The following is a 144179-nucleotide window of genomic DNA, read 5'->3' on the forward strand; positions in this document are numbered from 1 at the left end:
AGACAAATGATTATCTGGATGAAAAGTCTCTGACCTATTTCTAGAGTAGAACTCAATCGTTCAACTTATTTTCAAATTATTCCATTTTACTTACTTCATTTATACCATGCCTTTCCCCCTCAATGAGCATTTAAAGTGGCTTACATTCTTCCCTCTGCACATGGGTGAAACCCCACGTCCCACCCCATTTGCCATGCCACCATGTGAGGGAGGGCAGGGGAGATGTAGGCAGCATGCAGGAGTGGTCTCCATGCGATCGATGGACTCCTGCTCTGGTCAAGGGCCAAGCCGCCCAATGAGGCAGAGGCATATGGTTGATCCTTGGGGCCGTTGCTTCTCTGGCTGCTCAGGGCTGTGGACCATCCCTTGGGATGTGCCATGGGGCTGCCCTAGGGTGGAGTACGGGGGAAGGGGGGAAGTTACAGTCAGCCACGGGCAAGCAAACAGGCAGGGAGGAGGAGTTGTTCAACACAGACTTTATTGAACTGCCAAAAGTGAATAGGATATCTGGTTGTGTGTTGCCAGCTTCCCTCGGCCAGGACAGGACTGTGCCTATTTGTGCAGCAGTCAGAGCCATGACAGCCATTCCTCATGCTGCCTTCTCAGGAGCGGGGCTGAGTCATGGACTGCTCGGGGAACAGCTCCGTGGGCTGGGCTCAGATGGCAGCCGAGAAGGATCACCAGGAGCTGGAACAGCCATCCTCCTTGGCTTCCCTGATGGGTTGCGTTGTGCCTGAAAGGGCAATATACACATGTGTGGTGAGGGGCTGGGCTACGTGCAAGCCACAGCAAGGTCTGCCACATCCCGGCAGGGTGTCCATGGCCAGGGGCAGCAGCAGTGGCTCAGTCATCACAGATGCTGCCAGCAACCAGATGATGGATGCTCCTTTGGCAGGAAAGTGCTCCTCATCTGCATCTGGCTGTTCTGGTCCCAGGGCTGCTTGGAGCTCTGATCCTGTGAGAGGTCATGCACCTGCCATTGCAGGAGAGTTGCCAGAGTGAGTACCCAATAACCGTGGAAGACCAATTATATACGCAGTATGAACTGCACGTGAAAGATGCAAATATAACATAATAAATTTAATATCAAATTAAACACTGATATAATAAATGAAACTGTTAATCATTCAAAAGTTTCTGCAAAGTGTACAATTAAATCAATTCATTAAGTACTAACCAAAGAATAAAGACATTAGTGCTCATACAACAAATACAATAAAGCAAACGTATCTCAAATCAAAGCCGCTGTTGTAAAGCAGTAAATTCTTAGTCCTCATGGTTATGTAATTCAACAGGTGCAGAATCCAACAAGCATCCCAGGTAAGTAAATATTCAGTCAGTAAGTAAAGTAAACATGAATCCAGTCACTGAACAAAAAATTAATATTTCCTTTTTCTTTTGCAGGTGGTGTTGGAAAAGTCTGGATGCCCAAAAAGGACATTACCTGCCCACCCGACAATCAGAGCCGGCTGAGGTACCTGATGTTTCATGAACAACCTCTTCAGGGGTGGATACAAGTTCCACCTATACAAACGTTTCCAAGTGCTATTTACAGAGCCGTAAGGCAACAGTCAAACAATCAACAGCAAACAGTCGAGAATCAAAGGCAGAGGCTAAGCCAGAGTGAGTACCCAGTCACCCTAGCCCGTGGCTGCACTCTATACTCTGCTGGGGAGGGGCTGGCTGAGGGAGTCTGAACAGAGCCCTGGCATGGACTTCTAGGAGCCCTTCCCCCTGAAACAGCTGCATTGAGCATGGCTCCCTGAGCGACTGCCTCTTTGGCAGGCATGGACCATGCCTCCCACCCACCCACCCCTGCTGGCGCGCCTCAACCACAGAGGTCACCGTTGGGGGGGGCGCTGGTGAGGGGAGAGGGTAGGCTGGTGTGAAAGAGCAAACTGGTTCCTCAGCTCCTCCTTACCTGTTGGTGCACCCTTGCCCCTCCCTGAACCAGGACTCGTGAGTCTGGCAAGCTGTAAGGCAACTTGGGGAATGGTTGTCCGTCAGACATTCTGGACTTAGCTCTCCTCTTATGTGTGAGTGCAAGGCACACCCCATTTTTCAGAAAATCCCCCCAGTGCACTCTTATCCTGCCACCATATGCACTGTCTCCCACCTCATGTTCTAAGTCTTCATGGCAGAAGGCTCTTGGGCATGGGTGCCCTGGCCAGAGGTTATGTAGGATGGGCAGGGGACTGATTGGCCACTGGGGAGGGCACAAACAGATTGGTTGACATGGAAGCCAGCATCCTGTTTTCCATCAAGCTGCTTGGACAGGACTGGGCATAGGGGGTGGTGAGTTTCCCCCTACAAGGGGCTCTGCTGTTATTTTTCGTGGTGTAACTTCCCACTGCTGTAGGAGGCATTCTCAAAACGGCTTACAGAGTGGACTAACTCACAGCCAGCCCCTGCCCCCCCCCCCGCTTATGCCCTATTTATGCCTGTGCCTAGTCACTGTGGCCAGGCACTGGTGGAGGATCCAGGTGGACTAGCACCAGGCTGCTGTACCGTCGCAGGGTGGGGGGGTTAACAGCATAAGTCTGGGATATGGCAATGTAACTCCTGGTGAGTTTCAAGGATGCTTTCACTTCACCCTCCTCAGGATTGTGTTGAAAGTCAGCCAGCAGGTTTTCGTACCAGATGTTAATCTCACTCTCTAACCATTGCATTATTGTGCTTCCAAGTCTATAAATATGCATAAATTATTTTTATTAAACTAGTATTAACATAAGCATCTTTGATTAATTTTCCCTTGATGATTCCCAGATTTGGATTTATGACTTAAATAGCTAAACGTATGGGCAAACCAGTGGTTACTGAACTAGGCAAAATGCAATTTGTTAACCTACTCTACCCATATTTTTTTTCTTGAGAATGTTATTTCTTGTATGGAACCAGAGGATACGTTGTAGTCATTTCCCCCCATGCAAACTAAATATGATATACATACTATATAGGTGCCATGTCCGTTTGTGAGTTTACTGATCAGGCCTTGCATGCCTAGAATTGTATAGGTCACAAGTGCTGGAATTTAATGCAAGGGCTTAATCCTTCTGTATAATTCATGTGGTTCAGACCATAAGTGGAGATTTGCTAACTAGCTATTACAGGACAGGCAGGTTCTTGTAGATCAAAGATGGAAAGAAGGTACACTACAGGTCATCTGTGGAACACTGGCTAGTTTTTAGTAGACGATTGAATATTTGCTGAGTATAGAGATACTTGTAAAGAATGCTGATCCAGCAAGGCATTTCTTAGGCTCCTATGAAGGAATGTATATTCGGGATAATTTCATATACATTAGCTATGCCTTAGTATAATGTGTGTGCACTCCAGGATTTTAACATTTTTATAAAGTAGATCATGCAAATTAAATTTACCACAGAACACACTAAATTTTTGAATTTCCATGTTCAAAAATTGCGCTCCTCCTGAGACAGGTATTGACAGATGCAGTGAGAAGAGCCTCTTATTGCATTCTCGTGTAGGGGAAAGCAGCTGCGCATGGGAAGCAGTGCATGAAGCCGCCATGACTGCAGTTACCAAGATAATCACGAATCTGTTACCCACCCACTGCCACAATAATGGAAGAACCACACACATTCCCCCCACCCCCATAGTCTTTCTTGTTCCAGGGAACTGAATGCATCAAACTCGTATCCTTATCGTGCATGCGTGAGCTATACTTTTCAAGTATGTGAACTAAAGTAATAATGATGTTGTGGACTTTTCCATTAAAAAAAATTTCATCCATCTACTTCAAATTGTGGCATTTCCATATACAACATTATGATAACTGGTCCAGAAGTCCAAAATCTTGCCTAGTTGGTTGGTTGGTTGCTCTACCTGAAGAAGTAGAGTACTAGTCTTTAAACTAGAGGAAAGTTTCATCTCTCTCCAAATTTGCAGCCACTGTATTTACGGTATTGGCCTACGATGTTATGGTTGCCATTGGCATTTTGCATATAGCTGCTGAAGGGCTGTGCCAAAGGGATTGCATGATTCCGAGTCTTACGAGAAATATATTGTTACATGCACCCTGCTTCTCTGGGGTGAGTTCTAGGAGCTTATTGGGTTTGTTCCCCCGGGAGGAGAGAGAGCACTGGCGACTTATAGCAGCCTTATCGTATATTCTTATTTATAATGTAGAACACAAGTGAAGGCACAGAGGCAGAGCAACAGAACTGCTATCCCACATCAGATCCCCAGAGAGATGCTCCACCCCCTAGGTGCTTCAGCCCAACCATTGTTTGTGTCTCATAGGTGGGGAAGAGACGGTCCCCACGACTGATTAGACTAATAAAGTGGCCTGGGAGCAAGAAGAGCCAGGAGCAACAGGCATGACTTACTCAGGCTTGTTCATGGCCTCCTCTGGGCCCAAACTCTGCTGCAAGGGATGCTTCTTTCAGCCCCGGGCAACAGCAACACAGAAAGAGGCAGTGAGTGAGTCTCCACCTGTTGCCATCACTGCCAGCCAGGCCAGATCCCTGCAGTCTATGGAGCGGTACTGTTTGTTCTCGGGCAGGGCCCCAACCTACTGAGAACGTCCCCCATAAGTTAAAGGGGAAATTCACCCTAGTATGTTTTAATGGGATAATGAAATAAGGGACGCTGAGAAATATTCAAAAGCTAGTAGAGGAGTGTGGGACTCTCCCTTCCTCAAGGCTGCATGAATCAAGGGAAATGTGTTCAAGAGAAAAAAGGAGCAATGTCCCTATTCTGCCCACCCCCCAAAAGACAAGAGTTATGATGGGATGCACATACCCTTGGATTCAAACCATTATATAGTAAACCATTCGTATTTATCAGGCTAATAGTGCAATGTTGATCAGAGTTACACCCTTCTAAGCCCATTGATTTCAATGGACCTAGAAGGGTATAACTCTGTTTAAGACTGCAGTGTAAATAATATGCTTTTTTTTGCTCATGCTATTGGCTGCTTGCTAGCTGCTCCATACTGGCATTCATCATTGCAAATGCTGCTGTTTTGAGGTGTAAAATGGCAATTTGTGCATGAAATGTCTTGAGGGTCTTTTTTGTGCAACGGGATAAGCAAATTAAATAAATCAAGAATTATTCTCTTTGAGAACACAGAGATATGCTCGCTTTGGGCTTGAAGGATAGTGTGGGCTGTAACTACTGCATATCGAATGTTGCAAATATCTGTTTCCTTTGGCATGCATCTATATCATGGATATAGTAGATATCTATGGAACTAGTTGCAAGGACAAGGATAATCCCCATTTTCATATAGTTAATTTAAACATTACTGATGCTTGGATAAAGCATAGCACATAATGTACAAGGCGTAGAAATCTACATGAATTGTGCAGAGGCAGCAAAGACCATAAAGTACTTTGTGGCTATATAACACTTTGATCTTAAATATTTTTTTAAAATTCTTATATTACTGAAATCAGTTCAAATAATGGATTCAGGAGATGGGGTGAAGTTAGGGAAAGCTCAACCAATGCACTTTACAGCGATCAAGGGGGGCAGCGGTGGGGAGAATAGCTGCCTCGAAATAGCTGTGTTTATCTTGTGCCTATGAAGGGGATGATGTTACTTGCAATAAATATTAAAGAGTTAAATGCTTTGTGGGGAAATGGAATAATCTTCATTTTTTTCCAACTCTGTTCTGTGTTGAAGCTTGATTGTATTGACACCTGCACTGGGAAGAGGACGGGGCGGGCTTCCTTTTGTCGCTTATAATAGCTCATCATTATTGTTCAAACAAGTTTTTAAAAGAAAGCAAAAACCCACCAAACCCTAACCTTCCCCTGGTGCCAGCGAGAGATACAATGGCAAGATGGTTTGTTTTCCCCCGACTTCTTCTCTTACTCTTTCCCTTAACCTCCCATTGTACCCATCGCTGTGCGGCACGACTGGTTCAGGGGGCAGTTTCTTGTACTGTACCGCCCTTCTCTTGATTGTCTAAATCTTTTTTATTCAACTGATCTGAAGATTTACATTTTTAATGGCTCATTTATGTAATCCCATAAATAAAGTGGCAGAAAAAGCATCCCACACACAAATGAGCGAATCGGGGGGCCTGCCAGGAAAAAAAAAGGCAGCCCAGCGTAGGTCACTGGGGGTCTCAGCTGCAGAGGCCTTGATTGGTATCAACCCTCATAGCTACTGTGGCAATGGACTTAAGACCACCCAGTCAGCCCCCAAACGGTGCATTACCAAGGATGAGGATGGCTCTATAGTTCAGTATCTTCTATTTAGAGTTCCACTGCGAAGACCATTTCACTCCGAGACTCATTTAACTTATTGCTTTGACAGCTGCACTTCCCCGGCAAAAAAGTCACTGTGATTAGTTTGCCTTTCTGCTAGCAGCTGATGTTGTCAGGTTTTCACCGACAGCCCCCCTTCCTTAACTAGTGTATTCTTAGAACCAACATATCCTCTTCTAAAAAGTCTGTGAATTCAACCACCTGCCTGAAGATTCTATTTGACAACTAAACAGACACATACAAATGGAACGATATTCTATTTACTTCGAGACACAATTTTCTCAACTCTCTGTTTCCTTTGCCCACTCACTTCCTGCCCGCTCCCTGAATAGAAGCCCCCAGAGAAGATGAAATATATTTATTGAAGAAAACATACGAATAGCAACTTGATGACGATACTTTACCTTTAATGGCCTCTTCTGTTTTCAATGCAGCCATGTCTCTTCACACAATAGAGCTTTAGTTCTGTATATTTACCTTTGTGAACTGTAATGCTACTTACCCCATTCCTCAAAACACATAAAAGTTACATAATACATAATAATTTAATTTTACAACTGAAACCAATTTCTGTTACTGGATTGGAATCTCACTGAACTGATTCCAGAGTAAATGGACTGCGGTTTATGAATAATATATATTCCAGATTTAATGAACAAATAATCTCATCAACAAACCTCAAAGGTACAAGACACCGATTCACATATCACGTGAATCACTTTTAGGGACTGAGTAAATGCTGCAGGCTAAAGTAGCTTCTGGTTTCTGCACTGCAGCAGAGCCTTGCTCACTTTGAACATGATACACAAAAACACACTTCTGACTGAAACGATTTTCCCATAGCTAAAAATGTTCCTCAGTGGACATAAATGGCTAGAAGATAATTGCTTAAATGGTTGTTGAGGGCATGTGATGGCTGGTAACTATCAGCTGCTTCATGCTGCACACACATACCAGCTTGGAAAGAACATGGTTGGAATTAAGCCATTTAGAGAGACAAAACTATGAGGTTTTAAAGCTGAGTGCACGAAGGAGACTGAAGTGATTATAAAGAAATGCTGTTTACTTTTTGGGAAACTGCTTCAGTTTTTCAGATTAGCACTGTCAACTTGTATATGCATATATACTCAATTTGCATATTGTCAATAAAACAAATAACACCAAACACCATTATCCTCTTGTATTCATTTTGCATTAATGAAGTTATCCTGCAAAGGGCTGCCCAAGAAACTAACCCTTGCAGTAACCACCAACACCATCCCAACAGGCATCATGGACCCTGAGGGTTGCCAACACATGGGGCCTGGAGTTCTCCCAGAATTACAACTGATCACCAGACCACTGAGATCAGTGACCCTGGAGAAAATGGCAGTGCTGGCAGGTAGATTCTATGGCATCACATCTCTGCTGAGCTCCCTTCCCTCCCCAAGCTCTGCCCTCCCCAGGCTCTGCCTCCAAATCTCCAAAAATTACCCAACTTAGAGTTGGCAACCATATTGCTAGCATTTCCTGGCGTTCATTTCCTTCTTCCCCCCAAAGTCTCTTACACAAAGCAAAGAACTAATCCTGGCTTTCCTCTATGTCACTCTATAAGGAGGTGTTATAGATGAGGCTAGGAAGCATTCACCTTTGTAACTTCAAGGAACACCTATTCTGAAAGAGCTGTCTCCATCACTGGAGGATACTTGGCTTGGAATTTCCCAATATTTTTGTGATTGGCTTTGTGGAGAAGCTTTTATTTGTAGATGTGGACTGTATCAGAACTTTCATCCCCAGTTTTAAAAATGTCTTTTAGGATAGAACAGGTAGGAGGGGGACAGGAAAGCCAGGTGCTTTCCAAGACACACCCAGCCCTGGGCTTTAGTCATGAAGATATGGCCAAAAGACTTCCTGCTAAAAGCTTACCCTTCCAGGTGTGTGCGGGTGGGGTGGGGGGACAACGACGACAAGGACTTGGAGAACTAAAACACCAGAAAAAATTCTTGCTGGAACGTCCAGGGAAAGCATCTCTGACTTGGCCCTTTGACCTTTCCAGGGGGTGGTTAAAGGGAAAGAATAAAATATCCTGACACAGAGAGGAGATTGGCTCCTCTCTTTGGCTGATTTGAGCTGGAAGCTGAAGCAACTGAGAGCTGGTCCCTGCAGATGGTGGCCATTGACCATGTGAAGGCTAGAAGCCTGAACCATGAAAGGTATGAGGACGTCGCAGACTAGGGTTGCCAGCCTCCAGATAGTAGCTGGAGATCTCCCGGAATTACAACTGGTCTCCAGGCCACAGAGATCAGTTTACCTGGAGAAAACGGCTACTTTGGGGGGTGTACTCTATGAAATTATGCCATGCCAAGGCCCTTCTCCCCCCCCCAAACCCCACTTTCTCCAGGTTTCACCCCTCAGATCTCCAGGAATTTCCCAACGTGGAGCTGGCAACCCTATAGCAAACCCAACTCAAGTTCCCTGCAGCTGCACAGCAGCTTTGGGGAATAGCTGTTCAAAAATAAAGGAGAGCCCAAACAGCCTCAGAATTTCTCCCTCAAGCTGTTTCCCCATGTCAAAATAGCAGGAGAAGGAGGTTTTTTCCCTGTTTTTTTCTGGTCCAAGCAGAATATTCTGTGTACGTGGAGCAGTAAAAACAGGGAGGAAAAACTCCCGTCATGCTATTTTGACATGGGGAAATGGCTTGAGGGAGGAGGGAGAAACCCCTCCTCCCCCTACAATGGCATTCTGAAGCTGTTTGGGCTCTCCTTTATTTTTAAACATCCATTTACTTTTTAACTGCTGTATGGCTGCAGAAACTTGAGTTGGGATTGGGGAACCCAGTCTCAACTCTTTAAAAACCTGCATGTCTAGAGAGACCCTTAGGTGTGTACAAAGGGATGGATAAAGGAATTGTGGTTTTTACTCATTTATCTTTCTTGCTTTGGTGCTGTGCTTAAAGGGTGAGTATGAACTTTTTCCCCCTTTTCCTTAATAAATGCTTTTTTAAAATTCTCAAATACTGGTAGCTGTTCTCTGTACCACATATTCCCACTGCTCAACCATGCCATCTAAAATAGGTGCCATGGGAAGGGAGTGGTCTGTTGGCCACTGGCTGATCCCCCAGGGGTGCACAAGCACGGTACTTGCAGTGACCAGGTACTGGGTAGCAGGAGACTGGGCACAATGCAGGGCTCAATGGCAAGCCCATACAAGGGAGTTGGGAGCCTTGGCTTTCCCTAAAGGCAATTCTCACTAAGGCCAGGTGATGGTCTAGACTGCTTTCCCTAGTCTCTCTGGGCTTTAACATAGAAACAGGAGGGCATTCCTGGAGCATCACTGTTTGGTGGTCATTTTTCCTGCCCTCAATTCATCAGGGGCAGGACATTGGAACTGGGGGTGGATGGGTAATTCCCTGCCTCAGGTGGAGAAATAGAGGAGGCCTGCATGAAGCTCATTGGCTAATCTTGAGCAAGTCACTCCTCTCGCTGCTTTTTAATCATCCAGAAAATGTTGAGAGGTCTGATCATGAACCTCCCACATAATGTATGGCCTTCGTATATATGCTTATTTGACAGAGGATGTAAAAGACTACCAAGAAAAAGTGTATTTCTTGGAAGCCAGGGTGCTTGAACCAAAGAGTATGCAAAAGAAGGATTCACCCCTTCATCAAGAGATACTTTAGAAAAAGCCCATTGCCATGTCAACAATTTCAGAACCATGAGTATAGAAGAGTATAGCAGAGAGGGAGTAGGAAATAATCCCATACAAGCAACCCAGTGGGACTGTTACCTCATCATGCAGATTTGAGTTAATATAGAGAAAGATCCAGACATCATACAACTGGGATTCTGATAGGCCCATTGTCTCAGGGTAAATTGTCAGCCTAGCACAGATGCTAAGTATATCACAGTGCACAGGTTATCAGGTCCCGAGTTTGTTGCCCCCTCGTTTGGTCGTCAGAAAATTCTGATTCTTTTATATGCTGATGACATGGTCCTGCTCTCCCTTACCCAAACTGGACTAAAAAGGTTACTGCACCAACTAGGTGAATACTGCAAAGAGGAGGCCCTCAAAATAAATTATGACAAGACCAAGGTCATGGTGTTTAGAAGGCGGCCCAGAAGGACCACCTGGAGTATTCATGGAATCCCCATTGAACAGTGTAGCTCCGATAAGTATTTGGGAGTGACCTTTAGCGAGACCCTAAGTTGGAATATACATCTGGATATTGTTAAATCCTCCACTTTAAAAATAATAGGGGCAATTCTGAGATTTTATTATACCAAGGGTGGATCTCTTGTAGACCCTGCAATAAAACTGTATTTATGTAAGGCAATCCCCCACCTCCTTTATGGTATAGAGGTCTGGGGTTGGAAAGAACATATCATAACCCGTCTGGAATCGATTCAAAATCTTTTCATTAGACGATTGCTTGCACTACCCAGGAGGACCCCTGCAGCCCAAATGAGGGCAGAACTTGGTCTGCCTTCAGTTAGAGCTAGGGTTCATTTGGCCATACTTAAATTCTGGAGCAAGGGCAATACTGTTATTACCAACACTTTCAGCAAGCAATGCTTTCAGCTGATGACACACAGTGACTCACCCTGGGCAGCTTGCTACAATAACATTCATGTTCATTATACCATTCCAGATGATTTGTTGGGGGTCTTAAATAATGGCTCCAACTTACGAAATTAGATCTACAGATGTGATGCTCTTTTGGACAGTCTGACAATTTCCCAGTCCAGATCTTCCCCTTGGTTTAAACTGATCAAAAGAGATCATGTTAGATCTCCTTATTTAGTGAATATCACATCCCAAAATCTCAGAAAATCATTTACCTCCCTGCGCTTTCAAACAATGCTGACAGCTTTACTTACAGTAAGATATCATCAGACCCCAATGGCTCTCCGTCTCTGCATATGTGGTGCCTCAGTTCCTGAGGATCTTCTACATTACACCTTATTTTGTCCCATGTATGCAGAGGTTAGAGCTAAATTTCTTGCTAACTTGTTAGTGGGGCGTAACTTCACCTCTGATATTGACAAATTAGTTTTTTTGTTATCTGATACTGATTCTTTTGTCACTAGCAGAGTATCCCAGTTTGCCTTAGCTGCAAAAAAGATTAGGGCCAAGATTGTTTCCTCAGAAACCTAACTTTTCTCATAACTATCTGGTATTTATTAAGGTCCCATTTTAATTGTATTTTACTTTTATTATTTTAATAACTGTATTTTATGCTCGTAAGATAGATTTCTATTTTTACTGTTTTTAACTTTGTATTGTGACGGCCTTTGGCCATATACAATTAAACCTTCTTCTTCATATATATGCTTATTTGACAGAGGATGTAAAAGACTACCAAGAAAAAGTGTATTTCCTGGAAGCCAGGGTGCTTGAACCAAAGCGTATGCAAAAGAAGGACTCACCCCTTCATCAGGAGATACTTTAGAAAAAGCCCATTGCCATGTCAACAACTTCAGAACCATGAGTATAGAAGAGTATAGAAGAAAGGGAGTAGGAAATAATCCCATACAAGCAACCCAGTGGGACTGTTACCTCATCATGCAGATTTGAGTTAATATAGAGAAAGATCCAGATACCATACATTCAGGTAACTGGGATTCTGATAGGCCCATTGTCTCAGGGTAAATTGTCAGCCTAGCACAGATGCTAAGTGTATCACATCCTTCCAGACAGTCTGTTAGAGAGTGCTGGGGAGGAGTCAATGGCCATAGTATGTTTAAGTACCAGTGCTCCCAGGAAATGAATTTGAGGGGCCCTGGATACCAAATTTAGATTGCAAGGTAGAAGGTTGAAATCTATTGGGATTTTTTGGAAATGCTATCTATAACCCTAACCTGGATAGCATAGGCAAGCTCTTTTATCAGATCTGGGAAGCTAAACAGGGTCAGCCTTGGTTAGTAATTGGATGGGAGATTTCTAAAGACCAGGGTTGCTATGCAGAGGCAAACCACTTCTGTTAATCTTTTGCCTTGAAAACCCCAGCAGGGGTCACCATAAGTCAGCTACAATTTGACAGCAATTTCTACCACCAGCAGCTCAATTGACAGAGCTGAGGACCTATCATTACATGTGAATGGGAGACTGTGGTTTGGGGAGAAAGTGTTTAAACTTCTAGGATAGTCCTTGACAAATGCCCTTAGGCTCTAGGAGCCAGCCCAAAATTTTAGGCCTCAGAGCCTTTTTTCAGCCTTCAGCGCTTCAGCATATAAATGAGGGCAAGGTTGGTTTTCATCACAACAAAAACCTGTCCTCTTATTCTAACTTACCTTCTCTCTGGTTTCTCATAATTTCATTATTGCTTTAAAAACATCCATTTAATTGAATGTTGGAGCCAGTATAGAAAACTAGTTAAGAAATGAATCTGTCAAGCCACCATTGAACTGTAGTTAAAATATAAACATATAAAACAAGAACATCACGTACATTCATTTTTATGTCATGAAACAAAATGTAATCTGATGTGAAATGATAAATAAGCTTTGTACCTCCACTTAGGATTGCCAAGGAACACTACGAGATAATTGTTGGTAAAAATACTAGGCACCACAAAGATATTTCTGAGTGCCAAGGTAACCTGGTGCCTGGAATTTATCGAGCTCTGTTCTAGGCACGAGGGAGCATTTTGAGGCAGGGGTGCAAAGCCAGCAGATTCAAGCCAAATCACAGTTCTAATAAACAATTGAAAATATGCCCGTATCATAGAAATTCTAAAGCTTGCCTTGGAGCAAAAGGTCTGCCATCCTCCCCTCATAAAAAGGTCTGCCATCCTTCCCTCATGGATACTGAAATTATTCTCGCCTGCTTCCTGCATTCCCTTTGAACATAATTTGAACTCCTCTACCAGAAGACAGTATCAGCTAATTTTTTTCCCTTTAATTTGCTGTGAATTTTTGATGTTGCTATTGGTTTTACAAATCCCATTCTTGAGTTGTCTGCTTTTATTTGCTGTTCAGTTTTCAGAGTTTCTGCAGCTTTTTAGCAGTTTGTTTTCACTGCTGTTTGCCAATATTTCAGCAGCTGCTGAATATGAGCTTTAATTAATTATTGTAAACCTCCTCAGGCATTTTATATGGAAAAGTAGAATATAAATATTTTTTAAAAATTGGTTGATGTATCATTCATTGCCCATCTCAACACTTAAGCTACATAGTGGGAAGTTTATTGGTAAAGTGTAACAGAGATCCTTTCCTCGTAAGATGTGATTTCTTATCTCAGTCAGCATCTTCCTTGGATAAAGGAGAAACTTTATCATTGGGATGACTCAGCTGCATGGATGCCAAACACGTCTGAACTCCAGAGCAGAGGAAGATGCTGTGGTTCAAAATTATGGGGGTTATCTATACGGTCAGCATAACTCCAAGTATTTTAGTCTCATATTTAACATAGATGCTTACAAAGATGCTTAAAACTATGGGATATTTGTCTGGGTTTGCTGTATCTTAAATATATAAAGTTTTTGCCACCCACAGAATCTATGTCAAAGCTTGAGCTATATTCAGAGAAATAGTATGACAGGTGTCTATAGTGGTAGGTCCATACTTTGGGCCCAACCCCACCCCAAAATCCTAATGCATGAAGAAATCAGAGAAGCAAAAGGAAAAAAGTTATAATGATGGGCATCTACTCATATAGAAGAAGTAAATGAAATGTTGAGGCACGAGAAAGGGACAAGAGTTCAATTCACTGTTTTATTTTGCTTCATCTATACCTTATTTTTCTCTCCAGTAGGTACCTAAAGCAGCTTACATCATTCTCCTCTCTTCCACGTTATCTTCCCAAAAATGCTGTGAGTAGTTGGGCTGAGCGGGTGTGACTGGGCAAAGCCACACAGAAAGCTGCCAGGGCAGAAAGGGAATCTGAGCTCCGATCTCCAAGATTCTGCTCCAGCACTCAACATGCTGGCTCCTGCAGTGCCTTTGAGCAATTTATTGTTTAACCAGCAAATGAGAGATACTTAGTGCAACCGTAATAACATTTTCCTGGGAGTAAGCCCCATTGAATGAACCTGGACAGGATTCTGAGCAGACCTGCTTAGGATAGCACTGATTTATCTTAATATGGAGGAGAAAAGCTCTGTCACAAAGCAGCCATGATCACAGTGTTTTCATATTCAATCCAGAGAATGTAAAATTCACCACATAGTAATTAATATTTGTACTCCTATACCACATAAACAGTAATTCATAATACAACATTGTGTATTTGTAGTAATTAAAAGGAATCAGTGCTAGACATCTCTCATGTTTATGTTTTTAAACCATGACTTCACTGGAGGTCCATTTGGCGCTCTGTTACATTTATGAGTTGTATAACAGCTATCTGCTGTGCATGCATTGGACATTTGATAAACTGAAAGCATGTTTACTTTTTGTTGCTTACACACTGTATAGCACGTCCCAAAGACTTAAATTTTGTCTAATTTAGGGAGAAAAAACTAGACACATTTTCATTAGCACAGTTCCAGTTTAATGTTAACTCACTGAAAACAACTACACACTCACCAAATAATCATGTCTACAGCCTGTAAATGTCAATGGCTGGTTCTACAGAGCAAAGTAATGACAAATGTCAATTATCAGAAGAGAAGAAAACATTGAGAACTCTATAATACAACTATATCATAACAGCAATCTGAACTCAAGTAGCAACTTCCGGTATTATTTCACAATTACACCCTTAAGCTTAATTTTCAGAATCATCTGATTCTTCACTATATAGCTTCTTAACAGAGAAAAAGCAATACACAGTTGTACTTACTAGATGGTCCACTTATTGTCAATTAACCAGTCAGATGCACAATAGTGAAAGCCAAATTCACACATTGGATCTAATCAGTGACTGGGATCCAAAGCTTTACTTCAATGAATGTACAGAACTCTGGGTCAAATAGGAGTTGCCTTCATTCATTTCAATGTTGGGGAATATTCTGTGCTCACAAAAGAATAGGTTAGATCCCACAGCGAATTTCTGCTGATGTAAGAAAGGGGCTGATTTTTGTTGATTCCTGTTCTAGACCTCTGATTCCCTCCTCTCTCCCCTTAGGGTGTCCACTTGATCATTCTGGGATGTAGTGGGAGGTAATAATGCTGCCTTCCGCTGACAGAAATCCTTCCATCAGTGGAAATATTATCAGGATATAAGCTAATGCACTTGAACAGGACAAATGCCTTGAGTTATAAACAAATGCAGTATAAATTAAATCTATAGTGAGATAAATTAATTTGTAAACCTCTAGCACTAATGCCATCCATTTTTAGGTAATAAACTCTCTCCCACTCAGTTATATGAAGATGAAGCTTTCCTTAACTGTGGAACAGAAACCTTTAAAAAAAAAAGGATGGTTCAAGAAGCTTTTTAAAAGACACTGCAAAGCAAAACAACTTAGCATGAATGCAATGCAAATTTATTTGTTAATCAAAAGACAATGTTTCTAACAGTGCTAAGCAGAGTCAGACCCTCCTAAGCCCCTTAATTTCAAAGGATTTAGAAAGGTGCCACTTTGTTTAGGACAGCATTGTCAAACATGTGCTAAGCACAAACACATTACAGCCACAAGAAGAAGGTTTAGTCCAGGAGGCAGAAAAACCAAAAAGAAATACACAAGGTCTTTTTTTTTACATGATAGCTTCAGATGAACATCCCCACCATGACATTCCTGCCTTAGAATGGAACACATTCATCTTCATTTGCTTGATTTCTTTTCATACTTCTCCTGTGCGTGCCGATTCCCGTTCCGACGCCTAGGAGGTGAATAGCTAACCCTTCTCCTAGCCCGGAAGCTAGGTTTGTAAGGGTGCGTTCTGTGTCTCTTTGGTTTTGTTTCTTCTCTGTTCAGGCTTGGCTCAGACTCCTTGTCATCTTCCTTATGTTCCTGTCCCTGGTCTGGCTCTTTTTCAGACTGTAATGTGTTCTTAATAGTATTGATAAGAAATCTTTTGTTTGTGCTGGCTAGCGGGCACTTCATCCTGTACAGACATTAGAAAGCAACCATGTAACTACCTACAACTCAGAAAGTCAAACACAGTGAACCCCAGGAATCGGTTTAAGATGCTTAACTTTGCCTGCTTTTGGCTTTCCTTGTATGCCACCTAGTGTAAACTTGGAGTAAAGAAAAAATCAAGATGTACAAAAATGAACAGGAGACTAATACTGTGTTCAAGACTAATAAATTTTACTCCAGCATAAGCTTCCATAGGAGCCTACTTCTTCAGACACATTTTTTTACAGGTGTTAATTAGCTGAGCATAACTAGTCACTATGTTTTTATTGATTAGATTTGAATTTTACATAACCACATTTCTCCCTGTTTTTTCATACTTCCTACATGAAATGACTGTGACAGCCCACACGTTGCAGAAGAGGGCTGAAGTTCATGAAATCTTATGCTGGAATAAACTTTTGCCATTATGGTGCCACAAGATGCCTGTTTATTTTTGCTTCAATGGACTAACTGTGCAATCCTAAGAACACTTTCCTAGGAGTAAGCTCCACTGAGTAGACCTCCATAGGTTTGCTCTCCAAGACACCTACAACTTTGGAATGATAGTCAAGAAGTAGGTATTTTATCATTGGCTTCAAAGATCAAATACCCATTTCTATACTAAAAGAAAATAGCTGTTAGTGATTTTTGTGAAGACTAAGGCCTGTGATCACACTAGAACATGCAGAGCTCAACAACTGATGTTTGATCCTTTAGCAAGTATACAGATGAACAGCACAATCCACAGTCCCACTGAGTTCAAACAGGATCACTTCTAAAAAAACAAATAAGATTGCAGCTCAAGACTGATTTAAAAAATGTTTGCAAGCCAAAGTTATTGCATTATAATGTTCAGTACAGCAGCATAGTGGTTAAGTGGTTGGAATACAAATCAACACTCTGCTGGTTCGAACCCCACAACTGGCATATGCTTAGCAGGTAGCCTGGAGTAAGCCGCTCCTCTCAGCCCCCAGCTCCACTGTGGGGATAACAACAACATAGACTTTGTTCACAGCTCTGAGTGGAGCACTAATCTATCTAGAAGAATGGTATATAAGCACAGTTATTATTATATTGAATTTATTCACCATAATTGTTAGGGTGTTGGACTAGGACCTGGGAGACCCAGGTTCAAATCCCCACTCTGCCATGGAAGCTCACTTGAGTGACCCTGGCCAGTCGCACACATTCAACCTAAACTATCTCACAAAGTTATTGAGAGGAGAAAGAAAACGAAAAACTATGTATGCATCTATCAATTCCTTTGTGGACGGGCTGGAAAAAATATACTAGGCAGACATCTAGATGAACCAAGTGATCCAACTAAGGATAAAAGTAGTTTCATAGGTAAACATGTTCAAGTAGTAAACAAAATTCAGTTTGGAAGACTTAAGAGATCTGTTAGGAAGAGGTGTTTCAACTCGTTTTAGACTTCATTAATGGCAACAAGATTCAGGCAAGATTAAGACATTCTGCATGTGTCTGAACACAGAATAAACATCTTTTATCTAAGGACTCGGAAGAAGTGCAAGTTATACAAAATTATTTGCTCTACTACTTCTTCTATTTACCTGAAGACATAATACAATGGTTCTCAAAGGTTCTGGATCCATTTCTAGACTTAAAATACAATCCTAAGCAGAGTTAGATCTCTCCAAGTCCACTGAAGTCAATGGGTTTAGAATGGTTCATCGGAACAATAATGAAAAGTTCCATTTATTTCCACTGAACTTCTATACAAGCACACTTAACTGGTAGCCATAACAGCAAAAGACTCTTGTTTAATTTGTTTAAAGTGTGCAAACTATTTATATTTTAAGGCAAGAAAACCAACGCTTTTTGTTTAAGAACTTACCAGCCCATAGGTCCCATAGTTTCTGCTCTGGTTTTTCCACGCTTGGCCTCTTTTAAAAGTTCTTCCACTGCCTTCCTAAATAAATAGAACAGAAAAAAATATTTTCGTTAAGGCTAGTGTTCCAGAACTGAAATAAAACTGTAAGCATTAGAAGCAAGTGTGGTTGCTGGAGTCCCATAAACAGAATGGGACATTCCTGCCTCCCCAGTCCTTCTGCAGCCCGCTTTAAGTACCCTCAAATGCTCTTTCTGGGGGGCCTCAGGAATAGTGTGGAAGATTAACTGGGGAGGTCTGCAATGGGGTGAAGAAATGAGATTTTGATCCCTCTCCAGAACGTTTATGTGCCCTCAAAGAACTGTTGCAACTGTTAACAGCCAACATATGAGCCACTGTACAGATGCACAAGACAGAGCTTAGTTACTTTTGGGGAAGAACTTTCTTTTGATAGACTATTTATGGCAAAAGGGGGGAAACCACACTAGGATGGATGGACTTCTAGCACGAGTGAAAAAGCAACGTTAGTCCTATTGGATTTTCAGTAATTTATGTCTATACTCAAGCACCCCTGGATTATATTCTCCCAAATCCCTATTCAGTCTAAAATCATTACCTTTACTTAAATTCTGAAATCCAATTCAAGCAATACATTTATTTGACAAAGACAGACAACAAATGATGATGCACTTCAAAATATTTCAACAATGTGATGTATCACAGGACTGTAAAGTAACATGAGAAATATTCGCTTCTAATCAGCTTCTTATACAATTCCTTTAAAAGAATTTTTTAGTAAATACTTGAGACGAAAGGGAACATTTTTATTTACCCATCATTTTGGTAATACCTTTCTTTCTTTCTCCCGCACGGGCACCAAAGCTGGCTTGCATAATTCGCCTATCCTCCACTGTAGACTCACAACAACCCTGTTAGGCTGTGGTCACCCAGCAAGCCTCCATGGCAGAGTGGGGCTACAAACCTGGTTCTCCCAGACCCCAGTCCGACACTCTAACCACCACACCATGCTGGCTCTCCACCATGCCTTGATTCCGTACTTCTCCGGTTACTGAATATACAGCCATTCAAGATGTGGCGGAACTAAGGACTTTTTATGAAAAAAAATTCTTTCATTCTAGTTACATAACTAATGCTAGCAATCTCTTATAGGCAAGATAAGTATCTTAAGCATAAGGATGATTTAAAGAGACAACCCTGGCACCCATCCGCATTAGCGTTTTTCTTTTCTCACTAGTGATGTGTGTTGTCTGCAATGTAGTTATGCAGCAATTTCCACAGATGTGGTATCACTACATTGAAATTACTAGCACAGACGGGAAAATCCTTCACTTTAGGTTATACATTTCAAAAACATTTTGTGGAGAAATGGGATATTGTAAATTCTGGCTGCATGTGTACCTGCCTACATAAGCAGAAGTCTCCATGATGCAGTACAGGATAGAGACAGAAACCTCCAGCTAAAGAGCTAGTTAACGAAAATCCATGTGCACATCAGCATCTTTCTCATCTCTTTGATATCCCTTGAAAATAACCTTCTAGCCTCTCAATAGATAACGAGGGGAACGGACCCATTCTGCCAACAGTCCACCCCTGAGATTTTCTCTCTTCGATATATTTTCTATAGGACCTTTGCTCCTTACTTCCTCAGTTTCTGCATTTCATCCTGTTGCATATTCTGTCCCATACTTTAGCTGCCTTGAGCCTTGAGACCCCACCATCCTATTCTTCACCTTTTCTGGCTTTCTTCTCACACTGCCTCTTCCCACCATCAGTTGCTCATGTTTATAAGCATCTAAGATTGTTACTTCAGGGGACTGGAGGAAGTCTTACTAGCTTAGTTTGGTGTAGTGGTTAAGAGAGGTAGGACTCTAATCTGGAGAACCAGGTTTGTTTCCCCACTCCTCCACTTGAAGCCAGCTGGGTGACCTTGGGTCAGTCACAGCTCTACGGAGCTCTCTCAGCCCCACCCACCTCACAGGGTGATTGTTGTGGGGATAATGACATACTTTGTAAACCGCTCTGAGTGGGTGTTAAGTTGTCCTGAAGAATGGTATATAAATTGAATGTTGTTGTTATTACCCCTGCCCGTCTCCTCGAGACAGTCTTAACAACCACCTGTAGCTCTCCTAAGCCTTCTGTTTCTCAGCCCACTTATTACTATTCCCCTTTTTTCAGCCCTCAAAACATGTCAGCCTCCATACCTCCTGGAAGCTCTTATCATTTAATAATAATATCTGTGGTTATATACCACTCTTCTAGGATTGCACTGTAAATATCATCTTTCTCCCCTCTTACTCAACTTGTATCCACTCAAAATAACTCAAAGCTCATTCCCCCCAAGCATCATTATTTCTTTCCTTCCCTTGCAAGAGATTCTGTAGAACATGGCTGAAATAATTTTAAAAACCCAGAAAATATTTATTTACATTATTTGCAGCTTTACCCCAGCACCATTTATTATCATGAAAGATAGTTCTGGAATGAACGTTGGCAGTCTTCACTCAGGCAAGGGTTGCCAGGTCCAGGTTGGGAAATTCCTGGAGATTGGGGAGGGGGGGGGGAATGAAGCCTGGAGAGGGCGGGGTTTGGGAAGGGGGAGAGGCTTCAGAATGGTATAATGCCATGGAGTCCACTCTTCACAGAAGCCATTTTCTCCAGGGGAGCTGATCTCTGTGGCCTGGAGATCAGTGGTAATTCTGGGAGATCTCTAGGCAACACCTGGAGACTGGCAACCCTAACTCAGGCTCTTCTGATACCCAAAAGTGATACCCCTTGTTCTGAAGGAGCTCGACTCTCGAAAGCTCTCACCCTCAGGCGCCACTGGATTCCAATCCAGCTTGATACGCGTCTCCTTTTCTCACAGACTCCCCTACCCGAGAGAGCGGGCTCCTAAGGGCGGGAAGGCAACCGCCCTCGGGGCCCCAGAGACCCCTCACAACTTTCCCTCCTGCCCTCCACCCGGTCACCTCCCGCGTTCAGCCGCCCCCGTCCGCAAGCGGCTGCTTCCTGCTTCCCGCCTCACCTTTCCAGCTCCAGGTCCTCCGCCATGACAGGCGGCGGTCGCTGGGTCAGGTCAGCAAAGCCGCTCTCCGCCTCCTCCTCCCCTCAAGCGCCCGCGTCGTCCGCCATCTCTCCGGCTGAGCAGCAGAAACAGGAAGGAGGAGAAAGAAGGCGGCGCGGCGGCATCAACAAGCGCGTCAGCCGTTCTCAAGGCCCCCGAACGGATAGTGCCGCCCAGTTTCATGGGACGCCTTCACGCGATACAGCACTCCCCTCAGCGGGAAGGCACGCATCTCAGCCAAGATGGGTAGGCCCGGTTTGCCGGTGCGTGCCTGCAGTTTCACACGGAAGTGCGTTCTTTGTGAGAATCAATCCCAATAGAAAGCGAGTACTTTCAAGGGTCGTGATCATCGCCACCAACAATAACAACAGCGTGCTTCGGGGCAGATTAGTGCCCCACTCAGAGTGGTAAACGAAGTCAGTGTTATTATTGTACCCGGAGTACAGCTGGGAGCTGGGGCGCAGTGGCTCACCCAAGGCCTCCTGCTGAGCTCGTGGCAATAGTGAGAGTCGAACCAGCAGGGTGCTGACTTGCACCCCGGCCATTTAATCGCTATGCTACAATCCTATTTTATCACAACGTTCAGTACGGTTGCCACGCTCCAGGTGTGTGTGTGGAGTTATGCCAGAATTACTACTGATCTCCAGACTACTGAACTCAGTTCCCTTGGAAGAAATGACAGCTTCAGAGAGTGGTCTCTATGATGTCTTCACCACCTTTCCCTCCCCAAGCACTGCCTCAAAATCTAAAGGAATTTCCCAAGCCAGAGTTGGCAATTCTAGTTCAAGGTGGCTAGCAAAACAACCAGATCCCCAAACATGGGGAGATGCATAGGAGGAAAAACTCCACCAGTTGACAGTTTCTCCCAGTTTACACATATAGCTGAAACAAACAGTAAAGCTGTTCCTGGATTGCAGTCCTTCAAGTCGCTTGAGTGTAGGCATATTTGACTGGGCCCCTCGTCTAAGTAACTAGGATTCAACTTGCATGTCTTCTAAGATTTGTTAATGCTCAGGCATGCAAGCCTGTATGATTTGGGATGGCGGGCTCAGTGTTTTAAAGCTTGGCTTGCTGGATCCATCCAGTCTAATATTCTGTTTCCAGAAGCAGCTGGTCGGATGCGCCTAGACAAAAAAGCAAGGGCCCATCCTCCCCCCCCCCCGTTTGTTTCCAGCACCTGGACTGGCTGTATTATGCAAACAGTGTAACCTTAAGCAGTTACACACCCTTCTGTAAACGTTGACCTCGATGGACTTAGAAGGGTGTAACTCGCCTTAGGACTGCACTGAAAGTCGTTCAGATTCTACTGAGTTAGTCATCGGTCCACGCGGTCCAGTACCGTCCAGTATAGTCGCATCTACCAACAGTTCCACAGCTCTTCGCTCAGTGAGGGAGCCTGGAGCTGAACGTGAGAGTTTGGGAGTGTGAAACACGTGCCGACGGGCCTTTCCCAACAAAAGTGTGGATGGGGATGCGCAAAATCGGCCTCCAGTTCTGCGCATCCCCTCCATGCGCTCCCTTTCACGTCCCCTTTCATTCTCACACATCCCTTTCCTCCAGGCAGGCAGCTTCCCGTTGCAATCAGGCGAGCGGCAGGGACAACCCCAGAGAAAGCCGCGACTCTAGTGGCCCGCTCGGCCGGATCCCGCCCCGGCCAGCCTCCCATAGGCGGCTGCGCTTCCTCCAGCAGCGCTGGGGCGGTCCTCGGATAGCTGGGCGGCGCCGTCGCTGGAGCCTCGGTGGCTGCCCCCGGGAGGAGGAGCCGCCCGAGCGCGAGCCAGGGAGACGCGCTTAAGTCCCGCCTGGAGTTTGGCTCTTTCCAGGAGCTGCACGGTGAGGCGCGGGAAGGAGGAGCCAGCGGGCCCTTGCTACGGCTGCGGCGCGGCGGAGGGAGAGAGAGCTGCCCCCTGCGCTCGCTCTCATCTCCGCGCCGTCCTCCGGAGCGCGATGCCTGGGACGGTGCAAGGAGAAGGGAAGGGAGCTGCTTCTGTCCACCAGGGTGAGTAACTTCAATGGACAGCCGCCTGCCGTGGAGACCTGGCCAACCGCAGCCTTGAGGCGCTCGCCTGCCTTTCTTTCCAGGGATTTCCCTCTTGCTCCGTTACCCTTCCAGAGGCGTTCGCTTGTTTCGGAACGGATCCGCTCTTCCCGCGCCTGCCCCCGTCGGCAAGGCACTGCGGTGCCAGCGGATTCCTTCTTGGTAGATTTTTTTCCCGATCTGGCAGCTCCTTCGCTCTCTGCAGTGGGTGCTGCCCTATGCCGGCCTCTCCCCTGTGTCCAGTGAGCTTGGGCGCTCCTACGTTTCCGGATGGCCATAGCGTTGCTTGTGGCTACAGCTGGCTCCAGTCTTTCTTCAGGCGTTTCCATTCCCAGTCGCCCTTTCGTATAACAACACACATTAAACAGTTTAGCAGGCCCACTCCCCCCCCCCCCCGCGCTAAGAAGCTGATGCTCATCGATTTCCATTGGTGGAGGTGAACTGATAAGTGTGTGTGTGTGTGTGTGTGTGTGTGTGGTTGGTAGGGGGGCTCAAACTACAAGAATGGAGTGGCCAAGGTGATGATTTCTTTCTGCAAGTCATTCTTCTAGATTCTTTTCATCAGATGGTTGGAAGTGGTATTAATGTTGACTTTTATATATATATATATATATATAAAGTATTAGGGAGGGTTCCTCTTTCCCTGCTTGTAATTTAGAATTCTTCAAACTGTGATTTTTTAAAATACTTATGATGACCTCCATAGGGCCAGATTTGATGCACTGATAGGCTTAACATGATGGTTCCCAAAAATGCAGGAGCTGGGCCTCTCCAAAAGAGACAGGTCTGGTTGCTGAGGTACAAATGCCCTTCCACTCCTTGATCAGTTTTTATGTTGATGTAGATGGAGTAGGAGGTGGAGGCTGCTACGGTCTCCCATGCTGGTAGCAGTATTGATTTGTGGTGCTAGTCTAATGGGACATCCTTTATTTTTCTACTTGTCATTACTTTTCTACTTATCATCATCAAGGGGAATCTTCTGTTGTGTTAACAGGCCCATGTAGACTTTATCTCTGCCAGCCCCCAGATGTGAATTGGAAGTGAGAGCCTCTACCTGAACTACCTGCCTTAATTTTGTCTTTTCTAATTGAGTGTCTGCAAGGGTCCTCCTACCCTCCTTGGATGCAAAGAAGCTCAGTGGAGAGAGTTTTAAGGAACTTCCATTTTCAGCTTTTCTATGGGATATGAGTAATAATAATAACAATCATAATATTCAATTTATATATCGCCCTTCAGGACAATGAACATCCACTCAGAGCTGTTTACAAAGTACGTTATTATTATCCCCACAACAAGCACCCTGTGTGGTGGGTGGGGCTGAGAGAGCTTCAACAAGCTGTGACTGTGATGTTATTATTATCCCCACAACAAGCACCCTGTGCAGTGGGTGGGGCTGAGAGAGCTTCAACAAGCTGTGACTGACCCAAGGTCACCCAGCTGGCTTCAAGTGGAGGAGTGGGAAATTAAACCCAGTTCTCCAGATTAGAGTCCCTGCACTCTTAACCACTACACCAAACTGGCTCTGGAGAGTACTGGGGATAGGATGGAACAGAGGGCAAAGTTCAACCATTTAAGAAATGTAGAGGAGTCTGTTGCTGATTTTTTGTTTTACCACAAATTTATTGGCTGTCGGCATGAGTCAGATCCTTGGCCCACTGGCCAGTTACACTCTTACTTGACTGACTGATTCCAGAAGGAGGGGCTGAATGACTGGTGTTCAGCCCCCTGGCATTTATCCTTTGTGGTTCCACAGGGTTCCATTTTGTCCCCCATGCTGTTCAACATCTACTTGAAATCACTGGGAGAGATCATCATGGGATTTGGAGTAAGGTGTCACCAATATGCAGATGACACCAGCTCTGTTTCTCCTTAACTCCTGGGACAAGTGGGTCAGTGGAAGTCCTTAGCAGGTGCCTGGAAATGGCATTGGGGTGGATGAAAGCCATTAAGATGAAGCTTATTCCAGACAAGAATGAGGAGCTGTTGGTCAATGGCAAAACGGCTCGAGCACTGAGGAGCCGGCCTGTTTTGGAAAGGGTTGCACTCCCCCTGAAGGAGTGTGGAGATGCTGGTGGATGTTGGAGGCCCAGGTCTCTTCTATGGCACACAGTCCCTTTTATCAGTTGTGGCTGATGTGCCAGCCATTCCTTATAAAGTGTGATCTGGCTGTGGTGATCCATGCTTTGATTACATCCAGATTAAATTACTGTAATTAACTCTGCATAGAGCTGCCTTTGAAAATGGTATTGAAACTTCCATTGGTTCAAAATGCAGCCAGGGTACTGCCAGGGGTGGGATACTGGGAAAATAACATTCCAATGCTGGAAGATCTGCACTGGCTGACCATCTGCTTTCAGGCACAATTCAGAGTGCTGGTTCTTACCTTTAAAGCCCATTTGACCTGGAAACGGGGTACTTGAAGGACTGCCTCCTCATGTATTGTTCAGCCTGCCAGTTGAGATCTGTCGCACAAGCCCTGCTCTCTGTGCCCCTGCCTTCCAAGGGCAGGGGGGTGGTAAGCAGAGACAGGGCTTTTTCTGTAGTGGCATCTCACCTGTGGAATGTCCTCCTTCTTGGGGCCCTCCTACTGCCTACAATTATTCTCTTTTAGGCTCCAAACAAAAACATTTTTATTTACTCAGGCTTTTAATTAAGGGCTTGGTGTTTTCCTACCATGTTAATAGTGTGTTTTAGTCTAAAAACTGTTATTCATTTTAAACTGCTTAATGTTTTTATGCTCTGGTTGGTTGTTTTATGCTGGGTTTTAATTAAGAATTTTCAGTGTCATATTTTGTAAGCCACAGGTTCCCTGGAGGGCCTCCATAAAAACTCTCTAAATAAATAAATAAGATAATGCTTATTTCAGGATAGAGCCTTGATTTACTGTAGACTCCAGTGTACTGTGTGCTAGGGGTGTGCACTTCGGGTATCCGATTCGGGTAAAATACCCGAATTGAGCCCAATTTGGAAATCCCGAATCAAAGCTTCGGGGCCCCGGGGGTTAAGTTTAAAGGGTCCTTTGCAAGCAGCAGGGCCCTTTAAAGTTCAGCTGGCAGGGGAATTCCCCCCTGTCTCCCAGCTGAAGTTTAAAGGTATTTGCGGCTTGCACGTAGCAGGAAAGGGCTCTTTATATGTTCCCATTCCCTATCCTTACCCCCCACCCCCTCTTACCTGGAACCATGCTGGAGGAGGTGGCCCTTCTGCCTCCCCACTGGCCTGTGGTGGCTGCCCTCTCTGCCGGCCAGCTGGCTGTGCTAGCTGCGGCTGCGCAGCAGCAGAGATGGCGGGGAAGGCCTTCTGCCCATGTAGCTGCACCTGCAGGCTGCAGTGGTGGGGAAGGCCTTCTCCGCTGGCCAGCTGGCCAGCGTGGTGGCAACTCCAGCCTTCTGCCTGGCCAGGTAAGTGGGGTGGGGGATGGAGTTTAAGGGTAGGGGTGGGAGTTTAAGGGTGGGAGTGGGCCTTCCCTGCCCCTGCCCCATCACTTCAGTATGCTCCGAATCTTTACAGAGCATGCTGAAGCAACTTAGAAATCTGAACCCAAAGCGGGAAACTTGAATATTTTTCAGGTGCACACCCCTACTGTGTGCCAAAGACAGAGCAGAATGAAGGTTAACCACAAAATGTGCCTTGAAGCAGCCAATCTTCCTCTTCTGTGAGGTAGGGTGTCCATTTGGATTACAATGTGTGTGTTCTGTGCCATCAAGTCGCCTCAACCTATGGTGACCCTATGAATGAAAGACCTCCAAAACATCCTATTGTTAACAGACTTGCTCAGATCTTGCAAACTGAAGGATGTGGCTTATTTTATAGAGTCAAGCCATCTTGTTTTAAGTCTTGCTCTTTTCTTCTGCCTTCCACTTTTCCTAGTATTAGTGACTTTTCCAGAGAATCTTATCATCTCATGATGTGACCAAAGTACAATATCCTCAGTTTTGTCATTTTAGCTTCTAGGGAGGATTCAGGCTTGATTTGATCTAGTATCCACTTAGTTGTCTTTTTGGCCATCCATGGTATCTGCAAAACTTTCCTTCAGCACCACATTTCAACTGAATCCATTTTCTTCCTATCAGCTTTCTTCACCATCCAATTTTCACATCCATACATAGTAATGAGGAAAGCCATAGTTTGCATTATCTTGATCTTGGTCCCCAGAGAGACATTTTTATCTTTAAGAATCTTTTCTAGTTCCTTCACAGCCAGTGGCCCATAGCTAAAATAACAGTCTCCATATCTAAACCCTACATTCTTTTTGCATGTCTGTTCTAGGGAGATTATTGTCTCTTACGTAATCAGATCTCCTGTTCTGCATCAGACGATTGATTGATGTTCCATCCCAACCCTGACTGGTTTTCAGAACTACCTGGAGGAGTCAGGCCTTCAGCTTACATCATTCTGTAATCCAAAACATGTGCTGTACCACTATGCAAATGGCTCATCCCCAGAGTTTGCGAAGTGAGCTACAGTTACATCCTTGCTCAGGTTCCTCCTCCTTAAATGAGAACAAACCACATTCTTTTAATCTTTACTTATACAATAGGTTCTTCATGCCAAATACTCTTTCCTTTCACTTTGTGTTTATTTGAAATCATCCTTCTTGAATATACAACAGCTGACCGGATGCAGCATTCCCAAAGGTGCCTTGTGCAATGGTATTAAATTCTTTACATCTGGCAGAAATATCCTGCCTGATGGATCCAGGAATTGTAATTGATATGCTGTGAAGGTGCATCATTGTCCCTATCTATGATTGATCAGGATCCCCAGGCGTCTTTCTCTTCATGTCCTTTCTGTTTAGAAGAGAAACTCTGTGGATTCCATTTTCTCTGTGGCCAAAGTCTCATTCATGTATATAGCTTGAAAGGGTGTAACTCGGTTTAGAATTGCACTGTTAAAATACCTTTCAGTCCTTATCTCACTGGTTGTGTTCACAAAAATATACTCATTTCCGAACAGATTGCTCCCCGTTCAGCAAGGTTGATTTGCAGTTGCATTCCAGCCTTTCTGTGCTTTAGAATGGATGTATCCTAGGTGAAGAATGGTCATGCACGTCAGAATAATGGCCCATTTTAACTCAGTGCTTTTTTGTAATGCTTCAGGGAATTCCACTGCCATCTTACCTGGTTTTTAATCCCTGACATCTGGCATGCAGAAGTATGCTGCCTTTGAAAAAGGAGTTTGCGATGTTTGCTGATGCCACTGAATCCATACACTAAGAAGAAATACTCCAGTCTTAAGCTCATTGAAATCAATGTGCTTAGACTGGAGTAACTCTGTTTAGGATTGCAATGTTAAGTCTTTTAGGCTAGTTGCAATGTAACAGTGAATTCCATAGGTTTTATACAAGGACGTAGCACATTTTATCATAAGTCCTGCAATTTCTCTGGATGATTGTTTTGAGACACAACAAGAAAGAGTGATGCCTCTAAGCTTCACTTGTCTCCTTTTTATCTCACTTCCTTGCCTTCTTTAATCTTTTTTCAAACATATCTTTGGCAGTCCATGGTATACTCAGGGCCAGGGCCCTTGCAGAGGAGATTTGCCATGTGTTTAGGTGCATGTAGATAATGCTTCCTGCCACCTCCCCAGACTGCTGCTGAGCATACTTCTGATCTTGGAGTTCTGCTGGAGGAGGACAGGGTGGGAGGGACACAGCTAGGATGGAGGGGCTGCAAAGAAGACTTTATAGATGGAGGGAGGGCGAAGCAGCCCCTCCTGTCTGCCAGTTCTCTCCTGCAGATGCTCCTGCAGTGCATACATGCGTTTGGGTCCTGTGTGTTTGTCATATAATCTGTAGCTGCTCCTTAAGAGAAGAAATGGATGGCATTTCTCCCCTCAACTCTAAAGGAGCAGAATTATTGTTTTCTTATTGCCTTTGAAAGAACATTGTTTACCTGTCATCGTTAGACACCAAAGATGGTTATTAAGCCTAAATTGCCTGTTTACAACCAGCAAAACGTTTCTGGCCAATGTTTTGTGTGCAGAAGACTTAGATACAGAGCATTTTTTCCCTTTCTGCAGCGTAGTTCCATTCCCCTTGATGTAGTGCTATAAAGGGGAACATGTGAAAAGGAATTGAATTACTAAGTGTGTGGGTGGAAGAAAGAACAGCTGCGTGTAAGCCCCTATTACAGGAGCAAGATTCAGGTTGTGTGTTTCACAGCCTTCCTACCGAAGGCAAGCATAGCTATGTGTAAACTTTCCCTTGGGCACCTCAAACAGGCAGTTTCCTGAGAACTTAATCGTGTATTGGAAGTGCCTGCTTGGCTTATAAATTGGTTAATAAACTGGCAGTCTCCTTTTGTTTGCTTTGGCACCTTCACCTTTTTGCAGCTGGACCATCAAATGAAGGATTCCTAATCTTTTTAAAGTTACCTTTCACAGAGAATGGTAGGAAAAATCTTAGATGACTGTTGAGCTAATGTCAGTCACCCTGGCAGCATCAAAGCTTGGCGATGCGGCATGTGCTTATGGCACTTAAGTCAACTCCATCTGACTTTTTTCTGTAGCTAATGCACCCTCAGTGCGATTGGATTGTTTACTTTTGTCCCAAAAAAGAAAATCCACTATTAAGTACTTCTTATCTAATTCCTTTTTAAAAATACATTATAGGTTTAGTTTTGTGTCTTTGGTACAGATTATAAATATCTGTTGTGGATTAGCTTGAAGTAACGTTTGACAATCTGTTTGCAGAAAGAAACTATGGAACACAGGCAGCCTTTTGGTTCGTAAGAGAAAAAATAATGGTTTATGGCTTGTCTTCCCATCTCATTAAGCATGGCCAATGCAAAATCTATTTCTCTTCCCAATTCTTTTTTGACTTGTGGATGTTTTATGCTTCCTAAGCATACAATCAGACAAGAGATCAAGGCGGCTTAGGAAGTCAGCATCAGTTGTTTTGCGCTCGCGTCCCAGTAAAGATGTTAGTGCCATATGCTGCTTTGATTTTGTTGTAACAAATTTCCTTCCAGTAGGCTGTGCAGCAGTCTTGGAACACAGGCATGACACAGTAGGTTACATCAGTAAGAACTCTTCATGGCAACTTATCCTCGTGCCTTCAGTAGGAGTGCTTGAAACTAAATGGTTTGGGGAATGTTGCCATTAGAAATTGATTTCTTTGTTCCTAGTAATGAAACCTTTACTCAGATGTATCAAGATCTCCCCCATTTCCATCATATCTAGCCCTCAAAGTTGCTTCCAAAACTGATCCAAAAAACCGGAACAAATTTGCTATGTGTGTACATGTATGACCTAAACGGAAGGGGAGAAGAGGAGAAAATATTTGTTCTAAAGCAATATAGAAATTAGAATAATTGTGGAAAGGTGGAATATAAAAGTAAATCACAAGCTTTTAATTGCCTTACATCAAAATAATGAATTCTTCCTGTTGCTCAGACTTCAAAGACTAGTACATTTGTGGTAGAGCGGGAGTTCATGTCCTCACCGTTGAAATTAATGGCTCAGTGTATTGTGATCTCAGAGACAGTAGAAGTGGGCAAGAGGAGATGGATGTGGAATTACCAGCAAACCGTCTTGGGAGTTCTGGGAAACCATGCCGTCTCTCTCATTACTGGAACCTGCAACAGTTTATGAGCTCCCTTGGCCTTCAGTTCCATTTGGACTAATCCCTAGCCTGATATGCGGAGTGGAGTTCTTTAGACTGGTGTGGAAAGTAGAGTCTTAAATCAGCATAGCAGCCATTTGCATAGATATTTAAAGCTCTCTCTAAATTCAGTTTGCCGCAGTTTAGTAAGATATAATTGATGTTCATGCCTCTTGAGTCCCTTATTTAAATGACTGGTATTCGTTGTATATAAATTATGGCCTCTTGTAAATTTGAAAATGAAATAATTTCAAATACCATTAATTATATGCTGTAAATGTTGGGTCACTGTATAAAACTGAATAGTAACATTTTAATGCGTGCTGGGTTTGGATGCAATCTTGCAAGAGCTTATATAATTAACACCAAATGGGAACATTTCCACAAGAGTTAAGCTGTTGCTTGCCGTTAAATCTCTATATAAACGTTTCAAAGATGTAACATATATAGTTGTTTGCTTTATTACTTAGCATTTGTCATTAAGATGTGAAGTAGTTTTGTCTGGTTTCATCCAATTCATACTGCTGGAACTATTCTACCTATTTTATCCAGTATCTTTAGTGAAATGCTTTAACGTACAGGTTTTCTAGATCCAGTTTGCCCTTTTAAAAGACAATCACACACACACCCCTTAGAAAAACTGCATTTCACCAACCCCTGGTCCAGTCCCTGAGATGCTAATCCAATAGGGTTTGTGCAAGGAAGTATGAGGGAAAGAGCGAGACCTTTCTCCTTCTCTGATGCCACCAGTGGAGTGAGTTCTTCTCTGTCTTGAATAACAGTTCCAGCTACAGGAGCATTTTCAGGTCATATGCCCGCCTTAGGCTGGAAGTAAGTACTAGAAAACTTCAAAAGTTCATAATCCTACCTAGTAATTAAAGTTCAGCAGCATTTCCAATTCAGAATAAGAATAATAGAATCAAGGAGTTGGAAGGGGCCTCCAGGGTTATCTAGTCCAACCCCCTGCACAATGCAGGCAATTCACAACTACCTCCCTCCCCACTCCCCCAGTGACCCCTGCTCCATGCCCAAAAGATGGAAAAAAACCTCCAGGATCCCTGGCCAAACTGGCCAGGAGAAAATTGCTTGCTGACCCCAAAGTGGCAATCGGCATTACCCTGGGTGTGTAAGAAGGGGCCATGAGAACTAAGCACTGATATAACCCTTCCTGTCCTCCCTCTCATGAACTGCTTAGGTTCATTGCTTTCAGATGGCCATCTAGCCTTTGCTTTAAAACCTCGTCAGTTCACCTCTTTTTAAAGTTTGAAGAACCACATTGAAGGTGCATCTTATTTAGTTTTGCCTTTGTGGATATAATAGTATCTATGATCTTAAAACTGTCAATATAGCTTTCTTTGCAGATATCGTGGCTTGTATCGTCTTCACTGTTTGGTGTTGTAAGCTGCGTGGAACAGAGAATAAGAGACAATGGAAATGTATGCACAGAGTTCATGAATACAAAGAAGTGGGCAATATGAGGCATGCAGCTTCAAGAACAATTTTTTGTGCCCTGTTTTCTGCATCTACTGAAGTAGTCAGTTTGCCTTTGATTTGTCACAACCACGCTTGATTTGAGCAGCATTCTGAATCCAGTTGTGTGCTGAAGCAGCAGCACAGCTGGGACTGCTTCACCCCACAACTGCAGCTTGCCTCTTGAGTTGCGGGAATTGAGTGTCAATCTGCTCAGGGATTTCAAAGGAATGTAGAAGCATCAGCTGCTTAGGAACCCCCCCCCCTCCCATGGTGTATTGCCATGTTTGGTGGATTGTGTCCTAAGAAGGCAATCCATCCTCATTCAAACAGTAATCCTCTCCAGAATGGAAGAAACGGACTGACGTAAATGGGAAGACATCTGGCATCCCAGTCCAAATATTTGTGTTGTGCATCACCTCGCAATACCAGTAGAGCATCGTGCTGGGGTTGCTATGCCATATCCAGTTGTTCTTTTTCCAGTGGAGGAAGCTGGTTGGATTCGGTAGGAGAAAGCAATTGTTTTTAAACAGGTTGATATTTTTTCATTTTGAGACAATCCTGTTAACTTGGGTTTTGTGGCTGAGGTTTGTGCTCTCTTAATGAATGATGAAGCTGAATTTTGCACGCAAAGTGCTGTCTGTGCTGCAGATTGCCTCTGAACTCAGGTTATATTACATTGTGTCAGATGAGCATATCCACAATTTTATATCGTTGTTAAGGTTTCATGACATGAAACTAAAGATGGAAATGGTAACTGGTAATTTGATGTCCTACATGTTACAGATTTTTGAATTTTACAATATTAAACATCACAGAGAAAATTTATTTCCAGAGAGGAAAGTAAACGTGTATTCAGTGCTAGTATGGTATACTAAATTTCAGTCCTGCCTTTATTAAGTATTTATCTATAGGCTTTTGCACGATGAAACATTAAATGAGAGGTCAGCAACTAGAAACTATTGGAGGTTTCCTTTAGTCATCATTTCTAATAGCCATTGATATGTCTGTCTTCCATGAATTTATCTAATCTGCTTTTAAATCCATCTCAGCTAACAGCCCTTACTGCATCTTGTTCTATAAATTTATTATATATTGTGCTTTCCTGACTAGCAATCAGTTTTATTGAGGGACCCCAACTTCTTGTATTATGGGAGAAAGAGAACATAATAGGCCCACCACACCTAAATTTATAAACTTCTGTCCTGCTTCCCATGTCATTTCCCCCCTAAATCTAAAGCATTGAGAGACTTTAAGTTTTCTTCATAGTGAATTGCTGTGGTTGATCTTTGCTTGTTGTGCCTAAAGTAGTTCTTTGGAGCCTGGCTTCTGTCTATAGACTGTCTAAATAGTTCATGAAGTATTATTGTGAATAATATACCAAACAAGGTAAAATATAATTATCATCCACCTGTAATCTGCATTTGTACACAAGCCCTGTTATTTCCCCATTCTGTTTTCCTTCTTGCAAATATTTGCTCTGTAAGAAAAAAGAGAAGCTGTTTTGTCTCTCATTCTTGGCTCCCAGCTAGATGTGTTCTGTTTGAGAGAAAAAATGTTTTTGTTAATAGGACTGGTCACTTTATCCTACAATCATTAGGACACCTTGGCTTGAACTCTGATTTGACGTCCTCAATTGTATTTAGTTACTCTTGGTTAGGTACACCCTGTATTTCTGTTCTACTCCTCTCGTTATGCTCGTGAGCACGGTGGAATGACCAGGCTTTATTCAGTACCGTTAACAGTGCATAGAGATTCCTCAGAACAGGCTGCTATGCATACTGACAGGAATAGTACCTAGGTGAAAAGCATCCTTTGCTCCATCTATGGACTGGCTGAGAAGAAAAATAACAGGAGGCCTGGATGTGCATGTTTAATTGATGGTGCCCCACTAAGTGCAGGGGGTCTTATTCATAGAGCAGCATTTTAAAGGAAGGGACAATATTGGCCATGAAGTCTGTTTTTCCTGTTCAGACTAACATAGTCAAGGTTTATATGGAAAATCGAAGTACGGAAAAATTTGGAAGGATGAGAGGTGGTATATTGCGCCAAATCTAGAGAATTCTTTAGAGTATATAGAAGTCTCTTTTTTAGTACTATACACTCTGATCTTAGGCATGTTTGCTCAGATGTAAGTCCCACTGATTGCAGTGTGACTTCAAGGTAACTACCCTTAAGATTGCAGGCTTACATACATGTTTTTATGGCAATCGTTGCTACTGATCTAAACTCTAATATTACCTTCCAAGAGTGGCAAAAAATCTATTTAAGTCAATGTCAGGATGCCTGTTTGATGCATTTCAGCATATCTCTGAGGGGAGAATAATGCTGAAAGAAGTAATATTATGCTCAGTAGCATTAACTCAAGAAAGAGACCGTAGTGTTCCATCTTCGAGCTATTGACATTGTTGTTTTAATATATGTAGATTGCATTTGTTTCAATAGGAAATGAGTCAGTTTCCAAAAGCTCTTGCAATACAGTATTTCCTAAACATTTCTGCTAGAATCAAATACTTACAGTGGTTTTGTAACAGTTTCCATATTTTGAGGCCACTTTGCATATTATTAAAAAGTATGTAAATGGTTAAAATATTTATTGACCACATTTCCCTAATTTACAGGTTCTGGACTTTCACATTATGAATGAAATGCCTGCTATAAAGGACCATAAACATCTCAGGGACACAATCCAGTGGGAAAATATTCTGTATAAACTAATTCAAGTCATTGTTGCCAGGAATGCTTTTGTTCTGTACATATCCTCTCTTTTAGAATATGCTGACCTATTCAAGCAAGACTCAGACAAGGTGGCATAGAAATTTCCTAAATAAATAGGTAAAAAAATCAATACTTTGATCTCTGCTTCTCTAACCTTTCAACTGGTGCTGGTTGCTGGGCTGATCTTGTAGATAACTCAGAAACTTCCAATAGAAAAAACCTGTAAAACTTAGCTGCCCATATAGCACCAAAAGAGCCCTGTGGCGCAGAGTGGTAAGCGGCAGTACTGCAGTCCAAACCCTGCTCACGACCTGTGTTCGATCCTGGCAGAAGCCGGATTCAGGTAGCCGACTCAAGGTTGACTCAGCCTTCCATCCTTCTGAGGTCGGTAAAATGAGTACCCAGTTTCCTGGGGGTAAAGTGTAGATGACTGGGGAAGGCAGTGGCAAACCACCCCTTAAAAAGTCTGCCAAGAAAATGTCATGATGCGACGCCCCCCCCCCGCCCATGGGTCAGTAATGACTTGGTGCTTGCACAAGGGACTACCTTTACCCTTTTATAGCACCAGTCTTGAAGCAGTTGTTCTGCCCTTTGTTTGCATTTAACCTCAACTCAGAATGCTAGTTCTTACCTTTAAAGCCTTTCCTGACCTAAAACATATGTATCGGAAAGGCTGTCTTTTCCTGTATCAATCTCTGTGCCATATGTACTCACAGCAGTCTCTTCTTTTGGACTGCCCTTCTCCCCTCCCCAGGATGCCAAGATCTGAGGTGTGCTGATTTTGTCACTTGAGAGAATCTAGGCTTTCCTGTTGATCAATGTATGGTGGATCGGGTATATGACCCCTGAAGTACTTGTATGAAACAAGGGTAAGATTAGCTGGCCCCTTGTTGGGTCTTTGGGGATTTTTCTTCTTTCTGCTTGCGGTTCCACCTGCAAAAGAAAAAAGACAAACAGATTAGACATTGTTTCTTGATACTTACTCAACAGCAGTGGTGTTTCCTCCTAGAGCCACCCATCTTCCGTGCACCTGCAAAGAAATATGTAGAAAGCCTCATTTCTTCACACATATATTTGGACTAAAATTAATTGTATTATACTGAATGTACAACCCTGGTTGATGTTCCATATTTTTGTATTTGCTATCATATTTATTGTGGTATGTGGATGTATTATGAGATGTTTTGTAAGAATTTTTAATGATCCTTATTTATATATTTAATATGTATATCAGCACTTTAAAATATTTATACAAGATTTATACTAGATTTATACTAATATTTATACATACATCTTATTCTGTCTAGACTGTTTTTTGATTCCCGTGGTTGTGGCTTTCCACCTTTTGTTTCACATCATATATTCTACTTCTGTCTGTTCCTGAACTTTTTTACTTGCTGCCCTGAGCCCTCTATATTGTGACTTACCAGAGGCAGTCTGGGAAACAGCTACGTTAAAGGGCTTCTATAAGACCTGTAACATCGTTTTCTCTCAGGCTTAACTACATAACACAAAAATACTTTAGGTGCATAGCCATGTTGGCCTGCAGCAGAACAGCAGGATTTGAGACCAGTGGCACCTTAGAGACCAGCAAGATTTTCAGAGTGTAAACTTTCAAGAGACAAAGCTCCCTTCTTCAGACACGTATCTGACTCTCGAAAGCTTCAAATCCTGCGGCATAACACGAAGTTCCTGGGTTAAAAGACATACTATGGGCACTCCATACCCAAAACGTGTGGGACTCAGCATGTCTGACAACTGGACCTGGGGGCGGACCCGGGAGCAGTGTGCCATGTGTATATATACCATGAGAGAGCCTTCTCATGAGTGGTGGGTTTTTAAACTGAAGGGTTGGATCCAGACAAAATTTTCCTTCAGCAGAACAGAATTTTCCTGCCTTCCCACTCTCACTACTGGCCACTGATCTTTCTGAAAAGATGCTCCTGGAAGGATAGAGAACCCTCCTGAGTGACACAAGGTGGGTGCGCTAGGAAGGGAGGAATCGGCGGAAACTGGCAATTTAGACTGGATCTAACACAGCATACATAAATCTTTGTACGTAAAAAGTGCAAAAGCATCACTGTACTCTTTAACTGCTCCTATTTATTTCACGGAGGCTTTTGCAGAGAATGGCTCTTTGGACTGTACTCTAGCATTCACAGGTCTCCAAAATTCATCTCTGGGTTCTTGGCATGTAACCAGATCCATATCCTATCTTTACATATTAACCCCTTTATTCCTGATTTGACAGGGAGCTGAAGCAAATGAAACATTTTGCTTAATGGAGAGGTCAGCTTAATACTAAAGTAAAACTTCAGCTGTTTAATCACTGAGGTCCAGTCCTAATCCGTCTGCAAGTTAAGAATGCTCTTGTTGATCTGTTTGCTTTTGGTGTGTCAGAGCAAAAGATGATATTAGAAGGGGGGGGGGAATGTGCATTAAACTGTAAATATCACTATAATGAGATTTTGGTGATTACATAAATTTGATTGATCAGATGCAAGCAGATAATCCTTGTTTACATCAGTAGTCATTTACCATTGCTCCAAATGAGGATGAATGTTCATGCATACGTTTCTGTTTTGCTTGTTTGCCTGGAGTGGTGCATTGATTTTTCAAAAACTAGCATGACATTGTTTTATTAAATATCTACCCTACTGTTTATTTTTTCCTCCTTCTTTTATATAAAAGATCCACATAGCATGAAGCTACTTAATGGCATTGGAAGAAGTTGGCTCTAATTCACAAAAACTTATGCTGAAATAAGCTTTTGTTAGTCTTTAAGGTGTCACATGTAGTTGTCTACCCATCTGTCAGTGAACACAGTTCTACTCACCGTGCATGGCCCAGTTTATTGTACTCTTCTTCCATACTGGCAGCATTAAACATTCAGGATTTCATTTTGTGTCTTTCCTTTTAGAATGAAAAATCAGGACAGATTATTTAGCTACTGTTCAAAATGTGTACAAGCACTCATGAAATGGGTTTTTAATATAATATACAGAGTGTTTTTCTCTCCTCTCTTCTCTCCACTCCCGCCCCTCCACTTACACAAATGTTAAGCATTTACTGAAGAGGAAAAGATGAAATCCTGACTGTGTTAAAATCAATATTAAAGTCTTGTCATTGATTTAAGTGGGATCCAGAATGTCATTATACATGTAATGGCCAGTGGATTTCAAAATGCATACAGCAAGTCTTCTTCTTTAGAAATAAAGGAGGAAGGTTGCTACTTGCATTTTAAAATTTTTAAAAGGATGAGTAAAGGTAGCAATCCACAAATCAGTTGAAACTGGTGCAGTTATTCCAGCATAAATATTTATTTTACAAAATTTATACTCTGCTTTTCTGCCTACATAAGGACCACCAAAGCAGCTAACAAATTAAAAATATACATAATAAAATTTCATGTTAAAAACCATTAAAACTCCAAAACACATTGTTAAAACGATTAAAACCAGAGCTAAAATACACATACAAAAACATGCCCTCTCCTAGAGTGCCACCCACCTAATCTCAGAAGGCAGGGATGTCTGAAGGTGGGCTCCAAAGATGGCCCGTGGTAATTGAGTAGCTTTGTAAACGAGTAAGTGGTTCATTGAGTAAATTGGTCCCAAACTATAGTTTGAATATGCTCTGGGTAGCATTGATAAAGATAATGTTAGTTACAGTTGGCAAGGCTACAGTTTGTACCCAACTCTAGTTTCCGTGTACATGAGTTTACCCCTGATCTCTTTGAGTATAAGAATGTAAGGCTAAGACCAAAAATCCATCCTGTTTTCAGCAATGGCCAGTCAGCCATATGCAGGGCATGCAGGCAACAGTACTCCCTTCTGCACATACACATACAGCATCACACACACTGCAACTCATATTCAGAGTGATGATAGCTTAGAACACAGAGGGTCCATTTAGCTGACATGATAGGTGTACCCATGCCTATTAACTATCCTTCAAGGAATGTGTCCTCTCTCCTTTGAAAACCATCAGAAGCACTGGCCACCACCCCATCCTCCAGTGGCAGGTTCCATAAGTTAATTATTAATTGTGTGGAGAAGTACTTCCTTTTGTCTGTCCTGATCCCAGTCCATTTAATTGGGTGTCCATGAGCAGGAGGCAGAGAACATTTGGTGTATCAAAGAAAAGAGTCCCAGGCAGGTGTGAAGCATTTCCAAAAGCCTCTCTATATGCAAGACTTTGTATGATGCTCAGTGTTAGGTACATCTGGAATCTCCTTGCTTAGTTAGGCACTCTTAAAAATAATTTGCAATTGTTGAAAAAGCCTCTCTTAAGGAATATGAATTCTTTCATTAATTCTGCTACTCACTTTGGCATGCTGCCAGATGTCTTTGCATGTTGCATATAATATCCTATACTGTACACTAGCACTGCACATTACCATGGTAATTATCACTTGAACAATTGGCCTGTAATGATGAATGTTCCTCGTTTCCTTTTAAAGCCTCATTGGGTATACCTTGACTAAAAACTGTCTGTGATCCCATATTCTAGAAGATGTAGCAATGGACTGGTAAATTGAATAAACCAATTATTCCTTTTAGAGATTACTAAAAGAAGGTGCTTATTTTAGCAGGAGTGTAGCTGGTATCTACAGAACAACCACCGCTGTTTGTGGAACAAGAGATCATCAAGGATTCTCTCATATGTAGAGTCTCCTTGACCAAAATTTTGGGAGATCTTATCAAATCTCGGCAAAATTGTCATGTGTGTGACTTTACTATTAATTTTATTTGGAAAATTTGTGAAATTTTGATGTTACCTCTCCTGGGGATCAAGCCTCAAGGGGAAGAGCATTCCACCTCATCTCTGGGCATCAACCTTCTTTACCTCTGATGGCGGCTGCATGGAGAGACTGGTTTGTGTGAGAGAACTTAATTGTTAGATTCGACTGAGAATGCTGGCAAGCTTGGGGAGAACATTTTGATAGCTGGTTAAGAATATTCCTCTCATAAGATATTTAATAATAATACAGCCTAGTCTGCTCTAGCAGCTGGTCTAAGTCATTTGTTGTGGGAGGAACTAATGTCCAGCAATGGGCTGTACATCCTCAATCAAAATGGTTTTAGCACAAAATATACCATTAAATGGATTTTTAAAAAACACTTGAATTTTGTTATATATTTTTGCCTAATAGATAGATTAGTAGTTTTCTATGTCAGCTTGTTACTACATTTTCTGATGGGCTGATATTTTTACTTTTGTGTACAACTGAGAATGTTCTCAGTTTTCAGAACTGACAAAGGGTTTGAAATTGGTGTATGTCAGATTTTTTTTTAAAAAAACCTTTGTGTGGGTACCCTTTATTTCATGGCCTTAATTTCTTCCTTTTCTTTGATGAAATGGACGACTGAATTGGACCCAGTGAGGTGTGCTTAGACGTACATTTCCTGTAATGAGCTGGCATATGCGCTGGAGGGGGGCCAAGGGGTAGCAGGGTTCTGTTGAACAGTATGTGGATCCTTAAACATGCAGGTCTATATGAGGCCCTTCCATTTTTACCTTCCCCTGTTTCATGCACTTTCAGTCCATTCTGGAAACTAGTAGATCTAGCAAGGAAATGGGTGATGTATGTAATAAATAGGTATGGCATGTGGTAATTAATAGCTGGGCAAATAATCTTTTATTGCACTGGTGAGCTAGATTTAGCAATCTTTCATTTTGGCAAAATTCTGAACCCATTATTTGTGCAAAACTGCTCTGTCCATGCTGACTTGAAGATTCCCCCATTGAGTTATATGAGACTTTTCATCACAAGTAAATGTACATAGGCTTGCATTCCTATGCATGTATGCTTATAAGTATTTCATTGAACTCAGGGACAATTAATTTTCAGGTCAAGCTGGATAGAATTTGGATTTTCAGATACAATCAAATTAGGAATGGTAGTTGCTCCAGCGCCAAACATGGAGTTGCTCTGGAAAAGTATTAACAATATTTCACACCTTTACTTGGTCTTTTTCAAAAAATCTGAAGGTTGAGACTCTCAGAGTTATCCGATTTTATATTCATAATAATCCAACATCTCACAAAAACGCTTCCTCAAACATGGAAATTGCAGCCAGAATATGCAGCTGGGGTGCTGGTGGTTGGCAGAGGTTACCCAGAGTTAGCTCACCTGTGTGGCCCTTTGCTCAGATGACTAACAGTCTCTTCTTATTCTTGTAAATCCCACTATTACAATAGGGTTTGTACTCAAATTATGGATTGTAAACCTAAAATTTAAAGTTTACAAATGTCAGCCTTACTATGGCTTGTTTTAAGATTATCAAATCTTAAAATTGTATTCAGATATGCACTGAAAGCCACTACTCACTGAACACTGGTGTGATTGCTTGAGTTTGTACATTTCTAATAATGCCATCCCAAGGAACCTCGTGGTGCAGAGTGGTAAGCTGCAGTACTGCAGCCTAAGCTCTGCTCACAACCTGAGTTTGATCCTGGCGGAAACTGGGTTCAGGTAGCCGGCTCAAGGTTGACTCAACCTTCCATCCTTCCGAGGTCGGTAAAATGAGCACCCAGTTTCCTGGGAGTAAAGTGTAGGTGACTGGGGAAGGCAATGGCAAACCACCCCATAAAAACTGCCCAGAATACGTTGTGATGTGACGTCCCCTTATGGGTCAGTAAGGACTCAGTGCTTGCACAGGGGACTACCTTTACCTTTTAAAGCAGCATTAAACCTTTCTAACCCTCACTTACTTCACTGCACTTAGAAGGGTATTGCTATACAAGATGGTGCTCAAAGACTTGTAACCAGGATCCATTTGGCTAAACTCTTCTCAAAGTATTCACAATGCAGAGTTCTCTCATTGCTGTCTTTATGGACAGCAGTGTTTCCTTACTGAACCCCAAGGGGTTTAAATGGATGCAGTGTTGCCTTTTTTAAAATATTACTTGCTTCGGAGCTGTAATGCAGAGAAAGGCTTCCACGGGAAGAGAGGCAGGCAGTGATAGCCTTAATTTTCCCAGCTGTTGGTATTCTGTTCCCTTTTATCCGCCAGCTTTGCCGTCACTTTGTTTCCTCTCTAATGGCATGAGCCGGGATGTCATAATATCCAAAATGAAATGTACCAGAAAAATGTAATACATTAGAGTCAAGCTTGTAGAGTAATTGAAGAATAAAACTGAATTTTAAACAACAATAGACTACATTATGGGCTAGTTGTGGATTGACTGCTGTGCAGCAACATGTGCCAGAGATATGGGGTGCCATGTGATCTCACTGTTGACGGCAATATTCCTTGCTAAGTGGTAATAAAAAGTGCACAACTAGAGAGCAATATGGCACAACAGCAGCATAAGAATTGCTATGTTGGTTGCATTGTAGGTTTCATAATAGCAGCTACAGAGCACATCTCAAGTGCTTCACATACATTTTCTGAGGCTGGAAGTGGTGTTTAAAACACAGGTGGCTTAACATGGTGTACTTGCACACTTGTTGTGTCTCTCTGGGCGCCTCTGGTAAGGAGTTCTGCATGTATCTGAATCAGTGATAAAACTTGCGCCTGCCAGAGGTAAAGTGGGATATTTATTTACTGTAGCATAGTGGTTAAGTAGTTGGACTGTGAATTAGCACTCTGCTGGTTCAAATCCCACTATTGCCATGAGCTCAGCAGGTGGCCTTGGGTAAGCCACTCTTCTCAGCTCCAGCTCTGTTGTGGGGACAATAACAACAATGACCTTGTCCACCATTCTGAGTGTCCACTGATCAAACTAGAAGAGCAGTATATAACTACAGTTACTTATTGTTGCTCAAAACACACCACAAGAAGTAGCAGCTCCTCTTCCAAACTGGGTGAAGGAACTCAGATATTTTTCTCCAGGCTCTAATCCTTAAGCAGCCCCACCAGGAGACCCAGAGGCTAAGAGAACAGCTTACATAAGACAAGCATATAAACAAGTAGCTGAGATGAGATTTGAACTCTGGTGGAGGGGGCGCTTCCTATGTTCTTGACCCACTAGTCTTTCACCAGCTAAAATGCTCGTGTCATTCTAAAATAGTCCAATATGCTTTAACGGGGCACGTACGTTTCTGTTAAGACCGTGGTTTCATTTTCTGTAGATCATAAAGGAAATCCGAAAAAGGTAAACCTCTCATCCTGCCATTAGAACAATTTAGAATTCATTAGAGGAATTTCCATTCTTCTAATTTCATGAATATGTCTGAGCCTGTGTGGTGTAACACTAGGCGTCAGATGAGTATATGAGAGTCCCAAGTTCAGATCCCGCTCGGCTAAGGAAGCTTGCTGGGTGACCTTGGGCCACTCACACATGCTCAGCCTTACCTACCTCACAGGGTTGTTATTTTAAGATTAAAATGGCGGCAAGGAGAAGGAAGTAAGCCACTCTGAGTTCCCAGCAGGAAGCAAGGCAGGGTATAGATAAATAATAATAAATTTATTTTGCACAAGCTTTATTTTCCCAAGGAAACTTAAAACATTTTCTTTTTTCCCTTTTGGCTGAGAGTTAGACTAAGCATTTGCCTGGGAAGCCATCTGTCTCCTTGTCTTATATCCTTGTACTTAATACATCTATTTGGAATTAAGTTCCTTTGATTTCAATAGAAATGACTTCTAAGTAGGTGTGCTTAGGATTGCATCTCTAATTACTTTAGAAGAAGCTTGATCAATTGACTCTTGGCACACTGATCTTCGATGAGGGGGTGAGCAGGGATGAGCTTTCATGGCTCTTTCTTATGTGCCCAGGGTAATGCCAATTGCCATTTGGGATCAGGAAAGAATTTTCCTGGAGGTTTTTTTGTCTTCATCTGGGCATTGAGCAGGGGGTCATTGGGGGAGTGGAGGGTACCTGGGAAGTTCTTGCATTGTGCAGGACTAGATGACCTTTGGGTTCATTCCAGCTCTCTGCTTCTATGATTTCTAGGTATTGCTGTTGAAGTCTCTTGCCATTAAAAGTCATGGGTCACTTTCAAGAAAAGGCACCTCAGGGAATGCATTTTACTACAGAATCAGTAGGGTTGTTTTGAGGCTCTCCACTAGTATTGAGCATGACAACATACCATCAAAACACTTGTTTCCTATCATGCACAGTTGAAAAGCAACAGCATTTCAGCAGCATATTCTCTCTTAGGGCCATTTCATCTCATTTTGTGGGGTACACCAAATCTGTTTCAGATGTACGGTTCCAAATGTAGAGTGTGAAAACCACACACACGTGTTTTCATATGCATTCATGGCTAGCTGTACAGTACAGTTAACACACCTAGTTTTGTCTGTGCACAGTATGCGTGTTACTGGAAATGACTGGAAGAATGCACTTCAAATGCATTTGTACATGTGAGATGGGTCTTGTTCACACGTGGTTCTGTCTTCACGCAGTGGGGCATGCGCCCTCTTTCACAGCATATAAAACATAAGAAGATAAGAAGGATCCTGGTGGATCAGACCAGTGGTCCATCTAGTCCAGCATCCTGTCTCACTCAGCAGCCGACCTCTGGAGCCAGACTCGGGAGAGCCAGCAACAGGGTCTAGAGGCCAAGGCCTTCTCCTGATTCTCCCTCCTGGCAATCAGAGGTCTGCTGCCTCTGAATGTGGACCTTCCCTTTAGCATCTGTGGTTAGTAGCCACTGATGACCTATCCTTCATGAATCTGTCTAATTCCCCTTTAAAGCTGTCTTTGCCTGTGACCATCACCATATCGTCTGGCAGCCAATTCCACATTTTAATCACTCAGTGTAAAGAATTTCCTTTTAGCTGTCCTAATTCTACTGTCCTTCAACTTAATCAGATGCTCTCAAGGTCTGGTGTTTGGGGAGAGGGAGAAAAAGTTCTCTCTTTACCCCCATGCATACACCTCTATCATGTCTCTTCCCCCCACCCTTAGTTGTCTCTTTTCTACACTGAAAAGTCCGAGACTCTTCAGTCTTCCCTCATAGGAAAAGTGCTCCCTAATCATCTTGGTTGTCCTCCTTTGTACTTTTTCCAGCTCTGCAATGTCCTTTTTGAGAGACAGAACTGCACACACTATTCCAAATGAAGCTGCACTGTAGATCTATACAGGCACATTATAATATTCGCTGTTTTGTTTTCAGGCACATTCCTGATCATTCCCGTCATACAGTTTGCATATTCACTGCTGCAGTACACTGGGTTGACATTTTTATTGAGTTCTCCACTATAACTCCAAGGTCTCTTTCCCCCTCAGTCTCAGCAAGTTCAGACCTCATTAGCATATACTTGAAGTTTGGAGTTTTTATTCCAGTGTGCATTCACCTTGCACTTTACCATTGGACTTCATTTGAGCTATGTCATGTGGATAGGTTCCACTCACATGATAAATCTGCTTCAAAATGTGGTGGTGGTTGGATCACTTAACCATAACAACAACAACATTCGATTTATGCCCTTCAGGACAATTTAACACCCACTCAGAGCGGTTTACAAAGTATGTCATTATTATCCCCACAACAACAATCACCTGTGAGGTGGGTGGGGCTGAGAGAGCTCCTAGAAGCTGTGACTGACCCAAGGTCACCCAGCTGGCTTCAAGCAGAGGAGTGGGGAATCAAACCTGGATTTCCAGATTAGAGTCCCGTCACTCTTAACCACTACACCAAACTGGCTCTCAAACTAGCCTATTTGGCCATTTCTTCTGGGTGACTCATATTACAATATAGGGGATTTAAGTGGGTGGAGTCTAATGTAGTAAATGCAGACTTTGAAGTTGCAATAAGTGTGTTTAGTGTTTAGATTTGGAGAGGTCCTTAATGACCAATTTAGAGAATCCTTGCTGTGAAGCCTTGATTGTGCAGCTGACAATTTTAATTTGTCTCTGTTTTTACTTTTTAAGTCAGGGGAAAACCCAGTTTTGATATTAGTAAGCAGCAAAATCCTATTGAACTCTACGTTGCTGCATTCCTTTAAAGCTAAGTATAGCCAACAGATGTGAGTTGCATCCATCAGTGTGTTTTGCAGTATTTAAATTAATCTAGTAATGCATCCAGCTTTTATTAAATCCAGGGCATAAAACAAATAGATCATTCTTATTCCATTTTAATGTTGCTAGGTAAGCTACTTTTGACTAAACTTGTAATTGTTCGATCCAGTTACAAATTCTAGGGAGCTCCTTTGATACAGTTTCATTTGGTCCTAAGTGGTTTCTAATCTGCAAACGCTTCAGGGCAAACAAATGAACTGCTAAACAACTTTCAGTTCTTAGTGGGGCTGAAGTAATTCAGTTGCCAGTAGCAAAGATTTTATTCCTTTGTGTATTTATTAAATATGTGAAGTGGTTCCTTTAAAAAACAAAAAAGCTTTTATCCAACATTATCGTGAATATTGCAAGAAGCAAAAAAAAAGCATTTATACTTACAATAATATTAAACAGTATTGTATGTTTATTAATTAACAATTTTATGCAATATTAATTAAAAGAATATTGTATGTTTTTATATAACATGTACAATAAAAGCTGTTGATAAATGTCCAGCAATCAAGTCACTAGCAGTGTCGCCCAAAGGAGAGTTGGGTCTTTCTAAATCCATTTGCTTCGGTGTCATTGTTTTGGATGGCTCTCCAGTTGGTAAAATGAGGTTTTTAAAAATGCCTATTAAAATGTTTTGTTTATGCTTCTTAGGGAAGAAGTCCCACTGTGCCAGGGACCAATACAGGAAAGAGACTTTCCCATAAATTAGCAAATCTCACCTTTCTCTGAGATTAAAATCAGGATTGATGATAGCTCCTAGAAACAAGAATTCTGTCCAGGTCCTTGCTGATCTGAAATGCCAATAATAATATTAAAATTCTTAGGCCTGGTTCATGTACGCCTCCAGGCTCTTTGTGTACTGGAACAGCAGCATGCACTTTCTCTCCTCTACACACACCAAGTGATGTCTGACGTAGCTTTGCCAACCCTGAGTTGGGAAATTCTTGAGATCTGGGGGTGAAGCTGGGGGAGGCCAAGGTTTGGGGGGTTGAATGAGCTCAGCAGGGTATGATGCCCCAGAGTTCACCCTCCAAAGCAGCCATTTTCTCCAGGGGAACTGATTTCTGTAGCCTGGAGAGGAGTTATAATTCCAGGAGAATGCTAGGCCCCACCTGGAGGTTGGTAACCGGGACTCCTCATGTACACAGCCATGAGAATATGCACTCGTTTCCACAGTCTTTCTTCCTCCTATTAATGAGCATTAATAGCAACAAGTTGGAGTCTTGAGGACTCCCTTTGCTTAATCCCCACTGCATTGGAGAGTCACGATTTACTCCTGTCACTGAGGGCCTGTCATGAAAATACTGGAACCAGTTCAGGATCATGGCAGTTCTGTAGCTGCTGAATTGTTATCTGACAGTCCACAGTTTTAGAGGCTGCTGAGAGGTGTACTAAATGCAACAGGAAAACAAAGCAGTTGCTGGATTAATTGTTTGGGAAAAGTAGATGTGTTGCTGAACTGTCCTTGAATTGTTCCATTTTGATATGGATGTTTCCAAAAACATAATAATTGTAATAAAACAAGCATTTAATGTTCCTTTCCACATGTTGGATCAAAGGAAGGAAGGAAGGTGACTAAAATTTTTGAAATACAAGTGTGTTGTCCTCTATTTGTTCTTACTGCCAACTTCTGTTGCCATGGAAATGGCATCAAAGCCTTCCCGGGGCTGAGAGTGAGAGCCCTGCGTTGTGGAGTTTCTCCACCAAGCACTGCGGCTTCTGCAACCTCTGCTCATGCCGGTGGGCCCTGCATGCTGAGATCCTGTGCAAACCCCACTGACGCAGGAGGAGGCTGAGTAGCTGCTATGGCTGCTGGGGTGGCACTTCTCAGCTGTTTGTCCCCATTTTAAAAATTGATACTTTTTAAAAATATCAAATACTTGATTTACTGGAGCAATAGATAATATGAGATTGGCAGAAAAGGTATAAAAATGGGATCCCTCTCCTTTGAGAAATAAACTTGTTTGCAACCCAAACTGTGTTTTAATGGAGGGGGGATTGGCAAAAGATATACCATGCAAGTGTTTTCTATATAGTTTTAATTCCGCAGTCTTCATCATGGGCGGGCAATTTCTTTGTAGTTGTGGTTCTGTGGTGGTTAATACCAGCAGTAGAATGTGGGAAGGCAAATGCTGGGATGTAATTTAAAGAAAGAGTGATTCCACAGGTGAATAATCTTCTAAATCTGAACATCTGCTAGATGGTATATATGTATGCAAACTAATTCAGTTTGAAAGATGGAGCTAGAGGGCTGTAGAGAATAGAGCATTGAACTTGACACGTATTCATATCCCAGCTCAGTCATGAAACTTAGGCCCAGTCTACATGAGCAGCAGAAAGGGATCAGTGGTAGAATCCTGTGCTGATAGAGTAAGTGAGGGCACTCGTGTTGGAACATTAAAACTCCCTGCATGTAAAAACTAGCATGTAAAGGAGTGGGCTGGGCTGCAATATTTCTTCTTGACATGCTGGCTTCTTATTTGCAAGGGGGGGAGTGTTACGATGGCAAGCATTCACAAATGGTGCTCCCCCATCTGTTGCTCTATTGCAGAATCCAACCCTTGCGTTCTGCTGCATTGGCAGAATAAATTTATTCTGCATCGGCAGAATAAATTGCCATTTAATGACTTCGGGTTAGTCATTCTCTCACCCTGACTGACAAGATGAAGTTGTTGTGAGGATAAGGGCCAAACCACCAAGACTTTAACACCCGTCCCAACTCAGTTTCTCCACAGCCAGCTCCAAAGTGGGGCAGATATGTCTCCCCCCCCCCCGGACCTTTTTGGCTCAGGGAAACGGCTGCTGTGCGGCTTCAGAGAAGGTGAGTTGGGTCCCAGGCACCCAAACCTGATTTGTTTAAAAAAATCTTGTGTTGTTTAGACCTAAAATGGAATACACCTTTGAGAATGGACGATATACAAACGTGCCAATAAAAAATAAATAAGTGCAGGGCTATGTTTGGAAACTGCAGTCATGGGTGGTTTGTTGTTTGGGAGAAATTCCTCTGGTGCTATGGCTGAGAGCCAATTGTATCTAAAGTGGCTTGTATCAGCCACAATTCCTGATAGAGGAGGACAGGTGGGGTCAGAGATCCATAGACTCTGATTTACATGGCAGCAGCAGGTGTGCTTGCACAGAATATTATTACAGTGATCAGCCAATGGAGGCCCAGTTGATATCTGTCGCCTGTATGAAATGCTTTCAGCCTTGTCTCCAATTTTCAGGGGAAATCACAACGCCTGATGCTTCTTCCCCTGCTCCCCCTCCCCCCATCCAATTCTGCATGCTCCTGAGCCAGGTATAAAGATATTTTTGCATCTTAAAACTATTGGAGAAATTAGAGAGCTTATAAATCAAGCTATCAATCAACAGTTTAGTTTTATCACTGAAGTCTGGAAAGGAAGACGGACAAGGTGCTTTGCGTGTTTTATGTTTTGTATCTCCACTACAATAAACAGATCAAAGAATAAAAAACTGTGGCCACAATCTTCCAGTTACATCAGACTTGATTTCCATGGGAATTGACAAGATTGGTAGAGGACTATATGTGAGCGTGTCTTATCCTTTGTTTATTTAATTAAGCTTTATACACTGTCTTTTGATTGAATGATCTCTAAAGTAGCTTACAACGGATTAAAACAAGATGGGATTCTCTTTCTGGCTCATCTCTTGGTGGTAAGAAAGACAGACACAGAGTATGTGGGATGTCAAAAGCTTGTGGCTGTTCTTGCCGTTCTTGCTGCTGATCTTCAGACCCCTGTGGTGAATCTTGGGGAATTAATTCCCCTCCCAGAAGTATTCTGCCAGGTAGCACTAGTTAAAACCTCCTGTAGCAAGTGGAACTCCCTGCACACAGTCCTCACTCTGTAGTGTATTTGCTTCCAGTGTATATATAGCTGCTGTAGTATAGTGGTTAAGTGGTTGGGTTGCAAATTAGCACTCTTGCTGGTTCGAATCCCACTACTTCCATGAGCTCAGCAGTTGGCCTTGGCTAAACCACTCTTCCAGACCCAGCTCCTAGTGGTATTGTGGAGATAATGATGACACTGACTTTGTTCACCGCTCTGAGTGAGGCACTAATCTGTCTAGAAGAGTGGTACATAAGTGCAATTATTATTATATTTGTCTTCAGACTTTTGTGTATTTCTAAAGAACTAATAAGTATACATCTAAGAAAAGCTAGAGTAGCTTTTCCTGACTAACAAGCCCAATCTCCTGAAAAATTTCTCAGTCCCTTGTGGTGAACACACATGGTTAACCCATGAGATCCCATGTGTTACCTCAAGGGTTGCTGAATATTTTCAGTTGGAAGAGGAAGAACATGCTATTGTGCTTACTAGAATTTCTGTGAGACTTTGCTCTCAAGAAAGACTTAAATTCTGAATTATTTAATGGAGCTGTCCTGCTACGCCTGGAGAGCCATTTGTATGATTAATCTAAGCCTGAAGCCAGTCTCAAGCCTGGTTTATTTAACATGCCCCCCTAAGCAGTTTAAACACTGAAGACGTGAACCCTTTAAACTATGAAAGGTGCTACGGCTGCATTTACTTAACTGTGCTTGTCAGGGCTAAGCTCACATTTATGTGACATTACAAGAAAGAACGATTGTGTGCTGTGATAAGGCAACGCCTGTGATAGGTTGCTGTGATTAGTGAGGGGGCTGGCAGCCACTCTTTAATGATTCTGCTGGTGTATTTTGCTTGTTCCCGGCACGCTGGTGGCCTTTCCTCCTTGAAGTCCTGTGTTATTATGTGATCTTCACTGGGAAGAACAATGCATACTTTCCGGTCCATTCACACATTGTGCAGGTATGTTGCTCTTCTATTTAATTCATAAGACAAAGGATGAAAGCACAAAGGTTGCAGAACTCCGTGCTTAACACGGGTTTCTTAAAATGCATTAGCAGTTCCTAGCATAGCCTTTTTTGTGTGCTGGCTGCCTACTTTTCTGCAGTAAAGACATCTCTCTAGTATGTTATCCTGTGGTCTAACTTGAATTGTGAGGCAGAATCCACACATTAAAAACTGCACTTACGTTGTTGGATTGTTTTAGAACTTGGGAGAGAGTGTCTCGTTCAAACTAATAATCTTGCCATTTTGGAAAATGGCTATTCAGTTGAAAATGCAGAGTATGCCCAAAGCCAGTAGTCTGCAGTAAACTGTTTCCCCCTTATTCCACTGACAACGGACATAGCTTTCAACTGAAAGGTAGTTTGTTTTGTATTCATTTGGCTCTCTGTGTTGTGTATTGACAAACCATTTTGGTCAATATCGTAAAATATTACTGCTGGAACACGTGACTTGATTTTTATCTAAAGGTTTATTTTAAAGATTCCAGTCATTGTGGTTTTGAAACTGCTTCCAGTCTTTTTAGTCCAAATAATGTACTCCCGATACTGCAATCTTGTATAGACTTACTCCAGTTAAAGCTCATCGATTTTAAGTTTAGACTGGAGTTAACTCTGCACAGTAGTTTGCATAGTAACTCTGCAATAGTTAGAATGCCTGAAGGGAATGGGAAATAGGCTGTGTAGAAATGAATTGGCAAGAAAATGACGTACGTATTTAATGTGTCCCAAAATAAGATGTCGGCTTCATTTGTCAAGCCTACATCTTTTATATTTATAGAAATGTGTACTTTTTGGCATTGGAAGTAAGGAAAAGTATGTCTTTAGATACAAGATCCCTCTCCGATCTCCTAGGTTACATATTCAGTAATCATGCTTCGGTCACACGTTAACGGTTCTTCACTGTAACAAACACAGGAATAACTCTAATGTAGTTCTAGTACTAAAACATCTTCTACAGGAAGTTTTCAGTGGGATTTGTATGAAGCCAGCCTGTGTTCCATTTGCATAGTTGTTGCTCAAAATAAAACCTGCTTATTTGTGGGGAAAGGAGGGGGGTGAGAAGATGTCAAGGCAACATAGTCTTGCTGCTTATTATTGACTCTTTTTTTGCATTATTGTGTTTGGCTGTCTTACCAAACTTTTTGTTATTAAATTTATATTTAATAAGGTTCCTGTTTTTTTAAAAGAACATCTTTGGAGATTCTGTTTTTCACAACCTTTTCTGGTTCTCCTAACCATCTGGAGGGGCTGCACTCCTGGACGTTTTAGGTTATGTAGATGGAGCCTTCAAATAAAAATTTGTGGTGGGGATTTTTTTTGCTGAAGGATGAGTTCTGCTTGGTACTGCCTTCATTTCTGTGCTGACTTGTGTACCCAGCTCCAGTTGCCCCTTCTCCCTTTTCTTTTGGTGTTTATTCCAAGTGTCTGCATCTTTTTATGCTCAAATACCTTTTGTTTGTTTGTTTGCTTGCTTGCTTGTTTGCTTGCTTTATTTATACCCCACCTTTCTCCCCAGTGGCTTACATAATTCTCCTTTCCTACATTTTAGTTTCACAACAACCCTCTGAAGTAGGTTAGGCTGAGAGGTTGTGACTGACCCAAGGTCACCCAGAAAGCTTCCATGTCAGAGTTGGGGTTTGAACCAGGTTCTCCTAGATCTTAGCCCAACATTCTAACCACTATACATGCTGGCTCTTCTTTAAAAAATGTTTATACTTGGGAAACTGCTGTGGGGAAGGAGAGGAGTGACTTTATGACAGACGCAAGGGACAGCCATTTAGTACTGTACTCAACGCTGCTGAGGAAAATGTCCTCATAGTTTGATGTGATGGTTGGCTAGTCAGCACTGTACAAATTCAGCTTCTGTTCCAAACCAGAACAGATTCCCCCGGCCCTGATCCATGAGAGGAGTGTACACAAGAAGAGTGTACATGTGTCCACTGCTTGAAGAGGGAGGGTGCAGATGTTCCCATTTACCAAACATGATTCCACTTTACAACCAAAACAGGAGATTTGAGCAGATGTGAAATGTAACTGCTAGCCTGCATCATTTTCACACTGCAGATGCAGGGATCAAATGTCTTGTGGGACAGATTTATTATCTTTCCTCCCGCTGTTCAGATGGCTGATCTCCCAAACCTGAGCTGAGACTTCTTGTTTTGCATTCAGATAAAGCCTTCTCACATGCCTGTTTTTGTTGTGATTCTCCCTTCTTTTTCAAGGTGTGCTTTTGAAAACTTACCTTCTGTTTCACGAGACCGAGTGAAAGCAAGTTATTTAACCAAAATGGGTTTCACACTCTCATGAGAGGTCAACAAATAAACCAAGAATATGAATCAGTGTCTGTTATGGCAGAGTGGTGTCTTGCATTTTACATGGTACGACTTTGTTCTCGGTTTTACTTGACTCCTTGTCTTCTAAGCTTGAGCATTCGGTTTGTTGAAAACAGTTTGGTGTAGTGGTTAAGAGTGCGGGACTCTTAATCTGGAGAGCCGCGTTTGATTCCCCACTCCTCCACTTGAAGCCATCTTGGTGACCTTGGGCTAGTCACGGCTCTCTGGAGCTCTCTCAGCCCCACCCACCTCACAGGGTGTTTGTTGTGGGGATAATAATGACATACTTTGTAAACCACTCTGAGTGGGCATTAAGTTGTCCTGAAGGGCAGTATATAAATCGAATTTTACTATGTTATTAAAAGTGTAGGAAGAATATTACTTCCATGAACATTCCCACCCAAACGCCATAGTGATTAAAGGGAACAACGTCCACATTTAGAGGCACTAAACATCTGAGGCGACATCGGGGCGGGGGGTGGGGAGGCTCCGGCCTGGTTGTTGGCCCTCAGGGGTGACTGGCTGGCCACTGTGTAAAACTGGCTGCTAGATTGGATAGATCCCTGGTCTGAATTAGGAGGGCTTTTCTGATGTTTTTGAAACAGAAGTGATTGGCTGTTAGGAGGGCCAGAAGCAAAGCAAGCTAGCTCTTCCATACCTTCAGCAGTTGTGCAGAAGAGGGAACTGAAGCCTGTGGAGCTTCAGTGCCTGCCACAATTTCTTCTTCTGCACTGCTGCTGAAGATACAGTTGCCGTGTCCTCCAGTCACCCTCTCTGATACTTTGGACAAACTTTCCCTTGTAAGATCTTATTTTTCTCTAGTTCTCTTGATTAAAATAAAAAAATTGCCAAAAGCCAATTTATAACAGAGACATAATCTGGAACTGGTAATTAAGAGGGATGGGGGAACATAATAAACATTTGAAAAGGGATTTAAGAAGGTGGGGGATGGCTCTAGTTTGATCTGACGTAGTTTCTTAGAAAGCTGTTAATGCATTTCATGGATATGGAATTATGGAGACTGAATAAGGCAATGCATTATGCCCTGCTATTGACTTATACAAATGCAGCATTTATCTTAATTTGTGTATTCTATTTCTCTCTTGTATATAGACATAAGTTTACATAATCACTTAATATCTATTTGCCTCTGCAGCTCCTGCCTACGGGGTATGTTTAAAATCCTGAATCTAATATTGATAATGTAGCTGCATAAAGAGTTATTAATCTTTACAGAAATAATTTTAAAGGATGCTTTGGGATTATAACAAGGGCCTTATTTATATACTGCATTTGCACCCACAGAGCTATTTCAGTTTTTTTTTAACCCATGCTGTCCCACAGATACAAGTCTAAATTTTCATGCACTTCTGTTATGTTTTATTTTCTTTCGCATGAATATATTGCTTAACTCTGTGACATCTCAGGACTCTAAATCTAATAAGGCATCTTCATTTTAGAAAGGGGTGTGATGGTATTTACTATTAATCTCCCCCCCTCTACTTCATTTCTCTTTTTGTTTAGAGTGATTATCAGTGCTGTCCTAAGCAAAATCACACCCTTCTAAGCCCTAATGGAATTAGATAGCCTAGGCAAGCCCGATCTCGTCAGATCTCAGAATCTAAGCAGGGTCAACCTTGGTTAGTAATTGGATAGGAGATCTCAAGGGGAGACCAGGCTTGCAGAGGTAGCCAGTGGCAAACCACCTTTGTTAGTCTCTTGCCTTGAAAACCCCAGAAGAGGTCGCCTAAGTCAGCTATGACTTGACGACACTCAGCACCACCACCAACTGGGTGTAAATGAACAGGCAGTGGGGTGAAGAAGATGCCTTTAGTAGCAAACTCCACCTCCGAGTTGTATATATCCTGTCATAGATTGGAGGAACTTCCTCCAGCCAAAGAAGCCTTCCTGTATGCTGCAACTTAACTTGTCATTCTTCCAGGGAGAGCCACTTTAGATGGAAGAAGGCTCCTTAGGCTGAAAGAAGGTTAAAACTTTACTTAGTGGAGTGGTAGGATACATGCCATTCAGTTTGTCACTTGTACATAGTTCTTAATTCATACAATTTTAAGAGTATCCTCCCACAGTTCAGAACACTGCTTTTTCAGGGTTCCCCACTGAAGGCAGAAGTACTTCTGTGGGCACACTGGTACGTTTGTAGGAGTTGTACTGGGGGCAGTAATGACTGCTCCCTCTCTGTTCTCCCCCCTGTGCACAGTTGGCAGGGGCGGGCTGTTTTGGTCACTGGTTTTGGAACTGTATTTTTATTAAGATTGATGCTGTTTTTGCTGTGATTTTAAAATGTATTTGTAATTGTTGTAACCTGCCCTGAAACCACTTGCAGGGCGGGCGGGCTAGAAGTTGGATGGATGGATGGATGGATGGATGGATGGATGGATGGATGGATGACAGAGATCAGTTCCCCTGGAGAAAATGTCAACATCAGGTTCTAAGACATCACATTCCTAGTGAGTTTCCTCTCCTCCCTAAACTCCGCCCTCCCAATGCAGCTTCCTCAAATCTCCAGGAATTTCCTAAGCCAGAGCAGGCAACCCTAAGAGGCAGAACTTGCTGCCACTGATCTTCTCCTCCTACTATGCATCATTTTCCTCAGAACTTTTTTTCTGGAAAAGTCTAAAGTTTTGTTTCTACTTTTTATTGTCCAGCCATTCATTGATCTCCAAACTTCTTGAGGAATACGAATTAACTGTTTTAATGTTCTATATTTTATTAATTCTTTTCAATAGGTGTCCTGTCTGCCAAAATTCTAGAGGCATATTCAAGGACACACACACACAACTTATGTACACAGCTGGCCAGATTCTTGGGCTTTTCTGGCATCCTTTGTGAACTGATAGTGAAAACTAGAACGTATCTAGCAGTTACACAGGACTAGGAAACAAACTGTCTTACAGAGAATTTTCACTGCTGTAACTGATCTGCATTGAAGAACCCATGATAAGCCCTGGGATGCAGTTTGAAAGCCACCATCAAACCTCGTATGATATGGCAACCCACCCACCAGTCTTCTTTAAAGCCAGTCCCTGATGGGCAATAACAGAGGGAGGCTTTGTCCCCTTTGCCCTTCCTTGTAGACCTTCTGTGACATCACCCATTCTGATTTAGGTTATATAATAATAATAATAACATTCGATTTATATACCGCCCTTCAGGACAACTTAATGCCCACTCAGAGTGGTTTACAAAGTATGTCATTATTATCCCCACAACAAACACCCTGTGAGGTGGGTGGGGCTGAGAGAGCTCCAGAGAACTGTGACTAGCCCAAGTTCACCCACCTGGCTTCAAGTGGAGGAGTGGGGAATCAAACCCGGCTCTCCAGATTAGAGTCCTGCACTCTTAACCACTACACCAAACTGGTTCTCATAGCACTTGCTTCCCATTTGACAGGTATGAACCTCCCTGAAAAAGATTTGCTCCTTTTAAGTTACAGCTCCTTTTTTGTGGGATGTCCTGCCTGAGGAGGTCTGGAAAGTATAGTTTTTGCCTTTCTTTTTGGAAATACACAAAACAACTCTTTTTTTTAAAGGGCATTTATAGACTGATTCTTAGTTTGATGATTGATCACTGATGCTTTCATTTAAGCAATTGGAAATCTACTTTATGGAAATCTACTTTATGGAAATCTACTTTATGTATTTTGAATTGATTGAATTCTGTTTACAAAAAGTTGGTAACAGTGTATGGATAAAAATGGGATATATATGTTAAAATAAATTGAATTAAAATAAATTGAATTCAGATTAAAAATCTGGCCACTGTGAGAACGCAGATGATGGACTAGATAGGCAGTTGATCTGGTCTAGGAGGCTCTCCTTATGCTCTTGTATTGTAGGAAAAGAGGGGGCTTGTCTGACAACATAACACTTTGTAATATGAAAAAGCATCCCATGCATTCAGAGCTGCCAGACAGACTGTCTTGTAAGAATAAAATTCCTGTGCAAGCAATTTTTTTCTTTCCTTCCTCTCCAAACTCGCTCCAGTGAAAAGGAATTGGTCTGGTTAATCACTCCCTCGATCTTAATTGCACGATGGTAAGCATAAAGCTCTTTCCCTCTGTGTTCTGGAAACATTGGCTTGCATCCCCTTAGATTTCCACAGGCACTCGTGGGGGGTGGGTGTCCTGATTCCACCCTCCTGCAGCCGCTCAGAACACAGGCTGAAATTCAGGCTGAAATTCAGAGCAGAGTCACCTGGGCTCAGGAGCACATGGTCTGCAGCTGCTAGAGGAGGTAAGGGCTTTTTGCCTTTCTTGGCTGTGGTGGGTTAAGCTGAGAAGCTAAGGGTGGTCCTCTCTAGCTTTGGGGCTTTTTGTGTGTAGTTTTGTGTTGATTTGAGTGTAGTTTTGAGGCTGAGTGTGTTTGGGCTTGATTGTGTTTGAGGGTGAGTGTGTTTGTAAGGCTGCTGGGGGTTGCTGGAGTACAAGCCACACACCCCCTTTGTGCTCACCTCCTGTGCTTAGCAGGAAGTGACCTTTTGCATTGAAAAGGCAACTGCTGGGCAGGGGCAGGGCAGAGCAGAGTCACTTGGGCTCAGGAGCACATGGTCTGCAGCTGCTAGAGGAGGTAAGGGCTTTTTGCCTTTCTTGGCTGTGGTGGGTTAAGCTGAGAAGCTAAGGGTGGTCCTCTCTAGCTTTGGGGCTTTTTGTGTGTAGTTTTGTGTTGATTTGAGTGTAGTTTTGAGGCTGAGTGTGTTTGGGCTTGATTGTGTTTGAGGGTGAGTGTGTTTGTAAGGCTGCTGGGGGTTGCTGGAGTACAAGCCACACACCCCCTTTGTGCTCACCTCCTGTGCTTAGCAGGAAGTGACCTTTTGCATTGAAAAGGCAACTGCTGGGCAGGGGCGCGAGCCTTTGGCGAGAGCTAAAGGGCTCTTGGCCTGTGGCTCTTAGCCGGGGGATCATAGCCGTTTTCTTTCCTCTTAGTGTGTTATTCCTAAAACAGAATAATGAAGTCAGAATGCCAGCAGGGGGTTGGGGGCTTTCCAGTGTATTGCACTGAGTGTCACATGTATGACTATCTGCCTTCTGGTCAGAAGTCCTGGATGTGTGCTCGCTGCAAGGAGCTCCTGGTTCTCAGGGAACGAGTACGTACCCTTGAGGCCAAGGTGGCTGACCTGGAGAAGCGGAGACAGTTAGATAGGCACGAGGACAAGATTCTCAGGGACAGGACAGATGTGTCCCACTCTAAAAATGGCAGCGTTCTTGTTGTCAAGGAGAATGAGGATCTTGTGGAATCAGGGCACCGTATTGAGGATAAGGGGAACATGCCCTCAGAAGGGACCTCTTCTTCAGTTGGTGAGCAGGTTTCCTTTCGCATCAAGGAACCATCCCTGGGTGGGGCGGGAGGGAGGCTCTTGGTAGTTGGTGATTCGATCCTTAGACAAGTAGATAGCTGGGTGGCACAACCGCGTTCTGACCGTATGGTGACTTGCCTGCCTGGTGCGAAGGTAGCGGACATTACGCGTGTTATAGATAGGCTGGTAGATAGTGCTGGGGAAGAGTCAGCGGTCGTGGTCCATGTTGGAACCAACGATGTTGGGAAATGCAGTCGTGAGGTCTTGGAACAAAAATTTAGGCTGTTAGGCAGGAGACTCAAGGCCAGGACCTCCAAGGTAGCCTTCTCAGAAGTGCTACCTGTTCCACGCGCAGGGCCAGAGAGACAAACGCAGATCAGGAGTCTCAATGCGTGGATGAGACGATGGTGTAGGGAGGAAGGGTTCAAGTTTGTTAGGCACTGGGATTCTTTTTGGGACAAGCGGGAGCTGTACAAGAGAGACGGTCTCCACTTGTCCCGAGAAGGAACCCGGCTGCTGGCACTTAAAATCAAAAAGGTGGCAGAGCAGTTTTTAAACTAAATGCTAGGGGAAAGCCGACAAGAGATAAAGTGTCTCTGGTTCAGGATGGTTCATCTCAGAGAGATGAAGGGCTAGGTATAACACTTCTACAGGGAGATAGATTAGAGTTGTCAACTGAGATGGAGACAAACAGTGCAGATGACCTAACTACGTCTCGAGGCAAAGTGTGCCGGGGAAGTTACAGGTGTTTATATACAAATGCTAGAAGTGTCCGAGGTAAAATTGGGGAGCTGGAATGTTTAGTGTTGGGCGAATCCATAGACATTGTGGGCATATCAGAAACTTGGTGGGATGAGGAAAATCAGTGGGACACGGTGATTCCTGGATATAAATTATATCGGAAGGATAGGGAGGGAAGGGTTGGTGGTGGGGTGGCTCTATATGTCAGAGAAGGTATACATTCCAGTAAGATTGAGAAGGTAACTGAATTAGATTCGCTTCTGGAAATGCTATGGGTTGAAATTACGGGCCCAAATGGAAACTTAACTGTGGGAGTTTGTTATCGCCCTCCAGATCAGAAAATAGAGGAGGATTATAAAATGATGACAGGATTAAAGATGGCTGCTAAACAAAAAAACTGTGTTGTAATGGGTGATTTTAACTACCCACACATTGACTGGGCCAATGGGTGTTCGAATCGGGGGAGAGAAAGTGAGTTTCTAGACTGTCTCAATGACTGTGCTATGGAACAGATGGTTACAGAACCTACTAGGGGAGAGGTGATCCTGGATTTGGTCCTCAGTAATGCTGAAGACCTGGTGAGAGATGTAAATGTGATTGCACCACTTGGGAACAGTGACCATAATGTTATTGAGTACAACATATGTATAAATAGGAAATTGCCAAATAAGACCAACACAGCCATGTTTAACTTCAAAAGGGGTAACTTTTCTGAGATGAGGGGGTACGTGAAGAAGAAACTGAAAGGGAAAGTAAAAAAGGTCAAAACACTTGGGGAATCTTGGAGACTATTTAAAACTACAATCCTGGAAGCTCAAATTAAATATATACCGCTGGTTAGGAAAGGCACAAATAGGTTTAGGAAAAGGCCAGCATGGTTAACAAGCAATGTAATAGAAGCTGTAAAAGGTAAAAAGGATTCTTTTAGGCAGTGGAAAACTAGTCGGAGTGAGGTTGATAAAAAGGAGCATAAGCTGTGGCAAAAAAAGTGCAAGTCTGTGATCAGACAGGCAAAAAGGGAATATGAGGAGCATATTGCAAAGAACATAAAGAAAAACAATAAACAATTCTTTAAATATATTAAAAGTAGGAAACCAGCTAGGGAGGCCGTGGGGCCCTTGGATGACCAAGGCGTAAAAGGATTACTAAAGGGTGATAGGGAAATGGCCGAGAAGCTGAATGCGTTCTTTGCTTCTGTCTTCACTGTGGAAGATAAGAAGTGCATGCCCACTCCGGAAGCACTGACTTTGGGAGGGGTTTTGAAAGACCTGAGTCACATTGAGGTGACGAGAGAGGAGGTTATGCGACTGCTAGATAATTTAAAAACTGATAAATCACCGGGCCCAGATGGCATACATCCAAGAGTTCTGAAAGAACTCAAGTGTGAACTTGTAGATCTCCTCACAAAAATATGTAATCTGTCATTAAACTCTGCATCTGTTCCTGAGGACTGGAAGGTAGCTAATGTTGTCCCCATCTTTAAAAAAGGTTCCAGGGGAGATCCGGGAAATTACAGGCCAGTCAGCCTGACGTCAATACCGGGTAAGTTGGTGGAAACTATTATCAAAAATAAAATTAGTGGGCACATTGATGACCAAAAGCTGATGAGGAAAACTCAGCATGGGTTCTGTAAGGGAAGATCTTGTCTCACCAATCTGTTAGAGTTCTTTGAGGGAGTGAACAAACAAGTGGACAAGGGAGACCCGATAGATATTGTTTATCTTGACTTCCAGAAAGCTTTTGACAAAGTTCCTCATCAAAGGCTCCTAAGTAAGCTCAGTAGCTATGGGATAAAGGGCCAAGTCCTCTTGTGGATTGAAAACTGGCTAATTAATAGGAAACAGAGAGTGAGCATAAACGGGCACTTCTCACAGTGGAGGGTGGTGAGCAGTGGGGTGCCACAGGGGTCGGTATTGGGTCCAATGCTTTTTAACTTGTTTATTAATGATTTGGAATTGGGATTAAGCAGTGAAGTGGCTAAATTTGCAGATGACACGAAATTGTTCAGGGTGGTGAAAGCCAGAGAGGATTGTGAGGCACTCCAAAGGGATCTGTCGAGGCTAGAAGAGTGGGCATCCATGTGGCAAATGAGGTTCAATGTAGCCAAGTGCAAAGTAATGCACATTGGAACCAAAAATCCAAAATATAAATACAAGTTGATGGGGTCTGAACTGGCGGAGACTGACCAAGAGAGAGATCTTGGAGTCATGATAGATAACTCACTAAAAACGTCAGCACAGTGTGCGACTGCCATAAAAAAAGCTAATGCTATGCTAGGGGTTATTAGGAAAGGGATTGAAAACAAATCAGCCGGTATCATAATGCCTCTGTATAAATCGATGGTGAGGCCTCATTTGGAGTACTGTGTACAGTTCTGGTCGCCACACCTTAAAAAAGATATCATAGCACTGGAAAAAGTACAGAGAAGGGCAACTAAAATGATTAAAGGGTTGGAACACTTTCCCTATGAGGAAAGATTGAGGCGCTTGGGGCTCTTTAGCCTGGAGAAAAGACGACTGAGGGGAGACATGATAGAGGTTTACAAGATAATGCACGGGTTAGAGAAGGTCGAGAAAGATGTGTTTTTCTCCCTTTCTCACAATACAAGAACTCGTGGGCACTCTATGAAATTATTGAGCAGTCGGGTTAGAACAGATAGAAGAAAATACTACTTTACACAAAGGGTGATAAACACATGGAATTCGTTGCCACAGGAGGTGGTGGCAGCTACAAGCATTGCCAGCTTCAAGAGGGGACTGGACAAATATATGGAGCAGAGGTCCATCAGTGGCTATTAGCCACAGGAGATAGATGGTATTCTCTTTGTGGGGAGGTGGTGCTCTGTTGTCTTGGTGCTGGAAGGAAGGCAGTGGGAGGGCTTCTGGTGTCCTGGCCTCACTGACAGTCCTTTAGATGGCACTGGATTTCTAGCCACTGTGTGTGACAGAATGTTGGACTGGATGGGCCACTGGCCTGATCCAACATGGCTTTGCTTATGTTCTTATGTTATGTTCTGCTCTTGAGGGATGGAAGAGTCCCAGAATAGCTATTGTGGAGGGATGGGGTTGGTGAAAATCACCTCCTCCCTAGCACCTGTTTTGTTAACTTCTCAGGAATCTTGCCTATCTGGGTTTGATTTACCTATGTACAAGAAAACATTTCAGAATTCTATACGTATCTGGAGCTGTGGTCCTCGTCACTAATATGTACGCATGGATACGTGCACCCTGAAGTTTTCAGATTCAACTGCACTATTTTGGTATCGCTTGTTGTCATTGCAGTAACAGGGGCTAGATTCTGCAAACTTGATTTGCTTCCTGCTTTTAAACAAAGTGTCCTCAAGCTCTCTGTATCTGCCTTTCATCAGGCTGTCTCTCCTCTCTGCTCTCTGAAGTGTGTCTAGATTAATGCTGTGGTTAGCCCTTTTGTGTTGAGGGAGGTTTTATTCCTCATATTACCTGTGCGTTGCATCTTCTGCATTATGCCACTGAGTGCCAATGACAGTCTGTTTAATATCTTGTGCATGCATGGCCATTTCAGTCAGCCACTGTTAGTTTTGGAAATGAATGAGTAAGGGAGAAACAGAACTCAAATATGAAAGCTGGTCAGTCAGAAACGTTGGTCCCCCTCTCCCCAAACACTCCATATCTTCATACATCCAAACTGACAATCATAACCATCCTTGTCTCCCATCTATTTCTCCTTCAGTTGTCCCATTGTAATTTGTTATGCAACATCAGAAGATGAACAAGAGAATAGACCTTGGGGCACGAAGACTCCCGTTACATTTTAAATGGTGTAGGCCTGTACCTTGTCTGGTACAGATGAATACAGAGGACATGCAGTTTGCACTATTGAGCTATTCTGCAAGCACACTTACTGCACTCTGCAGACAGTTTTCTTCCTGTCATCGAATTCAGGGAATTGTAGTTGTGCTGATCTGCCACAGATGGTGACTATGCACAGCTGTGGTTGGCTGGGGCTGGTGACATCATGAACCCTCTCTTCCCCAACTGGTTTTGCAACGTTATAATAATAATAACATTCAATTTATATACCGCCCTTCAGGATGACTTAATACCCACTCAGTGGTTAACGAAGTATGTCATTATTATCCCCACAACAATCACCCTGTGAGGTGGGTGGGGCTGAGAGAGCTCCAGAGAACTGAGGCTTGCCCAAGGTCACCCAGCTGCCTTCAAGTGGAGGAGTGGGGAATCAAACCCGGCTCTCCAGATTAGAGTCCTGCGCTCTTACCCACTACACCAAACTGGCTCTCTGGTTAATTGTTTCTGGCTTAACAACAACAACAAAAAAGAGTGATCACACATGTGGCAAGTTTAAACGGGGGCATGCAGATAAAAGTATGGCTGATGACTGAATGCACCTTTGGAATCACTGGCGTATGTCCATCAATTACATTGCAAAGGTGGGTGGAAACTGAGATCATCCTTAATCTTATTTTAATGTTTCATGTGTACTCAGCTGTAGATTCCATGGAAGCCTTATGTAAGCTGCTCTGAATGTCATGAAGGGAACATGGGAGATAACAAAGCAAGAAGAAATCCTAGTGCTAGACTGGGCTGGGAGTGTTTTAGAGCTCTCAAGAGCTTAGGGGCATCTCTTTCACAGTGCCATCTTCATTATTCTCATTGGCTTATTTTGACCTATTGTGCTATAGTGTTTCTATGGTATAGAGGACATAACTTTGTGGAAGAGCTCAGGCTTTGCATGCAAAAGGTTGCAATTTCAGTTCCTGGCATCTCCAGTTAAGGGCTCTCAGATAAATGAGTGTTGGGAGGCAGCACCAAGGATGTCTGTGCCCTGTTTGTCCTCCCGGATAACTGGTTGGCCACTGTGTGAAACAAGTTGCTGGACTACATGGACCATTGATCTTCTTATGTTCTTTCTCTGCCTGGGTTTGTGGAAGAGACAGTAGCTGGTCAGTATTAATCTAGATAGATCAATGGTCTGGCTTTTTATAAGGCAGCATTACACTAAATATGAACGCACTTGTGCCTTGTACATTTCTGGCTGTGTGCAAAAGAAAGGAGTGGAATTGACATGCCAGGGTTAAGCCAGGTGCAAAACCCTGCAACGTCATTACCAAAGATGGGTGCAGGAGAGGAAAATGAGGTATCTATTGAGTGTATGTGGACAGTTTGATATATTTAAAAAAAGATATCCTGAAGAAAGGGAGGGATGGGACAAGACATGGTGAGAGGCACTGGCAGCAATTTGCCCAAAGAAATGCAAGCAGCATTGCAGTAAGGTTAGAACGATCTGTTCATTTATGTGACTGAAAGCTCTGCCACATTAAAAACAAACAAAGGAGAAGAGTTCTAGCCTACACCTCTCCCTGAATTGCTAATTGTTAATGTGCAAGAAAGTTTTTATGTGTGGGAGGCATATTTGCAATACTTATATGCACCTTTTTAACAATAAGTTTTCAAAGCAGTTCTAGACAGTGAAATGGGACAATTAAAGCAACTTAATTTGAAAGTGTTTCTTCTGTTCTCTTCCTTGAACAACATGGCAGATGTTTCCTCAACTCCTGATACTCCTAGGATCAGTGGGATCTTCCCAGCGCCCTTTTTGCTGTTGTTGCGTCTCTGGGTTCACAGTGGCCGGAGCAGGAATAGCCCCCTACCACCACCAAGAGTCATCTTCTTTGGTTGCCATGCCCAGGTACCTCGAGATGCAAGAGGGACAGAGCATGTGAGCTCATGATCTTTCTCCTACATTGTAAAGTGCTGCAGTTGTAGGAGGACCTGTTCTGAAATTGCGAATAACCAAGTTACAGTTTGCAATACTGCATGATTTTCTAGGGTATCAGTATAATCAGGGCTCATTTTGAGGGGGAATGTGCAGGAACGCAGTTCCGGAAGTTCTCAAAAAAAGTCACGTGAGGTGGCCCCACCCACCTGATTTTGGGGCATTTTGGGCCCATTTCAGCCTGGATCGGGGCCAAAATGGCCCAATTCAGGCGAAAATGGCCAGGATCAGACCCAAAACAGCCAGCATTGGTCCCGAAACGGCCAGGATCGGGCCTCTGATGGGTGGTGGATCACTCTCCTGCTCAGCAGCGGCCCAATCCTGACCATTTTGGGCCACTTTTCAGCCATTTTCAGCCCCTTGTTGCCATTTTGGATCCAATTTGGGCCCAATTTCAGCCCTGAATGGTCAGGATTGGGTTCAGAACAGCCAGGATAGGTGAGAGTGAGTGAGTGAGTGAGTGAGTGAGTGAGTGAGTGAGTGAGTGAAATTCCTTGCCATTATGGTTACAAAAATATACATGACCATTACTTTGTGGCATCAGAGGAAGCAAAAGAAGGTCTCCAGTGATCAAGGAGGTGGGGTTTCAGTGCCTTGCAGGCTTCCTCCCCTGCCCGCCCCCATGATCTTAACAAAATAAATATTAAATGTGTGCATTTGCTGGAAATGGTGTGTCTTACACACATTGCAGAATTTTAGCTGTGGAAGGCACAGTTTTTATTTCCATTCCCCTACCATGTGGCATCCACAAAGCTCTGTATATAATTTATACTAGAACCCAATATTAGCTTTTCATGAGATGCCATACAAGAGGTGTCCTTGAGAGAGAAGAGTTAGCACTCTTTTTAAAAGTCACTGCTGTAATTAAAGCCTGAAGCTCCCTGTTTCTATGGCAACCCAAAGCCACACAATATGAAATGCAAGTTCCAGGGTGGTACTTAAGCCTTAATATTCTCTGTTCATGAGACTAAAATGATGCTTTGTCTCCCCACCCCACTCCCCCGGCATCTTCCAGTGGATAACTATCTTATTCTGCACATGGAAGTGCACCAGGGCTTTTTTGAGAAAGAACATATTTCAGACCCATCGGGAAGAAAGGTCCCTGGCCTTCTGGGAAAGCCCAGTTTTTATATCAAAATGTAGTCTTTTTTTAAAGGTATCGCCACTTCATAATTCAGAGCTTTGCTCTGTTCAGTTGAAACTGCCCGTGACATGGAAGATGTGGCAGCTACAACTTCTGCCTGTTTGTCCCGTGATCCATTTGTCAGCATCCTTTCCACATCTGCTGAAACAAATAACCTTCTGGCGCACATGCACTGCAGGCAAAAGGAAAGGGCAGATGAAAAAATGTCGGGTGGAAGAAGTCTTGTGACTACTGCCATTTCCTGTTTATTGGTAATTTTAAAGAGCCAGAGTAGACCTATTTTTATTAACAGTGATGAAGCACAGGTGTAAGGGTTGAATCCAGTGATACATGAGTGAAATGGAAAATCTGTGCGACATGGTTCAGCTTGTGCGAACAGTAGGGTAGTGGCTGGAGTATAAACATATTATTTAGATTAATTAAATAATACTGTGCAAAGGGCACAGATGGTGTACATGATTTCACTGAATTTAGTTTTGTAATTGTGTTAGAAGAAATACCTTGGACTATGCCTTACACATGTGGAAATAGTGGGAAAGATTGCAAGCAGACTGAAAGCACTTCTGCTTGCAAAAGGATTGTCATGCCTGTGGAAGTCTTCCGTGGGATCCAATCCAACTTGTAGAAAAGTTTAAAAGAAAAAAAATTACAAAATGTCATGTTTTTATATTTGCGCATTTGGAGATCATTAACAAGAACTTTGAATTACATGAATGGATTTTCATGATCCAATCAGACCTCAGGAATGGAGTGTAGGGAGGGAGACAAGAGGCAAAATCTGTAAGGATTGATTTTACTCAGGGAAAATTGAGGGAGAGGGTTTGTATGTGTAAGTCATTCTACATATGCTATTTGGGACAGAAAGAGTAACTGATGGCAGGAATCATCTTCACATGCTGTACGAAATCCTTCTTTTGCAGAACAGATGATAATACATGAAGAGTGATGTACAGCCTTCTTGAATGTTGTTAAAATGAAGTCAGCTTTAATTAAACATGTGCCCTTTGAGATGGTAACTTTTCTCTTACTGTTGTTCCCTAACTTGCTATCCTGAGCAGAGTTGCCTTCTAAGTCAATGGGCTTAATTTTGCTTAAGTTGCCACTGCAGATGTCCCATCCCAACAAAAGGCAGAGACTTGAAGTTGGACTGTACCTATAATATTTAATGTTTTGAAAAAGAAGAATTGGAGTGGCGTGTATAATAATACTAGAAGACTAGATAAGTACTGCTTCTGTAAAGAGGATGAAAGAGGAGCATTCTGCTTCTAATGAAATGTTAAGGAATTTTTTTTTTAAAAAATCATTTTTAAAATGACAAGCATGGGGAGAACAGGAATTGTTGCTAGTCTCTATTAATGGCAGAAGTACACTGGCCAGTAGGCCCCCTTTACACCAGAATTTCCCAAAGATAATGATGGCTGGTACTGTTTTTTTTTTCCCTTGAAGTAAAAAAAAACACATTTGTATATGGTTTGTGGTATAAAAATTAAGAGAGTGAATGCATAAGAATTTCTTGCCCTCTGAGGAGAGTCCAGTGTTGATGACAGTGGAGAAAGAACCAAGCTAAAATATGTAACCCCAATTATTATCCCCATAAAACCATGTTGTTTTTTCAAAGGGGGAGGCATTGTTTGCAGCCCCATGTCATGTATTTGTCTCACCCACACACACATACGCACTGCATTTTCATTCCTGGAGCCAGATACCCACTGAGGCAGGTCATGTTTGATGGAGGGTGAGGTCATCTGAAAATGGCATGTAGTGTTGCTTTTGCTTTAAAGCACCAGATGTTTGTCATGAAAAATATGACAAGACCTAAATGTGGAGCCATTTATGTCATCTCTAATTATCCAGCTACATCACTGCCTAGTTAAGACAGCTGGCTAAGTCCCCACATTAGATACTGTAGTTTTGCTGAGCTGGCTAAGTCCCCACATTTTATATACTGTTGTTCTGCTAAGCGCTAGGATGGGGCTGAGCATCTGCTTGGGAGCCAGGAAATAATTAGATTTAAATCTGAATCCTGCTGGTAGGTTCATAATACGGTCCTAAGCAAGCTTGCATCCTTCTAAGCCCATTAGTTCCACTGGTCTTACAAGGGTGTAAGTCTGTTTATGATTGGACTGTAAGTCTCATTGAGGTCAGGTGGTTTTTATTTTTTCCTGTCAGACATGATTGCTGTAGCGTTGAGAAAAGGGTGGTCAAGGCAAGCATACAGCACAGCCTCCCAGTTTCTTTCAAACCAAAAAGCAAGCTTTGATCTAGAACAGGGGTCCCCAGCATGGTGCCCCTGGGCATCATGGTGCCCACTGACACTTTTCCTGGTGTCTGCCAAGTGTTTTAAGAAGTGGGCTTCTGAATGTTCAAAGGAGATCTGGTTGGTTGTTTTAAAAACATTGCTTTGGTAGCAGCTGCAACCCCAGCTCAAGAATCTTCACTTTGTGCTTGAAGGTAAGCTGTGTGTATGCAACAAAACATTTTTAAACTGTTTGTTTATTTAATTCTGTTAAACAGAGCTTCTGCTTGAAATGTTAAATAGTTACTTTTAGTGTTATGCATAACCTCACCCCCTGACATTTTGAAGTTGGCTCCGCCTCCCATGGCAGCCATTTTGTGGTTTCACCCACCACCCTGCGGCCGAATTTCACAGGTGCCTGCCAGCTCTAAAAGACTGTATAAAGCTTCTGATGTAGAAGCTTTATAGAGGCCAGAGAGTACCACCTGACTTATTCTGGCCTATGGGTGGATGGAACCAGTCTCCCAGTAGTTTCCTCTTTTGGCCAGAGCTCTGTGATGCTACACAGGCCAAATCCCTACCTTAAATATCTCAAGTTTCCAATTTAAGGCCCATTGTGAGCTCTTATTGCTGGCAATCACATTCAGCACTGTGAACATGAGTTTGTCCTCAGGGGGGAAAATCCCCTCTCTGTGCGGTCATTTAAGTGCAGAGCCTTTGACTCCCTGCTCCATATTCACCCCCCTGTCTACGGTGCCAAGCTGGCTCTGATCCAGAATTAGTCATTTCTAGATGTTATTTGAAATGAATGGGACATGCTGTACGGAATGTTTGTCATAGTTAAAATTGCTAAGTGGAAATGTGCAAGTCAGTAGGTGTTTATGGAAGTGCAGGATTTAAGTCCAGTGGCACCTTAGGGACCAACAAGATTTTCAGGGTGCAAGTTTTCAAAAGTCAGAGCTCCCCTCTTCAGATGAAGTGGTAATTCATCTTCATGCTTTTTAAAACATTTATTTTTCGCTTTTTCTATCCATGTAGGGACCCAAACCAGCTTAGCACATTGTTCTTCCTCCTCACAACAAACCTGTGAGGTAGGTTACTGAGAAATAGTGATGAGCCCAGGCTCACCTGTGACCTCCATAACAGAGGAGGAATTCAGAGCTGGTTGTCCCAAGTCCTAGTTTAACGCTCTAACCACTGAGCCATGTCAGTGATATAAAATACCAAGAAACCAAATGACTTGTGGGAACCACACTTATTAGCATGTTTATACTGATGTCCCCCCACCAGAAACTATTGGTGCAATCCCCCAAATATGGTATTCACAATGAAACTTATGTAGAAGAAGTGGATGAGTCAGTTGCACCCTTAGAAGAAGTGGATGAGTCAGTTGTGCAATATGTGCATGACTTATATATACATTTTATTAATTCACTGAAGTTTTAATTTATGCTACCATGTTTTTACTGTATTTATTGCATTTTGTGATCTCCTATAGCCCGCTTGCCTGGAAAGTGGAATATAAATTGAATTAAATAAATAAATAAATAAATAGAACAAGATGCTGCTTGTCACCCTCCATTTTCTTTTCTTTTTATTTAAGAGAAGAAAATGTAAGATTTGGATGTTCAGATGCCATGTTTATGTCTGTGCTGTGATGTGTCTGTTTACTGAAGCATTATAGTTGAATGCAAAATTGAGATCACGAGCGCATCACGGAAACAAAAAACAAGTTTAGGTGAAAAATAAACCTGCAAAATACTTCTTGCGCAGCTGGGCTATCTAGTCTTGGTTTGTTCTTCCCAAGGACTGTAATTTTAAAGGAGAGACAAGGGCATCACCTACGCTATTTGGCTGTCATTCTGACGTTCCAAGGGGCTTATTTCTGTGAATTATATGTTTTGAAAGAATGACTTGTAGCACTTTTTCATTTGCTCTTGTTTTCATCTTCTTTGCAGTTCTTCAACCAGCACTCCTGTTGTAATGATTAAGCCAGCTTAGTTGTTACGCATAGTCCTTGTGACTTCTACAAGGCAAATAACTAAAGCTGGCTTATCAAGAGCTGTGGTTGGATCCTGTGGATCTGTTACACTGAAGGTAGCATGTTCCTCTACAAAGGAGCCTTCCTCTAATACAAGAGATCTTGCATCAGCAAAAGCTTTTTTGTAATAGAAGAAAGGTGAAATCACTAGTGAAATAAATGTACAGAATTCCAAAGCAGAATTTGGTAGCTTGTGAGTGAGCCAAACCACCAGTTTACAGATGGAAGTTCATATAACTGAATTTAAATTCCCTAAGCATTGAAAACTTGATGTTATGGGAAAGAATTCTAGCCTATTCCTTTTCCTAGCATACTAGTTTTTCTTTCTTTTTTATGGAGGAGCATTCCATAATATGGGCTCAGACCTATAGTCTGAATTTGTACAATTCAAACACAGGTGTACCACCTTTCTTCTGTTTGTGAGAATTATGTCCAAGTTATAGATGGAACTTTGATGTGCATCTCATTTGACAGGTGATACTGAACTGTTGTACATCACTTTATACCAGGGAAGGCTCAAGATAGTATTTTGTGCTCAGATCTGACCACTTTTTTTCAACAGAGATAACCAAAAACTGTGCTAGAGGCCACAGGAAGATCCACTGCCAACCCCTGACCAGGCCTTAAAGTAGGGATCAGCAGTCTTTTATCATTATCATTACTGATAATTATCCATAAATTCCAGCCCAAACACTGGTTGTCATGTGTAGTTTATTAGGGAGTGACACACACACAAGGTATAACACAGTGATTAAGTGGTTCAGCTGCAAATCAGCACTCTACTGTTTCGGATCCCACTACTGCCATGAGCTAAGTAGGTAGCCTTGGGTAAGCCACTCCGCTCAGCCCCAGCTCCCCAGCTGTATTGTGGGGATAATAATTACACTAACTTCACCGCTCTGGGTGACTCACTAATCTGTCTAGAAGAGGTGGTATATAAGCGCTGTTATTGTTGTTGTTTTTATTATTATTAAATATATATGCAGGAGCTCACTGTGTAATTGTTTGAGTGCACTGGCATAAATATGCTCATGGTTTGTTTGCACTTAGATTATTGGTAATTGTGCACCTCTATAATTTTCCTTTCTGTAAAGCATCTCTAAGAAGCCCTGTAGTCCCATTAAAAATCATAATGATTTCATTTTCTTTTAGTAGAGCCACAGTTGATTCTATACTAAGCCACATTAGGCTCTGGAGCTCTCAGTTGCAGACCCCTGGCTTAGAGGATCACAAAAGGGTTACACTCTGATGCTCCCTGCTAGGGGTGTGCGATCTGGGTCTGGGATGCAGGAAAAAAGCTGGATTTTTGCCAGTCCAGCTAAATCCTACTTTCCAAAATCAAATCAGAGAATCCTGGATCCAGACCCCCAGGTAAATTTTGGTTAATCAGGATAAATCCAGGAAACATGGCTTCATCCTCTGGCTGGCTCCTTTCTGGGCTTCTCCTGTGTTTTTTTCCAAGAGGGGACTGAGGCAGAGGCAATAGGGAGGGGGAGTGAGACAGGGAGGGGGGTGAGTGCAAGAACTCTCCTTGTCTGCCTGGTTACTGTGAATGGCACTGGTTCAGTTGGGCTAAGTTGCAACAATGTCCCTTGCTTCAGTATGTTTTGGCGGAATTCACTGTTTTGACATGAATCTCTTGTTTAACGTTGGTCCCCTTGCTTCACTTTGGTTCTGGGGGGATTCCATCCATTCCCTTGCTTCAGTTCAGCTCTGTTGGGCTTCTTCTTGCATTTGAGAGTGTGCCTTTGGCCACTGGCAGCCTTGCCCCTGTGTGTAACTGCCTGAGAGCCTGCTTGGAAAGGTTTCCCACACAGGAAACAGTGGAGAGTGGCTGAGGGCACCTTCTTCAGGAGCCCATAGATTTGGGCCCTGGGGTCCAGTCTTCCTGAATGTTGTGGGAGGGTCTTTAGGGGACAGTCAGGAGTATGTTCCTTGCAGATATGGTGAAGTTTACTTGAAAAATGTCCCCCAGCTCTTTGGATAGCCCCCAGACAGTTTTCCACCTAGGGAATAATGACCAAATAAATCTGGGATTCTCTGTCTGAGCCGGATCAGAGAACCTTTCCCAGATTTTAGGGATTCTGGAATTTTTTTTTTAGTATAACAGTTTGCAGTACTCTCTATAGCATGGGGTACTTTTGCAATTTTTTTCTTGTAGAAAACTGATGCATTGTTGTTTAAAATAGAAAAAATAAATTTGGGGTTAATGAGAAAGTAACTTTGCATATATTTTATTTATTTATTTAATTAATTAATTATTTATTTAATGTAATTTATAGTCTGCCTTTCTCACCGAGACTCAAGGCGGATTATATAGCGTGAGATTACTACAATTAGTTTTGGCAACATTTCCATACAGTGTTAAGGACATTTCCACAACACTGTCATAGGATTTTACATAGACATAGCATTAGCAAGGATCCAATACAGAGTTGAAGAATTGCTGAAACAGAACATAATTCTAGGACAGACATTAGATAAACATGAAGTGCAGGTAGTATAAGAGTACATATTCGAGCAACAGATAATATGCAAGGCAATGTAGTGGTGAAGTCTATGGTCCCTAACTATAATACTTCCCTCCAATCTGAGTAAAAAGCCTTTTTGAATAATTTGGTTTTGCATCGTTTGCGGAAAGCCAGGAGACCTCCTCAGGCAGACCATTCCATAGGGTGGGGGCCACCACAGAGAAAGCCCATGTGCGAGCTGCTGTTGATTTCGCCCATGTGCAGGCCGGCACCTGCAAGAGACCCTGTTCAGATGAGCGAAGCTGCCGTGGAGGGTCATAAGGAGTGAGACAATCTCGTAGGTATGCTGGGCCAAGGCCATGAAGAGCTTTGTATGAAATAACCAATACCTTGAATTGAGCACAGTAACTAATAGGTAGCTAATGGAGTGACTGTAGGATTGGAGTGATGTTAATGCTCCTGCTCCAAATCCCACTCTTTTCCTCATGACTTCAGATCTTCGGGAAATTTTATATTGCTATTGGGGAAGGACCATGCAGTAGCTATTCGAGAGTATACAGTTACAAAGGGTTTTCTGTGCTTTCCTAAAACTCCTGATATAGTAGAAAAGCCAGTATTCTTATTTCTAAGACAGATATATATTACAGTGTATTGTAAGAAAAAGGCTACAACCAAAGTAGAGGAATTTTTTTGCAGTTATTTTCCCCTATGTCATAAGGAATAGGGCTTAAAATAGAACAACCAATTTAGAGAGGACAACAAACAACCATTCAAAAGATTTAAAAAAAAACTGGAAAGGTTTTGCTAGACCCTCCGTGTATTTTCCGCCAATTGTTCAAGTATTAAGTGGACATTCTCTGTTGCGGAAACACCCCTTCAGCCAACAGCATTGCCTCCGTTTCCTCCAAATCTTTTAAAATAATTTCTAATATTTATATGATTTCCTGCCTTAGCTAGCTGATGAGCAGGAAGGAAATAACGTTTCTGGGCTCTGATGGCATGAAGCACAATAGTAAACCCCATGAAATGCACTACAGCTTGTGTTCAGCTCTCCCTTCCTGTCTCTCGTTGCCACCCATGTCACTGAATTCCCAAGGCAAGAATTCCCATGTTTCTAGCAGCCGTGATGCCTCTATGGGAGGAATGAGGAAGAGAGGTATAAAACTCTCATTAAGGCAAGAGCTGCATGTGCCAGTTGTCATGTGCATAAGATTGTAGATGTCGATTCAGCGCTTACTGTTCCAAGTTGACCCCCACCATTCATTGGCATCTGCAAATGTCTTGTCTCTTTCCCTGATGCTCACCTCTGCCATAATTGCCTGTTGCATGATTTTAAGTGCAGGCCAGATTTGTCCATGCACAAATATTTCACAGACATGACAAAAAATAAAATGGTGGCAACAAACAGCAGTAGGATTTTTTTAAAAAGGAGTGGTAGCATTATGAGTCAATGGCATGAAACAAGGCATTGTAGAGCTTAAATATAATACAGTCTCTTGTGGGCAAATTTTAAAAATCCTTTCCACATTCATAGGACTGGAAGAGGTAATCTGCTTAATAAGCTTTCCATGATTTTTCTGACATAAACAAAAAGGAACCTTACAGCACCTGAAACGAAGAACAAGGTATTGTGGCACAAGTTTGTATGGAAATGGCATGAATGATCCATGGGGGAGGGTGCATAGAAAAGGAAAAAAATGTCAATAGGTGTACTTGTCAGATTTGCATAGAGATGTTACACCTTGTACCTCTTTGGTTTCACAGTTTTTCAGCACCATTGTTCAAAGTGTTTTGTTTTATATCTAAATCTGCTGACACTTCATGCCTATGATGAAGTGGGCTCTAGCCCAATGAAAGCTTGCACTACAATAAATCATTTAAGGTGCCATAAAACCTGCCTTCCAGTTTTTTATTTTCTTTGCTACAGCAGACAAACTACTGCTGGAATCTGATCTCTGACCATAAACTGAGCAAAGAGCCCATTGTACTAATCTAAACAATTGCTTTTCCACCTTCCCATGCAATTACTTTTAATTAACAAGATAAGGCAGAAACCCCTTACCTCAATAGATTATTTCCTGTGTTTTTTAGGCTGTTCTCACAATGGTTTCCTTAACTAGAATGTCATGCTGGTAGAAGGAATTTATCTGAGTATTCTTTCCCATCTTCCTTATTTGGTCTTTCCTTTCAATACCTGTAATAAGGTGCTAATGTGCGTAATGAGATACTCTGGGTAGTTGAACCTTATGGTCATGTAAAAAAAGTGCTGCCAGGTAGGTTCCACTGTATACAAGCAGTGCTTTGAACGCACAAGTTGTTTTGTTTTGTTCAATTCTCTTTGGTTTCAAATACACTTTACTGTTGAGGAGAGGGGAAGAGAACTGCTGTTAAAGCAAAAATGAATCTTGTCCCCTCAGGTGCACAGAACTGAGGCCAAACTAGACATGACTGGAAGAGTCACATTTATTTATTGATGTGCCTGCCTGTTCATGTGTAAAATAGGGGTGTTGGTTAATTTCGTCATTGAAAATGGCAAACGAGGAAATATACTCTGTTGTTCACTGGATTAGATTAAGGCTACCCCAAATTCCTTGAAGGAAGGGTGGGAGAAAAATGTGAGAAATGGAAAGGTATATATGAGATCCAATTAATAATCTATTTGGTAGTGATAGGTAGCCATTTTGGTCCACAGAAACATTAAAAAACAAAGGCCATATAATACCTTTTATTAGGACCAAGCCAATTTATTTATTCTCCTGCTTGATTGATAGTCCGATTTTCTTGTTGAGACTCAAGGAGGATTACAAAATGAGACAAGAATGCCATGGAAACCAGCATAATACATACAACAAACAATACAATAGATATGATTTGTTTTCATAATTTGGTTGGTTTGCATCTCAAGTTCCCCAAATGAGGGATGTGCATTTCTCTCTATCTCAGCAGGTGAATCCATTATGTTCAGTGGAACCCGATGAGCATTATAATGCGGGCGCAATCAGATTGGCATTAGCTGCACGCATTAGATCTCCCAGGCTAGACCAGAATAAATTTGTCAACTAATACTGGAGGTGCTTATGTCTTTCAAACTAGATTCCTTTTAAAATGGTTTTGCAGCTGGTCTTGCCTTTTACTAGGAGGCTTTGCTGATCTTTGAAAAGGTTAATATAAAAAAATGTTGTGGCAGTGCATTCTGGAATCTTCAGCAGCCATATAGATTATATAGATTTGTATTTTAGCTGGGAAATGTACATTTTAGGTTACAGATTATGAATTTAGTTTTTTCCCCAATGCAATTATTGGGAATTTCTAAATCACAGATGTTCCGTTGATTTGAATTGAACTGCCTTGGACTGAATGATCTTTGCTGATGACATCCTGTTCAATAGCATCTGGTCAACAGATGTTGTTATATCAATAGATGTAATGAACTGTATTTTGTGCAAAGCAGTAGATATATAGAACAAGGAATTGTTCTATTTTTCATATATTGCTTTCATAATAAGTGGTCTAATTTCCTTACACGTTTTTTGTTGCCAGTTTTACATAACTGTGTCATTGGTAGAAAGGAATTTCTACAACATAAAGAAGAAGCAGAGGAGTTAGCCGTGTTAGTCTGTGGTAGCAAAATCAAAAAGAGTCCAGTAGCACCTTTAAGACTAACCAATTTTATTGTAGCATAAGCTTTCGAGAATCAAGTTCTCTTCGTCAGATGCATGATACAGAGACTGGTCAAAAAAATTTTTTTTGACCAGTCTCTGTATCATGCATCTGACGAAGAGAACTTGATTCTCGAAAGCTTATGCTACAATAAAATTGGTTAGTCTTAAAGGTGCTACTGGACTCTTTTTGATAAAGAAGAAGGGAGAGATTTTATCTCAGTTTTAATTTGAAAAATGTTTAATCATTTTGTAAGACACCTTGAGCGACGTGGAAAGGCGGGGTATATATGCTTAAATAAATAAAATAAACATAATCCTTCCTGGAAAGAGCATGTTATCTCTGTGACAAGATCGGGCAGTGAGAAGTCTCAGTTCCCAGACCAATATGGTATCTTGGATTAGCAGTTGCTATTTAATCCTTTCTGCGTCAAAGGATGTCATAAATCCATGCTGTACATACTTAAAGTGTGGTCTTCAGCTAAATGAAGTTAGAATCTAGCAAACAAAATGACGGGCTTTTAAGTAAAATGAATGATTTCTGGGACGCGACTGCATATCATGTGTTTTTCTCTTTTTATGGCTACAGTTAAAAGTCTAGCAGTACAGTCATACACAGTTATGCAAGTCTGAGTCCACTGAAGTTATGCAGTGTTAGCAGCCACTGTTTCCAGCCCTCCCCCCATCTATTGCAATATGGGGCCAATAATACTGATTAAAGGATTACCAAAAGTATGTAAGTGAAGCACTTTGAAATGTCTCAAGTATAAATACAAATTGTTACAGTGTTAGTATTTCCCTTCATTTTTGTATTTCCTATCCAAGCATCGAGTCTTGAAAATTGTCACAAGCCACAATTAAAAAATCAAATATACTGAAGTGTTTATGAACGCATATGGATGAAAGCATATGGCAGCATTTTTAAGTAGAACAAATAAAGTGAATTCACTTATTTGGAAGGGCCTACTTTTGCTGCAGTGTATACAAGAAATGAAACAAAGATCTGCTGAGGGAGAATCAACACCTTTACAAGGTTTTACCAAATGAAAATGTCCATAACAAGTAGTCAGCAAAGACACAAGAAAGAATTCTCACTCTCGCTCTCGCTCTCGCTCTGGTAAATGGAATGAAAATCAGAGTAAAAAGAACTGTTCATCACGGTTCATTTCAGGGCTGCCTTTTGCTTCCAGGAGTGGAATGTGTGTAATAAGAGAACAGACATGAACAGGTGCCTTTTGGTGAGTCAGACCTGTGACGTTGGCCTTGAGTGGTCACAGTGACTTCCCATGCGTTACTTGAATTATGGGAAGGAAAGGTGGAGAGGGCTTTAAATAACTCAAACTCCTATTCTTTGAAGCCTTCGAAAAACAGTAGCTACAGGCATTGTTTAGCGGAGTGGGTCTCCTAGTGCCCAGTTAGTTTGCACACAGTATCCTAGGGCTTTGGCACAAAAGTCTTTCCCAGCATGCTACCTGATGTTCTGTTAACTGGACAAGCCTGGGTCATATGCAGGCAAAGTGAGTGTTCTTATGCTGAGCTATAGGCCCCCTCCTTGAAGGGGGTCCTTGCCTGTTGTTTAATCTTCCTATGATATTTTTCTTGTTAATGATTACTTTGCTTAACATGTTCAGGGGAAGGCAACCTCATCAAACTTGCAAACACTGTTCATTGCTTGGGCCTGACTAACCTTCCTTCTTTCTCATTGCATTGTGTTTTACTTCATTAGGCTGAAATGCTGGAGTGTTGGATGTCAGCTATTAATTATGAAACCTGTTTATACTAGTAGCTTGTCTACTTAACTTGCTCTTCATTCTGCAGATTGTGTGTTTTTGTGCATCCATGCGTGCGTTTGTGTGTGTGTGTTGGGCTGGAGCATCCCTTCTACTGGCTGTCTGCTAACTGCAGTTAGCAAAAAGGAAGCCAGCCTGGAAAATGAACACTCCCTCCCTGCACCCTCTCTCTTCCCTGAACCAAATTCCTTCTTAACCCCAGTTAAGCAGTTTGTTGTCTCTGACATTGTCCATAATGAAAGCTAACCAGGGTTTCTCTTAAACCAGGATCTGAAATGGCTGTTTGTTAATCAATTTAACAGGGGTTACGAGGGATTTTTCCCCAGGGAAGGGAAGGAACTGCAGAAGGATCCCTCGGTGGGATCCTGGTTTGTTAATCTTGGTTAGCAGAGGGCTAGTGTTATGTCTGCCTTGGCTCATCACATGCATGCATTGAAATCACTGACCCTTTCAAAAAGTAGTAATAAATATCAGCACCGTATACATTAGGATGGCACATGTGCAATCTATGCTAATGACTTGTTTCAAAGATGAGCAAATGAGTAAAGGTTTTCTTATGCATTTGTGTTCCTAGTACGCATAAGAAGCCTGAAAAAAAGAAGCAGGAAGGGAAAGGGAATGCTCATGCATTTGTATTTCTCGTGTTTTAAAGGTCAGGTTTGATTCATTGGAGCTCCTGATCATTACCATACAAAAACAGCATTTCTTTTGTAAATCGCTAAAATTAATTGTGTTCTTTTGATCCTGTTTTTACCCTTTTACCCAGCTGTTTTTACCCTTATGATCCTTCCTAGCCCCCCAAAAGTTCATAATAGCTGGCACATAAGCATGAGGGGATGATTGCATTGTTCCGGGAACTGCTATGTATTTATTTCTATGTAATATTTTGACATGAGCAAGACTGTGAATGTGCTTTGAGTTTGTGGGCATGCAGAAAAAATACAGCATATGGTACCAGGTATAGTATGCACCTTCCTAAGAATCTCCACTTTGCATTTTTTTTAAAAAAAACCCAAGTTTCTAGCCCTTATGGCAGTTCAGTATCACAGAAGCAATAGAAACAAATGAATAACAGTAGTTGTGCATGAAGCTTCAATTACCTGCATTCCCCAGGATTGAACTGTTCCATGGGCACGCAGAGGTGTAATGAAGAAGGCCCCTTCTAAGGACAAGCAGTGTAGAGAGGGGGTTACGGCAGAAAGGAATGATCAGGGAAAGAGTGCAAATCAGCCCCTCTTGATGTTGCTTTTCTTTGAAGGGGCTCCGGGGATTTTTTACACGAAACGTGTAGGACAGCCCTCATTTTAAGCGATGAGAAGTTATACAGCCACTTCAGGTTGCAAAAACTAGCATTTCTTGGTGCAGAAGCCACACTGTTGAAGGCACAGAATTGTAGGTGTATTAGCAGCCAATACATGCAGATCTAGGCGCAGAGACTGAGAAAGAAGTCTTTTTATTTCATAGTTTGGGTTGGGAATGCACTTCAAGTGCTCTTTGCTCATCATGAACTTCAGTTGTATTGTTTATGTTTCAGAAAAATGAATGTTTGCTAAAGAACAAAAAGTATCCCCCTACAAGCAAGGCTTTGCTGATGAGGAAGCCAGCGGTACCCTCCCTTGCTTGATCATGGGCACCAAAAATGAAGAGATGGTTTCTGTGGAGCAGAACTTGAACCCTCTGTGCTTTGAATGTGGCCAGCAACATTGGACAAGAGAGAACCACTTGTACAATTACCAGAATGACGTGGACGATGACTTGGTCTGCCATATTTGCCTTCAACCCTTGCTACAGCCATTAGACACACCTTGTGGTCATACCTTCTGCTATAAGTGCCTACGGAATTTCCTGCAGGAGAAGGACTTCTGCCCTTTGGATCGCAAAAGGCTTCATTTTAAGTTGTGCAAAAAATCCAGCATCCTTGTTCACAAACTGCTTGACAAGCTCTTAGTGTCATGTCCCTTTTCCTCTGTGTGTGAGGAAGTGATGCAACGATGTGACCTGGAGGCACACCTCAAAAACAGGTGAGTGGTGGTGAGGGGTGATGGGCACGTGTTTGTTAGAGAAGACCTCTCACCTTTCGCAGCATCCTCCTCTTCTCCCTGACTGAGGAAAAAGTGGCAGGTCAAAGATTCTGCCTCCCTCTTCTGGCTTAGTCTCAGTCTGGGTTAGCTCTTAAATTGACATTCTGTGAGAATTTACCTTCTTCTAGCACAACTCCGCTCACAGAGGATCCAAGCTTTTGCCTGCTTGAGGTTTTTTTAAATATACCTCCTCCTCTCTCTTCCACACAGTCTCAACTCTGAGCTTTACAGTGGATAAGCAGGGTGTTGTTCAGACATATATTTTCAAACTGGTGCCTGGGATCCCACTAAGCATTTCCATTGACAGAAGGATTTCATCAATGGAGCATAACTTTCTCACCTGCCCTCCATGCTGCATCCCAAAATTCCCCCTGAAATTCTGTATCTGGGGGACAGGGAATCTCCAAGAATGGGATGTCTGTAGGCATTCGGGGCTACAGCATTTCCCTGGCAGAAATCTCTTGGAATTGCAAATGATTTCCGGACTACCGATTCTGTTCACCTTGTAGGAAATAGCTTCAGATAATGCACTCTGTAGTATCCCATAGAGCTGGGAAGAAATGGAAGCCCTAGAGTGACGTCACGCCCCCAGTGAGCTGCTTCCTTTCCTTCTCTTTCCTCAGGCACTGCCCCCAAATTGTTGGAAATTTCTTAAGCTGGAGCTGGAAGGCCTAGTTCACATGCTTCTTTCTTTCCTCTTGCCTCATGCAGTGGGAATCGACCAGTGACATCTGTCTTAGAGCAAGCCAGGATCTGAGGAACTGCAAGCCATAGGATTGGATCCTGAGGCTCCGTTCCTGCTAGTGGTGGAGTTTTCTCTGGCACATACAGATCTGTGGGATCTAACTTGATGTTTGCTGGTTCAGATTTAATGGCAAGCTACAGTTTGCATTGACTTGGGTGCACAGACATGGAGGGAGCAGTTTTGTTCATGTTGGGCCTAACAGTGATGTCTCATTATCTCAGTAAAAGATTGCATAAAAGAAAGGAGGGCTGTCTCAGGGGTGGAGGGGGGGGGTGCTGAGTGAGTATGAGCCTCTGCTTTTTTTGTTCTTCTTGTCTTCTTACTTTCTCCCACCTTCCTCTACTCTTACCTTGGTAGGCTGAGGAAGTGTGATGCTGTCATGGTTTGCATTTCACGGTAGTAACATAAAAGTACAAAAGTTCAGTTCTTTGGGTACAATACAAAGGTCACCTTGAAACATAGAACTTGTGCAGACTGTTAAATATTCATGTACCATGGAGGTCACCATGGCATATTTTTTTTCTTTTTTCTCTGAATTGTGACTAATGATTTTAAGTGTGTGATGATTTTAAGTGAGGGTTGAGTGAGTGAGATGATTGGTTGATGACTGAGAGTATGAGCAGAGTGAATGCAGTTGTTAGTTACTGAGTAGAGAGAGAACATTCAGTCTGGGCAAAGCAGGCAACCTGTGTGGAAGCCTGAAGGGATTTGCATTCTAATTCATTTAGGCAGCCTGTGCGGAAACCTGAACTGTGTGTCTCTGTGAGAGAACATTCATCCTGCTTTCTGGATTTGACAGTCAAACTGTGTGTGTGCCTGAGAGAAAGTCTATGTGTATTTGAGTGAGAGAATAATTTATCTGAATCAGGCAAAATGTGTGTACGCCTGAGAAAGTTTGTGTATATCTGTGTGACTGAGCCTATGTGAGGAAATTTTAAGAACTGAGAACTATCTTTGAAACCATCAAGCTTAAGTTCTAGAGTGAAACTGATACGCTTCTTGTAAAAGTAAACATTTATTTTGTTTGTTTGTTTTTATCCCAAAGTGTTGTTCCCATATCCCATTCCTATCCTCAGGGCCACATAGTCACATGAAGGAGCCTGACTCTTGGGCATGTTATTAAAGGGGAAATTTAAATTAACTATTTTGGAATATAACTCCTGGTAGCAGCAATCTACCCAGAGGTTATAAGAAGGTTAAATCTAACTACATGACAGAAAGGGGGTCATAACAGGTGGTGGCAGAAGTGGGATATCAAACATCCTGAGGAAGAGAAGATATTTTAAGTGGTGTAGAATATCCTGGGAGGAAGGAACATTCTGAGAGAAAGGCATTCTGAGGGGACAGATAGCCAAAGAGACAGAGTGTTCAGTCAAATTCTATGAGGAAAATAGAACTGGTATAAAGGAAAGAGACAGAGAAACTAGTAGGATTTATGAGAGAACATAATCTGGTGAAGTTTAGTAAAATTGTAGAAAGAAATACAATTAAAAGAGAAAAAAATGTTAGAGTTTCTGGGGATGAAAAAGGATGCTCTGATTCAGAAGTGCAAAGAGTTAAATTTACCTCATGAGGGGAAAGGTGTAGAAGAACTGAGTGTTATATTGATACAAAGTAGCGTGGAGCCAAGTAGAACTGCTGCTGAAATAAACCCTGAAGGAATGTATAACCCTAGTCCAGAATATTTAGAGTTTCTGAGGGAAAAGTGAAATGAACAAAAGCAGTTCGAAATAGGAAAGTTGAAGAACAAAAGCAACTTGAAAGGGAAAAGTGGGAAGCCAAAACAGAACAAAAACAGTTTGAAAGATAAACGTGGAAAGTTGAAATAGAAACTCGAGATGGAAAGACAAGCCAGTTTGGAAGCAGAAAGATTACAATTAGAAAGAGAGAGACTTGAGAATGGGGACAAAAAGGTGGGAAACCCTGAACCCAGAGCTAATTTTCGTCGCGTTACCCCAAAAGATTTTATGGTGTGTGTGTCAGGACAGAGAAGATCCACAAATCTTCCTGTCAACTTTTGAAAGATCTGCTCATCTTTCAATGGAAGCATTTTCTTTCTTTTTTGTAGCATGTTTGGATCATTGGCTGATCAGGTTTTCTGGGGTTCCTTTAAATGGGGAAGGAAGGTCATGGCTCAGTGGTAGAACATCTGTTTTACAATCAGAAGGTCCCAAGTTCAATACTAGTCATCTCCGGTTTAAAGGATCAGGTAGGAGGTAGAAAGAACTCTACCTGAGACCCAGGAAAGCCTCTGCCAGTTAGAACAGATGACACTGACTTTGATAGACTAGTGGTCTGGTTTAGTACAAGGTGGCTTAATCATATGTTCATAATGTAAGCCATTAAAAACTCAGAATCTACATTTTTGTAAGTCCTCCTATTAAGAAAACAATTAGTTTGTGCTCAAAATGGCATGGGATGGCAGCCCCATGATTATGGAACGATCTTCCCAGGGAAGTGAGCCTCACTCTGGCTTCAGGAGGCAACTGAAAACTTTTTAAATTTAGGGTGGTTTTTGTTTAGCCACTTTTTCATGTACGAGTAGTTTTTAATTGTTGTAAGCCACCTTGAGCTCCTGTAAGTAGCAAGGTGACTAATAAATGTCTTTAAATAAATAAAATAAGAAGTTGGAAGGGAAGGCCAGTCCTGAATGTGGCGATGAGGTCAAAGGCACTGTCCAATTGGTACTCTTGTCCAGTAGGCATAGAACTACTTGCTTGGGCAAGAATCACTGTTTTGTTATTGCTGAGAAACCAAGTGATTTTACAGGGATTTCAGGATCATCATTTGAGTAAATTCATACTGTGTGCATCTGTCCAAGAGAGAATTGAATATCTTAATGAAGATCTGCAGTATATTGTCATCGTTACAGCACCATTTTCAATGTGTTAAAGTGCTTTGGACACCTTATCCTATTCAGGCTCAATGAAACCATGAGAGCTACCATTTTTAGATGAGGGATGCTGAAAAATACTGCAGATTGTTCAAGTTCATCCAGATGTATCCAGCTCTGACTTCATGGTTGAAGTCCAACTCTCAGGTCCAAGGCCAACCAATTTTCGGTTATTCCAGACCACACCACCCTGAAATAGACTTGGCTAGCCTAACATTGAAATGGTCTGACTCAGTCTGGGTAGTTTCCATTGACAAAATAATCTGCTTCATTTAAGCATAAAAGCTGAACAAAATGTCAGCATAACCCTGAGGCAACTTTGGAGCATGTGGCAAGTCTGTGGGCGAGCTAACAAGAAGATTAGAAGAATGAGGCACAAAATGTCATTATTTCCTGGTCACTAACCCCACCCCCTCCAATATTACCCTGTTGCTTCATTAGCATCCCTTTGATTTATCAGATTTTCAGGTTCAGTAGATTCCCTTGCAAGCCATGGACCCTTGGAAGCATTTCCACCTCCTCTCTAATCAACTGCCACAAGTCTCGGGTGGACTTTAATCCCCAGGTTCATGGTATTGAGAAACATTAATATATAATAGTTGCAGCAGTAATGGAAATATACTCTGCCCAAAGTCATTTATTAAACACAGGTCAAAATTACTCATTTGAACCTTGCTACCTTTCATTTGTTCCTTCTTAAGTGTTTCGGGGGTGGGATGGGAGAACACACACACACAAAATTGCAAAAGAGCAGATAGCAGGTTAATACATGACAGAATATTCTCCACAGGATTCTGCTTCACAGAATAAGGCCTGGTTCATGCATGCAGGAAAATGGGGTGGGAATGAGATGGTAAAATGGACTTCAAACTGCAGCTGGTGGGTTCCAGCTCAGAATGTTCCTTTGCTTAATTTAAAAAAAACCCTCTATGTAAATAGAAAATTAGCACAATGAGGAGAGAGGGCCTGTTCCTTTTCTTAATGCACTGGTTCCCTACTACCAGGGAGTTTTAGGGGAGTATTCTAAAATATGATCCTCAGCCTGCACCCTGAAGTGGCGTAGTCCATTATTCCAGCCTTATGCTCCTGCCTGCACGTATAAAGCCTAATATGTGCATTTGAGGGATAAATGCATGGAACTGGCCACGCTCATCCAGGCACTACGAGCTGGCTCCATACTGATCACTCGCTCAACTTCATATTGGACATATACATGTAGGAATGTTGTGCTTTTCTCCCCCTGCAGAATTCAAGGTGATTTTAAGGTGATCCTTATTTTTGTGAAGGCATCATAGCATTTCCTTTCTAGGTGTCCTGGGGCTTCCCATCGCAGAGCTGCCTTGGAGAGGAGAAAAAATAGCAAATTGCTGGCAGACACAGAGAGTGAGAATGAGAGCAGTATGATAGATCGGCCAGGTTCTCAGTCTCCTGATGTGGAGCACGCTGGGACAGGCACAGCACCAGCAGAGCAGAACTTTACATCAGCAACTGTTCCTGTGTGGACCGATGAGTCTGGCCTTGACAACCCGGCCTTTGAAGAGAACACGGGGGCTGACCGTATGTCCGTTTTCTCTTTTGACATTGTTTGATCTGCCTCTATTAAAACCTGTATTTTAGGACTAGGATTTTTCTCTTGCACAAAAGTAATTCACTACCCAGCCAGTTTTTAAGTCATTTTAAAAATTTACAAACCCTCTTGTGAACTAGTTGGGCTATTAAAAGAAATCGCCATTGATTTGTTGTATGAATTTTAATTGACTAATCAATTAAGCCTTACTTAATTTGCATGTGAATAAAATTATAGTTCTGACTAAAATGTTTTAGTTTTTTAGATGATACGTGTATGTATGTGTTATAGCAGATGCCACTTCAGAAGAGGCATTCCTTCCTGTGTGGAAAAGAAGGGGAAACACTTCTTTCTTAGAAGGTTTCTGACACCCATTAAAAATTACAAACTTTTATTTTACAAAGCTAGTGCCTGATTAATGAGTGTGCCTTTTTAATCTAAATATTTTTTTACTCTATTAGTTTAATTGATTAGTTTACTAAATGTAGTCGTCCTAGAAGTACTTCATCAGAAAAGATGGCTGAGAAACGTCCTGCATATGAATAACAATGACATTTGTTTGGATGTGCAGTTCTCCAGTTTTTAAACGGATTGTGAGCCATGCAAGACAACTGATTTCCGTTCGCATTTTTGCTGTACCTTATGAATCACATGTTACAGATCCTCCATCCACCCTGACTGATTTATAGGCAATGTGGGGAAGTGCCTTTTCCTGTAGCAGCTTCACTGTGTCCATCTAATTATCCTTAGACTTGTTTACGTAGTCTAGAGCAATTGCAGCTCTTCTTCTGCATTTGTTTTTCACTTTCCCCTTCATGCTGCAGTTTCTCAATGGTTTGTATCCATCCTCCAATCAGTGCTTGCGGTAAATTGCTTGCACTCAACTGAATATAAAAACGGCCGTGATGGATTAGACAAAGTTCCATCTTATCTATCTCTGTGTCCTCCTGTGGTGGCTGGACAGATTCCTCTAGAAACTCACAAACAGGGCATGCAGAAGATGTCCTTCCCCTGTTGTCTGTCCCCAGCATCTCACATTTAGAGACATACTGCCTCCGGGTGTCGATATATTGCCTCTGCTATCATGGCTAGTAGCCATAAGTAGACTGTTCTCCAGGGATACGTATAAACCAGTGATAATCACTCAGTGGCTTGGGAGCCACACGTGACTCTTCTAAGCACTGTTACCCAGTATGGCATCTGTCCCATGTCTTAGGAAAGTGGGCGAGATCCTTGCTTGGAGGCGCTGGTGTTTGGCAGGTGGTTCCCACCTTGAAACAGCCATCTTAGAGGAACAGATAAGCTGCAGGCCTTGAGGGGCAGGCCACAACTGGGGAATGGAAGTAAATACAGCTCTTTCGGTCGATGGCAAGTGCACGTGCAGCTCTCTGTAAGCTGCAGAGTGAGAACCACTCACTGATCTACACCAAGTTATCTTAGCAAGAGGCGTAGGCCTGTACTTCAGCTTGATCACATAGGGGCTTTTCCATGGATGCAACCCTTGCTCGGTAGTTGAAGAATACTGTGGTGTTTCAGAATAATGTAAAGGTGCAAACATGTACCTTAAAACAGAATTGGACAGCAATGATGAAATATCACATTTTAATGCAGCTGTAGAAAGGGTGCTGCGAACTGCACATGAAACTGCCTTTATGCCAAGTGAGACCATGTCAAGGTCAGTATTATTTACTCTGACTGGCAGACTCTCTCCCGGGTCTCAGGCAGAGGTCATTCACATCACCTACTATCTGATCCTTTTAATTGGAGATGCCAGGGATCGAACCTGGAACCTTCTGCGTGCAAAGCAGATGCTCTACTACTGAGCCATGGCCCCTCACCACTGAATGCTTCTTAGCCATATTGCATTAAGGCGTTTTCTCAAAAAACTACTTCTGGGGCCACAGCATTTAATAGATCAGTTAGATTAATAGTTTTAAAAAATTTTGATCAGTTAAAACGGCACCTTGGCTAATCAGGCAGAAACTCATTTTTTAAAAAGTTCATTATTTTTAATGTAAGTCCATGGGTGGCAGAAATTATCATAGAAGCAGCATTCGTCCTTCTTACCGAGCAGTTTGTGACGATTCAGTACTCTGCTTGTGCCCCCATCAAGCGGACTCCCATCTATGGCGTGTTATCTTGTTTCCACAAAAGGAACCGCTGAGTAATGTGGTGACCCAGCAGTGACATTTCCAGCATCTGGAATTTTAGAGAGGAAGAGAAGCCTTATCTGAGAGGAAGGGGGCCTTTCCGTTTTTACTTCCTAGTGCGGCATGTGTCTCACCATTCATTCGTGCCCTGCTTTCCTTCCTTTTTGCCTGCCTATATTTATGCATCAGTGATTTTCTTTTAAAAACAAAGCTTCTAAGTGAACCCTGCCAGATGAATGAGAGGACAGCAGTTGTCTGCCTAGCTTCCTGATCCTATCAGCGTTCTTTTAACTTACCTGTGGATCACACTAGACATGATGAAAGGGAGAGGGGGATCCTCATTTGTTGATTCTTGTGTCCACCTATTCACATCTAAAGAATATGGGGAGAGGTGAGTTGGTCTAGAGGCAGTGTTGTATAGCGGTTAGAGTGTTAGACTAGGATCTGGCACTCTGCCCTGGAGGTTTGCTGGGGGAACTTGGGCCACTCACATACTCTCAGCACAACCTGCCTCGTAAGATTGTTTCTAGGATAAAATGGAGCAGAGGAGAATGATGTAAACTGCTTTGGTTCCCCATTGGGGAGAAAGGTGGGTTATAAATGAAGTAAATAAATAAATAGTTTTAAACAATAGAGGGGCCTTCTGGAGAGGAGAGTAAATCTCTGTTCCCTTCTGATCTAGCTGGACCAGTGGTATGATTTGGCAGTTCCATATATCGCAATGGTAGCCTACCAAGGGCTTAGTTTGTCTCCTGTTTTCCCAATAGGTGGTAGGTAGCCAAAACTAGCTGGGCTGCATTTGCCCAACTTTTGAACTGCTGGATCAAGCCTGGTTTAATGTACTTGCATTGATATGTCAGATGTTGCTCTTGTTTTGTTCAATAATTCGCTCTGTTGCAAATATATTTAGGTGCATGTTTTTGTTTCCTAACTGGGCAGCAACTCATCAGCCACCAAGTTTGCCGGAAGGCGAAATCACAACCATTGAAATACATCGGTCCAATCCTTATATTGAGCTGGGAATTAGCATAGTGGGTGGCAATGAAACACCTTTGATCAACATTGTTATTCAAGAGGTTTATCGAGATGGGATTATTGCCAGAGACGGAAGGCTCCTTGCTGGCGATCAAATACTGCAAGTATGTGCCTAATATTATATTCTTCTCAACTTGCATCTGTCTGGACTGTGCAGAGCTATATCAGATGATGCGTGTTTCCTGACAGTTACTTGAAATTCTTTGTTATAGGTATATTTTAGCTTAGCAGGTTCTAGTTGGAAAACATCATTATTCAGGCAAAGCAGGGTTTGCTATTTCAATATTGATACCAGTCATTTATGTGACTCTTGGGGTTTTGCCTCCTAGAAATATTTCTGTTCTGCTGAATCTCTTTTTTAATTGGGAAATAAAAGCAGAATGATCCTGTCTGTCTTTTATGAATAATGGGAAATGCCTTTGTTGTCTCTAGCTTTATAGGCCTTCTTCAGTGCCCTTAGAGGTTATGTTTGGATAAGATGTTTACACATTTTACCTAGTATAGAAGCACATATCACTGCTGTTCATTTATGTAGCATTTTTGCTATATGAATTACTTCACATATTCTAACCTAAATTTTACATTTTTGCCTAAATTTCTCCAGAAAGCTTGCTCCCCTCTAAAAAACAGAGGGTAGTCTAGGTTTGAAAAAAGTTGTTACTTGTGAACTTAGACATACCCTTCTAAATATAAACTAGGGCTGTTTCCACACTGCTCACCTTCATCTGGAACAGGGTGCAACGTCGTGAGAAAACCACAGAAGATAGCGTCTTCTCACATGAGTTTTGTGCGACATCGCGCAAAACTCACACGAGAAGACGCTATCTTCTGCATTTTTTTCACGACATTGCGCCCCGTTCCAGATGAAGGTGAGTAGTGTGGAAACAGCCTAGGTGTTCTAGAGTGTGCATGTGAATGACAGGAGGTGGGATATTTGTGTGATGGGGAAATCTGTCAAAATATCATTGGATGTTGCATGCAAAAGTTTGCTCATGGTACGTGGAGGGTCTGACTTAATAAAGGAAGCCACGGCCTTCAGTTTGCAAGACCTGAGCAAGGCAGTCAGTGATAGGATGTTTTGGATATCATTAGTTCATAGAGTTTCCAAGCCATAAGTTGAAAGAGGCTTGACACCACATAACAAACAAAGACAAACTTGGGGGTCACTTGGAGCAGCAGCAGTTTTGAGGATCCTGAAAAATGGGCATGGCAGAATGATCGCTGAAAGTGTTACAGAGGTTGCCGAGTCACACCTCTTGGATCACAGGCTGCCACCTGCAATCCAAGAGGTGTATTGATATATAACTTCCTTTACAACTTTACAAAGGGCACTTGAGTGCATGTCTTGAATTGTGCACAGTGTGTAATACCCCTAAAATTATAAGCTTCCCCAAGTGCAGTATTTAAGACCCAACTGTTCAGAGCATATTACAGAAGCTGTGTAGACAAAACACTAGGTTGATTTTTGGCCTTGTGTTCACAAGTGGCAACATCCAAAGAATTTATGAAAAAGCAATAATTGACTCTTAGGAACATTTTGAGGAGCAACATGTGAATGTTTTCCCTAATTCTTTCAGGTCAATAACTTTGATATCAGTAATGTGTCCCACAACCATGCAAGGGCTATCCTTTCCCAGCCTTGCACAGTTCTCCATCTCACTGTCCTCCGGGAGAGGCGGTTTGGAAGCCGAACTCACAACCACAGTGATAGCCCTCCTCAGCGGGAGGACAGTTTTCACGTGACTCTGCATAAACGAGACTCCAATGAACAGCTTGGTATTAAGCTGGTGCGGAGAACGGATGAGGCAGGAGTTTTTGTCCTAGACCTCTTAGAAGGTGGCTTGGCTGCTCAAGATGGCCGACTCTGCAGCAACGACAAGGTGTTGGCTATCAATGGCCATGACCTGAAGCACGGCACACCTGAATTGGCTGCTCAGATTATCCAGGTAAGTTATATTGAATGCCATTGGGTGTGAATACAATAATAGTCCTCTGCTAGAGATCGATGTTGTTAATATTACGAGTTTCAGCTAAGCAAAAACATTACCAGAGAGAGTATAAATAGAGGAATGCCATGTCTGATTAATAGGGCATATCTACAGAGCGCTGAGGCAGCTAATTACCTTAACATTGCCTTTCCTCAGAACTTATTTGAGCAATGAGGCTGCTTCCCATAAGAAGACTGTACTTTAAAGTGGTTTTCTGTAGGTCATTTGTTTGTCACAGGAAAACAATGTTTTTGGTTTGTTTCTACTTTTTGAGGTAGGCATGGGTTTGCCAGAACACTATGGCTGTGTATAGATACTAGTTTTTTAAGGCTTCACAGACGAATGGTGTATCTTGATTCAATGAAGAATTATTTACTGGCAGTTATATCAGACAACAATGAGCTAGTTGAACCAATCTGGGCCATTTCCAGACGGCTTACCTGCCTCCGGAACGTTGCGCCATGTTGCGGGGAAAACGCGAAATATCGCGTTTTCTCGCGTGAGTTTTGCGCGACGTCGCACAAAACTCACGCGAGAAAACGCGATATTTCACGTTTTCCCCGCAACATGGCGCGACGTTCCGGAGGCAGGTAAGCCGTCTGGAAACGGCCATAAGGAGCATTTTAAAATGGATTCTTAAAGGCAGTTTAGTATGATGTAGCCTCTCCAGTTTTAATTAGTGATGGCCAGATTCTCCTGTCTGGGGAGACAAACTATTTCCAGCCAAGCAGTTGGTGAATTAGAACTTCTCCTGTTCAGCATTGATGGTGTTGACCTCCAACTAACTTGACCCAGAACGGTTTGGCCTTATCAGTGAATAACAATGGAGGTACCTTTCAAAATGAAAAGATATACTATTGGCCTCTGTATCATGGCCCTTTTGTTACTGCAGAGAAGCTCTTCTCATTTTGGACCAGGAAGGGTATCTACCAGGATAAAAGAGCAAGATTTGTGTTCAATAGCACCTTAAAGACCAACTAGATTTCCAAGGTATGAGCTTTCGAGAGTCAAAGATCCCTGAAACTGCTGGGATAAAAGCTCAGTTTCCTTCACTCAGTGAAGGAAAAGAGCTGCAGAAAATCAGAGTGAACCCTAATTTTATTTATTTTATTGTTTATACCTCACCTTTCACCCCAGTAGAAACCCACAGTAGCTTATATCATTCTTCTCTTCTTCATTTTGTCCTCATAACAGCTGTCTGAGGTAGGTTAGGCTAAGAGGGGATGACTGGATGCAGAGCCCCCAGCAACTTTTCATGGCAGAGTGGGGAATCGAACCTGGCCCCCGAGATATAAGTCCAGTCCAACACTCTTAACTGTAACCCGACACTGGGTCTCACGTTGCCAGTGCATTGGAATATGACCTGATCATAAATTGGCTGATGATGATGATTGGATCCTGTGTTTTGACAAGATTCCCCCATAAGTGACAAGCTGATTAGTAAAATTCAAAAATCCCCCTATAAAATGTCACAATCTGTACATTAAAGCACTTAAGAAAATGGACCTATTAAAATGCTTTTTGGATGTGAGGTGGAGGTGGGACAGCGGGTTTCAAACCAGGATTTTAAAACACTGAATTCAAAGAAGAAAGAAACATGGCTAGAGAGGGGCACAAACCGGGAAAATTCCGAACCGTGGGGTTCATGGTTCGTCACGTTTCGTGAACCACAAATTATCATGAACTTGCCCCGGTTTGCGAACTGGTTCATTTGGTTCATGAAAATGTCACTTCCAGGTCAGCAGAAGGTCTGCAGAGAGCCCCCCCCTTACCTAGGAAACTGATTGATTGGCACCAGACTGTCTGCAGTGACTAACCAAAATACAAACCAAATGGACCAGGCTAAAATCTGTCACGGTTCATGAGAAATGAGCTCCCACAAACTGCCAGTTCACGAACCACGAACCAGCCTAGTTCCTGCGAACTTCAGTTCGTATTTCAGTTTGTGCCTGCCTCTACTTGTGGCCCCTGTAGTGAGGGAGGGGTCAGCACTGCTGAAGCAGGAGTAGATGGATGAGCCCACCTACCCCAAACTGTAAATACGATAATAGTAGAACTCTTCCTTCACACAGTTTGTATCCCTCGTGTATGATTTCTGTTCTTTGATTTCCAGTTTTACACATGTATACTTTCTCAACTTTCCTATGAAACCAGTATTTAACAGGATAACTTATGGCACATCAGATAAACAGAATTAAGTTTCTGCTTCTGTGGAAATTACTGTGACATCCTTAGCTTATGATAACCATATTGTTTGGCCGCTATAATATACCAAGACATTAAAATGAGATTACCGACTTATCTATTATACATTAACTCCCTTTCCTTGTCTACTGGTGAAGTACTCAAGGCGCATCTTCATTGTTGTCACCCTGTAAGGAGGATATTACAGAAGAAACCCATTTTCTTATATGACATATCCAAGTACCAGTTGCCAGTGGAGGAACTGCATAAATATGGGTTGGGAAGCTTACCTTAAGGACTGCATTCTCCCATATGGACCTACCCAACCACTTTGGTCATCTTCAAAGGCCTCTGCTTTGGGCGGCCCTGCCACATGTGGCGAGATGGGTGGTAACGCAAGATCTAAATGCTTTTAATATCTTGATTTTTACCACCTTGGGGGACCCTATTTGGGTGGAATGGCAGCATATAAATATTTTAAATAAACAATAAATTAATATTCCGCCATTACCAGTGACAGAGGACTAAATCAATTTCCAGCATAAATTGTTGTAGCTTCATCCAACAGTGTACTATTTTAGGAAGTCAGGGATGCCTCCATATCCTGCCAGTGTTATCGTGGATGAGGCAAGTATGTTCCCCCCCCCCCCCGGTCAAATTACAGAGAGGGAGGGTTTGCCTTCTCATCTAGCACCAAACTTGACTCCAATGCTTGCCTTCTTTTTTAAAAATTCAGTGCTTATATTGATATAATGTTGTAATGATAGGTGTAGCAGGTTCTCTGAATTCCTCACTTACATTTTTTAAAAGTAAATCTCTAGCCCCTTCCCTTGCAGAGAGAGGCCTTTTTCTTTATATCTTCTCAAGGGAAGGGGCTAGAGGCTTATTTTTTAATGGATGCTGCAAGTTCAGAGAACCTGCAATGCCTGTCATTACAACACTATATTGATATAGTGGTATTCTGGTTCTGATTTTTTTAAAAAAAATGCAAAAGTCCTGGAGGGAGGGGGCCACTTCTGGTGCCAGGTAAAGCAGCACAGTTTGAAAGGGACAGGGACACTGCTGCTCTAGGCTCCACCCCTGCAGAGATCGGTTTGCCACACTGGTGCTGGCCTCCAGCTCCTCACTTTGGGCCTGCTGGCTTAGGTGTGGCTCTCCAATTTGGACCATGATGGCGGGGGGGGGGGATTAGGGATAGGTGGTGGAGGCGCTCTCCTTTTATCTTTCCCCTTGCAAAGACAGTGTGTTTGTTTTCAATCATTTTTTAAAAATCCAGCCCTTATATTGATATATCCATATAACCATGTGCAAAAAAACAAAGAGGGCAGTGTTGTGACACCTCCGATGATGCCATCAATGATGACACCACCCTTTCTCAGGAACGGCACATGAGTAAGAAAATAAACTGACTCCCAGACTGTAAAAATGAAGAGGGAGGTCCGATGTGCAGAAAGACCGAACATAAACCAATTCCAGTGCTTGTGGATCAGCTGCTTTAAAAAAGAAGAGTAAGCCGAGAGTGCGGAAAAGTCCAATGACGGGGCACAAACATGGGCATGTAAATATTCTGATGCCCTCCCAGCTTCATCCTTCTGCAGCTTGTCTCTGTGTTACTTGATATCTATACAGCCAGCTGCTTTGCTCTTGATCGCTCACTGGACCCCATAGAAATGAGGCAGCTCCTATTTACTCAGATCACTTACCAGATTAAGTACCAAAAGTAGATGGTCATAGACCATGCCATTATTTTAAAAATAGATTTGGCGTTTTTATATACTTCTTTTCAGCTGGATTGGTTCCCAAATTGACTGAGAATTCAAATCTGTTCCACTTTTAAAAATAAAATAAAACCAGTTGCTGAGATGAAATGAGAACCAGTATGGTTATAGTAATTAGTGTTGGTCTAGTATCTGCGAGACTCAGGTGCAAACCCCCACTCAGTTATGGAGGCTTGCTGGGTGACGTTGGGCCAGTCCCACACACTCAGCCTAACCTACCTCACAGGGTTGCTGTGAGGATAAAATGGACAAGAGCAGATAACGATGTAAGATGCTTTAGGTCCCCACTGGGGAGAAAGGCAGGGTATAAATGAAGTAAATAAAAACACACAGTTCCATCTTTGCTGTGTTTTTTAACAGAGTAAAAGAAGCTTCACCAAATGCTGCAGCATTTCTTAGAACCTGGTGGAATGCTGAGAAGCTGGGACAGAGAGCTGGTGGAGATGATGTGGGGCGGGGGGGGGGTGTGCCCCAGATATTTCTGCTCCCACTGTCAACCCCAATGTCCAGTGCTAGTGGCTTCAGTATCTGGGTTTTATGTTTTCCCTGTCCAATGATAATGGATTCCCTTGTGGAAGTGCAGGGCAACAAAAGTAATCTGAGCTGCTCAGATGACCGTTCTCAGGAGAGGCCCAGTAACTTTATAAATGGATACTATAATAGCAGTGATGCCCTAATGTAGTTATCTGGGCCTAAGCTTGAAAATGTCAGCATCAATAATCACACGAATTCATAAGTTAAATATATAACTTGTGCAATGTATTCCAGCTGCAAAGTATGCTCATATTGATGAAAAATAACCTTTCCTATTGTAGAGCATTTAAAATGTGTTTGGTTCTTGCGAGCACAAGCAAACATTTCATGTTCCCCCCCCCCTCCTTCTCTACATGTATATTCTGCAGGCCAGTGGTGAACGGGTGAGCCTCACCATTTCCAGGCCAGCTAAATCCCAGATTGTCAGCATCCTCAGAGATGGTGGGACTCATTCCATCAGCCAACACCAGTCTCATCAACTATATCATAGTAATAGGCCCAGCCCACATAAGGTAAGTCTAAATGAGATCAGATTTTACCAATGCAGGCCCTGGATAAGGGTGTGCAATGAATTAGTGTTAACATTGCCATCCAACAATATGAGAGAGCCACAGGTCAGTGAAGCTCACAGGTCAGCACTTTCCTGTAAACAGTAGAAAAGAGCAAGAATCCAGTAGCACCTATAAGACTAACAAAATTTGTGGTAGGGTATGAGCCTTCGTGAGCCACAGCTCACTTCTTCAGATACCTGAAGAAGTGAGCTGTGGCTCACAAAAGCTCATACCCTACCACAAATTTTGTCCGTGGCTCACTAAAGCTCATACCCTTGCACAAAATGTGTTAGTCTTATAGGTGCTAATGGATTCTTGGTCTTTTCCACTGCTACAGACAGACAAACATGGCTACCTATCTTGATCTATTTCCTGTAAACAGTGTATTTTATCAGATATTTGCAAAGACTAGCATTTGCTGTAGTGTTAAATGAACAAGGATCAGCATCTCTCTCTGCAATTTCGATCTAAATAGAAACTTATTGAATATGTTTACTAAAGAATTATAACTGATGAGACTAATAGTGGAATCTTATGTCCACATCTGACCAGAGTAACTCTGCCTAGGATTGCATTGTCATCCTTCCCCTTCTAATTTTACTCAGCAGCTTTTCCTTTCTATAAGTATATGCTTCTGTAATGTCTAAACACAAATGAAGAACATTATCAGCCATATTAGGTCAGTCATAAACACAATCAAAATCACCGTATGTGAGCTAAGAAACAACTCACCAAAATCCTGCAAGGGTATAAGAAATAACTGTGCTAAATCTCCATTATATAATGTCTACTGCTGAGTATAACTGTTGAAGAGTTAAATGTCAATGAATGTTGCTATGAAAGGTAAAGGTAAAGGTAGTCCCCTGTGCAAGCACTGAGTCATTACTGACCCAGGGGGGGATGTCACATCACAACATTTTCTTGGCAGACTTTTGTTACAGGGTGGTTGGCCATTGCCTTCCCCAGTCATCTACACTTTACCCCCCAGGAAACTGGGTACTCATTTTACTGATCTCGGAAGGATGGGAAGCTGAGTCACCCTTGAGCCGAATATCTGAATCGGGCTTCTGCCAGGATCAAACTTGGGTTGTGAGCAGAGCTTGAATTGCAGTACTGCACCTTACCACTCTGCACCACGGGGCTCTCTGTTGCTATGAAAAAGAGTGTTTAATACACCAAAAACAAAACATCACCCATAACAAGGAAGACAAAGAAGCAGGATATACAAAATAAAATTCCATTACAGGTAACCAGTCACTTGCCCGTTTCAAAAAGAAGTCTTCATCAGGTACATTACAATATCTTGCTTCCAAATATTTATTACGTAGTTATACACCATATGCAGTGCTTGCAGTCAGATTCTTTAGAAGGAATTGAGCTGCAAAGGGAGTAAACTTTTTGGAAAGATGGATCGGAGTCTGTGATGGACACTGAAGCCCTTGTTCTCCTATAATTCAGAACTAGTCATAGTCCTCAGCAGGTTTTGGAGCTTTCACTAGATGTTACCTACATTTCTAGAATTATCTGTGTTCAGAATGACTGGTCAAGCCTAATTCAGATATAGGCATGCACTGAAGAACCCCTAAGCATTTAGTTAGCTTTCCTATATCAAATCATTTTAATTCCTGACAAGAGGTACCCCACAAATAACATTTTGGATTCACTACCTGCTATTGTACACAAGTAATGCTATCACAGAATCTCTCCTTCCATTCTAAGCCTTTATTAATGAAACATTATCATTCAGCATTCTTAATATCTGCTCAGGCAAGAGAAAATCATACTATCCATTATAACAACTACATAGATCATGAAAGGAGAGCAATTACATGAGTCCAAAAAAGTATCTTGCCCAAAGATAAGCAAGGAGCACCTTCTAGGAAGAAGCTCCTGCTAAATTCAGATTCTCATATTTATAGGGTCTCAGAACCATCTTCTTAAAAGAACTGACTGTCCCAGTTGATAAGAGCTCACATTCTTGGCTAACTAATTATAACTTCAAACACCGTGCACGGTTATCTGTATTTGAAACATCTTAAATTGCTAGTTCATTCTGTCTACTTTTTATCTTAACAAAGTCTTCATAAAATTAGTGATATATTTTGGCCCTTAACCAGTACATCTATCCTTGAATCACATCTTCGTTTCTGTGAAGTTAGATATTCCTGCCATTCTCAGATGCTATGTGCACTTGGGCTTCAACACATAGAGCTAAACTACAAGAGACGAGTTACATGAGAAGGAGCACATGAAGGGAGCCTCAATGTTAACCAGGAAGCTGAGTTTTAAAAGAGATTGGAAGGCTCGGTCAATTTCCCCTCTCTACAGAGCCAGCAAAGATCTCTCCTCCTCTTCGCCTCCTAGAAGGAGAGGTGAAACAAAAAGGAAATTAACAAACCCTCTGAGGAGTGATCTTTGCTGGCTCTGTAGAGAGGGGAAATTGACAAAGACTTCCAATTTCTTTTAAAACTCAGCTTCCGGGCTAACATTGCGACTCCCTTCACGTGCTCCTCCTCGTGTAATTCGTCTCTTGTAGCTTAGCTCATAGTATCTACTGTTAGACAGCTCTTCTAAACTACAAAAGGCCATACAACTGTGAAACTCCTCTGATCCATGCCACTCTCCAAAGTTGTTCTATTATAGGTCCTGTTGAGGCATGTCAAGCTATGGGGCAGACCAGTCCTGTTTCTGTATGCAAAGGCATCTGCTATAACATGGTTGGTCAATTCCTTCAACTGTTCTCCTTTAGTTCTACATATATCCATGACATTTGCACGAGTGAAAGACTAGAAACGTGCACCGTTGTTTGCATTTCTAGGGAAGATCCCAAAAGCATGTGGGGTCTGGTGGGAGGTCAAACTATTGCAAGTGATTAAACATGATTTTAAGATCATGTGAATTACCATTTTAAAAAAAATACTATTCACCATCTCTTTGAAGGATCTTTCCCAGTGCGTTACTTGTCAAGAGAAGCACATCACAGTGAAGAAGGAGCCCCATGAATCCCTCGGCATGACTGTGGCAGGAGGCCGAGGCAGCAAAAGTGGAGAGTTACCAATATTTGTCACGAGTGTGCAACCCCATGGCTGTCTGGCAAGAGATGGAAGGATTAAAAGAGGTGGGAATTCCAAACAGCCCGACTGATGATAGTTCCAGTTCCTCTGAGGAACTGCACAAATGGTGTTCTGTTGTAATGAAGAGGGACTTCCATTCGTGTTGATAGGAGGGCTTAAGCAGGAGAACTTCATGGTGGGGGGCAACCCTCTTGCATAGTAACACAACCGCTTCCATGCAAACACAGAGTGCAGTCATTAGAAAGCAGCTGAGAGGACAAGTTGTGAACCGAGAAGTTCAGATCTCATCTCTGCCATGAGCTTGGTTGGTGGCCCAAGGGCAGAAGCTCTGTCTGTCACCTTCAGCTGCCCGTTTGCAAAGTGGGAATAATAATGACACGTGCAGATGATACGAAATTGTTCAGGGTGGTGAAAGCCAGAGAGGATTGTGAGGCACTCCAAAGGGATCTGTCGAGGCTAGAAGAGTGGGCATCCATGTGGCAAATGAGGTTCAATGTAGCCAAGTGCAAAGTAATGCACATTGGAACCAAAAATCCAAAATATAAATACAAGTTGATGGGGTCTGAACTGGCGGAGACTGACCAAGAGAGAGATCTTGGAGTCATGATAGATAACTCACTAAAAACGTCAGCACAGTGTGCGACTGCCATAAAAAAAGCTAATGCTATGCTAGGGGTTATTAGGAAAGGGATTGAAAACAAATCAGCCGGTATCATAATGCCTCTGTATAAATCGATGGTGAGGCCTCATTTGGAGTACTGTGTACAGTTCTGGTCGCCACACCTTAAAAAAGATATCATAGCACTGGAAAAAGTACAGAGAAGGGCAACTAAAATGATTAAAGGGTTGGAACACTTTCCCTATGAGGAAAGATTGAGGCGCTTGGGGCTCTTTAGCCTGGAGAAAAGACGACTGAGGGGAGACATGATAGAGGTTTACAAGATAATGCACGGGTTAGAGAAGGTCGAGAAAGATGTGTTTTTCTCCCTTTCTCACAATACAAGAACTCGTGGGCACTCTATGAAATTATTGAGCAGTCGGGTTAGAACAGATAGAAGAAAATACTACTTTACACAAAGGGTGATAAACACATGGAATTCGTTGCCACAGGAGGTGGTGGCAGCTACAAGCATTGCCAGCTTCAAGAGGGGACTGGACAAATATATGGAGCAGAGGTCCATCAGTGGCTATTAGCCACAGGAGATAGATGGTATTCTCTTTGTGGGGAGGTGGTGCTCTGTTGTCTTGGTGCTGGAAGGAAGGCAGTGGGAGGGCTTCTGGTGTCCTGGCCTCACTGACAGTCCTTTAGATGGCACTGGATTTCTAGCCACTGTGTGTGACAGAATGTTGGACTGGATGGGCCACTGGCCTGATCCAACATGGCTTTGCTTATGTTCTTATGTTCTTAATAATGCAGTGAAAACTGTTGTGGTGCAGTGGCTAAGCAGATGAGATGTGATCCATGAGGTCCTTGGTTCAAATGCCACTTCTGCCACAAACTCAAGAGGCAAATCAATTACCACCACCCCTGGGACACACATAATGTGGAAGTAATCGTACTGGCCTCCCTTACACCACTGTTGTAAGAATCACGAGACATCAGTTTGGATCTAGATGAAAGTTTCCATTAGCAGAAGATTGTTCACGGGGAGAGTAGACAGGGCCTCTCATAATACTAGAGCCTGGGGTCATCTAGTGAAGCTAAGGGGTGGGAGATTCAGAACAGACAAAAGGAAGTACTGCACACAGCATAAGTCTCTTCTTCTCTAGATGCACACAAGACTGTACATCCTGGTTTGGCAATATGTGCAGTTGACTGGAGTATGTTTTAGGGAAAGGGAGTTGTGCGCAGGACATTCTTCAAATGCTGGGTCATGCATCTGAACCCTTTTGTCCCACATTTAGTCTGTTGATCTCCAGGACTCTCACAAAGGTTCTAGAAAGCACAGGTCAGCCTTGCTAATGGGAGAACTGTCCAGCACAGACCCTGCCAACCAGTGGGTATTTATTTTACCTTCCTAAATGAATTTATACTTATTCCTACACTTATGGCTATTTATTGGGGGGGGGGGGTCAGTGTTTGACCAAAGCTCAAAAAAGCCACATTCTAGAATTTTATTTATATACTGTAAGTCTGTACAGTTTTTAAAAATCAAGTTTTCCAAGCTTAAACTTAACATAACTTAAAGTCAAAACAGTAAAATACTAAAACTTGCATTATAGCATGCAAAACTAAGAAAAAAGTTACTTTTCTTTTGCCCAGTTTATTTTATTTATTTATATTTGTGTAAGTATTTCTGTGCTGCTTTTCTCCTGAGGGACCCAAAGAGGCTTTACAGATACTTCCAAAGTAAACAATATAATGTAAATAATCAAAACCAAGCAACAAGCCAGTATATCCTGTAGGCCCGTGAGCCAAAGGCTAAGGGCCAAGAGCCCTTAGACTTGCCTGTCAACTCGTGCCTCCAGCCACTCCCAGCCCTTATATCTGCAAGCAGGAAGGAGACCAGAAAACCACAGCTGGGGTGATGGGTAGCCGGCAAGATGTTCACCACTAATTCCCTTTCCTTTGCTTCTGGTGATCATGGTAAAAGCGTATGAAACTGTACAGAAATAGAGATGAACCTCTCTCCATACATCACAGAGGCAGCAATACTGGCAAAATACCACAAGCTTCATCTGTGACTTTGTAATCTGTTAGCAACAGCACTTGCACAGCACGAGTTGCTGTCAACTCTGTATTCATACCTCATACATACCTATAGGATCCAGGTGCCAGTGAGGAGCTGAAATCAGCAGCCTCGTATTTGCACAGGGAAGTTACAGACCACCTGGCCCATCTAACCGAGGCTTTTTGTTCACTTGCATTTTTACCCAGGTGATGTGCTGATGAATATAAATGGCATTGATCTGACCAACTTAAGTCACAGCGAGGCAGTGGCCATGCTGAAAGCCAGCGCAGCCTCCTCAGTCGTTGCCCTTAAAGCTTTGGAGGTCCAGATTGCCGAAGAACAGCCCCAGGCAACTGATGAGCAACCAAGCACCCTCAGCGAGAATGAATACGATGCCAGTTGGTCACCCTCGTGGGTAATGTGGCTGGGACTTCCAAGGTACTGCTTGACGCCCAAACCTCTATCCTTGTGTGTGACCTTCTGTAGCAATGGCCTTTTTTGTCAAGACAGGTCTTCAGGTAGCCTTTGTACAGTTTGTTTCACTTCAGTAGCTAACCTTTTCTGGCAAATATTCCATAAGTCCTAAGTGTGAGAGGGTGCAACTCTAGAACGCACTCTAGAACACACTACAGAATGTGAGTAGGTAGCCCCACCTCACCCTCCCCTGAGATGCCATGGTGTGTTTTTGAATCTTGAGTCTGAAAAGATTTATTTATTTATTTTACTTCATTTATTTCCCACCTTTCTCCCCAGTGAGGATCCAAAGCTACTTTCATAATTCTCCTCACCTCCAATAAAGCAGAATATAGATGTATTAAATAAAAATAAATAAATAGATTTTGTATTTGGCCTACTGAACTGGAGAAGCCATAGAAGAGGCAGGCAGCTGTACAGGTTTGACTCTTAACCAGGCTTGTCAGTCCACACAGCACCCATTATACATTATAGATTAGGGAAGAAAAGAGGAAAAAATCTTACATTTTTCTTTTTCTTCCCTGCTTCCAGCCATGAGTTTGCACAGTTTCTTGTCTGTATACATGTAAACAGATGCTTGTTTGATTGTATGTTTATAATATTAATTCAGAAAATTATAGATTAAGAGGTAGTTAATGATTAGGTCAGTGATCCCCAATGCTGCACCTGTGGGCATCATAGCACCCATCAGTGGTTTTCCTGACCAGTTCACCAAAACTCTGCTCCTCCAAAGCAAAGAACTTTTTCTATCTCATAGGAGCAGAAGATGCTTCAGAAGAATTGGGGGGCACATCACCTTTGGTACTGTCTATTCAGAAATAGCTGTCCCTGGAACCTCCCAACCTTTTGTAATTACACCCCCTGGCAGCCATTTTATGATTGATTTCACCCATCCCACTTGACAGCCATTTTGTGGTGGTGCCCACTACCCTTTCTCAAAATTCCAAAAATATGCACAGAATCAACAAGTTTGGGGACCCCCTGGGCAGGGCCGGCGGGCCTATTGAGGCCAGGTAGGCGGTGGCCGCAGGCGCGGGGTGCCGGAGGGAGCGCCGGAGGAGGCGCAGCGGGCGGGAGCGCGCACCACAAAGCACCAGCCTCCTATCCCTCCCACCCCGCGCCGCTGCCACCGCCAGCACAAGCCCCCAGCCAGGCGCAGCCACCGCGGGCAGGCATCTGCGGTGGCGCAGGCAACCGAGTGGGATAGCTTGGAGGCCGCCCGCCGCAGCAATTGGGCCGGCGGCAGCGCGTGCGCTCCTGTGATGACGTCACGCGTGATGTCAGCCCGCCGCGAGCGTGGTAAACCCTTGCGCCGCCCCTGCTCCTGGGTTACTGTGTTTTTCTGTATATTTTCTTGATGTGCTCTGGTGGATCTTTGGACAATCTTTATTGTAAGCAAGTTGGAGTTCCAGTTACAAAGGGTGGTATGTTTTAGATATGAATAAGTAGAAAGATCAGTGTTTTTCACTTTCTTGCTGCACAGCTGCCTGCATAGCTGCCATGACGTCGTCCTACGGAGGAGCAATTTAGCAAGCTGGGGCTTCAGCATTGTAGGTGGCTATGAAGAGAACCACACGAACCAGCCTTTCTTCATAAAAACAATTGTCCTGGGGACACCAGCGTACTTTGACGGAAGACTAAAGTAAGCCTTGCTATTTTGTCCTTTATGCTTCCTTGAAAGTGGAGGTCAACAATCGTAAATTTATTTATATGTTTATTTTGCTTTACTTATACCCTGCCTTTCTCCCCATTGGGAACCCAGGGCAGCCCACATCATCCTGCTCTCCTCAGTTTATCCCCATAACAGGTCTGTGAGGGAGGTTAGGCAGGGAGTGTGAGTGGCCCAAGGTCACTCAGCAGACTTTCATGGGAGAGTGGGGATTTGAACCTGGGTCTCCCAGCCCCTAGTCATACACTCTAACCACTACACCACGCTGGCTCTCCCCACACAAAACTGTAAGTCATTCTGCAGCAAAGGAAGCATAAAGTCTGGGTCAAGGAAATACAGATTGCATTTCTGTTGAAATTAGACTTCAGCAGTACCTGAAGGGAGTAACATATAGGATTTGATAACCAATAAGCATATAGTCATTCAGTATGGCTCAACGTGGTTGTTTATTCTTTACGTTTTTGATCCCGCCGTTCCTCCAAAGAGCTCAGAGCAACATGCATCCTCTCTTGTGAAGGAACCCTGTGAAGCAGGTGTCGTCAAAAGACAGTGACTGGACTAAGGTTATCCACCGAGCTTCATTTTATTGTTTGTTTATATATTTATTTAAGCATTTATATCCTGCCTTTCCACATAGTTCAAGGCGGCTTGCAATAATGATTTAAAAACATTTCCAAATTAAAACCAAGATAAAAGAACAGACCCCCAAATCTCTCCCTCCCACCCCTCCATTAAAAGATGCTTGCTATTCTCACATGGCAGCTCCTCGGCAGAATCTGTAAGACAAGACCAGGACTCTCTCCTCCACACCACCCTAATTCGAGCATACACTACTGCCGGCTCCTTTCTGGGATTTGAATGAGGCCTGAGGCTAGGACTGAATAGGATTGTCAGCTCCAGGTTAGGAAATTCCTGGAGATTTGGGGCGTGGAGGCTAGGGAGGGGAGGGACTTTAGCAGGGTACAAGGCCATAGACTGCACCCACCAAAGCAGCCATTTTCCGCAGGGGATGTGATCTCTGTAGTCTAGAGATCAGTTGTAATTCTGGGAGATCTCCAAGCCCCACCAGGAGGTTGGCAACCCTAACCTTATAAGCCTATATATACTGCAGCCTCAGATCACTCTTCAAGCATAGAAGATAATACAGGGGCAAGCCTTTGTGGATGATAGACAGTGTGTGGCCTCTAAACTGGCCAGTCCTGCTATGAATAAGCAGAGGCAGAGCTACAGACGTTCTGGCTGTACTGCACCGGAGCTGCTTCAGCTCCAAGGCCTTGTTCTAGCTGCAGTTCCAGTGCAGCCCTCTAGTTGTAACTCCCTCTAATGACTTGGTACCATGGACTTTGGCTTTGAGTACAGCCCTTCATAGCCCCAGCCCCTTCCCACTGCCTTCTGCAGTCTAGAAGAGCCGCTTCACGTATTTGGTTGGTTTTGGCACAGCACACCATTAGAATGAGAAGGCAAGATGCACAGCCCTAACCACATAATAGAAATGCTCCTGCAATTTCTCTCTCCCCAGCCTGCCCAATAAATGGACCTGCTTGTGAAAAGACCACCTGACCTGTTTGCAAAGACTAATGCTCCTTCCAGTATAAGGGGATCAATCCACTGCCACGCAGTTAGCTAGTTGATACCTGTACTGATTTCCCTGCAACTAAGTCTTGCAATTGGGGGTACCTATTGGAATAAGTTAGGAACTCTTTCAGCTATTCCCAGTATCTCCAGTCTCATAAAAAATAGTTACACCATCTGTGCATGAAGGTCAGTAAGTGGCTGCACCTCAGCTCTGGGATATGCTTCCTCAGAAGGTTTCTAAGGCAGTCTAGGAATTTTATTTTGTGGCAGAGAATTTAATAGCTAGGAATGTGTAAGGGTTTATTTTTAGTCCTATGTTGCAATAAGGTACTTATAAGACACCCTGCCAGCGCTATGTATTTTGTCATAATACTGTATTTAAAGAAGCCTCCTATTTTGTTGCAGCTTTCAGTATTTATAAAGACTGTGACTTTTCCGTGACCTGTGTGGGTTATGGCATATATACTGGATATTTCTATTTCATTCTTGGGTCTGGCAGGCCCACGGCATGGCTAATGACAATAATAGTAATTTAATTCAAACTCAAACCCCTTTCCAGCATCCTTCACTTGACATTGCCTGCATGTTTCCAGCCTTTTTTCATTATCCCTCAAGGCATTCATGATCAGAAAGTTCATTCTCTGAGGCAGGAACCTTCATTTGTTTGAGGGCTGTGACCTACTTTTAACCCCAACCTGCTAAATTGGGACCCATTTTTAATTTTTCACCAGACTTCTGCCTCTCTTCTCCACCCTCCCCCTACTTGGTGACCATGCCTCTGGTACAATAGACTGGTACCCTAAGTGGTGGGTCTAAGTCCAGTGACTGGGCTCTACAGTACATGGACATGGTAGCTGCGGCAGATTCCTAACCTTCACTGACCCTCTTTCTCTCTTGGTTTCTCTTCTTAGATGTGGCGATATGATAGTTGCAGTTAATGGACTTTCGACGGTGGGCATGAGCCATTCAGCATTGGTTCCTATGTTGAAGGAACAGAGAAACAAAGTAACTTTGACAGTTATCTGCTGGCCAGGAAGTCTCGTATAGACCTGCAAAAAGAGAAAGAGAAAGAAACTTTGGTTCAAGCAGCTTACTTTTTTCTAGATGGCTGGTTTAAAATCCTCAAAGCTGTGTTTTTTGTTGATTTCTTTCTTTACTACTACTGATACAGCTGGTAATAAGCTGGGCCAAAAACTGCTGTGTTCATATCTTGGGTGGGTATTCGGGAAGGAAGATTCTCAACCTTACTTTGTGCATCTTTCCATCTTGAAACCACTATTTCTGCCATGTTTTGGTTTTATTTGTGTTATTTTCCATGTTGACACTCAAAGCATCCATGTGCACATACCACACTGTAGGATCCTGGGGGTGTTTTCAAGGTTGTCTTCCTCTGACAATTGTAGTGCTTTTCTTCTTTTCACACAGGAGACAAGCCTGCCAGGGTTCTCAGTGCCAGCTGTGCTGGGCCCTGTGTTGATAGCCTCTGGTGCAAACATACCGGCAGAATCAGTATAGGGGGGAATGGCAATTGTCCTCCAAAAATTTGCAATGGGAAGCAGCACCAAATCCCCATAACAGGAGGTGTGAGGCCTTTCCTGTTTTGCTTCCAGGTTTGCTGCCATCATCACTAGGGAGGCAGAAGCACCTTTTAAATGTTGTTAAAGTGTATTCCCGGTGTTACTATTTAACCAGAGTGCTCCTGCGAGCCGCACCTATTCTTGAAAGTGTTTGTGTCTCTCAAAGCATGGGCAATTTTGTTATGGCTGTCACGCAGAAGCAGCAGGACACAGTTCCATGAAGCGCCTGCCCCACAGAATATAACCCTGCTGTGTGAGAGTAGCGCAGCACACGGATTGCCCTCAATTGGGTGAAAAGTTGCTAAGCCAGTGCCAGCTGCCACTAGGAATATGCAGAGCTAGCCTGGAAACTCTCCATGCAAGGAAGCAATTGATATTAATCCACTGTAGCATTTTCTCCAGTGGGTTTCCTCATGGTGGTTGTAGCATATGGATCTGCCATTATAAATCAACAGTCCCTGTTTTCGTTTTCAAGCATGGTGTTTGCTTGTGAGAGCACCCTTGCCATTCAGTTATTGTATAGATAGGGTCCTCAGGGGCATTGGGTGCACTGGTATGACTCCACCATCAGCTTTACATCAGATATACCACCAGTAGGCAGCCAGTCTGTAAGATCTGCTCCATCTCATGGGTTGTTTCTGCATCAGACGGACACTCAAGTGTGTCCTACACACCCATGCTGCGCTGTGCTATGGATATGGTTGTGTATACTCTATGCTGAAGATATCCAAATGTGTAATCTGAATAAATTATGAACTTGCATCTATGTCTGTATTTTGCATAATTTATTCTGCTTCCACTAGCCATAGGCATCCTGCATTTCAATGACACTGCAGTCCATGTTGGCTCGACACTTCCTCCTCTCCTAAACTTCCAAAATTTCACCAGTTATTAAATGCACCTTTTCAAGTTTACTTCTTCATCCATAAGGGCTAGAACCATGTGTTTTTTTCCTTTTAAATGAAAGCTGAGATTCTACGAATGTTAAATTCTCCACTCTTGTGTACTGCTGTTCATAGGATATTCAGCATACACTCATCTTTGGCCATTGGTGAATCGGACATTTTCCAGTGTGCAGCTTGAACAGCAGATGGGTGTGAGCCTCTGTATAGGAGGCTGTACTGGATCAAGATTTGTGTCTGCAGCACTTATTCTATGCTGCATCATCCTTAATACAGTGTATAGCGTGGTCCCCTTTCCTGGGTTGGATGTGCAGGTGTCTCTACCAACGGAGGCAGCTCTCTGCCTAATTTTAATTTCCCTTTTAAATTTTTGCAAGCCAAAAAGTACATCAATCATCTCAGTTCAGCTTTCCTTTGCATAAAAAGGAGCTTCAATGGCAGCGAATCATTTTTTGTGTCTTTTAATATTTTTTTTAAAAAAAAACTTAAAAGGGACAGGCATTTGTGAACATCCTCCTCATTCTCACCCGCTGTATTCTTTCATAATCTTTGGAGAATCTGTCTTCATAAAAAACTGTTTTCATCCCATATTTTTATTCACATGTCATCAGTATTCACTGAATAGGACAAAAGCCTGGGATTTTTTTTCCTAAATGAAGTGCAATAATTGGACTATTTCTTAGAAAAGTATTTAATGTATAAATAAGTTTGTACCCTGCAAGAAAACAGGATGTGATGACCCGCGATGCAGGCAACAATAACAAAAAAATTGGGGGGGCCGTTGACCCTACAATGTTAGCTTTTGTTGATGTTACTGTTCCAAATGAATGTTTTACTGTGTAAGAATTTTGATGAACCTTTTTTTCTAGGGAAGGGGACCTTTTTACAGTTTATATTGCAGTTGTCTGTAGCTCTCTTGAGAGGCTCATATGTGAAATCAGAAGGGTATTTTAAGAAAAGGGAAAAGCTGTTGCTAGGAGTGCTACAATACAATTTCAGGAAGCCCAAAGGAGAAACTTTTTCTATCTTTTTTTCCAAACAGAGATAGAATTGCACATTTTTTTCTGTCATGTGCTAACAAAAGCCCAGATGCCTTCACATTAAATGCTGAAACAATCTGTTCACATATACGGAATAATTTTCTTTTTCTCAACCTACTGTTGAATTGCTAACTCGCTAATTTTATACCAAGAATCGTGTTTACATTTCTAAATCAAACTGATAGCTTCATGCTGATTTTCAGGTGGTCTGAAAGAACGGGCACCCTTTTATAAGGCGCAGAAGCGCCGGCTGTCACCTAGATCCAGACCTCTATGTGGGTTTAAAAGTCTTGCCTACTTAATAATGCAACCAAGCTTTTGAATGGTCAAAAATTGGATGAAAAATCTACCGTATGTACTATCATGCTAGTATTAATTATCAGAGAATGTATTTCAATACCATTACATATATTCATTGTGAGATTTGTGTGGGTTTTTTTCTTTCCCTGCCTCACTTAGGGAAATGACAGGGATATTACAGCATGACATTGTTTTCAAGTACCTTTGTTCAAAATAAAGTCCACAGCCAGTATCAAAGTTGTTTTCTTATTGGTATAATATGAAGCTTTTTGCTTTCTTACTGTTGTTCCATACGGTATATTGCTGTGTTGAATTTCTGTCTTGGAAACTGGCCCAATCTGAAGACACGCCTACGCAAATCCAGACCCAAGAGGGGGATGCTCTGATGTGTACTAAGGCCCCAAATGAAAAAACTACACCTTGCACAAGGGATTGATGCTAGTCTCTTAGAAATTTTCTCTTTGAACACCTGACTCCCCTGGTAGCCAAATTGCAAATGGCTTCTGAAATTTCCCTTAATTTCAAAAGCAGTTTGCAGTGTGACCCCCAAAGGAGAGTGCTAGTGTTTCAAGAACATTTCTTCATGGACAGGACTTGGAGAATTAGCTTCACAGATTCTGCAGGAGCAGGCTAAGAGCACACAAGCTTGCAGAGCACCCTCTGTTGAAGTGATCAGGGATCTCCTTGAAGGGCAGAATCATCTTCTGGCTCCTGCAGCTGCCGCAACCTCTTAACTGAGAAGGGGCTGGTCTCCGTTATGGAGAAGCTGATGCCAATGTGACATCATAGAAACATGGCATGCCAGCACTGATGTGTGATACACCAGAATAAGTAAGTACAGTGGTGCAAATGTCCTGAGATCTGGAGTTTGAACCTCTTCTGTATTAAAGCTTATAGCTGGAAAACGAATTGCATCCCATCCAAAACAAAAAGCACAGCTAACGTTCCGGTTATAGAGCAGCACTTTGGAAACGAAGTGTATGACAAGCTGCTATAAGCATAGCAGAATGTGTGCCACTGTGGGCAGAACATTCCACATAAAATTGAGGTCTCCCGTGAAATCCTCGAGGCAAAGCAGAAATGCTTTTTGCTCTGACTTCATGAGCCAGTAGTTGCAAGCACTGCCATAGATGTCATGCTAGGGGGCGAGTGCTATTGATCACAATCTCTGGTACTGGAAATGTGCTCGGAGGGGATACTTATTCCTTTGCCCTATCTTTTACCCCTTCCTACATATATACTTGTTCCTTTCTATGATCTTGTAGTTATATTGGGTTTGTTCTTTTATGCCTTGTGTCTTAAATTATTTCAAACATCAGAAATCAAATGGTGTGGTTATTATCAAGGATAAGAGAAAAATAAAAACCTTTCTCCCTTTTGTAGTGGTGCCTGATTTTGGCTTTGTGTTTTCTCGGTAGCAATGCATACTTCTCTCCCTAGCAAATCAAGCTGTACACTTCATAGGCAAGTCTCAAATAATCGTGATCTCTATAATCTTGCATGGTTTCATTTTGTTGTGATTATGTATCAGTTCTGTCTATAAGCACTGTCAGTTGTTTAAAAAGTTCCACATTTATTTTGAGCACTAATCCATACATTACTCTTCTTTGTTCTCTTGCACAGTTAAGAGTTCATATATGTGGACAGTTCATGGTGATCAAGAATACAAATGGAATACTGCAGCTTGACTTCTGTGAATAGAATGTTCTCCATAACTGAGAGCGGGACCACAAGTGACGCCTGACACAGGTTGGACACTTGCCAGCTTCCCTCAAGTTTTGATGGGAAATGTAGGCAGCTTGGCGGAATGTGGGACAAGTGACAGTTGAAAAGTCCATTGGACAGCAGTCAGAGTCAGGCTGCAAGACCAGGATGCCTACATTTCCCATCAAAACTTGAGGGAAGCTGACTAGTGTCCAACCTGTGCCAGGCGTCACTTGTGGTCCCGCTTTGAAGGTTCATCGTCGTTCTGTGCAGCCCCACATGGGACTGTGTGTGCGTGCAGGCCTGCTGCTTGGAAAAACCCTTAAAGCTTTTAAAATGCTCCATTAGGGGCCGCTTCTCCCAAGTCACATAACCCCGTTTTCCTGCCAAAATGGGCACGTGATATAGGAGGAGCAACCCCTCTTCCCCTCAGTTCTCTCTGAGCCATCACGAGGAGAGGATCTTAGCTTATTGCTCCGTTCATTTTAAATCCTATTCTGATCCTACTGCCTTACTGAACTTTCAGACCACCTTGATTTCTCTTTTGGATTGCTGACTGTTCTGGAGTTCTCGTTTTGTTTGTGAGTGTGTTCTTAAATCCTCACTATGTCTGAGGTAAAGGCCCTGTTTAAAAAGTGTGCCCAATGTTCAACCAAAGTGATGCACTCAGATCAACATGATTTATGCCCCTTGTTCCTTGGCGAAGAACATAACGTGGGGGCTTGCTCCATTTGCCAGCAATTTACCCCCAAGGCTTGTAATGAGAGAGCCGTTTGGCTTAAGGCCGCTTTATGGGAAAAGTTCACAGCTAAGACACCAGTCCCCAATGATCAGACCCCTTTGTCAGATCCCAAGGGAATGCGGCTGTCATCAACCCTGATCATCATTCCAAAGCAGGGACTGCAATCTCGACCAAGTCGGTGGCCAGATCAGAACCAACCGCGCTAAGTCTGCAATCATGACTGCACCTTTGGATCTGGATCAACCCTTGGATCCACCTACAAAGAAGGCAAAACATGCCTCACACTCCAAGTTGAAATCAAAGTCAGGAGGAAAACCCCAGTTGGAGTCAAGGTTGCGATCAGAGTCGAAGACTCATACAAAACCCAGCAAGAAGTCTGTTTCAGCCTCGAGTCTGAAGGCAATGTCAGAGTCGAGACCTATCCAGGATCAACCCTCCCCCCACAGCCTCCTGAGGATTCGGAGGAAGTCGTTTGGATCCCCTCTCAGATGCCATCTCCACACTTCCACTCTCCTGAGAGATCCATGTCGGAAGGGCAGCTCCTGGAAACCCAGCGTGATCAAGGACAGGATTTGAAATCAAATCAAAGACCAGATCAAAGACCGACTGGTTCCAACTCATCAATACTTCCTACTCAGAGTTGGCACAGATCCAATAACCAACATTCTTTGGAGCTGAGACACTCGACGGCTGACAAGCATTGCCACGCCTGCTGTATTGGAGCCAGTTTGGTGTAGTGGTTACAAGCGTGGGACTCTAATCTGGAGAACCGGGTTTGATTCCTCACTCTTCCACTTGAAGCCAGCTGGGTGACCTTGGGTCAGTCACCGCTTCTAGGAGCTCTCTCAGCCCCACCCACCTCACAGGATGATTATTGTTGTGGTGATAATAATGACATACTTTGTAAACTGCTCCGAGTGGGTGTTGTCATCCTAAAGGGCAGTATATAAATCGAATGTATTATTGTTGTTGCTGTTGTTGTTGTTATTTCCCCCACCATATCATTGTTACTGGCCTGGTGGTCCAGTGGTCTCTCATCATTCGGATCTGAGACCCTAGACATCAACGGGAAGAACCTGGCTTCCCCCTCCATTGCTTGCACAGTTGCAGATTTCCTACAATTCGGAGAACAAGAATGAACCTGTACCAGCACCATCGGAAGTCGGATCCAAGATAGCCTTGGATCCGTCCCCAGATGAGAACATCACTCCAGCTGCTGGATCACCCTTTGAAGAGCTGCGGATCTAGGCAGAGCAGATGTCTAAAATGGTGACTGTCCTGAACCTTGATGTAGCTACTACAACACCAGTACCTCAGAGCAAACTCTTGAGCAGGCTTTACACCTGCTTCAGTGGCCTTCGTATAGTGGTCTAGATCAGATCATTGTCAAGGAGAGGTCTACGGAGTTACCAGCAACCTCCAAAAGAGTAAAGTCCATGTATAAAATCAGGCCACTTGGCCCTCACTTTTCACACACTCACAGCCTTTGTCTCTCATGACCGAAGAGGTCCAGCGTAATTGAGCAGCCTCGCATTCAGCACCAGTTGACAAAGAGGGAAAGAAGATTGATGCCCTAGATAGGAGGCAGTACTCTGTGTCAGCGCTCAATCTCAGGATTGGCAACTATCAAACCATAATGGGAGGCTATCAGCTTTATCTTTGGGAGAAGTTGAGTGATTACATCAAAGACATCCCACATGATAAAAAGACCATGATTAAGCTGCTGCAGACAGAAGCCATAAGGTTGTCAAAACAACGAATGAATGCAGGATGTTATTCAGTAGAGACTTCAGCAAAAGGAATCGGTGGAGCCATCATTATTCGTCACCACTTCTGGTTGTGCTCTGCTTGCCACCAGAGCTGAGAGCTAAAGTTGAAGAAATACCATTTGGGAGCACTTCCTTGTTTGCACCAACAGCAGATGAGATACGTTCTCAGAAGAAAAGAGGCAAACAGCAAAATCATTGGGAGTCTTGCCCTCAGACCAGTGTGCCTACAGACCAAGGTACTTCTCTCGACAGCAGTACCATCGTTATCAGCCCTATGATCGACCTTTCAAGCAGGGACAACAATATCAGAGGTCCTACTAGTGCCCTTACCACTTTGCCCAGCAGAATAGGAGATGAGGACCATATAAGCCAAAACAGCAACAACAGCAGTTTCAGAGGAAGGACAACCAGGGTCCTTCCAAGCAATTTTGACTCGTTGCACCACCTCTAACCCTGTCTGCTCCTTTGTAGATTGTCTGTCTACTTATTTATTGGAGTGGGAGTCAATAACATCCAACTCTTGGGTCTTAGCCATTGTGGAACATGGCTATGGGTTAGAGTTTGTGGCGCCTCCTGATTGCATACTGCCATATGCAGCTGTTAACAATATACTGCCAGAACTTGGGGAAGAAACTGAAGCCCTTCTCAAGAAGGGAGCAATTGTTCAGGTTCAGGACACAAATCCTTCTCCAGGATTTTTCTCAAAATTCTTTCTTGTCCCCAAAAAGGATAGGAGCCTCGGGCCCATTCTTGATTTAAGAGGTCTGAATCGGTACCTCAAAACTGCTAAGTTCAGAATGGTCACATTGGCAGCTGTCTTGGCCCTGTTAAACCTTGATGATTGGTTTGCAGTCCTGGATCTTAAGGATGCTTATTTTCATGTAGCCATCAGAAAAGACTGTCAAGTACCTTGACACTGTTTTCCAGTATACAGTATTGCCTTTTGGTCTATCTACTGCACCTGTGGTATTTACGAAGGGCATGGCACTTTTTGTGGACTATCTCAGAGAACAGGGATGCTCTATTTTTCCATACCTTGATGATTGGCTTATTTCAGCATCATCAAGGGAGGAACTGTTACAGGACTTATCCCTGGTGGTAAAACACTGGCTGTTTTCACATGTCTTACTTGCCGCCGGAACATCGCGCAAAACACCTGGAAGACAGTGTCTTCTTGTGCAAAATCACGCCAGGAAGATGCTGTCATCCAGGAGTTTAGTGCGAAATCACGTCTTCCTGGCACAATTTCATGCAAGAAGATTCTGTCTTCTGGGTGTTTTGCACGGTGTTCCAGTGGCAGGTAAGATGTGTGGAAACAGCCACTTGCTGATGATTGAGTTTGATTATCAGTTTTGACAAATCAAAATTGCAACCATCACAAAGAGTGAATTATATTGGAGCAGTCTTCAACTCAGAAGACGGTAGGGCTTACCTACCACCTGAAAGGGACTGAATAATTAAATCACCGGTGTCAGTGCTGTCTAAGAATCACTTTCAGTCTGTGTGGAGAATACAGAGGTTGTGGGGTCATATGGCAGCATCCACAGCTGTGGTGCCTTTTGCACTCCTCAGTATGTGCACCTTCCAAAAGTGGTTTGTAAGGAGGTATCAAGCTACTTTGCATTCTGCCAAGCATAAATTTTCAATACCCAGACAGCTACTTAGATCACTAGACTGGTGGTCTTTTGAGTCTAATGTATTGTGGGGTATGCCTTTTGGCATGACTCAGCACCAGTTGACCTTGACTACTGATGCTTCCACACAGGGATGGGGTGCGCACTGTGGGTCTTTCTTTTTTTTTTTTTTTGAAAAATTTTTATTGGGTTAGAATCCATTATTTCCACATTTACATTCAATTTTCCCCAATTTTTTCATCTCTAACCCCCTCCCTTCCCCCCCCCTTTTTGTTGACTTCCAACAGCTTTCCAACCCTTTGTCCCCTTTCCCTTACTTTTATTAGCTTCCTCTATCTAAAACAAATATATATTCTCCATTATTCTAAGCAGTACATCCTTAACTATTTTTAACATTATATGCCCAAACTGTAAGTCTTTGTTTCCATCTTAGATAAACAATTTATCCCAATTTTTCAATTTCAGATATTTCTATATATCATAAACCATATAGATCATACATTCGTTTATATCAAACAATTTGACTTATTCTCTATATATATTACTCATTCTATCTTTTTATAATAGTTCTATATATCTCTCCTCACGTAGTCAATCAATTTGACCCATCTATATCTTCAGACATTCAGTTTGGTACAAAACTTATCAGAAAAAAAGAAAATATTGTTAGTTAATCGCTCCTTATATTTAGTCCTTATAATTAATTATTTTCTCTATGTTCTGTTTGTTAACCTATATATATCTATATATATGTCAATCTATTAATCTGACTGCTTATTAATTCACATTTATCTCTTCTCCCCCCGGTAAAGTCTCCCCCCTCTACTTCAATACTTCAGTAGTTCTCAAACTGCCACAGTTTTCCTCCCACCTCCCATTTCTTCTCCAGGTATTGTTTCAGCTTCTCCCAGTCTGTGTTGAACTGCCCTGAGTCCAGATCTCTCAGTTTTCTTGTCATCTTGTCCATTTCAGCCATATACAGCAATTTGTAAGTCCAATCTTCAATAGTTGGCACTTCTTGTACTTTCCATTTTTGCGCATACAAAAGTCTAGCTGCTGCTGTCATATAAAATATCAACGTCCTGTGTTGGGCTGGAATTCCCTCCATTCCCAAGTTCAGTAGCAGGAGTTCTGGGTTCTTATTAATTTGAAATTGTAAAATTTCACTCATTTCTCTTATTATTTCCCCCCAGTACTGCCTGGCTACCTCACACGACCACCACATATGATAGAGGGAGCCCTCATGCTTCTTACATTTCCAGCATTTATTAGAAGTATTCAAATTCCCTAGCGCAATCTTCTTTGGTGTCATGTACCAACGATAGATCATTTTGTAAATGTTCTCTTTGATATTAATACATGTCGTTGTCTTCATTGTAGTTTTCCACAAGTATTCCCATGCCTCCATTGTTATTTCTTTATTAAAGTTTATAGCCCATTTCACCATTTGTGTTTTAACTATCTCGTCCTCGGTATACCACTTCAACAGTACTTGGTATACCTTGGATATTCTTTTCTTATCTTCTTTAAGAAGGGTCTGCTCTAGTTCCGAGTTCTCTATTCGTATACCTCCCTTTACAGAGTCCGAATTATATAAGTCTCTGATCTGTCTATACTGGAACCAATCGTAGTTAGGTGATAGTTCCTCTTGTGTCTTTATTCTAAGTTTGGATGCTTCAGTTTTAGTTATTTCTTTATACGTTAAACATTGTTGTTCATTATCAACAGCTCTCGGGTCTATCACCTCATATGGAACCACCCACAAAGGGGTTCCTTCTTGTAGATAAATTCTGTACTTCTTCCAGATCACTGTGGGTCTTTCTTGATTCAGGATTTCTGGTCACTAGAGGACCAATTTCTGCACATTAACATACTAGAACTCAAAGCCATCCGCTTTGCTCTTACTTCTTTTACAGCTTTGCTTCAAGACAAGATGTACAGATCCAGACCAACAAGACCACGGCCATGTATTATATCAACAAACAGAGGCACTGCCTTCCTGGCCCTCTGTGTAGAAGCTGCTGCAATCTGAAACTGGGCAATTGCCAACAATGTCTCCCTCCATGCTATACATATTGCATGAGCAGATGCACTAAGTAGAGCTTCAGACACCAACCACAAGTGGGCTCTAAACAACACGTGTCTCAGTCACATCTTTACCCAGTGGGGTACCTGTTTGCCACAGCACACAATACCAAATTCCTGCTGTTCTGTTCCAAGGCCGGGAGCGATCCACTGTCTTTAGGGGATGCCTTTCAGCTTACCTGGTTGGGCAAACTGTTCTACCTCTTCGTACCCATTCCTATGATTCCCAAAGTGCTGAGCAAGATTCAATCCAACAATACAGATTATATCATGATAGCCCCATTTCGGCCCAGGCAGATCTGGTTCCCAAGGTTGTTGAGCCTGTCCAGGCAAAGGTACTTAACGCCTACCAATAACACAAAACATACTGACCTGCAGGGAGCTGTATCACCACAGTCCCAGCTCGTTGCATCTAACAGCGTGGTGGATCCATGCAGGGATTTAATTTTGTCATTAGAAGTGCAAAAGTATTGCTCAGTGCTTGGGGACCATCAACAAGAAGGTCTTACAAGGCTAAATGGAAACGTTTTTGTTACTGGGCTCAGCCTAGATACCTGGCACCTATAGACAGCTCTCTAAATAGCATTAGGGAGTACCTCTGCAGTCTAAAATCAGAGGGCTCGGCCACTAGGTTCACCTAGCAGCCATTTCTGCTTTCCACTCTCAATTTGAGGGTAAGACAGTCTTTACACATCGCACTAGCCACCAGTTTCTCAAGGCAATGTATAACCTGTATCCCCGTGTCAGCCCCAATCCCACAGTAGTCACTATCATTGGTGCTAGCCCAACTTACGTTGCCCCCCTTTGAGCCAATGGCAACCTGCTCACTTGAGTTATTACCACTTAAGGTGAGCTTCCTGGTAGCTGTTACTTTGGCCAGGCATGTTGAGTTGGTAGCACTCAGGTCGGATCTCCATTCCTGAGATTTTTGGACAAGAGGGAAGTTCTGAGACCTAGTATAATTTTTTTATCCAAGGTTTTTTCACCTTTCCATTTGAACCAAAAGATCTCCCTGCCTGTCTTCTTCTCTAATCCAGAATCAAAGGCAGAAAGAGCACTCTATTCTTTAGATTTAAGGAGAGCGTTGTCATTTTATTTTCACAGAAAGCAAAATTTTTGCACTGATTCCAGTTTGTTTGTCTGTTATGGAGGCCCAAACAAGGGCAAGCGTGCCTTATCACAAACAATTGCCAGGTGAATTGTCTCTGCCATTAAAAAAAAATACCAGCAAGTTGGTGCAGAATGCTCTTTACAGATCAAAGCTCATTCAATCAGGGCTCAAATGTCTTCCTCGGCCTTCTTGAGGGGTGTATCTGTGTCTCGGATTTGAAAGGCAGCTACGTGGTCATCTTCAGACACCTTTGTAAAACATTTTTCTGTTGATGTTGACACAACAAGGGATGTAGCAGTGGTGTATTGCAATCTCTGTTGTTCACTGGAGAATAATAGCAATTAGGTGACACATACTTAGCATGATGCTTGCATAAGAGGTCCACAGTTAAGTGTGATTTTTGTACAGTGTATATGTGTATATATAATTCTACAAATTAACATATACAAAGCTATATATAAAGTACATATATATAGCCTTAACCACAGAGTTATCTCTGTTTTTTCTAAACATGTTGAACTGTTACTTGTGCATATCAGTTTTGCACTAGAAAGTTTTTGACTTTGAGGTTTGTTAATAAAGAATGTTCTTGAGAGATTCACCCTGCCTCCTTTTATTGTGTTTAGCTTGATAATCTCCCATGTGGGACTGCACACAAGAACAACGATGAAAACAGGGTTGTATGTACCTGTAACTATTGTTCATCGAGTTCTTATGTGCAGGCGCCCATATCCTCCCTCCTGCCCCTCTGTGAACTCTCTGGGTAGATCCAGTTGCAGCTCACAGTGTCTCAGGAGAACTGAGGAGAAGAGGGATCGCTCCTCCTATATCATGTGCCCATTTTGGCAGGAAAATGGGCCGTTACACGACTCAAGAGAAGTGACTCCTAATGTAGCATTTTAAAAGCTATAAAGATTTTTCTGAGTGGCAGGCCTGCAGGCATGCACAGTCCCGTATGTGCCTGCACAGAAGAACTCAGTGAACAATAGGTACAGATATGTACAACCCTGTTTCACCACTCCTAAAGTCTGGTTCTGTACAACTCCTTGAGTTCGCTCTTCGGATGTGATACTACATGAATAAAGCGTAAAGGGACCTGAGGCCTGAAATGCATTTGAGGTCCTTCTCATGACATCCTGTATCAATTTCATTTTTTTCCTCAGTTGGTGAGAGGGTAAAATAGATAGGTGTGATCTTTTGAGAAACCGTCTCTACTTGGCATCAGAATTTAACACAATATTATTAATATTAGTATAATACAATAGTATCAAGTTTTTGTTAATTGAAAGGGGGGGAATGAATTCACTTGCAAAGGGGTCCTCCTGAAAAGGTGTCCTATAACCCTTTAGTAACTTAGGGACTGCTAAAACCAGTGGGCTCCTGAGGAGGAAACGTTGGCATTGATGCCTAATAGGGGCTTGAGCTGAGCCAGTAAGTATTCCTTGCTGGTTTTGACAGGGTGATCCCTCCATTGCCCCGACCTTCAACAAGCTGTTAGCCAACTTATGATCTCTCTGAGACTCTGGGGGGGAGCAGCAGGAAAGGAATGAGTAGACTAGATATTGATTAAATTCATAGGTGGAAAAGGGTAAGATCCTTTCACTGTACTTGATGGTCTTGTAAATGACGCATAGGGCAAACACAAAGTTCTGACGTTATTTGTGGTTGTGGGTTTATCTTTCACTAACCTTTAAAAGAACCAGATCTGATCATTTCAAACACTGACGATTCTGCATTTCATCTCTGATGTGACCTCCTCCAGTTGCGAGGCCCTGAACAATTGCCTTTATCACACCTCTTCCTTTAAAAATAGTCGTCAAACATGTGCCCAGGAGGGGAGTTGCCTGAATTGCATTGCTACCCATCATTGGAAATAATGATATAGTTTAAATGATGCTGTATTCCAGACCTCAGATCTATTGAGCTGCAAGCGTGTGACATCAGAGTCACATGATAAAAAGGGGAGGAATCAGAACAGAGCTATTACTACACCACTGCCAAGGCCAAGACAGTGGACAAAGCAAAGCAGCAGGAGGTGTACCAAAGTGAAGAACAAGCTATAGATGAATTCTCTCTACAAGCCGCGACGTCGTGCAAAACTCGCGTGAGAAAACGCGATATTTCGCGTTTTCTGCGCAACGACGCGCAACATTTCGCAAGGCAGGGCGCCGTCTGGAATCGGCCATATGTAAACTAGCAACAAGTCCTTTTGAAAGGCAGCCAAGTAAAAAGGCCAGTGACCCAATAGTAGTTTGGGGTCTACAACTCACCTGAAGGTTCCAGCCCACAGCTTGAAGACCATTGCTTTAGTGTTCAGAGCACTCCACACACTTTTTCACAATGATCTTTTTAACAGCCCTGGCAGGTTAGTTAGTATTATCTCCCTATTCGAGACCAAGGTTATGAGGATGCTAAAGAACAGTGGCTCCCCTAAGGTCATCTGATGAGCTGGTGGCATGGGCAAGATTTGAAATGGGGACTCCCTAGATTGCAGCTGCCATTCATGCAGCCTGATCTGAAGTATGGTGGCACAGAAGGAAACATGACTTGCAGCCTTAGGATCATGCTTAGGGTTTCAGCCTTAGCCATAACACACCAGTCTGCAAACTAGTGCCATAAGTGCAGGGGGCGATGGGCATCTCAGAGAGCAAACAAGTCGGGCTGCAGCAGCCCCCAGAAAATCTTCTATTGTGTATCATGGGACAGTATATTTGGTTTATATCTACTTGAGGAGGGGGGGATTTAAGAGATGCACCAGAACTCGCATATACCAGCAGTTAAGGCCACTGAGTTTTATGAAAATAAAACACACAGGTTAATAGCTCTCCTAAGCAGCCACTGGCAATTTTGCTCAAAATACATCTCACTTTTATGCTTCAGTGCAAAGTAAGGGAGTAAAAAGTGTAGGTTAAATTTACCCTGATGTAATGTCTGTCAAAAACAGATGACACGCCATTTTGTAAAAGGCAGCCAAGACATAAATGTTTATCACAGCACTGCAACAACAATTATTCTGAGAGTTTGGTACATCCCATCTCTTGCCTGACAGTGACACTCTGATGCCCTGAATATGAAGGGTGTGGCCATTTTGCAGGCTGCTTTGGCAGACCTCCATTTTTGATTGGAGATGAGTCAGGTTGGGGAGTGGGTTATAACCTTTATGGGTTGAAGACACAGTAGAAAAAAAGATTATGCTGGTTGTGTTGGAGAAGCCAAGAGTCTCTGTAAGACAGAAAATACTGGCTAGATACTGATGAATATGAGATTGTATGGGGAAACATCATCTTCCTCTGCAACATTCATACCAGGTGAAGTCAGTGAAATGTGTAATGTGTGACCAAGATCCAAATGCATGGTGCTGAAGTATGAAAGTATATGATCTGGCTTCCAGAGAGATGTGTAGTGAGATGGTAATAGTTCAGCCACTGGGACTTTTCCCAAAAGATAGGATAAAAATAAAAATAGGAGAATTGTTGGGTGATCATTCCAGAATTATAACTGATCTCCAGGCCATAGAGATCAGTTCCCCTGGAGAAAATGGCTGCTTTGGAGGGTAGGCTGCTTCGGAGAGAGCCAGTTTGGTGTAGTGGCTAAGAGTGCGGGACTCTAATCTGGTGAACCAGGTTTGATTCCCCACTCCTCCACTTGAAGCCAGCTGGGTGACCTTGGGTCTGTCACAGCTTCTAGGAGCTCTCTTAGTCACACCAACCTCACAGGGTGATTGTTGTTGTGGGGATAATAATGACATACTTTGTTAACCGCATTAAGTTGTCCTAAAGGGTGGTATATAAATCAAATGTTGTTGTTGTTGTTGTTGTTGTTGTTATACCCTGCTGTGGTCCTTCTCTTCCCCAAATCCTGTCTTCTCCATGCTCCTGTCCACCCTCAAATCTCCAGGATTTTTCCCACCTGGAGCTGGCAATCTTAATTCTATGGCATTATACTTTGCTGAAGTCCCTCTCCTCCTCAAACCCCACCCTCTCTAGGCTCCCTTCCCCCACATCTCCAGGAATTTCCCCGACCCCACATTGAAACATTTCCATTAGTTTATTCTCTACCACACTATCTGCAGTTTCTTGAAATGCGGATATTTCCCGACGATCCTTGCCACTTCTGTTACTGTTTGCATGGGCCCCCATGAGCCACAGTTTCCCTTCAAACAATCTGTGGATTAAGCATCCTTCAGGAGACTTAGGGCCAGGCTACAAGTGACAAATGACACAGGTTGGACACTTGTCAGCTTCCCTCAAGTTCTGATGGGAAATGTAGGCATCCTGGTTTTACAGCTTGGCTCTCCGACTGCTGTCCAATGAACTTTTCAACTGTCACTTGTCCAACATTCCACCAAGCTGCCTACATTTCCCATCAAAACTTGAGGGAAGCTGACAAGTGTCCAACCTGTGTCATTTGTCACTTGTAGCCTGGCTGATAGAACATTGAGGGCAGCTGTGTCAGTTAAAGGGTCGTCTGCCAAGCAGATGGTCTGCCATTGAGCACAACCTTTTCCTAGTTTCAAGGACTGAAGTGAGAGAAGTTATTGCTCTTCCCATTGTGGCATGGGGCCTTGAGTGATGGATTGGGCCACTGAAACCTGTATTTCATGCAAACTGGGCGGCCTTGGGCAAGTCACCCTCTTGAAACCTAACCCACCTCACATGGTTATTGTGAAAATAAAATACTGCTACTATTCAAAATGCAACTTTTCATCTATTTCTATACCCCACCTCCTGACACAGTCAGGACCCAAGGCTGGTAACAATAAAATATAATACAAAAATAATAATCTATTGAAAACACTTCAATAAAACATATGGCAGATACCACACCTATAACCTTCAAGCTGCTCTACAAGTTCTGTCAAACAGCTACATTTTAACAGCCTCATCAGAAGGCCTCAAGGTTAGGTGCTTTTTCCTCATGAGGTTCAGATATCAGGTGGAAATAATACTGTTCTCCCAAGGATTTGGAAATTAGTGTGAGTTTTTCCCCACTTTTCCCCCACTCTCCCATTCAAGCTGGACTTGGGGGTGGGAATGCTATGTAGTAGAACCTGCCAGTCTGAGTAGACACTACTGACTATGATGGTGGACCAGTGGTTTGATAGAACACAGCAGCTTCACATATGTTCAGACTTTAAACAGTTATTTTGGCTGGCTTTTTAAATCTGCCAATGAATATTTTAAAATATTTCATCGGCCATTCCCCTCCCCGCCCCATGTTTTATTACAGACCTGCACTTTTATTGCATTTTTCTGCTTATCGCTATTCTACTGATGTTTTGTAACTTTATCTTTTTATGAAGCTGCATTGAGAACCTGTTTGCTATGAGGAAATAAATAAATATTTCAAACAATAAATAAATCATGGGATTTAATTTAGTTCCAAGTAAATGGGTTTAGGATTGAGATGTAAATGTTGGTGTGCCAGGCTTGGTGGTTTTTAACCGTGGTTTTTAACTGAGTGTAGGTGTGGCAAACAAGATACCTGTTTGGTTGCAACACTGGGGATCAAGATCATGCAGAGTGCAGCTTTTTTCGTGTGTATTTTACTGGGGCTTTCATAATTATGCACCTTATGATGATGCTAAATCATGTCCTTCTAAAAATGCCTCAGATTAAAAGCTTTTACGGACTCTTTAGGCCATGGGCCTGCAATTACAGAAAATGAACTGCATTTTAGCTTTCATTGAAATTAATAACAGCACTTCTCCAATTGACTCAGTGAGTAGTTAATGGAACAAACTGCATATTTCACTACAATATGGTTTTAAAGCTATTTGAGGTGGATTCTGTGTTTCAAATGGGATAATAATTCACACAATACAAACTCTTCTCAGGGGCAGATTTTGCAGACCCCTCAGAGTGCATCCTGATTTTAAGATGTAATGGCTCAGCAAACATTAACTGTTTCCACCTGATCTTTCTTGTGCTGAACAGCTTGGGATGGTTTATTTGTACAAGCAGCACATTTTGGAAGAAAGCAAAACCAGAGTGGATCTTGTATCAAACGCCAAACATAATTGTATGGACAAACTCCAGTTCAATCACCAGCAAGCCTATCGATCATACTAGACATTTGATGTAGTATGTCCTCCTCACCAGCAGGGGATGTTGTACACATATAGGAAGGCAGAGCTAAACAATTTGTACACAGGGTCAATTCTCTTTGGTCACATTAGCGATGATTCTGTATTCCTGGCTTCTGTTTTAAAAGAGAAAAACTCCCATAGGTTAGCAAAACTACATTCTTCTGTCACGCTCACGCAGCCAAGAAAAATCAAGCTAGTCACCCTTTGCTATGCTGCTTGCACACAAAGGTTTTGCTCCACCTTGACTTCCTCTATTTTGGAGCCTCTACAACGTGCTGTAATTGTCCTGTTTCCAGGTTTCCCCATCCTCATTATACTCTTTCTGAAATCTGCTTTACTATGATCTTTTTGGAAAAATACAATCCAAGCGTTTTAGCATTCTACCTGGAAGGAATGGTGAGCATTTTGCTGCCCAGTAAAGATCCCACCCACATCTATTGATTGATGTTATTTATAGTCCTCTTTTCTCCCTGAGTCTCAAGGTAGATTAAGTCCATACAATCAACAGCTGGTACATTCAACAAACAATACAATGGGGTATTGTATCACGCATCATCACGCAGGGCGGAGCGCGTGCACTTGCGCACGCGGGGGGGCGCCCGGCCACCCGGCTGCAAGCGCCGAAAAACCTTGCGCCGCCCCTGAATATATCTACACCAACTGATAGTGCCCAGTTTACAGGCCCTGTTTCTTTCCCATGACATCTGTCTGATCCATTTCTTACAGGACAGACCCATTTCCAGAGTTAAAAGCCCTCCTGAATAATTCAGTTTTGCGGAAAGCCAAGAGAATGGGAGCTTTCCTGAGCTCTTCAGGCAGGCCATTTCATAAAACGGGCAAGCACAGAGAATGCAAGTGTATGGGCAGCTGTTGAATAATTCCATTTTCCTGCCAACCTCTCACCAGCACCATTTCCTCAATATTTTTCTTCCATGCTGCACCCCTTTAAAAAAAATCAGTAATTGCTATAGTGCTACAGCAGTATAACAATTCTATTAAAATTCAAAATATGTAAGTAGCAATATGGCACTATCTACCATTACAGAGCTTTAGAACATAAATGAAGAAAAAAACCAATAAATAGGGGCAGCTGTGATAATAATAACAACAACATTCAATTTATGTACCACTCAGAGCAGTTTACAAAGAGCGTTATTATTATCCCCGCAACAATCATCCTGTGAGGTGGGTGGGGCTGAAAGAGCTCTAGAAGATCTGTGACTGACCCAAGGTCACCCAGCTGGCTTCAAGTGGAGGAGTGAGGAATCAAACCCAGCTCTCCAGATTAGAGTCCCAACGCTGTTAACCACTACACAAAACTGGTGATGATCAACAACCAATGCAGAGCTGCTGCAGGGTACGTTTAGAAGATAAAAATCAGGGGAGGGGGATTCTTCATAAATCCCCTGGATTTATGAACTGATCAGATTGCCCAGGAAAGATATAAATGAGAAAATCAGTCCTTTGTGGACTAACTAATGGTTCGGCATTTATAGTATTTAAGCCAAATCAATCTTCCAGCATATAGACTGGGAACCTCATCTAAGGATACCCTTTCCTGACTAGCTAGTCTTATCTCTTGTAGTCTATATGACCTTGTATAATATTATTTGGTCCATGTCATAAAAGGCAAGTGGCCTCCCATTCCCCAAAGCTAAAGTTTTTTACTATTAAAGAGTGACACCAATGTTACCAGTGGTCCGTTAAAAAAATTATTAAATTGTTTAAAATATTTATATATCTGCCTTTTCTCCAGGCATCCTAGGATCCAAGATGGGTAACAACTACATAAAAATAATTTGATAAAACAGCAGACATAAAAATACATTAAACCCCAAGCTGAAAACACTGCATCCTCACTAGAAGCCAGGAGGGTAGAAGATGTCTTGACCTCTAGGGAGAGTGGAGGGGCCCCCACAGTCTCTGAAAAAGTCTGACCCCAGACCATGACAGAACATGCCTTAGGCAGCAGCGTACTGGTAATAGATCTTGCTGGTAAGAATGGAGTTGCCACACGGGAACATGCAGGGAGAGGCTGTCTTTCAAATATGTGGGATCCATGTCAGGAAGAGCTTTAAAGGCGAGCACTAACACCTTGAATTGGATTCAGAAACTAATCAGTATCCACTGCAGGGACCTTAGAATAAGAATGACATGTCCCACCGGCAAGCCTGCAATAACAAATGGGCTGCCACATTTTGCTTGGCTTCAGCTTTCGGATCATCTTTCGGGGCAGCTCCATTCACAGCATGTTCCTGTACTCTTTGCTTGAGTTGAATGAAGCATGGATCAGTGCGGTCGGATCAGGGAGCTCGAGGTAGCTGGGAAAAATGGAACCTGTTTCTCCAACGGGAGACCAAGAAGATCCAGCAAGATGCCCAAGCTCTTAGCGGAGTCTTTGAAGGAAAGCTGCACACCATCAATGGTAGGAAGAACATTCCCAATTAACAATCCCTGTAGTCCTTCCTGCCAGCATGACCTCTACGATTATATCATGTTATTTATTTAAGGTATTTATATGCCACTTTTCTGTATTTATTTCAATATAGAATCAGCTCTGGAGAGTAAAAGAAGAATAGAGTAAAAACAATAAAAATAAGGATTGGGAGGGCACATGTAGTGCAACGAGCACAGAACTGTGGGCTTAGGTTGTAGGGAGGACAGAGAGACGATACCTTCCTCTGACAAGGAAGTAAGTTATTGAGGATCAGTCAACTGCTTGTATATCCCACCTGCCCAAAGGCAAAATTTGGCAACTTTATTAGTTATCTCCCGGGAAGAGTCTGCAAGAAGGAGGGAGACATAATGTTGTTCAGATCTTCCTAGTAAAGTTGACAGCATTGGAGCTATATAGTGAGATCAGATGTTATTGTAGAATGGGCAGTGCAGCAGAACATGTTTGATAGACTCTTCTTTCCCTGTATGGTATGGGCAGAGCCACTGAGGGAGTGGAACACAACGGTATCCACCTTCAAGGAGGGCTGACAGTAAAGATTTGAAGCATGCAAAGGCAAAGGATCTCTGATATTTTGTGATCTCAAGGGATCTAAGATAATCTGCTGGGGGAGTCAAATGGCAGCCAGCAACTAGCAGCCTCCTGGAGCCCGGCTTGCTCTATTTTCCTTTTTACCTTATCCTCTCAGCTCCATTTTAAATACTCTGATTCTCCTACAGATTTACGGACGCAAGGAAAGGTCGGGATGGAAGCACACTATCTATTTTACTGACTCTCTACTGCCCTCCCAGGACCCCAATGTTTGTAATAGCATTAAGGGCACAGCCCATTCCATCCAACACTAACTAGATGTAACTGGGAAAAAAAGTATTTTTTGCTGGACTAGAACCTGTTTCTCCAACAAGAGACCAGGATCCAATAAGACTCCCAGCTTTTGAGAGTCTTTCAGAGAAAGATGCACAGTATCATTGGTAAGAAGACCCCACTTAAAGCAATGACCCTTGCAACTGTTGGCAGAGTTCAGGAAATAATCCAATCCACGTTTTGGAATTTGCTTTCAATGAATTTACTGCAACAGGATTTTTGCGGAAGACAGTAACTGACTACAGGCCATTAATGCAACAGAGAGGCCTTCAGAACGAGGCACAAGAATGAACACATACTAATATACAGCAGAGAGAGAAAAACAAGAAGTAAGTTGAACTGCAAGCAAAAACATTCAATAAACCCTAAACACTAGAGAATGCTCCACAGCTTCCCCTAGCGTACAAGTGGACTAAACTACCTTTTCAGCAGTATTTACAATAACTAGACTCTTAGCAGGCTGTTGCTTCTCCAACAGCAACCAGCATCAATTTTGTCTTAACTGGATTCAGTTTCAATAATTATCCTTCAGTCACTTGGTCACAGATATCAGGCCAGGACAGAGAAAGAAGAATCGAGTGGCTTATTTAGTAGGTGACAACTTACTTCAAAATCTGCTCTAAAACTGGGACAATTTCATTATGGAGCCCAACATAGATAACACAGAGCCTTGTGGCACCATGATAACTTCCAAGTGGCTGATTCAGCATCTCCCACTGCGACCTTTTGTGTGGGATCTGATAGAAAAGATCTAAACCATCTCAGCACTGCTCCAGCCTGACCCGTCTCGCCTTCCAGGCACTTCAGCAGTATATTATGGCCCACTGTATCAAAGGCTGCTGAGAGATCTAATCATGACAATGAAGATGCATTTCTTGTGTCCATTTGAAAATTCAGTTACTAGGGGGTAAACTCTTGCTCTTGTTGCTTTTTCTCTTTGTAGCTGACTCTTGTTTAGGCACCATATTGAATGTTTGTGTGTGTTATGTGCTGTGAAATCACTTCCAAAGTTCCAACTTCTGGCAACACTATGAACACAGCTTTCACTTCACTTGCTAAGATTTCAGGTTCTTTGTCAAAAAAATTCTTTTTTGTAGGAATCTGTCATTCTTCCATCTCTTCTGTATAGCTCTTCAATGTGTTGTTTCCATCTATCCTTTATTTTGTCCTGATCAGATACTGGATTTCCATATTGATTTTTCAGCATCTCTTTCCATTGTTTGAATTTCCATTTGATTTCTTAAATCTGTCGAACAGATCTCTTGTTCTTCCTTTTATGTTGTTCTCTTAAATTTCTTTGTGCTGTTTATTTAAATAGTTCTCTTAATTTCTGCATGCAAGTCACTGAAAAGCTGCATTTAGAATTCTGATTCTATTTCTGTCACTTTTTACTTTTGCTTCTTGTCTATGTTAAGTTTAACAGCATCAGTCATCCATCTAGGCTTCTCTTTTCTTTTGGCTACGGGAATAATCTTTGTACATTCTTCCTTGATATGGGTTTCAACCCATAGCTCTTCCAGTTCACAATCAATTAAATTCAGTAAGGCAAATCTGTTCTTTACATGGTCTTTAAATTCTTCAGGAATGTTATTTGAATTATATTTTGACAATATGATTCTCTTAGTATTTCTCTCAGCTTTATTTAAAATTTTTATATTAACAATTCATGGTCTGAACCATCTATTTGGTTTCTGTATTGGCATCCAGTGAGTCCACGTATACAATTGTCTGTTCAGTTGCTTGAAGCGTGTGATTGCAATGAATAAGTTATTGGCTTCACAGAATCCTATGAATTGTTCTCCTGCCTCATTTCATAATCCTGGTACAATTTTTCCAACAATGTGTGATTCTGCTTTGTCTCCTATTTTGCATTCCATTCACCTATTATGATCAGCTCATCTTGTTTAAGCATATGATCAATTTCTTCTTGGACACTTGCGTAAAAGCTTTCAATTTCTTCCTCTTCAGCATTTGTAATTAGGGCATAAACTTGAATGATATTCAGTCAGACCTTGCATTATAGCTCTTGATTACTTGTCCTACATCTCGCCTCACTGCTACAGCAACACCATTTCTTCTGAGTTTGTCATTTCTGGGGTAAAACACTTAGTAATTTTCTGACTGAAAATATCCTAATCCAATCCACTTGTTCACTCACACCCAGGATTACAACGTTTAAACATTCAATTTCTCGTTTTATGATTTCAAGCTTACCTTGATTCATACTTCTCACTTTCCATGTTTCTATTATATGTGTGGCACATCTTTGGACTTTCCTTTTGCATCATCATCAACAACAACAACATTCAATTTATATACCGCCCTTCAGGTTGACTTAACACCCTACTCAGAGTAGTTTACAAAGTATGTCATTATTATCCCCACAACAAAACACCCTGTGAGGTGGGTGGGGCTGAGAGAGCTCCAGAGAGCTGTGACTAGCCCAAGGTCACCCAGCTGGCTTCAAGTGGAGGAGTGGGGAATCAAACCCAGCTCTCCAGATTAGAGTCCCGTGCTCTTAATCACTACACCAAACTGGCTCTCAAACTGATCTATTCACATCAGCAGCTGGCTGTCCTTTCAGCTTTAATCCAGTCCCATCATTAAGAACTGACAATGATGGGGATGGAGAAATCTCTGAAGGGTAGCTACTGGCCAGCAGCAGTAGTGGAAAGTAGTCTTTCACAGACAACAGCAGTAACACTTCAGCTAACCCTGGTTAGTACTGTGCAAAAGAAGGCAATGGTAAATGCTTCTGATAATCTCTCACCTCAAAAACCCTATGATAAGACAATTCAAAATGACAAAAGGTATAGTGCTGGAAGACAGCCCCCACCCCAGCTCAGATGGCATTCAACTGTCCACTGGAGAAAAGCAGTGGACAAATATGAACAGCACTATGGTTGTTGGGGGTTTTCCGGGCTGTATTGCCGTGGTCTTGGCATTGTAGTTCCTGACGTTTCGCCAGCAGCTGTGGCTGGCATCTTCAGAGGTGTAGCACCAAAAGACAGAGATCTCTCAGTGTCACAGTGTGGAAAAGATGTAGGTCATTTGTATCTACTCAGGAGGGGTGGGGTTGAGCTGAGTCATTCTGTAAGAGTTTCCCAGGGTGTGGAATGCTAATGGCGGGAGGCTTCACTGTATCCTGAGGAGGTTCTTTTGCATATGGATTGGTGCTTGATGTGCTAATCTTCTCTGCAGGGCTATTGTCGGGTGTGGAGTGTTTTGTTGGCCTGGTGTTTTTCAGAACTGGAGCCCATGCTCTGTTCATTCTTAAGGTTTCTTCTTTCCTGTTGAAGTTTTGCTTATGCTTGTGAATTTCAATGGCTTCCCTGTGCAGTCTGACGAAGTAGTTGGAAGTGTTGTCCAGTATTTTGGTGTCCTGGAATAAGATACTGTGCCCTGTTTGAGTTAGGCTATGTTCAGCCACTGCTGATTTTTCAGGCTGTCCAAGTCTGCAGTGTCTTTCATGTTCTTTTATTCTTGTCTGGATGCTACGCTTTGTGGTCCCGATGTAAACTTGTCCACAGCTGCAGGGTATACGGTATACTCCTGCAGAGGTGAGGGGGTCTCTGCTGTCTTTTGCTGATCGTAGCATCTGTTGTATTTTTCGGGTGGGTCTGAATACTGCTTGAAGGTTATGCTTTTTCATAAGCTTTCCCATCTGATCAGTAATTCCTTTGATATATGGCAAAAACACTTTTCCTGTGGGAGACTGTTTTTCTTTGGTTGTTTGATTCATCCTGGGTTTGATTGCTCTTCGGATTTCATTTCTGGAGTAGCCATTTGCCTGAAGTGCGTGGTTTAGATGATTAATTTCCTCATTGAGAAAGCGCGGCTCACATATCCGTCTTGCACGATCCACTAATGTTTTCATTATGCCTCTTTTCTGTCGGGGGTGGTGATTGGAGTTTTTGTGTAAGTACCGATCAGTGTGAGTTGGTTTCCTGTAGACCTTGTGACCTAACTGAAAGTTTGCTTTGCGGATGACCAAGGTATCCAGGAATGAGAGTTTTCCCTCACTTTCTTTCTCCATTGTGAATTGTATGTTCAGGTGGATGTTGTTGAGATGATTCAAAAACTCCATCAATTCTTCCTCCCCATGGCTCCAAATGATGAATGTATCATCCACAAACCGGAACCATACACTGGGTTTGTGGGGTGCTGATTCTAGAGCTGTTTTTTCAAAATGTTCCATGTAGAAGTTTGCTATAACTGGGCTGAGTGGGCTCCCCATGGCCACCCCATCCATCTGTTCATAGAATGCGTTGTCCCATTGGAAGTAACTGGTTGTCAGACAATGATGGAATAAGGCTGTTACATCCTCTGGGAAAATCTGATTAATCAGTGCAATAGTGTCTTTTACTGGAACCTTGGTAAACAGGGATACAACATCAAAACTGACAAGTATGTCTTGTGGATTGAGTTTCAGAGAACTGATTTTGTTGATGAAATCTGCTGAATCTTTGATGTAAGACGAGGTTTTCCCGATGTGGTCCTGCAGGAGATCTGCCAGATGTCTAGCTAATTCATATGTCGGTGAACCAATGGCACTCACAATGGGTCGGAGTGGGACTGAATCTTTATGTATTTTGGGGAGTCCATATAGTCTAGGTGGCTGTGCTTCTGTCTTGCATAGTTTGCTGTGCGTGTCGGGATGTAGTGAGGAATTCTTGATCAGCGCATTTGTCAGCCTGGTGATTTTGCAAGTGGGATCTCGTTCACGGTCTGTCAGATTGATGACAATGCGTGCATTGTCGAGCATTGGGCTTGTCTGTCTTTTTTCCTGTAGTTTGTTAAACTTCTGCTTCTGTCTGGATGTGTGGTTGGTAAACACTTGTTCCATCTTCCTGTAGGTGAGATTATCGACCTTGTCCCAATCCTGACTTCTCATTTTATGGCTGGTGTTGATATGCAAGCAAAATAGCTCCTTGTCTGTGGCAGCAAGTTCTCTGCGGGTAGTGTGGATTCTCTCACGTAAGAGGGCCTGTTCTAGACGGTCATAAATGCGACAGACCGTCAACTCTCACCAGAAGAAACCTCCATGTTGGCAAAGGGAGGAAACTTTGCAGTCACCCCCACCAGAATTCCTGTGGAAGACATCATTGCAAATGTAGAAGCTGCCATCCGTCACCTACCTGAAGAGGAAGCTGAGGAAATAAGAGGAGAGACAGCCAGGATTCTACGAAAGGCAAAGCTTCCCACCAGCAATATAACACGCAAGGAGAGAAATGCCATCAAGACCCTCAATGCAGATCCAGACATCATCATTCTACCAGCTGATAAAGGCAATGCTACAGTGATCATGAAAACGGAGGAATACAAAAAGAAGATTAAGGAACTCCTGGACCCCTCCACCTACAAAAAACTAAAACGAGATCCCACTTGCAAAATCACCAGGCTGACAAATGCGCTGATCAAGAATTCCTCACTACATCCCGACACACACAGCAAACTATGCAAGACAGAAGCACAGCCACCTAGACTATATGGACTCCCCAAAATACATAAAGATTCAGTCCCACTCCGACCCATTGTGAGTGCCATTGGTTCACCGACATATGAATTAGCTAGACATCTGGCAGATCTCCTGCAGGACCACATCGGGAAAACCTCGTCTTACATCAAAGATTCAGCAGATTTCATCACCAAAATCAGTTCTCTGAAACTCAATCCACAAGACATACTTGTCAGTTTTGATGTTGTATCCCTGCTTACCAAGGTTCCAGTAAAAGACACTATTGCACTGATTAATCAGATTTTCCCAGAGGATGTAACAGCCTTATTCCATCATTGTCTGACAACCAGTTACTTCCAATGGGACAACGCATTCTATGAACAGATGGATGGGGTGGCCATGGGGAGCCCACTCAGCCCAGTTATAGCAAACTTCTACATGGAACATTTTGAAAAAACAGCTCTAGAATCAGCACCCCACAAACCCAGTGTATGGTTCCGGTTTGTGGATGATACATTCATCATTTGGAGCCATGGGGAGGAAGAATTGATGGAGTTTTTGAATCATCTCAACAACATCCACCTGAACATACAATTCACAATGGAGAAAGAAAGTGAGGGAAAACTCTCATTCCTGGATACCTTGGTCATCCGCAAAGCAAACTTTCAGTTAGGTCACAAGGTCTACAGGAAACCAACTCACACTGATCGGTACTTACACAAAAACTCCAATCACCACCCCCGACAGAAAAGAGGCATAATGAAAACATTAGTGGATCGTGCAAGACGGATATGTGAGCCGCGCTTTCTCAATGAGGAAATTAATCATCTAAACCACGCACTTCAGGCAAATGGCTACTCCAGAAATGAAATCCGAAGAGCAATCAAACCCAGGATGAATCAAACAACCAAAGAAAAACAGTCTCCCACAGGAAAAGTGTTTTTGCCATATATCAAAGGAATTACTGATCAGATGGGAAAGCTTATGAAAAAGCATAACCTTCAAGCAGTATTCAGACCCACCCGAAAAATACAACAGATGCTACGATCAGCAAAAGACAGCAGAGACCCCCTCACCTCTGCAGGAGTATACCGTATACCCTGCAGCTGTGGACAAGTTTACATCGGGACCACAAAGCGTAGCATCCAGACAAGAATAAAAGAACATGAAAGACACTGCAGACTTGGACAGCCTGAAAAATCAGCAGTGGCTGAACATAGCCTAACTCAAACAGGGCACAGTATCTTATTCCAGGACACCAAAATACTGGACAACACTTCCAACTACTTCGTCAGACTGCACAGGGAAGCCATTGAAATTCACAAGCATAAGCAAAACTTCAACAGGAAAGAAGAAACCTTAAGAATGAACAGAGCATGGGCTCCAGTTCTGAAAAACACCAGGCCAACAAAACACTCCACACCCGACAATAGCCCTGCAGAGAAGATTAGCACATCAAGCACCAATCCATATGCAAAAGAACCTCCTCAGGATACAGTGAAGCCTCCCGCCATTAGCATTCCACACCCTGGGAAACTCTTACAGAATGACTCAGCTCAACCCCACCCCTCCTGAGTAGATACAAATGACCTACATCTTTTCCACACTGTGACACTGAGAGATCTCTGTCTTTTGGTGCTACACCTCTGAAGATGCCAGCCACAGCTGCTGGCGAAACGTCAGGAACTACAATGCCAAGACCACGGCAATACAGCCCGGAAAACCCCCAACAACCATCGTTCTCCGGCCGTGAAAGCCTTCGACAATACAATGAACAGCACTGTTCTCTTCTGCTGATGTGATCATTGATCCAGAAGGAAGTGGATGCATCTTAGTCTGGTGTTCTATCTAGAGGGTCTCTGCTAGGAGTTTAGAGTCTTGACTGAGTCTGCCCTCCCGTTGGTATTGCTCTCAGCTTCACTGACACCTTCAAACCCCCTTACTATGTTAAGGTCTATATCCAAGAGGGGGACCATATTGAATACTATACAGAAAACAAGTTTTGCTTAAATGAGAGAATCACTTTTCTGTAACAGCCAATGATGGAAAACTAACCATTCACCTTGTATTTGTCCAAGTACTTATACTATAGTACCTTCCTAGAGAAACAGTCCATAAGGTGACTAAAAATAGTAAATAATACTTAAAATCTGAAATCGATAACTAAGAAAAATCAATGGAATGCAGTATAAATCATCCGTCAGTAGAAATAATCAGTCAACTGAATATCAGAGTTTAGAGTAATGAACCACCAATACAAGTTAATGAAAGCCCCAAAAGTTCTCCTCCATTTTGATGTAGTGGAGCTATATGGTACCCAGGTTGCATGGATATTACATTTTCTGCCTCATTTACTTTGATAACCATTTTCAATTAAAACCTAAAAAGAATAACTGTAGACTTTTCCCAAACATATATCTTAAAACCATGTTGTGTCACTATTTTGTACGTGGGATCAGGTTGACAAAAATGATTTATTTGAATAAAATTATGTGGCGTACGGAAAGCTCCAGTTCATCTCAGTTTAGGCAGCCTTGCAGGCCAAAGTGTACACATGCTAGAGACTTAAACTAATGCAACATATCTATCCCATTCTTCCCAGGGAATAACGGCGGTTGTTCTGTGAAAAAAAACTAGGCATTGCAAAAAAGGATTCTTAGCAACTCACTAAAGTACTGTTCAGAAGATTCTCTAGGGCAAGTCCCCAGAATGGAGCCTATTGTATATTGAGATTAACAGCTCTTTATTATAATAAACATCTTTATTGGAGACTGGAAGCAGACAGACTGAAGACTCAGGCTCAACAGTAACCAATTTATAGAAAACACACCCACTTTTAAAACAACCAATACAATGTAAGCAGCTAGAATCCTTCATTTGCCTGAACTATATACAAATATCTACTTTTGAGCACAGCGATTGGACTACAAAGCAACGGTTCTGATTGGCCATTCTGGCACCCAAACACCAATAGCCTTCTAGGCCTCAAGAGCCTTTGTTCTACTCAAGCAATATATAACACCACTCCCCCCTAAGTTCGGGCTACCCCATCGCAGACGAAGTTGCTAAGATAAGCCGGGGGATGGCGAGCCCATTGAGACCTACACAACCCTTCTGTTATAGACAGTCCTTGGACGGGTGGCTCAGCGTTGACAATGGCCTCTGCTCTACTAGGAGAAGTGGAGGAGTTCTCTGGACTCGATTGAGTAGCTGAACAACTTTGTGTCGCTGTACTATCTCTACCCTGTTCAGTCGTTGCTGCCGTTTCAGCCCTTGTGTCAGTGGTACAGGGTGAATAGTCTGTCTAATCCCTGCGCCTGCTCTGTCCAGCGCTGCCATAACTGATCGGTGTATCTCTGGAGTATTCTACCGGTAGGAGATTGGCCCCATCACCCTGAGCACTGATGCTGGAACCCAGGTTGACCCCTCCCCATAGTTTCTGGTGTAAACTAAGTTGCCCTGCTGAAAACTCCTGGGTGATCCCGAAACCTCAATCTCCCTCTGGGCATCCGGATCTAAGTCTGAGTGGAGCCAAGTGAGCAGGGTTGTTAGCCGTTGTCCCATCAAGAGCTCCACTGGGCTCTGTTCCATGGTGGAATGTGGGGTGATGTATTGCCACAATAAGTAGTCAGCCAACTACTGGCTCAAATCCCCCTGGCCTAATCTGCAGAGTGAGTCTTTAGTGGTCCTCACCATTCTTTCTGCCTGTCAATTTGTTGATGGGTGGAACAGCGCTGACATGATATGCCGGATGGCATTGTTCTCAAGGAATCTCTGGAATTCCTGGGAGGTGAATTGTGTGCCATTGTCCAAGACTATGGCATCTGGCAGGCCGTGGGTGGCAAACAGACACCTTAATGAACGGATGACCACCATGGATGTCATGGTCGATACGGGGATTACTTCCAGCCACTTCAAAAAGGAGTCTACTACAATTAGTAAAACTTGCCCCTGGAAGGGCCCAGCAAAATCAATGTGGATCCGCAACCACGGTGTACATGTTGTCTCCCAAGGGTGCACAGGGGCCTGTGGCATATCGGGCTGAGACTCCTGGCAGGGCAGACAGGTCCATACCCATCTCTCCACAGCTTGGTCCATCCCTGGCCATCACGCGTAGCTGCGGTCCAAAGCCTTCATTGTGACAATCCCCGGGTGTCCCACATGAAGTGCCTCCAGCACACACTGACGCAGTCTGGGTGGAACAACGACTCTGTTCCTCCAGAGCAAGCATCCCTTGAGGACTAATAACTCATGCTGGTGAGAGCTGAAAGGCTAGAACTCAGCATCCAGCCGGCCGATAGACCACCCCTCCCTACCCAGTTGAGAACCCAAGAGAGCATGGGGTCTTTGGCAGAGTGGTCTGCGATGTCCGCCACATGGAGACGTGGTTGGGGCAGGTATTCCAGCTGCATGGCATCATGAGCAGAAGCGGGGTCTGCAGATGGACCCTGCAGTGGCAGGCAACTAAGGGCATCGGCATGTCCCAAGGCTTTACCCGGACAATAGAAAAGTTCAAAATCGTAAGCAGACAGGAAAACCGACCAGCGCAGCATTCTTGAAGACATGATCAGCGAGGTCTGTCAGTTGGGTGCAAAATGGCCAATTAGTAGCTTGTGGTCTGTAGCAATCTCAAAGTGCCATCTGTAGACATAGTCGTGGAACTTTTTTACACCAACAACTAGATCAAGAGCCTCTTTGTTGATCTGAGCATAGTTCCATTCCGCCCATGATAAGGTCCTGGAAAAGTACACGATAGGGGCCTCCCACCCATCAGATGTTCGATGGCTCAGGACTGCGCCAATTCTGTAAAGTGAGGCTTGAGTTCATCATAATGGGTGAGTACACTGTCTGATGAAAGGAGGTCCTTAACTGCGGAGAATGCCTGGTTGTGTTTCCGACCCCAGACCCAGAGCGCTTTCATCTCAAGTAGTCTCTGCAGTGTCTCGGCTAGTGATGCCTTGTGCAGCAGGAAAGAATGGTAGAAATTTAGGAGCCTGAGAAATGCTTGGAGTTCTTTCTTGGAACAAGGTGTTGGTGCACTGCGAATGGCCTGCACCTTGCTAGCTGTAGGGTGGACGCCGTCAGTGTCAATCATGAATCCCAGGAATTCTATATGAGCCATGCTGAACTGACACTTTTCCTTCTTAACCTTGAGTCCAGTGTCCTGAAGGCGATGGAGTACCTGTCGTAGATGGCCGGCAAGTTCTGTAGAGGGCATTCCCGTGATCAGGATGTTGATAAAGTATGGAATGACACCGGGGATGCCCTTGAGCAGTCCCTCCATAAGTCCTTGAAACATTCCGGGTGCCACACTGACCCCAAACTGGAGCCGCTTCACTTTGAATGCACCTCAATGAGTCACAATGGTCTGTGCTTCTGTGTTGGCATCATCTACTGGAAGCTGCTGGTATGCTTGTGCCATGTCAATCTTCGCAAAGATCTTGCCCCCTGCTAGCGATGCCAAGAGGTGACTTACTACCGGCACTAGATAAGCATGTTGTTGCAGTGCCTTATTTAGGGTGCACTTATAGTCCACGCAGATACATACTGCCCCATTGGCCTTGATGGGCGTGACCATGGGAGTCTCCTAATAGGCATGTGTCACTGGTTCAAGGACTCTTTGTGCGACCAGCCAGTCCAGCTCCTCATCAATGCGTGGCTTGAGAGCGAAGGGAACACGTCAAGCTTTCAAACGGATCGGCAGCGCTGTAGGGTCCAGGTCAAAGGACACCGGTGGTCCAGTGTATCATCCCAAGGAGCCGTCAAATATGGAAGGAAATTCAGAACAGATGGCCTCAAGGTTTGATTGGCTGATTTGATAGACGCTGGTGATGTGGATTCCCAAAATTTCAAACCAGTCGAGCTCCAGCAAACTTGTGCAGTGCCTCTTGACAACGACCAGGTGGAGGGGGCCACAAAAATCTTTAAAACTAACTTTGAACTTGCTGAAGCCTTCCACCAGAACCTGATGACCCAAGAAGTCCATCAAGTGTATGGCTCAAGCTGTTGGTCTCTTTTCTTGGGACACACTTGGTGGTAGGTGTCTGTTGAGATGATCGAGAGTTCTGATCCGGTGTCGACCTCCATCTTACATGGTGTTCCTTTGATGTATGCTGTTATCCTGATCTTATCTCTGGTAGGTATTCGGGTGTTCAGAACTGTGATACAGCTGGAGCACTTGGTTATGGCTGTTGTCGCAACATCTGTGGTGGGGAGCCTCTGCTCTTGGGTGCCCTGCATACCCTTGTGATGTGCCCCCTCTTTTGGCAAGCTCTGCATTCAGCGTTGCGGAATTTGCAGGACTTCCAGTCATGGCTTCCTCCACAGCTGACACAGGGCAATCTGTTGGTGCATTGCTGTTTGGATCGCTTGGATGGTACTGCTTGAGTCCTGTGAACCTCGTCATTGTCCCCCGAATCGCTCTCGATGCTCTCACGTTGGACCAGTTCTGCCTTTTTTGCTAGGGGAGGACTCTACGACTGGAGCACCTCTCTTGTCGACTCATCAGCTGCTTCCACTGCTAGTGCCTCCTCGAGGGCTTCCTTGAACATGAGTTCCTTCTTGGTGAATAGCCGTTGTTGCAGCTTCTTGTCCCGTAGACCATATACTAGTCGATCTTGGAGCACAGTCTCTGGGTCAGTGAAGTTGTGTTGTCGTGCCGCTTGCTGGAGAGCTGTAACAAAAATGGTCACCAACTCGTCCTGGGCTTGGTCCCGCTTATAGAAAGCATGTCGGCTGGCGATCTCTGACAGCTGGGGTGAGAAGTGGTCTCGGAGCTGGTCTTTGATGATGTTGAATGTCGTAGCTTGGAACTGAGCTGGCGCCACAAGACGCTGAAGAAGGTCACCCTCTGGAGGTCCACATCCGTGACCTTGTTCGCCTCAAGATAGAACTTGAACCTCGCGATGTATGCCATCCAATCCTCGGAAGTTGAGTCAAAAGGTTCAAAATGACCCTTGGAAGCCATGATTCACTGTCACCGAATTGCATTGGGGCGGCTGTGTATCACCTCTGGGTTGTGATTTAGCTCTCGGTGTTGTGGGGCTGCCTACCCGCCTTTGTATCCCATCCTCGTCACCAGTATTGTATATTGAGATTAACAGCTCTTTATTATAATAAACATCTTTATTGGAGACTGGAAACAGACAGACTGAAGACTCAGGCTCAACAGTAACCAATTTATACTTGTAGAAACCACACCCACTTTTACAACAACCAATACAATGTAAGCAGCTAGAATCCTTCATTTGCATGAACTATATACAAGTATCTACTTTTGAGCACAGCGACTGGACTACAAAGCAACAGTTCTGATTGGCCATGCCGGCACCCAAACACCAAGAGCCTTGTAGGCCTCAGGAGTCTTCGTTCTACTCAAGTAATATATAACAGTGCCCATGAGAACCACAGTGCCCGACAACACCTTCCCAGATGCCTGCCAATTGTTTTTAGAAAGTAGGCAGGTCCAGCTGGAGGTTTTGCCCAACAGGGATTCTGATTGGCCGTTAGAGATCTGATTGGCTGTGCAGATTTTTTGTTTACAGTTACTTCAGTAGCAGCTGCTACCACAAAAAAAGGATCTTCACTGCATATCTGAAAGTAATTTGTGTGTATGCAAGAAAATATTTTTAAACAATGTTCATTTTAATCAGCAGCGTGTTAAGCAAAGTTTCTGCCTGGAATATGGAAAAATGACTATTAGAGTTATGCATGACCTCACTTCCTTTACATTTTGGGTTGCACTCGCCACCCAGTGTCAGAATTCCCAAAAAGCTCAAAGGTTGAAAAACTTTGGAAAGCCCTGCTCTAGTGGATGCCATGAGAGTCAACATTGTAAAAAAAATGACATACGTTTATAATGTAGACAAGACCTCACTGTACAGAGGTTTGCTCCATGGCATCAGATGCCATTAGCTGTGATCTGCTATTTGCATGGTTCCCAAACTTGTTCATCCTGTTTTAGGCCCACTTGGAATTTTGAGAGCAGGGAGTAGGTGATACCACAAAATGGCTGCCTTGGGGTTCTTGGGCCAATCACAGCATGTCAGGATGTTGCAAGCCAAGCATTCTCCTACAATAGAGGGAGATGTTTTAGGAAGGAGGTAGCTGAGACATCTCCAGGATCCCTTTTTGAAATGCAAGAAGCGCCCCAAGAGTCTGAACCAACCCTCCCATCATGGGATACAGCCCTACCTTCTGAATCAGATTTGGACCATGAACCCTCCCCAACCCAGAGTCCAGTGTAGCACCTGAGATTTCTCCCCAACTGACCCTCCCCAACCGCACAAAGTCCTGAACCACCCTAACTCCAGCAAAATCAGGTGTGGCACCTTTAAGAGCTTACCAGTTCCTGTTGTGTCCCTGGATGGGTGGGGCCTGCATTTCCAGCTCTTTGCCAGGAGTATTTAGGGCCTTAGTTCACCTTTAGTCTTTGCTGGAGCAGCGTCTAAACTTTAGTACTGTTGGCTATAGATGTTTGAATTCTGTCTCTCAGACTCAAACAGAATATAAACAACCAAGGAATTTTAACCAAGGACAATGTGTATTATAAAGAGCTTGCTATATGAGTTATATTTTGCTTGTTAATTTAATTCTTAACATTGTGAATGTTGTCATATGACTAACTCTGCTGAATACAGTTTGCAATTGATAACAAAAAGGCTGAACGTTAAAAGCACTGTAAGTTGGTTGCCAAATTTTAAAACAGATGTGGAATTACTCCTGTTAGCAGGATCAGATTTGGCTTACTCATTGCATCCCTAATCAAACTTTAGAAAGGTGTGTGAGATGGGAAGCTGAATTTCCTAATGGAAATACTGAGAGATCTTTACTTACAGCTCTATAGAGGGTGCCCCTGTAATTATTCAATTGCCTAATTCCATTTATCTTCCATGAACCATTATGGGCTGCTGACATACGGTGGCTTCCATAGCACAATACCTATCCAAGTCTAATGGATTGCAGGCAAAGTCAGTTAAATGGAATGAGGCTTGTGCCTTATTCTCAAAAGCTATTATTTTATAAATGAAGGCAGGTGGATGCATTTACATTATTAGGATAAATATTTATGAACTGTATCTCTGATACCATGCATTATGAAAGCATTATCTTCCAGACTTCTTTTAAAAATGCAAAGAACAATTTGCTCCTGAGTATGTTTTGATTTCTGTATTGATTGTGGTGCTCTTTACACAAACCCACAATATAGCATGATCCTAAAAACGCTCACTTGCTATTTTTCCATTTAATTTTTTGCATCTTACACAAGCAAAGGAAGTATTAAAAAGAAGCAAACATTAAAAGTAGCACTTTATGACAAATATACAACAAATATATATTAAAATCCACAGCAATAACTTTCCATTTTAATAATCAACTGCATATGGAAACATTTAGTTGACTAATTATATACTTTGCCATGTTTCAAAGTTCTCATGACCTCCATGCATCTGGCACACTTCTGTTAACAGCCATGCTCTGGGAATTCTATGCTCAGAATTTAATTCTTAGGGGTGTATATGATCAATTTGAATCATGGCCATGTTGTTTTCCTGGCCTGAAACAGCTCTGAGGAGACAGTATTGACCTTCTCAGTAAATTTATGTAAAACCTTTCAGTACACAACAATTTCCTCAGTGGGGCAACTGCCAGCTCCCTGGAGCCATTTCAGGTAAAAAAATGGCACTGGTAGGGGGAGGTTTAAGCCCCCCGCTAAATTGTTCTGATTGAAACTGAGCCCACTGGTACCTGGGAATTAAGTTCCCAGCATGGAACTCCTAATGTACACCTGTTGAAAGGACCAATGGTGTGTGTGGGGGGGGGGGATGGATGGACATGAGGACTTGTAACATGTGAATTGCCCCATTATATTGATCTCTATGAAAATGAAACCCTGCACTCAAGTCTATAGACACAGTAATATTAGGGCTCCAAACACTGCCTCAGCAAATGCCAGGAGATTTGAGGGTGCTGGGAAGGTGGAGTTCAGGAAAGATTTTATGTCACTTCTGGGTGATGTTCTAGGCTACCTCCTCTGGTTTCTATGGTCTTTACTGAAGAAACTAGGGGAAATTCTTATGGCATTGTAAGTAGTTGGCCCCAGCCTCCACCATATTTAATAACTGTTTGATAGCTGCCTGTGATACAAAAATCACAGGGCCCCTGGATTAATGCAGCCTGATCTGCATCGGGGAATTTCAGCCGGCTGGGCAGCAAGCGTTGCTGAGTCCCGCTCAAGAGATTAAGCATGAATAGGACATTCATGCAAATGCAGAGTGACCGTGGTGATTGTATTTACTGCCTTCCCAGCTACGGGCATGAGCTGTGATAAGACAGGGTCTCGCTGAGTCACCCCTCTTAGCACATTCTGATACCCTCCTTCCGTGATGAAATCCCCACCCCAAGTTCGAGGAGCAATCAATCAACACTGATAAGTTTATAATTTGTTCTTGGGAAGGTGTCGTCTCTATCTAAATTCATCAACTCAGCTCCGGTGAGATTCATTAGCAAACTGCCTCTCTGTGAAGCAGAAGGAGAGACTTTGCATTTCCTTTCACGCACCCTGGCAGCAAGTAAAGTAATCAAACCTTTGTAATTCCCAGGAACTGACCTTTAGGGTCTTTGTTCCAATGGCTGAGGCGGCTCTCCAGCCTCAGGACACGTTTTGCCCTATAAGAACCAGGGTTCTTGCCGCATTCAAACTGTGCACGCCTTCTGGATCCATGTGCTGCTCCCTTAGGGCCACTTTCCCTAAGACTCTCTCTCTCTCCTGGCCGAGAACGCTGGATGTTTGAAGCTCTTCCTCCATGAACTACTCTGCTCTTCAGATAGGTAATTATCACCCTGAAATCCCTCAAATCTATTCCACCTTCACCTCTGTCTTTCCTAGGCATCGTGTGTGTTTGCAAACAATCTTGTGTGTGTGTGTGTGTCTAAGTTTTCCCCTTTTAATAAAAATACTCTTACATTCAAGATCACCAGTCTTGTTCGCCTCCTTGGGAAAGGGACCCCGTAAAAACTGGTTGAGTTATCTCATTGTTACCCCTCTCGCATAGCCATACTCCTTGCCACTAATTCCCCCACTTACTTGTAAGGAGGCCCATTCCCAGTGACAGCATCGCTTTGTGAAGGCATTTTTCCCTCCTGCTTCTCATTTCCTCATGGGCAGGAAACTAGGTTGGGGGAAGGT

At 42.8% G+C, this 144179-nt stretch overlaps 2 protein-coding genes across 2 annotated transcripts; one reads left to right on the plus strand and one right to left on the minus strand.

Annotated features, from left to right (window-relative positions):
• Positions 1-14685: 14685 nt before the first annotated feature.
• Positions 14686-21308, minus strand: POLR1D (RNA polymerase I and III subunit D). Its single transcript, XM_054975146.1, has 3 exons — positions 21114-21308; positions 18077-18151; positions 14686-16207 (listed from the first exon to the last, which is right to left on the minus strand). Exons 1-3 carry the CDS (start codon positions 21137-21139, stop codon positions 15925-15927), a joined length of 384 nt encoding a protein of 127 aa, XP_054831121.1. The 5' UTR covers positions 21140-21308; the 3' UTR covers positions 14686-15924.
• A 1691-nt stretch (positions 21309-22999) lies between these two features.
• LNX2 (ligand of numb-protein X 2) lies at positions 23000-107601 on the plus strand. The gene is made up of 10 exons (XM_054974776.1): positions 23000-23151; positions 79827-80313; positions 85321-85568; positions 88668-88867; positions 90341-90709; positions 95616-95759; positions 98739-98916; positions 101751-101982; positions 103502-103660; positions 106174-107601. Exons 2-10 carry the CDS (start codon positions 79835-79837, stop codon positions 106307-106309), a joined length of 2145 nt encoding a protein of 714 aa, XP_054830751.1. The 5' UTR covers positions 23000-23151; positions 79827-79834; the 3' UTR covers positions 106310-107601.
• The last annotated feature ends 36578 nt before the right edge of the window (positions 107602-144179 follow it).

The sequence above is a fragment of the Eublepharis macularius genome, chromosome 3 (genome assembly GCF_028583425.1).
Source record: "Eublepharis macularius isolate TG4126 chromosome 3, MPM_Emac_v1.0, whole genome shotgun sequence".
Taxonomy (NCBI): domain Eukaryota; kingdom Metazoa; phylum Chordata; class Lepidosauria; order Squamata; family Eublepharidae; genus Eublepharis; species Eublepharis macularius.

What these genes read in the sequence shown, in the direction of transcription:
- LNX2 (XM_054974776.1), top strand. Translation starts at nt 79,835, where the DNA reads ATGTTTGCTAAAGAACAAAAAGTATCCCCCTACAAGCAAGGCTTTGCT. An exon ending in GAGGCACACCTCAAAAACAG is followed by an intron (nt 80,314 to 85,320) that starts GTGAGTGGTGGT and finishes TTTCCTTTCTAG; the next exon opens with GTGTCCTGGGGCTTCCCATC. An exon ending in AGAGAACACGGGGGCTGACC is followed by an intron (nt 85,569 to 88,667) that starts GTATGTCCGTTT and finishes CTAACTGGGCAG; the next exon opens with CAACTCATCAGCCACCAAGT.
- POLR1D (XM_054975146.1), bottom strand. Translation starts at nt 21,139, where the DNA reads ATGGCGGAGGACCTGGAGCTGGAAAG. An exon ending in GAGGACCTGGAGCTGGAAAG is followed by an intron (nt 18,152 to 21,113) that starts GTGAGGCGGGAA and finishes CTATTTATTTAG; the next exon opens with GAAGGCAGTGGAAGAACTTT. An exon ending in ACTATGGGACCTATGGGCTG is followed by an intron (nt 16,208 to 18,076) that starts GTAAGTTCTTAA and finishes ATGTCTGTACAG; the next exon opens with GATGAAGTGCCCGCTAGCCA.